This window comes from Panthera onca, chromosome D1 (assembly GCF_046562875.1).
Source record: "Panthera onca isolate mPanOnc1 chromosome D1, mPanOnc1 haplotype 2, whole genome shotgun sequence".
In the NCBI taxonomy this organism is placed as follows: domain Eukaryota; kingdom Metazoa; phylum Chordata; class Mammalia; order Carnivora; family Felidae; genus Panthera; species Panthera onca.
Window position 1 is genome coordinate 59,539,644 of NC_138348.1, and position 144,179 is coordinate 59,683,822.

The following is a 144,179-nucleotide window of genomic DNA, read 5'->3' on the forward strand; positions in this document are numbered from 1 at the left end:
TCAGCTGGTACGCTTGGCTTTTGGGATCGACTGGTTGGTGACTCCATTGAATGTCCTCCCTTTTCAGAGCTGCACTGCTCCAATCCCTCCCACGATTGTATAAATTCTAATTTCTATAATAAATCTATCCCACAACCCCTAGCACCTCTGCTTCTTTAGTTGAATGCTGACTGATAGAGCGCGCTTTTCCCAAAGGTGAAAATAATTGAGTGGAGCGAAGAGACTGAGTTTAGAAATCTAGCTTCACTAGTATCTCCGTAACTCCGGTGCCCCCTTGCACTTAGTAGTTCAGTAAATATTCACTGAATTGAATTTTTAGGTTGCTTCAAGTTCTTCATTAGTACGTATATCACTGCAAAGATCAGTTTCTGGGGAAGAAGATTTTTTTTTAATTTTGTTTTTTTCTTCTTTTTAACTCTTTCCCTAAGATCGGTGTAAGATATGGAGTCATTTATGGCTCAGGTTCTTAAGTTCCTTCCCAGGACAATATCTGTTGTGTTGGCTACATGTGTTCTTCATCTCCTGGGGTACAATAGATTTTCCTCTGGCTTCGATTTCCCTCTCTCTCCTTCACCTTCTGTCCCTTGCAAAAACAGAGAAAAACCTCACTCTTGTGCATTTTCTCCAAAGAAAGTATTTCACACCCTAATCAAATCAGTGAAAAAAGATATATTGGGTTACCCTTATGGGAATACTCTTCTGGCTTGGCTGCGTTGGAAGTGGGGGAAACAAAGACATCTGGAAATGGAGGCTCTGCTCACTTGGGCTGGACAGACAGCAATCAACTTTGAACCACTTAATTGCAGGGGAATTTCCTCCTTGCTACTTAGACCATTCAGCACTTGTTGGGAGAAGACATGTTACATGCTCACTTTGCCTCCTGGAAAGCTGGGTTAAATGTTGTTTCAATTAGACAACCACGTATGGAATGTCCGTCCTAAACTAGTCCCTATGCTAGTTTCTGGAGATACTGCTCTTGAGGTGTTTTCAGCCAGAGTGGGAAAGAAACACAATGAGTTATAGCACAAGTCAGCCCATAGTAAGTGCTAGAAAAGAGGCATTAAGCAAAGCACTATGGGACAGAGGAGGTAGCAATTATATCTGAGGATAGAATTGGTGGTGGGGCGAGAGGAAGAAGTGTAAAAGAATGTATAGGCAGAGGGAGGCAACGTCTTTTAAGCACAGAGCTGGGTTTCACAGAGGAAGGTGGATGAATGGAAAGAGCTAACACTCAGTCACCGTCTATCCAGTGCTGGTCACTGAGCTAGGCCCTGTACTTATGTTATCACATTAACCTTTCCCCAAACCCATCTAGAGGAAACAGGTAACTTGCTCAAGAACTTGAAAGAGGTAGACTTGGGATTCAAACCCAGATCTTTTTAACATCCAGGAACATTCCCTGCTTCCATCTGTGTGTGGAAAATTATTTTTAAAAGACATTTAAGATGGACTATAACGAATGACAGTTTTAATAAGCTTCAAAAAGCTGGGGCGTGGAAGAAGAGATGGCATAAAAGCATTCCAGACAGAGGAAGAATGGGAGGAGAACAGCCCCAGGGCAGGACATGAAGGTGCAAGGTTTGTCTGGGGAAGCTTAGGCAATCTGGAGTGACTGTGGGAAGACACTGCCACATGGCCACACCAGTGTCTTCTCAGGTTCAACATGTCATTCAGTAATTTAGTCAACAGTGCTGGGAATTCAGAAATCAACCTCTGTCCTTGCTCTCAAGAAGTCTCCAATCAGTCTGGTGAGATTAAGTGCTTTCACCACAGACTGCCTTCTACACTTGAGTTCAGGGGTGGGTGTGTGTGTGTGTGTGTGTGTGTGTGTGTGTGTGTGTGTGTGTACGGATACATACTCACACAAGCATCATTTGGACCATTTCCTTCCCACAATCGTTTCTCAACAAATACATTGCCCAGGCTCTCAGTAAGCATGCGTTCGTTTATTACCTCTGCCCTTAGCAAGGCTTGGATTTGAACCGCTGGCCTTGGCGTGATAAATTTAAAGCTCATAGCATCGCAGCAAGTACCCTTTCAACCCAAGAGAGACCTGGTCTTCTCTAGTTCTCTTAGAAAATAATGATCAATCCTAGGGTTACAAGGAAAAAATCTTCATTGGAACTGACAAGAAAGCATACACCTTCTACCATTTCTCTGCAGACTTCACAAGTGCTCAACACTTCTTGGAAGAGAATGTGGCTCCCAAGCCTTTCGTTCAGCTGGCTGGAGCAGAGTTTTAAAAAATGCATCTCATCTCTGGCGAATCACAGCAAAACGCCATAAACAGCTGGAAACTCTCTGAGGTGAAGACAAGTTGAATATTATGTTTGGATTTATAGCCCCCTCCCCCATGATAGTTGATTTCCATTTCCGACAGGGTTATTATTTCCATCTTTATGAAATATCTTGGATCTCACCTTGGATAATTACTGATTATCATCAGCTCCTCACCTGAGGTGCCTTAGCATTTGGGTGAACCTGAAAAGACTTTTTTTCCCCAAAAATGAACTAGGGAAAACTCAGTGTGTGAGATTGTGTCTTTATTTCTATTTTCACTTGCAATTCCCTTTGGTTTTCTAATGATCAAGTCATCAATCAGTGTCAAATCATACAGAGCACAGACAGTATTTTTGCCACTTGGGTTCCAACGTGGATTAAATGGCAACAACTTGTGTCATTAGGTCTGGTGTTCTCTCATGAGGTACTGTGGCAACCACAGACCCCAAAACTTTGAGGGTATATGTAAGATCTCAGCAGACATCTAAGGTTTTTAGCCAAAGGTATACATTATAATCTGAAATTTGATAGAGCTCACTAAGTTAGTCCAACAAGCACTTCTAGTTGAGCACCACTAAGAGTCTAACATCCCTCATTTCACTCCTTGAGGCCATTCTATGTGCCCCTTTATACTTCCAAGCTTTGCTTATTGCCTCTGCTGTGATACCCTTGATACTCCTGCCCCACTTCTCTGCCTGGTAATGCCTGTTCACTCAAGAGGCCAGCCCAAATGCTACCTCTGCTATGAACCCTTCTGTGATGACAACATTTTTTCTCCTTGATCCATAGCATCTTCTTAAACACCTTTATGAATATCGTGTGTTATCATGTTCCCCTATGGTATATAGAGCTATCTGCATGTGTCTAACCTCCCCACTCAACTGTGAGCTCCAGGAGGATAATGGTGGAACCTTATGCATCTTCTTATCCCAAAGCCCGGCATGGGGCCCAACACTCATTCAAAGAATAAATGAGGAGGCTGACACCCAAAAGAAGTAGACCATACACTGGTCCATTTAATTTAGCCAGATCTGGGCATCCTCGGTATTTACTGACTAAGTTGCTTACAAAAAAAAGATACACAAGCATGTGCAAGGCAAGGAACTAAAGGGCCATAATATTAGTTTTTAATATCCTTTTAAAAATATCACTTTCCCAGCAAGTGACAATAGCTGCTTTAATTTGAATTAGTAATGAAAGGCTGCATATCAACTTGAACTTGAGGATGTGTTTTCAGGAAAGCAGGCAAAAATCCAAATCTTTTTATTTTTCAATTTTTAGAGAGAGAGAGAGACAGAGGGAGAGAACAGGGGAGAGGGGAGGGGGGAAGGGGGGGAGAGAGAGAGAGAGAGAGAGAGAGAGAGAGAGAATTTTTTTTTATTTTTAATTTTTTTAACGTTTATTTATTTTTGAGACAGAGAGAGACAAAGCATGAACGGGGGGAGGGTCAGAGAGAGGGAGACACAGAATCTGAAACAGGCTCCAGGCTCTGAGCTGTCAGCACAGAGCCCGACACGGGGCTTGAACTCACGGACCGCGAGATCATGACCTGAGCCAAAGTCGGCCGCTTAACCGACTGAGCCACCCAGGCGCCCCGAGAGAGAGAATTTTAAGAATGTTCCATGCTCAGCGCAGAGCCCAATGCGGGGCTTGATCCCACAACCCTGGGATTGTGACCTGAGCCAAACAGTCAGACGCTCAACCAACTGAGCCACCCAGGTACCCCAAAAATCCAAATCTTAATTGATTGGTTCAATCAGTATAGGAAATGTTAGCCTGAAAATCGTGAGACCTGCCCTTGGTTCCTGTGCGACTTTGTGTAAGTTACTTTGACTCTCTGGGTCTCAGATATCTCTGCTGTAAAATGGGAGATTAAACTGAATACCTCTGAGATTTCTTCTAACTCTAATGTTTTATGACCTTTACCAGAATCATTAGTCAACTGATGTAAAAGTTTATTTGGTTTTACTCCATAGTACTTAGGAGAAGGGACTATTCTTAAGATACTAAGTTTTACAAAGTGCATTAATAAATCATAACAATAATATAAATACCAAAAAGGAAACTTGAAAAATAAAGGAAAAAAAATCATCCATAGTTCTACCACTCTAGGGGTAGAACTTACTCTAGTAAGTTACTGTTTTGGCATGTTTTCTTCCAATTTTTTTCATATTTATATATGTCCTTTTACATAAAGGTATGTATATACACATACGTATGTGATTTTTCCACTTATCATAAACATATTCCTTAATGTTAACTACTCGGAATTTTCATTTTTTATTTAAAAAAAAATTTTTTTTTTTTACGTTTATTTATTTTTGAGACAGAGAGAGACAGAGTATGAATGGGGGAGGGGCAGAGACAGAGAGGGAGACACAGAGTCAGAAGCAGGCTCCAGGCTCTGAGCCATCAGCTCAGAGCCCGACGCGGGGCTCAAACTCACAGACCGCGAGATCGTGACCTGAGCCGAAGTCGGATGCCCAACCGACTGAACCACCCAGGCGCCCCGGAATTTTCATTTTTTAAAAAGTTTTATTTATTAAGTGATCTCTACACCCAACATGGGGCTCGAACTCACAACCCTGAGATTTAGAGTCACACGCTTTACCAACTGATCCAGTCAGGTGCCCCTGTAATTTTCATTTTAAATTACATTTAGTCTGTGTAGATATGTGGGGTATGTAAATACTTTTCTATTGTAAGATGATTAGGTTGTCAATTTTTTGATAGCATTGAAATTAAAATTTCTGTAAATATAACTTTTCTCATATTTTAGATTATTCCCACAAATGGGAATCCTGTATCAAAGGGTATGAACATTTTTATGACTCACACAGTGCCCTGGCTTATTTTTATTAAGCATCTGATTTTGCTGTGTAACATTCTTTCACTGACCTCTGACAACAGTACCCTAATTTTCCTAAGGGAAGCCAAGCTCACCCCCACCCCCACTCCATGTACTTTGGAATAATTGACTTTACCACTCAGCTTCCTCCTTTCCGGAGAGTAACATGTGGATAAGGCAAATCAGGGCATTACATTCTCCTGGCCACAGTTTAGGGATGGGCACATGCCCCAGATGGAGACAACAGCAACAGGGTGAGACTTTTAATAAGATCGTCGGAAGAGATAGCATGTGCCTCTTTTCTGCTGGGGCTATAAGCAGGAAGGATGATATAAGCCTGGAACTGCTGGGAGCCAACACACAGAACATGAGAACGAAGCCAACACAGTAGAAAACAGCTGAGGGATGGAGAGATATTCTAGATTCAGTAATGCCTGTAGCCAGAACTACTCTAGGACTTAAAGTGAACCCCAAATTTTCATTATTCCTTAAACCATTTCATTCATCCATCCATCCATCCATGCCCACACACCCACACATTCCTAACTGGTACAAATAGGATTTTTAAAAATCCTTTTTACTGGCATTTTTTAAGTAATAAATTTTATTTTTAGAGCACTTTTAGGTTCAAACTGTATAAAAAGTTCCCACATACCTCCAGTCCTACCCAGCCCCATGCCTCTCATATATGATCTATCAACATCCCACACCAGAGTAGTACATTTGTTACAAGTGATGAACCTACACTGATGTGTCATTATCACCTAATGTCTAAAGGTTATGTAAGTGTTCACCCCTGGTGGTGTACATTCTATGGGTTTTGACAAATGTGTAATGATGTGTATCCACCATTACGGCACCTTTTTACTTTTTATTGAGGTATAAACTACATAAAGGATACAATCTTACACGTATAGCTTGATAAGCTTTTACTTAGGCCTATCTATTCATGTAACCCCTACCCAGATCAAGATCTAGAACATTCATAGTTCCACGGTTCCTACCTGCTCCAAGTAGTTGCTCCTCTAAAGTTATTTACTATCCAGACTTCTAGCACTATAGATTACTTTTGCTGCTTTTGAACTTTCTATAAATGGAATCTCACAGTTTGACTGCAGCCTCTTAGCCTCTTGGCAGACTGATTCTGCTATCACAATGGGAAGAGACTGGGGGTTTGGGGAGGAAGGAATGAATATGTTTTGCCATGTGAGAGAGAGATGAATTGTGACTAGGAGTGACTACGGCAGATGATGTTTTTCAAAAATGACCACAGCAGTATTTCTGGTTCCATGTGTTCTTTCAGAACTCTACCACTCTTCTGTTAGGTTCCCCTTGAACCTGGGTGGGCTTGACTGTTCCAATCAAGAGTACTGCAGAAATAATGGCATGGCTTCCATAGTTTGATGACAAAAACTTCCAGTTTTCTTTTGTCTCTTTTCTCTCTAGTCACTTGCCTTGGAATCTGGCCACATGTTGTAAGGAAGCATAGGCCACATGGAGATGCCACACACTGATGTTTCTGCTGATAATCCCAGCAAAGATTCCAGGCAACATCAATTGCTGGTCATATGAATGAATGAGACCTCAGATGATTCCAGATTTTAGCCATCAAGCTGTCCCAGTGGACTCCAGAGGAGTAGAGATGAACTGTGTTCTTAAGCCCTACCAATTTGAAGATCTGTGAGCAAAAATAAATTGTATAAGCTATAGCAATGCTTTGTTATGCAACCACAAAAAACCAGAACTCTGTAATATCTGTGTGTTCCTGGGAAGAGTCTTGTGATATTTGACATTGCACAAATTATTTTTCTCTCTAGGCCCTGGTTTCCTCAGCTATGAAATGGACAATTACTATACCATGGGAATGTTGTGAAGTTTAAACGAGATAATGCACACAGGTGCTTTTTATAATGAAATTTCAATAAATGCTACCTAATATTATTTCAACTTACTTCCGTCAAGTTGTCCTAGATTTGCTGCTTTGTATAAATTCCTAAAACCTGATTTTGTACACACACACACACACACACACACACACACACACACACGAACAGATAGGCACACTGCAACTTTACAGCTTCCACACTGCTCTCTCCCATCACTTATGTTGTAAGGATGCTCAAGCAGCCTTATAGGGAGGTCCACAGAGTAAGAAACAGACCTCTTCCCTCACTAACTTGCCAACCATGTGAACAAGCTACAGTAAAACCTTGGATTGTAAGTTGTTCTGCAAGTGTTCTGCAAGATGAGCAAACATTTCTAATAAATTTTAAGTTGATAAACAAGTGATGTCTTGCAATACGAGTAGTACATGACACTGAATGTCACATGCATCACATGATCACAACTGAGGCAATGATTCTTCTCTCTCTCTCTCTGCAGGATTGTGGGTTATCGTCTCCCATGCTTGGATGCTCAGTCTCAGGTCATGGTGTTTGGCAGAAATCAGTGATTTTTCAGAACGTTGGAAGGTGCCCACAACTGGTACTGGTGTATTTTTTGTCACTTCAAAGCACCTATGGACAGTCCTTTGCCTTTCTGTACATGAGTAAGCTTAAGAATGCTTCGCTTCATTCTAGGTCAGGCTGCCTGCAGATATAGACCCTTTCCTCTGCTGCCTTATTGCCAATTACATTATATGACAAGAGTTTATTAATATTTTACTGTAATCAACATCCAGGTGAGTGTATACAATGGCCCCCAGGCAGAAAAAGATTCCATTGAGCCAAGACATAGCAGTGATTCTGCCAGTGATACTGAAAGTCGTCCTACACAATAATTCTCCTCTCTCGTCTCCCTGACACCAGCCACAAAGGTTTTCAAAGGTAAGTGCAGGTTTTTATTTTTCTTTATTATTTCGTTTTATATAACAGTATTGTAATCATTTTTATATGGATATTTTTCGGTTATAGAACGAATCATCCGAGTTTCCATTATTTCTTATGGGGGAAATTTGCTTAGATATACAAGTGCTTTGGATTAGAAGCACATTTCTGGAATGAATTATGCTCGCAAACCACGTTTTTACTGTACCTAGGAAGCTGATCCTTTAGCCCCAGTCTTCAGATGATAGCTGTCCTAGCTGACATCATGAATGCAACCTCTTAGAGATTCCAAGCCAGAATCAGCTAACTTGATTCCCACAGAAACTGCAACACCTGTATGAAATTAAAACAACAACAACCACAACCACCAAAACCTTATTTTGTTTTAAAGCCGAGGTTTGGGATAATTTCTTATGTACCAATAGTTAACTAATAGCTACATCAACATGGGGAGGATTATAGGGGAGAAACTGATCCAAGGTAGAGGGCTGTTTTAGGGTCTATGTGGAATGACAGAGACAGCTGAATGAACTTGGAAGTGCCAATGAGACAGAGTTTGAATGATCACAGGGCCCTGCGTAGAAAGAGAAGAAAATAGAGCTAGAGGAGGGAACAAACCTGGAACTGATAGACTGTAAACTGTAGATTTCACTGAAGTTGAAGAACAGGTTTGGTGAGGGTAAAGGAGTAAAAAAAACTCTGGAATAAAAGAAGGTCTTGTTTAGAAGGTGGAATTACCTTAGTTACTGATTTCAGAGGTGGAATAGTTCTGGAGAACAAAGCACAGGATCAAAGAAATGGGTGGTTGAATGGCAGTGCTGGGGGAAGGTTTTTAAAATCTTTCTGGTGAGGACAAGGGCAGAAGGGACAACAGGGCAACACAAGCTGGTGATAGCAGACTTAAAAAGCTTCTCCCTAAAAAAAAATCCCATCATCCCTAGAGAGATGGAATGACAGTTGAATGGAGTTTGCAGGGTTTGAAAGCCTCACTGCAAGGGTAGCCGGTCTGGAAGTTGGTAGTTACGAGGTGAGGAGAATACCATCCTTTCCTTCTGGTTCAAGATATTGAAGATGGGGATAGAAGGAAGAACTCCATTTGCAAGGGCTTCAAGAGAAACAGTTAACTTTAGGACAATATCAGATTTTTGGCAAGATAAACAAGTGATGGCACTGCTCTAGGAAAATATTAGGTATGCAAGGAAATTTCTTTGCATTGGCATGGGTTTGCTTGTAAAAAAGCTGGAACTTTACTACTCTATTGGCAACTCGGAACCACTGCAAAGTCTTATACCGGCGACTGACATGGTGAGCTTTGAATTTTTGTAAGCTCACCCTGACAGCAGTGGCAGTATGATAGACATACTAGGCAAGGAGTGTGGAGAGGTGCTTTTGGAAGAACAGGGCTGGGAAAAAGCCAGTCAGAGGCAGGATAAGCTTCTTGAGGGTGAAGTATGACTCTGACCCTTAAGGAAGAGAATTTAATATTGAGAATATTCGGGAATATGGAGCAATCAGAGACAATACAGGGAAGGCAGATTCTGGAGTGGATGTGGAGCCATCCACTCCACACAGGTGATGAAGCCTCACCATCATCCCACTAAAACAATGGGGCCAGCTATTTAGGAAGTAGAGACTACAGCGTTTAATGGACAATGAGGGACAGGAGTTGTCAGTTGACGAGGCAGTGTCCAGATCTTTCACCTCCTTTCTGAGCTGTTCAAAGCACTTCTGATCTTCTGATAGATTATTTTGATGATAATGGTGAAATCCACCTTCTCCAATATAGCACTACAAAATTTGAATGGTGGATGGATGGTAGGCCCCTTGAAGAAGTTTGTTTCGAGAAACCTGCTTGGTCAATAGTGGAATAAAGTCTGAGACAGATATTGTACTCCAATACATCTCCCCAGACTAGAGGTAGTTATGTCTAGTAGGACAATAAGTCTTGGTTTTTCTTTTGTGGAATTGGAGGATGGCTCTCATTTTATTTATCACACATTTCGTGGACTCAAAGTGCAAAGTGCCTTAACTTGAAATCATGGCTCTGCTACTAACTAGTGTGTTGTCTCGGGGAAACTACTTAATGGTCTCTGTGCCTCAGTTTCTTCATCCGTAAAATGGTAATAGTATTCTCAAAAGGGTTTTGTGGAGACTAAACAAGTTGATGTATAAAACAGTATCTGGAACAGAGAAAGCCCTGGATAAGTATTAGCTATTATTTTTATGTGCTAGGTACTAGAGTGCAAAGATCTCTCCTTGAAGAGCCCATTGTCTAGTCAGAAAGATTTTCAAACAAATGACCATAAATCAAATGTTCTGAATTTTGTAATACAATGTGTAGAAGCAGAGGCAGGAATGCCTGTCTTAGAAGGAAAAGTCAGAGGCAGGATAAGCTTCTTGAGGGTGAAGTATGACTCTGACCCTTAAGGAAGAGAATTTAATATTGAGAATATTCGGGAATATGGAGCAATCAGAGACAATACAGGGAAGGCAGATTCTGGTCACAAAATACAAATATAGTTAGGAAGAAAGGGAGGATGTGGGGGGATTGAGAGTTTGTTAGAAATATAGAATCCTAGGGGCGCCTGGGTGGCTCAGTCGGTTAAGCGTCCAACTTCGGCTCAGGTCATGATCTCACGGTTCGTGGGTTCGAGCCCCGCGTCGGGCTCTGTGCTGACAGCTCAGAGCCTGGAGCCTGTTTCAGATTCTGTGTCTTCTTCTCTCTGTGACCCTCCCCCGTTCATGCTCTGTCTCTCTCTGTCTCAAAAATAAATAAACATTAAAAAAAAATTTTTTTAAGAAATATAGAATCCTAGAACCTATCCAGAAACACTCAAGGAAAATTTGCATTTTAACAAGATCCTCAGGGGTTCCTACTGAACATGAAAGTTTGAGAACCACTAGTCTAGAGCATACACTGGAGCCAAGCTGCTTATGTTTAAGTCCTGGCTTCACCATTTATTTATCATGTGTGACTCCAGGCAAGCTATTTAACCTCCTTTCTCTGCCTCAGTTTTCTCATTTGTAATTAGACATAATAGTTTCTACCTCGTAAAATTTTAAGGCCTAAATGAATTAGTATGTGAGACGCTTACAGCAATACTTAACATTAAGTAAGCATAGGAGTAAGCTAGAATTCTTGACTTATATGCTATTTATTGTGGTCAGTGCCAGTTTTATAAGCAGCTTGGCTTTCCATTTCCACTCCATTACCTGTCACCTTGACATTTATTGTATAGAAGACACTTGGAAGTCAGAGGACCTGGGGTTAAAAAGCCCAGCTCCCTTCAATTCCTAGCTTTGTGAAATTGGGTGAGTTCTCCAATTTCTGTGTTTTCCTCATTCATAGTGTGTGTGTGGGGGGGGGGGCGGTAAGGAAGATCTAAACTATATCTACCTCAGATACTATAAGGCTCAAATCAAAGAAAGTATGTTAAACAACAAAATATTTTAAAGTTTCTTTTACCATCTTTCCAAAAGTTAAGTCATTGACCTGAAAACAGGTGACCTAAATTTACTGGGAAATAGATTGAAGAGAACGCATTACAAGATAAGGGAGGGAGAAGAGGGCCTGGAGGTTATCTGTCCCACTTCATGACTTTCTGGAGGGGCAGGCTTGGGTTTCAACAATAACAATTTTCTGGGACCTTACAGAGTGTTTTTAGCTAATGAGTAAACAGTAGTAAGAAACTTAAATGCTGTTATTTATTTTCTCTTCCTAATCTACTGCTCCATTCAAGGATATGACCAGTCTCACACGTTTGCACAAAGGTTGGCAATCCACAAATAACTCTTCCCCACGTTGTGTATCACAATATCCCCATAGGGTGGTATCAACCCCATTTTACAAGAAAACTTTGTCAATACCAGAAAGCATATTAAAAACCCCCTTTGACTTGGGCATTTTTACCAGCTCCGAGATTTCCAAAAGTACACAATTTAGGAGGAAGGGCAATCACAACACTTGATTGACTCTTCAACAATACCAAGCACTGGTTTCGGTTTTATGGCCGCGAGTAATTACACACTGGGCCCCCTTTCTCATACGTGTAATAGGGGCAACAATACCTTCGTCCCACAGTTGTTCTGTGATTAAATAAGAACAAAGGCTGAAGGATGAACCTACCACGTCGTAGGGCCTCTAACAAATACCTTCTCCTTCTTGCCTTTGACAGCTAAAGCACGAGATATCACTATCATTCCCACTTCACACGTGGAGAGAGACCCGAAGTGAAGAACGCTCGGGTTCCACTCCTCCACTGGCAACTCGGCAACCGCCAGCCTGGGCTCTGGCAATCGCAACGTCCGCTATGTCGGTTCTCGTAGCGTGGATTCTCTGTCCTTGACTCGCGTCTGGTGGGGGCTGTGGAGGCCGCTGACAATTGCTCCCATGACTCTGAGGAATCCGATCCTAATCCTCAACAGCGCTTCAGGGACAAAGCTGCTTTCCTACCGTCCCTAACCTCGCCTAGAGTAAAGGTCGCGGCAAAGCCCCAGCTGCAGCTACCGACGCCATCTTGGCCTCTACGTGTGACGCCACACGTAGCAGAGAGCGCAGCCGATTGGTTGGGAGACGGCAGCTGGAGGAGAGGCGCGCGAAGCCGGAGAAGGAGGGTATGGAGGTGAAGCCAGGGAAACTACAATCCCGGCCTTCCTTGCGCCTGCGACAGCATACCGACAGCGAAAGAGGAGGGAGTTGGGTCGGGACCACAACTCCCAGCACCTCCCGCGATGTCTCTTCTTTCCTTTCAAAACGCGGAGGAAAAGAGGGACTGGGAGAATGGAAGCCTTCTGGAGCCTGTTCTCCGAAAGGCGGGAAAGGCGAACTACACCTCCCGACTGGCAGCGCGCGGCTGCGCCTGCGCCCTGATGCCTGTCGCCATCTTGCCCCTTCTGAGGCACCGCAAACAAACCCAATTCCTGGTGTTCCCTAGTCTTGGCGGAGGAGCCTTTTAGATGAGCCCCGAAAGGCCGGGCAGGTGGGTGACTCTCGGACAGGGTGCCGGGAAGAGCTGGCAGGTTAGCCGGGCTGGAGGAGCGCCGGGCCAAGCATTTGGTCCCCGGCTTGGGGCGCCCAGCCCCATCCTCCGTTGTCTCCTAACGGGATCGTGGGGCTCCCTGAGGTGGGCTGAGGGGGACTTTGGCAGGCCTGGTGCTGGGATCCTGGGGGTCCAGCTCTGGGCGCCTCCCGGTGAGTCTCGGTCGTCTGCCTGGCTGTCCGCGCGCCTAGTTTCTCTCCGTTGTCCTCTCCGCTGAGGAGGGAGCGAGGCGCTGATGCCGACCGTGGCCCCTGACACCGGCTACTGGTCCTGAAGGGCTTGGGTAGTGGGCTTGACATTGGGGTTGGCGCTGAGCGGCACCGGTGAGGAGGGTGGGCGGGCTGCTCTTGTTGTGGTGCTGTGAGAGAGTGCGTGTTTGGGGAGGGGGCGGGGCGGGCTTGCCTCCTTGACACTTGAGTGGGGGAAGGATTACACGAGATCCCGGCTGCCGGAGCGGGCTCCCGCTACTGCTGCTTAGATTTCCAGTGCGCTGCGTCCCCGCGGTGGGGTGCGCTGGCGGGGACGCGTCGGGATGCCGTGACGTGGTGCTTGTTCGGGCGGTCGCCGGCCGCCTCCAAGATCCTGTCGGGAGGCGGGGACTGGCTTGTGGAGGGAGCGGATTCCTTTGGCTCTGCCCCTTCTTCCTCCTCCCCACCCCTTTTCTTTATGTCATCCTGCCGGCTGGGGCGCGCAGTCCAGTTCTCCTAGCTCTGGGTTGGTTCGTAGCTGAGAGGACTATGGGAAGTCGGGGGGGGGGGGGGCGGTCAACTCCGGGCGCAGAGTTGGAGTTAGCAGCCCCAGTGCCTGGAACGGGATATAGCAGTTATTACGGTTCGGTGCCTGACTCAACTGGGGAGTGAGCTCGCTCATTCATTCATTCACTCACTCACTCACTCACTCATTCATTCTGCTCTCCTCTGTCTTCATTCACCTACTTAACCAGTATTTACAGTGGATCTGCTGTGTGCTAAGCAGGTATTGTTCAAGCCCTCAGCGCTAAGTTGTCTTTTTATCCTCTGAACCAGGCAATTCCCAGTACAAAGTAAATTCCTGACATCTGAAATTTTGGTAAATGATTGTCGAAGGACTACTGGGTGTAAATTCATCGTTCATTGTTCAGACTTGAGAAGACCGTTTTTGAAGTTCCATTAGCCCTTGTAACGAGCTGGCAGCTTTATGTATTTTCTCTCTTGTAAGTCTCGAATGAGAAAGCCAGCAGAAATCAAGTGACTTGCCCAAATCAAGTAGTAGCACCTATTTATTAAACAACATGCCAGCCACTGTGGTAAGAACTTCACATACTGTCCTTTAATCCTCATGACGAATTGGATGATAATACCTTTGTTTTCCAGATGGGGAAAACTTTTGCTCAGATAGGCCCCTTCACCCAGGATCGCACAGCCAGCGAGTTGAAGGCTAGAACTAGAACCTAGAGGTGTCTGACCCTAAAGCCTGTGCTCTTTCCACTGTCTTATGCCGGAATAATAAGCTCCGGAATGGCTGTTTAGTTCTTCATTTGTCAAAAGTTGAAAACTGTGGTGGTGAAATAGGATTGTTCTTACTGGTTTTACTTCTTAGGGTGTGGATCTCCAGGCAAGTGGCCTTTTGAATGTACGTTGTTAATTTGATTTTTGTTTTGTTTTGTTTTGTTTTGTTAGGGAAGACAAGCTCTTTGGGGCTACCAAAAAGAAGCAGCAATGCCTGTTGTGTGGCCAACCCTTTTGGATCTCAGCAGGGATGAATGCAAAAGGATTCTTCGAAAATTGGGTACGGTTTTCATTTTTGATGTTTTATGACTTTCTATGATACTTTTCTCTTTCTTTCTTTCTTTTTTTTTTTTTTTTTTTTTTGTCATGGCTGTTTGCCTGGATGTCCTATCTCATGCTGCGTTAGAAATTTTTTGGAGGTGCATTCCCCATCTTACTCGTTATTTCCCCAGTGCCTAGCATAGTGCTCTGTACTTAGTAGGTGCATGAACCATAATAATAAAAATAGTAGCTAAGAGTTCTCGAGGGGTACTGGGCTGTTGTGAGATTTTTACTCTTTCAGCATCTCATTTAATCCTCACTCAAATGGAAAAGGTAGGTTTTTTTTTTTTTTTTTTTTTTTTTTTTGTCTGTTTCCATTTTACAGATGACAGAACTGAAGCTTAGAGCCCAAGGTGATGCTGGAGTCAGGATTGTAACCCAGGGAATATGACTCCAATATCACTTTAGCATACTTTTAACCTTCATGAATATATGTGTGAATTACATACTGTTTCTAAATTCTAAGTAAATGTTAGCTATGCTGACTTCTCTAAATTATATTTTACTGTCAGTAATAAGACATTCTTTGTATTTATAATTAATTATTTTGAGCTTTTTTTCCTTTAGAGCAGCCTTTCTCAACTAGCATTTTAGGGAGAGAATTAAATACTAATGCTGAACCTAATCCATTGTATGTAATGAACTAACTTACGCATTTAGAATTGTAATCGTTATGTACCGTTCTTGGGAAAATTGAGAAAAAGAGTTACTCGAATTATTTTCTGTATTCTGTGGTTCAGATGTGGATCCTTGGCTGAGAACTGCCGCCTTAGCCTGTAAGGTCCAAGAAGGACCTTGTCGTCTTCTTTACCACTATCGTTGCAGGCTAGCACATAGTAGACGTTCATCAAATGAAAAAATTATTTGAAAAAAGAACATTAAATATTTGGAAGTGGATATGAGTTATTTGGATATCTGTAATTTTGAAGGGTAAAGTGTGGGCTTTGATTTCAGAGAGACCTGGGGTCTTTGTCTTGTCACTGATGACCCGCAAGATCAATTTATTTAATCTCCATCAATCTGTCGACATTTTTGTAAAAGAAGCATAATAATATCTGCCTCATAGATTTGTTATGTGGATTAGTTGTATATAAAAGGGGCCTATCACAGTGCTTGACATCTGAGGGTATAGTGTTTTAGAGCAGTTGCTTTCAGACGTTAATGTAGTTGCAGGTGAATCTTCAAAGGAAATTTTTGTTGGGAATTCCTATATGTAAATCTGAATCATAGCTGCCCTGGCGCTGCCTCCTAGTAACATTTACCGTTTTTATTTTTCCTCAGAGCACTACGAGGATTTCTCTTATTTTAAACTACCTTTTTGCATTGTATTTTAGCATGTTTAGAGAGTTTTTTGAGGCAATCATTTTTTTATCACATTTTTCCTTTAACCTTACATCCAACTTTTAGTACTAATTTGAGGATGATTTTCTACACACTTACATGCAATTGCTATAATTTGCTAGCTACCATTTATAAAGTTGGACTTGTATTAATTTCATAGCTAAAATAATTGCGGAGGAACAGATCCCAAGTATAGTAGACTGCTTTAGAGTTTTTGGGCTTTTGGGGCCTTGAGTCAAGAGATTATGTTTAAATATAAAAATGGTAACCTTTAAGTCTAAATTTATCTTTAACTTTAGCCGAGGCTGTGTGGGTACTGTTGCTAGAGAGCTGTTTCTGTACAAAAGAAAACAGCCTTCCTGCAGAGTAATGTCGTCTTCAATGACCCTTCACTTTGGGAGGTGAGCCTTGGTAGTGATTTGCAGAAAGACTTCCTCCCCACCCGTTGGCCTATTATCATAACAATGAAACCTTTGAATTGCCTTCAAATAGTAGCTCTAGGTCCAAAGTTTAGAGAAAGTACTGTATTTAGGAATTAACTTAAAATATTTTAAGAATTAGGTTTGTCCTTCCAAAAACAGTTATAAATCATATAACATAAAATGTTAAACATTGAGATTTTACTTAAATAAAAAGAAACTGGGATAGAGAATTTTTTTATGATACGTTGAACAGACCAGTAATAGATAAATGCTTCCTTCCCTCCTTCTAGCCTGCTTTTCCTCTGCCTTATTTTTTTGAAAACCATTCCTGAGCTACAACTCCAACTTGGGGCTTTATGGACTATGTTGTTTATGACTGATTTGTTTAAATGGAATGGGTTGAGGACTTTATAAAAGTGGTTTGGCGAATCTTTTTGTTTTCTGTGGTGTTTGCATATATTTATGTATCATTAGAGTTAGCACTACAGTAGAATGGCACCAAAAATAATGCCAGAAATTCAACTAAGTTTGATATTTGTCAGGATCTGAGGATACCCATCAAAGTGGAAATCAAATGTGAAGGAGGTTGGGAAGCCAGTGAAGGTTCTTTACAATGAGTGAATTTCTGGAGGAGGGAGGAAGTGCCTCGAATCGTGTACCTATGATAACTGTTGTCTGAGTCCCAGTTTTGTGTGAGGTTGCCACCTCATACTTTTGTCTATGATTTTTTAGTTAGACTTGGAATGACACTTGAAATGTCAAAAATCTTTGCCACATTTCTTTAGTTAATTTCACTCTTTTTGAAGTAGTATCTTGATCACCATAAACTGCATAGGCCAAAAGTGAACTTTTTCTTTGTCCTCATGCCACCTCCTCTCTCTGACCTCTCCATTTCTTTGTATGGTATTGCCCTTCTAAATATCTTGCAGACTGTAAAACTTGGTTCCTTTCCTTCTGCTGTTATTTCCACATTCAGTCAATTACAGAGTCCTATCAAATAAAAGCATTTTAGCCTGGAATTAGAGGCTTAGTCTGGCCCCAGACTACTTTTCCATTTTTATCTTTCTTTATTCCTGTATCTGTATCTCTTGTTGGATTTTAATTGCCTTGAAGATAGGCACTTTGTTTTATTTATATAATCATTCTCATGGTACCTTGTAATAGTAGTCATGTGCAATTAATAGTTTGGTTTGAATTAATGACTGTCCGAGTACAGACATGTTTTTACTTTCCCTAGAGTAAAACTCTGAAAATGGTCACTGACTGTTATTGGAAGTTTGATGTCTATATGAGATATTATTGGCTTTTACTCTTCCTATTCCTTTTGCACATTTGCATTTTTTCTCCTCTGCTTGCTTAGAGCACACTTCTGATTAAAGCTTATGCTTCTAGATCAGATGATGTGTTTCCCCTCTGTGCTTTTACCACTGTATTATAAACTGTATCATAATTGTCTGATGACTTGTTTCACTGTAGCTTTATTCTAAGGTTAACTCCTTGAAGGTAGAATTTAGCATACTATCTGATATCTATAATAGGACTCAGTACTGATTTGTTGAATAAAATATTCCATAAATGAGGCATAAGCTTTTAGTATAGTGATTTCTTAGTTGGTTATCCCCAGTGCCTTTCTGAACTCGACTTTGGGTCATGATAAAAGCTGAAATACACGTTTCCTGTGACTAAGTATTTTCTTCACTTCTCCAGAATGGGAAAGCTTTTTCCTTCCAGAGAGACCCCATGAAACATCTACATAGTATTCAGCATAGATTGAATATACAGGGTGTTTACACATGGGATAATTCAGTTGGACCAGACATTTCTGTTTAATATAGTCAACTCACTTACTCTACTATATAAAGGTCTTTTTTTGATTGTCAGAACTATGAATAACATGAACTGAATGAGGCTATTAGTTTATTATTGGTGTAGTACTTAGGATGCAGATACGCATGCCTTTATTATTTGGGTGTCCGGCATTAGGAAGTAGCAAATACTAACTAGTAGCAACTTGAATTGAGTAAGAAGATAAATGTAGTTTGGACACTTATTTCCCATCATTCAGTTTTGCTCAGGTATACTCGTCTCATAGTTTAAGACAACTATTTTATTATTATTTTTGATGCTATGGATGCTGGGGGTTTTTCTTTTATTTTGTGTGTGTGTGTTTATTTATTTTTGAGAGACAGAGAACAAGCGTGAGCAGGGGAGGGGTGAAGGTGGGGGACAAAGGATCTGAAGCAGGCTGTGCACTGACAGTAGAGAGAGCTCAATACAGGGCTTGAACTCACAAACTGCAAGATCATGACCTGAGCCAAAGTCGACACTTAACACACTTAACCGATTGAGTGAATTCTGAATTCTGTCATGTGGTTGTATTCAGCTGGTAGCTTAGATAGTTGACTGGGCTCAGCTGAGATGGCTGGGCCTGTCTCTCCATGTGGCTTTTCATCCTGGGCTTCTTTGCATCTTGGTTATCTCAAGGTAGCAAGGCCCTGTGGGCAAATGCGTATTGAGCTTCTGTTTGCATCAGGTATGCTGATGTTCCACTGGCCAAGGCAAGGCACATGCCAAGCCCAGAGTCAGTGTGGGAGGGGACTACACAAAGTAGTACAACTTCCATGGAGTGTGCTGGGAGGCAGGCATGGCTTATTGGGAGCCAATGAGGAGTTTTTGGTTGTATATCTTATTTTGTCTTTTTTAAAAAATTTTTTTTAACATTCAGTTTTTGAGAGAGTTAGAGAGACAGAGCATGAGCAGGGAAGGGACAGAGAGAGAGGGAGACAGAATCTGAAGCAGGCTCCAGGCTCTGAGCTGTCAGTACAGAGCCCTATGTGGGGCTCGAACTCACAAACCGTGAGATCATGACCCAAGCCGAAGTCGGATGCTCAACCAACTGAGCCACCCAGGTGCCCCATATTTTTTTTTTTTTTTTTCATGTTTGTTTATTTTTGAGAGAGGGAGAGAGAGATAGAGCAGGGGAGGGGCAGAGAGAGAAGGGAGACATAGAATCTGAAGCAGGCTCCAGGCTCTGAGCTGTCAGCACAGAGCCTGATGCGGGGCTTGAACCCACGAATTGTGAGATCATGACTTGAGCTGAAGTCAGATGCTTAACTGATTGAGCCACCCAGGCGCCCTTGTCTTTTTTTTTTTTTTTAAATTTGTATATTTTGAGACAGAGACAGAGGAAGAGTAGGGGAAGGGGCAGAGAGAGAAAATCCCAAGCAGGCACCATTCCCAGTTTAAGGCTTGATCTCACAACCTTGAGATCACAGCTTGAGGACCAGGAGATCATGACCTGAGATGATATCAAGAGTCTAACCAGTGTCAGAGATTGACAGTTTCATTTCATAATGGTTGTTGTTGTGGAAAAATAGTGAAACGAAACTGTCTGGCATTAGGGTTCAGTGTATTATATCCTTGTTGCTATAAGAGCAACTCATGTTTCCTAACTTGCCTTAGTCATTTTGATGGTAGGTGCAGAGGATCTTAGATCTGGAAGATAACTTCAGAGTCTCTTCTAGATAAAGAAATTGAGGTTCAGAGATGAGAAGAGACTTGTCCAAGGTCACAAAACTAGTGAGTGAGTGGTAGTGCTGGAGCCAGAATCTGGTCATTTGACTCTTGTTCTAGGAGTTTTTCTACTGGACAGTGCTCATGGTATTCTCAACCCCAGGAGGGAGGTAGAATGTAGTTTGAATTTCAGGCAGGCCTAAGGAATTGTTTTAAGGATTGGTCAGTGTAGGTACCTGTCGGTAAAGCTAAAAATTTATCTTATCAGCCTTACATCACTTGGAGCCTATTCCTAATTGTTGGTAGCATCTGAGTTAAGTGTTCTTCAGTGATAATGTGCAAGATAGTATTTACCATTGGATTTTTCTACCTAAGCATTTTATATATGTGACTTCTGTGAGATAATAACAACAGCAAAAAAATATACAAACATTATAAAAGCCACATTTTAATCTACCTTCTTAGATAGGATTTTTGAGAGGAATTTTTAAAATTTTGCATATTGATTTTTTTTTATTGATTTCTAGGTTTTTTGCCCTGAAGTTTCACTATATGTAGCCATAGTTTTAAAATATTGAAGGCCTATCTTGTTAAAATAATTTTCTTCTTCTAGAATTGGAGGCATATGCTGGAGTTATCAGTGCACTTCGGGCACAGGGGGATCTCACCAAGGAAAAGAAAGATCTTCTTGGAGAACTCTCAAAAGTTCTTAGGTAAATTATCATAAAAATTTGTGAGACATGACTCTAGAAATTTCATTTTGAGGGGTTTTAGTACTTTTTACTCTCAAGTTGAAGACAGAGGTGTTCAAGTTTTTGGTGCTTAGGTATCCCATCCCAGTTGTGGAGGCTTTGTTACAGAGAGTTATATAATTTATCATTTATTCTATAATCAGAAAGGGTTTAAGGCAGACAGTTTTAGGTTTGGGTCACCTGGGAAGGGGAGGTAGTTTTGACCTGGGTGAAGGAAAGAAGGGTTGGTAGCAACAAGATCTGAAGACCTAGAGTGGCCCAGTGACATTTGTTGGGAGGGAAGAAGGAGACTTCTTAGTTGTTGTCTTAATTTAGAGAAATGGGTGGTTTTATATAGTCATAGCCCTAAGGATAGTTTACCCCCTAGCTTCCTGCTAGAATGGCACTTTAAATTTGTTAAAAAGTTCTAGTGAATGGAATTCTTAGATACCTTGTCTTGATCCATTCTGACATCTTGAGCTTTTTCAGAAAGTACTCTGTTTTAATGGAAGTTACCTTTCTACATATAAAACCATTTTGTTCTATTCTTTTTTTAAATGAAAATAGGGAAGAGGCTTTTCCTATATTTAGTTGCCATTAATTTAGGGATTTAAATTTAATTTAAGTGAAATCCTTAATCTTACTGTCTTCATGTTTAACAATTTATATATTTTCTGTTTGTTGTTTATATTTCCTCGTAAATCTGCTTTCTAGCCCTTTAAATATTTTAACCCATGTTATGGATTTAGTTTAAGCAGCAAAGATTACAATTGAAGAGTAATACTCATTTTATTGAGTATTTATGAATGGAATGGGGATAACCTTTTTTTCACTTGTTTAGTGTTAACCTTACATGTATTTAATCAGGGTCAATATAAGCGCATTTTTACCGTAATGGTAATGTGAGGTAGAAGACATACAGGTGAAGTGTTGAGTAATAAGGGAGTAATGTCCTGGTGTCAAATTTCATAGCATATAGCCACCAGAAAAAGATAGCTTATCCTGCCACTTTTGTTTCTTTATTATATTCACTGAACATAAAATTCACTGAATATATTCACTGAACATAGCATATAGCCACTGGAAAAAGATAGCTTATCCTGCCACTTTTGTTTCTTTATTATATTTACTAAACATAAAATTATAGACTCTTAAGCTTTAGAAAAGACTTCAGAAGACTTTCTTCCAAGTGCCAGAATCCTCTTAGTAACCACGATTAGGGGTCATTCAATGGCTGTTTGCGTATTTAGGTAACAGGAACCTCTGCTAATCTTGAACATGGTCTGACATTTCTGAGTTTTGGAAGTAATGACTTGATATCAAGCTGATTTGTCTTCCTATGATTCCTAATTTGCAACTAATCCTGCAGTTACACCGAATCATTATGAACCCTTCTTTGTGATTTTAATTAAAGCATCTGAAGGTGTATATTAGGCCCCTGTCTATATCTTTTCACAAATCAATCTTGTCCCCCCTCTTCCCCAAGCAGAATGTTGACTTAGAACATTAATAAAAGTATAGAAAAGAGCTGCCTGCTTGGCAGAGTTCTATAATGGCTATTTTTTTTCATAGCATCTCAACAGAGCGCCACCGTGCTGAAGTTCGGAGAGCAGTAAACGATGAACGGTTAACAACAATTGCACATAAGTAAGCCATTAGTCATACAACCCCTGATTTTTTATTACGTAGTATAACATAGTTTTGAAACAGTCTTCCGATTGTATAGCAGATTCCTGAGTCTTTTATCTTAATAGTAATTATTTCTGTACTCAGGGATCCTGACCATAGAGGTGTTACCTGTTTATTCACTTGGTTATGTTTTTGCATTTGGTCAGGCAAGCTTTAAGTACTGAGGTCAAATCCCACTACAGTGTAATCTCTGCATAACTAAAGGCCACCACAGTTCAGCAGATGATTCACTTAACTTGAAGCAAAGTTCAATAATAAAGTAGTATGCTCCCCTAATTCAGCAGCCCCTTAGAGGTTCTTTGTAATGGTATTTGGTATGTATATTGCTTTGTAAATAGGCATTATAAATTTTTTTATAACTGACTAATATTTCATGTATTTTGAGATTCAGAAAAAAGATTGTAAAAATTTATGTTCTGCATTTTTTAAGAATTATGAATGTATCTTACTTAGTTTACGTTAAAAAGCCAACAAAATAAAGTTATAAACAATTCTTATCAAAATTGTTTTCAGATCATTATAACGATTTGATAGATGGGGTGGAGGGTGGTAGAGGACGAAGGGCAGGGATCAAACATTAGGAGAGTGCCTATGGAGACAGTGCCTCCTACAGAATAGAGAGGAGCAGAAATTATCCTTTAAATGTTTATGCAGGATGACAGGAACATTTCAAAAAATAAGATACATTAGAGTATAACTCATTTGTTTTTTATTTTTATGTCTTAATGTGAAATAAAACTAAAGGAAAAAATTCAGTGCATTTCCATAATGTGATAAATGGTATGTTTAAACCAATTGGCAGTATTTGAATTGGCCCTATAGATCCATTAGCTTCATGTTGTGCTTTACCGTTCCTCATTTTATTTAACTTATAAAATGGGGTGCTACCTTTTTAACTGTGTAGTTTGAAGGATTAGGTATTTGAATTTAGAGATTTTTCAGTGGTAGGTATGTATGCACTGTAGAAGTTTGGAATTTTTCCACTATAGACGTTAAGTATTTAGTTGTCAGGCCAACATGGTTGAAACATTCAAATATTAATGTGTTCCTTCTTTAATTTGCTCTAAGCTTTTGAATTGGGATGCTCTCAAAATAATAACTGAGCCTAGATTCTAGTTTGAGAAGGTAATAGGATGCTTATGTGCTAGATAATAAAGTAGTAAACAATCGCTTACATTCAGAGGCACTTAGAGGCAAAGCTAGTACTTTAAAAGCATTGGAACAGTATTGTGGGACAATTAGTTGTAAGTTGATGCATCAGTTTCATACTTAAAGGATAACATTTATTTAGTCTCCTTTTCCTTTTTTCCCCTTTAAAGAATGAATTTATCCTTATATTTGGGTGAAAGACCAAGTTACAGGTATGCAAATAGGTTATTATTATTTCAGGCTTTTTCTTGTATTTATTTCAAAATTGAAGCTCTCAATTATTCACGGGCACATGTTCCCATTTACGAATTAACCGTGCCCTCTGCTTTCCCTTCTCTTCCCTTCCTCCCCCTCCTAATACTGCCCACCTTTTAGCCATTTTGCTGCTTGGGAGTACCTCTAGCCAGAGGGTGGGAAGGGAGAGGAGGTGAAAATTGTAATTAGTCATTTTACTACTTGTTAGTTATCCTGAAAATGGTTTGGTGGAGGAATTTACAAATATGCCAAAGTATTTTTGGATAATATGTGGATTTCTTTAATCTGTTTGACCTCTCCCTTTCCCTCCTCTCTCTATTAGCATGGATAATTGAGAGTTGGCTTTTATCTGCCTGTTTCCTTTTTTTCTCTCCTTTCTGATTTCTTTAATACATGAATTTAATTTTCTGAAGAGTTTCCTTCAGCGTATAATTTTAAGCTTCTTAGGTCTTTCCATACTCCTGTTTTAATATTTTATGCCATGGTTTTAGTTTGACTAGGTGTCGTATTTTACTTGTTGAGCCCAAGGGTCGGGGAGTGTGGATTGGTGAGGAAGGCATAGATTCCTTATTCTCGACATCTCCTCTGCCCTCTTTCCCTCAGAAGTAGCACCAGAACCTAGATCCAAAGATTATTTATAGGAAGTCTTCATACCCTGAGCCTGAAAAAAGCAACTGGAGCCCAAGAGGGATGCATCTGAACTGACTGCATTCCCTTTCTCCTCTCCCGTCCCTCCCCCACTCCAAACAGCAGCTTAGGCCAGAAGGAATGTGGTTGAAAGGTGAAGAGAAAGCCGAGAAGACTGAGCACAAAGGAAGTGGAAACAAAAGGAGCAGGGTGTCTGGGATCAAAGAAAAGCCTTGCTTATGGCTCCAAGTATAACACGCGTTTATTATTTGGCACCATATCATTTATTAAGTTTGGTACTCTAATCCAGTTTTGAAACATGTCAGAATGTTATAATAGCAAAGCCTGGAGTGTCAAGGGGCTCCAAAATTTTTAATTGCGCCATTCTTGCCAGCATTGTCTCTAGTGTTGGAAAAAAGTGGCTGTCTGGAATTACTGTTCTCTTAAACTCCTTCCCCATAAGCCAAAAACATTCATAGGATACTTTGTGAATTTCTGTATGAGAGTAAGGAGTTTTTGTTGGTGCCCTACACACCACAGGATGTGAGGGCCAAGGTAGTTTCATTAGTATCATGTTAGATTTCTCAGGAAAGGAGCTAGAGCAAGGTTTCTACCCTCCCTTGCCATACTTAATATAGAGAAGTGATCCTTACGTTGAAACTTAGGAATTCCAGGGAAATCCTGGAGTGAGAGTTTTACAAAAATCTGTAAAATTCAGTTTAAATGATTTGTGCAACTAATGCATATTCACACCCTCATTACTAAGCAAATAGGAATTTTTAATCTAATTCTAACATAATTTTCCACTCAAAAAAAAGTTTGAGCATGTTGGCATGAGTAGAAATTTGGAAGATTTCTAGATTTTTAAAAAAATTGCAGTTGTATCTTTTGCACTGCAAATTCTGTCTTTTCAATAGCAAATATTCATGTGTTTCAAATTACTAATCTTCCAAATTTCTGCCACCATTTAAACAATGCACCAGGTAAGTGTAGACATTATTTGTGTGTAAACTCACCAAGCAAATTTACTGGTGATATTCTAATAAAATGATACCAAAAGAGGAGTAAGCCAAGAAAATGCTAAATAGTTCTTAGAATTTTTCCTTTGACAGTCAGTGTCGCCCATTTCGGTTTCTCTTGTTTATACCATTCTCTGTTTCAGAACTACTGTCAAATTGGAGATTATGCAAACAATAAGTTGCATTATATAACAAATTTGTGGAGTTAATTGGGATCTTAGGAATTCCTCTTTCCCTTGTTTTATTAGGTAGGATTATGTTAAACAACTTGCAGATTTCTTGTAGTAGTAACCCAACTAGATTCATCAACTACTAGAGATTCCTTTCTGAACTGAATGTAAATCTTTCTCAAGTTGTAATTTATTTGTTCCATTTGGTGAAGGTTGGTAGTAATTAGACAACAGTGCTCAATTAGTATAAGTCAAAGCAAATGTTAGGCATAAAACCCTTTTGAAAAATTGTGTACCTTCTACTTGTTGTATGGCAAGTAATGTCAGTAGTGTGATGTATGCTTGTTGAAGGAAACGTTTAGTGGCTCTGTGACCTTAGGGAAGTTATTTAACCTCTCAGTGACTCAATTTCCCCATCCACAAAATGGAGATAATAATTGCCAATTTATTGAGAGAATTATATGAGTTAATGCATAGAAAATGTTTAAAACAATGCCTGACATAGAGTAAGTGCTTAGTTGATGTTAACTACCACCACTACCACCACCACCATCATCATCATCATCATCATCATCATCATCATCATCATCCCATTATGGGCTTTTGTGTATGCTGTCTAAACATGAAGAATCAGTGGACATTCAGACTCTTTTTTTTTTTTATTTTTTTTATTTTTAAAAAAATTTTTTTTTTTAACGTTTATTTATTTTTGAGACAGAGAGAGACAGAGCATGAACGGGGGAGGGTCAGAGAGAGGGAGACACAGAATCTGAAACAGGCTCCAGGCTCTGAGCTGTCAGCACAGAGCCCGATGCGGGGCTCGAACTCACAGACCGCGAGATCATGACCTGAGCCGAAGTCGGCCGCTTAACCGACTGAGCCACCCAGGCGCCCCTAGACTCTTAAGCCCTAGATTGGGTTATAGAATCTTTGGTTTGGAAAAGGTGCAGAAATATTTCTGACTTAGTAAAGAGATTGATTAATTGATTCTGGGTGAATTTTAAACCTTGACACTAATCACTAGGAGAAGTGACACGACTACTTTTTGTGGAGTCAAATCAAGAGAAGTGACACAACTGTCCTTTCGTATTTCAACCATATTTAAATTGGATTCCTGGGATAAAATTTGCTCAAGAAGTTTAGAGTGGAGAAACAGAATAGTGTCTGCTTAGGGGTATAGTTCAATGGCCTCAAATACTTCTTAGAGTGAAGAGTTGTATAAGTAAAATTAAAATAGTGACAGGTTTCTTCCAGTAACCTCAGATCTAGTCTGTTTTTTAACAGGAAGCATACTAATATAACACATTGTCAGTGATACATGCAGTGATATATATATAGATATATAGATATATATCTATATATCTATATATCTATATATCTATATATATATGTATATATGCACATAGTCCTTTTCTATCCCTCCATACTTGGTCTCCCTCGTTTACTGCCTCAGTTTCCCTTGTTTGAAAGCCTTAGAACCTCTGGCCATGCAGGCAGTTAGATAATGTTGCAAAGGTTCAGTGAATTCTATCCTTAATTGTTAAGGAAAATCTGATTTTAAAAATAAATTAGTACGTTTTACCTTTTTAGTTGAATTACAAAATTAAGTTCTAAAAGTTAGATACACTAGTTTTCGTTAGCAATACCAGATTTAAACTAATGAAAATGATGTCAGTATTTAGAAGGCATAGGAAAATTTTTCATAGTTTCATTTGTGTTCATTCTAAGATTCAGATAATAGAATAAAATGTGTAAAAACTTAAATGTATGTGAAATCCCTTGAATTCTGATAATTATCCATAATTTTGATTTTGCTTGCTTAAAGTTAAGCCTCTCCTATTCACTCAGGATACTTTTGATAATTTCAAAACTTATATTTGCTTGAGAAAATAGTTGATTCATTTTTAGTGATTGAGAACCCTTGTAGCAGCGTTTTCTTTTTTGTTTAGTATGTCTGGACCTAATAGCTCTTCAGAATGGTCCATTGAAGGTCGTCGATTGGTCCCACTGATGCCCCGGTTGGTTCCCCAAACCGCCTTCACTGTAACAGCTAATGCTGTTGCCAATGCAGCTATCCAGCACAATGCATCTCTTCCAGTGCCTGCAGAAACAGGAAGCAAGGAAGGTGAGTAGAAAACTATTTCTGTGTGTAGAGAAGACTTTTCTCAGATTCTTCAAGAACAATTGTCTTGATTTTCATCTGTTTTTAATCCCACTGTGTGAAGCTTGAAAAACATAGCGAGCAACTCTTATTCTGAAACTAGAAACTGCCAAGTTTTTAGTCTCAGCCAAAAAAAAATCTCTTGTTTGTTCAAAATGTGAATTATATTAATAACAAAATTGCAAAAAGCCTTCTTGGAATGAATTCTTGATATCCGTGTGTCTTGTTAGAAGTGGATAAAAGAGCTTGATGGGTGACATGGAAAATAAATGATAGAAGTCGTTTACCTGCTGGAGAAAGATGCCTAACTGATTACTTCGAAAATAAAACGCTGTTTTTTATCTTCGGGAATCAATGCTGTATGGTGCTTCTCAGTTCTAGTCAAGGGTTCTAAATCCTTTAGGGATTGCCTGGCAGATGGAGAAGAATTTCTCATTGTTACTTAATCTAGTAATTGGCACATGCTGTAAAAATTCTTGAATTCTCTTGAAGTCACCAAGAGTAATATTAAATTCAAGAGTGCATATTGATTCTAGTAGCTTAGTTGTGTGTTGCTTGAAAATAACCCTGAATATGCAGTTGTCAGATTACTTTGGGGAATTGTCTTTTCTTGACTGGCAGTGGGTTTTGGAGTGGATAAGACACTCTTCATGCATGCCAGGCTCTGTTTTAGGCTGAAGGAAGCTATATTTAGAGAGAGACAGGTATTAATATGCAACCTGGGTCTGTGTTGAGTTTGTTTCCTTTGTTGTAGGAGGGGTATCTTTCTTTTCTTCCCACTTTTACTTTTTCTATCCACCTACTTTGTGGTAGAGTGAAAAGAATATAGGATTTCCAGTAGTCAAATCTGTGTTGGAGTCCTAGTTAGCCATTTCCTAGTTGTGTGATGTCCAGCAACTCTGTGAACCTTAAGGTCGCTCCTCTTTAAAATGAGCATGTGTTGTGAGAATTAGTGATAATATATGGAAAGGATTTAGCATAGTGCATGGAACTCAGTAAATGGTGCCTATGAACTATTCTTGCTTGTTGTTGTTATTCAAGAAATTGGCATATGATGTCATTATTGAGTTAGTGTTGCACTGCTTCAATGGCAAGGGTCTAGTAAGTTGTTTTACAATAAAGTAATCTTGCCGTGGTTCCCCCCAGTAGCCAAGTTGGAAATTGCTATGGTTAGGGAAAAATTATCCATCACTCCATCATTGGTGCTGCTATCACTATTAAAAGGGAATACAAGTATTTGCCTTTTGTCTAACTCCTTCCATGAATAAAAAATTATTTTTATTTTTCTCAGTATAGTTTTAAACTTGATTTCTTTGTAACTGTGCTCTTCTCCATTGGCAATGTCACCTGTAGACAGCTATTAAATACTTGAGGAAAACCCAGTGAAATGATGATTTTCAGGAAAGGTTATTATACCTTTTAATTTAATGGACCTAATGGCCTCTAACTTCTGATCACATGAAAATGTTAAAATTGGCCTGCAGTAAAAAAATAATTTTTCTGTATATGCGTGGACAGTTTTGGTGAAAGTTAACAGCAAACTTTTTTATCGTTCTTCAGTAGTGGTTTGCTATTCCTACACAAGTACCACGTCAACCCCAACCTCTACCCCTGTTCCAAGTGGCAGCATAGCAACGGTTAAGTCTCCAAGACCTGCCAGTCCTGCCTCCAATGTAGTTGTCTTGCCAAGTGGAAGTACTGTTTATGTCAAAAGTAAGTGATATTCTCAGTGTTATCAGGGCCATCTTGGCTAAATGCTGCAACATAGGCTCTGATTAGATCTTCCTTCCTGGATTAAATCATCGGTCCACTGGCTATTAGCAGTGGTTAGTTTTTGAAGGTTCTAAAGAATTCCTTTCTTTACACGTGACTAGTATTTATTGCTTTTTAATCAGTTCTGGGGGTTGAGAAATTACTTCTTTTTTGTTCTCTGTGGGAAATCTGCCTTGAACTGTCTTTCAAGAATTCACTTGTTTTTGATTGTCATGGAATAGAAATGGGAATGGAAACTGACAAAATGTACTTAGGTGATTTATTCAGTGTTTACTCCTATAATTGTAATCTTTGTAATGTTGTTTTAAAAATTGTTTATATAACATATCATCCAACTGTTAGATTCAGTGATACATTCTAGAGAGCCCATCTTTTATATTTCTAGTTAACTATAAGTTTTTGAAGTTTATTTGCAGTTTTTAACCTTGCGGTTCTATTCTGTGGAGCAGTTTAATGACCAGGTCATTTTTTGGTTTTAATGCCTGTTATTCCAATATTATTTTTGTTTTTGTTTTATCAACTGGAGATTAATATTTGATTTTCATTTTTCTCAATATAGTTATAAACTTGATTTCTTTGTAACTTTTAGATGTAGAGTTTGCTGTTTTAGGAATGGTTTTAGGTCATTGTCAACCTTGTTTAAATTAAAGTCTAAAAATTGAAGGTGTGAGTTCTATTTTATTACCAATTCCATGAGTCATGCTGTACACTTTTTTTTTTTTATGTCTGCTCTCTAGAGATTTCCTATGTATGTTGCAAGGTTTTACATTTCTCACTTAATTTTTTTTTAAAAGTCTACAAAAACAGTTGAGGCTTTAGTTCATTAAAGAAAAAGCCAAAATCTGAAACTATTAAGGTTATCTCACTTAATTTTTTTAAAAAGTCTACAAAAACAGTTGAGACTTTAGTTCATAAAGAAAAAGCTAAAAATCTGAAGCTATTAAGGTTATATCTGATTTCTGCAGATTTAGCCAAGGTGACTGTAAGAGATCTATTTTTTTTAATTATTCTTTTTTTTAAGTTTATTTATTTATTTTTGATAATCTCTACACCCAATGTGGGGCTCGAACTCATGACCCTGAGATCAAGAGTCACATGCTCTTCTGACTGAGCCAGCCAGGTGACCCAAGAGCTGTTTTTTGATCATTTTTTAAAACATGGAAAGTGGGGGCTCCTGGCTGGCTCAGTTGGGTAAGCCTCCGACTTCAGCTCAGGTCATGATCTTATAGATCTCTGCCCCTCTGCCCGTCCACCACTCATGTGTTCACGTGCTCTCTCTCTCTCTTAAAAATAAATAATTAAACATTGAAAAAAAAAAAAAGTGAATCTCAAACACGAAGAAACCTTTTCACATAATATACAGTTTCAAATAATAGGAAGTTTATTGCTTTATTTTGAGAAGTCACACAAACAACATTAGTTTGAGATAGAATTATTCATTAATCTATTTTCATATGTGCAAGGCAGTGTACTAGGGAAACAAACCAATAAGTCTTAGTCATTGCCCTCTGGAAGCACCTTAATTAAGGGGAGATGTGCAGGCTGATTGGCCACATTGCCATGGGGTAAGTGAAACAGAAGGATGTGGATTAGCTTTACTTAGAGGAGTAAGGGAAAGAAAGCTTCACTGAGGAGATGGTTTGCAGGATGATAATTGTAGGATGATGAAGAGGTCATTGATGGTAGGTGGTATAATAGTAGACCAATAATGTATAGAGACTCTAAATGGATAGAACGTGGTAAGGTGGCTTTGGGGAATGATGAGCAGTTTGGTGTATGAGGATTATAGGAGGGCACAGGGTTGGGTGGAACAGGGTGTAGTTGACCCTTAGACAGTGTGGGGCTTAGGGGCACTGACTCCCTATGCAGTTGAAAGTCTGCATGTAACTTGACTTCCCAAAAACTTAACTACTAATAGTTTATTGTGGGCCAGAAGTCTTACTGACAACATAAACAGTCAACTAACATGTATTTTTTATATGTATTATAGTTTTCTTACAATATAGTAAGTTGGACAAAGAAAATGTTACTGAGAAAATGTTATGGAGGAAAAGAGAAAAATTTACACTACTGTTATTGTATTTATTGAAAAAAATTCCACATATTAGTGGACCTGCACAGTTCAAACCTGTGTTTGAAGGTCAACTGTATTGTGTTCTTAGAAAGATACAGAACCTTGAATGATGTAGTGATGATTTAAGTGCCTCATCTTGTAGGGAGATAAAAACTACTTAAGGAGTTAAGGTAAGGCATTGGCACAATTAGATGTGAGATTCTATAACTGGCAGTAGGATGGAGGGTAGAAGTGGAGTGATTGGAAGCAAGGACACTATTTAGGAGCTTGCTAAAATATAGGCAGGAGATAAGAAGGCCTGATAGAGCCACAGGGTTAAAGAAAGGAGGAAAGGCATTCAGAGAAAACTTCTGAGGGAAGATTGATAGGACTTAATGTTTGGGCATGAGACAGAGGGAGAAGTCAAGGATGACTGATGACACAGATTTAAAATGAAGTATAAAATGCGAGGTTAGACTGTGATCTAAAAATAAAAATTTTCATTGCCTTTCAGGTGTTAGCTGTTCAGATGAAGATGAAAAACCCAGAAAACGAAGGCGAACAAATTCTTCTAGCTCGTCCCCCGTTGTCCTAAAGGAAGTTCCAAAGGCTGTTGTTCCTGTCTCAAAGACGATCACTGTGCCTGTGAGTGGCAGTCCCAAGATGAGCAACATCATGCAGAGCATTGCCAACTCCTTACCGCCCCACATGTCTCCTGTGAAAATAACCTTCACCAAACCATCAACACAGACGACAAACACAACAACACAGAAGGTATGTGGGGAAGGGAGTGTCTGTCTGCCAATTGCTGTTTCCATCTCTTTCAGGCAGTATGATTCAGATTTAACAAACATGTTCTGAGTGCTTACTATGTGCTTGGCATTATGCTGGGAATGTTCAGGTCTCTTACTTTAATTCTGCACAGAAAACTTTGGGATAGGCATTATTATTTCACTTTTTGTAGATGAGGCTCAGCGATGTCAAATGACTTGTCTAATATGACACAGCAGCTCTCATACTTCTAAGTCTTTTGTTTTATTTTATTATTATAATGCCATATGGAGAAAATTAAAATATAAGATTTTTTAACCTGTGTTTGGATAATTTTACCGTTAGGAACTCAGTTTTTTCTTTGCCAGAGTAACAAAGTTGTCAGAATTGGGCGTTTCATAGAAGAAGGGAAGGATATGATTACGTGATTATTGTTGCTTTCTTTTTTTATTCTTTGTATGCTAAGATTAGTTCTTTCCTAAACTCTTCTCAGTATGTTCAGATCATCAGAATTCTCAGTTTTATGTTACTAGAACCCTCTCACTTTCCACACTGACCTGGATGCTGACGGCACTTTAGGCTTGTTGCACACCTGGGATTCCCCTTCACCATCATTCTGATCTTCCTCCTTCGTTTATTTATGCATTTGCTGGAACATCCTCTGGTAGCTTCTTGGTATATGGGTGGATGGAAGGTAAATTTTTTGAGACCTTGCATTGGTGGACTGAAAAGTTCTTTATTTTACTCTCCCACTTTCTTGATCACTTAAAGCATTTTTTAGGCTGGAGGTAATTTTTCCTGAGAATTTTGAAGATACTGCTCCATTGGCTGTTGGCTTCAGTACTGTTTTTGAGAAGCCCCAATGCCATTCTAATATCCTCTTTTTTCTCTTTGAAAACTCTTGGTAACTTTCAGGGTTCTGAAATTTCAAGGTAATTTTCCTCAGTGTGAGTCTTTATTTTATCCATTGGGTTGCACATTCAGTGGTCGCTTTCACTCTAGATACTCATGTCCTTCAGTTCTGGGAAATTTCTTGAATTATTTCCTAGGTTTTTCTATGTTCTCTCTTTGTGGATCAACTATTCAGGATGTTGAAACTGCCTGGATTGATCCTTTAGCTTTCCTATCTTTTCTCATTCCCATTTTTCATTTTTTTTTTCCTGCTGTAATATACTATTTAAAAAGTCCTGGATTTGGGGGCACTTGGGTGGTTCAGTTGGTTGAGCGTCCAACTTCAGCTTAGGTCATGATCTCACAGTTCATGAGTTCAAGCCCTGTGTTGGGCTCACTGCTGTCAATGCAGAGCCTGCTTCGGATCCTCTGTCCCCCTCTGTCTCTGCCCCTTCCCCACTTGTGCTCTCTCTCAAAAATGAATAAACATTTTTAAAAAAATAAATAAAAGCCTGGATTTTGGAACTAGACTTTCTGAGTTTGAATCCCAGTTTTTGCCACTTACTAGTTTTGTGACTGTGGAAAACTAAATTCTGGAATTAAGTTTTCTCATTTGAAAAATAGGGAAAACAATATAGGGTTTTGGGGTGTAAATAAGATAATAAATGTAAAACTGTTAGAATAGAGCCTAGCACATAGTAAATGCTCTGTAAGTATTATTTTCTTTATCCTTAATGTTATCCTTCACTACTTCTCTGGATTTGTCAATTTTGTGGTCATACTTTAAATTTCTAGTAGCTCTTATTCTCTGGAAGTTCCTTTTTTTTTTTTTTTTTTTTTTTTTTTTTTTTTTAAATAGCATCCTATTCTTTCATAAAATCACTATATTCTGATGATATTCATGACTTTTTTCTTGATGTTTTATTCTTTCATGTTTTCTCTCTTACCTGTAAGTTTATTTATTTGTTTTGATCTCTGTTTCATTTCAGAAATAAATGCTGGCTGTCTTCTTGTATATGATCGTGGGCGCTAAAAATTGACAGAAAGCTGTATGTGTAGGGTGGGGCATGTTGGCTGGTGATTTTCATTGTAGGTTGAGCTAGCTCGGCTGTTGTGTTGAGAAAAACCCACTACCCTTTTACTTCTATCAGTTATCACTCTCAGTAGGGCATTTTCATGGACTAGTCAGATTTCCTCAGAGAAGAATTTTCCAGTCTCCTTTCTGGAGTAGTAGTAAGCCAGTCTGCCAGGATTTGGGGAGTAAATGGAGGGACTGGGCTGGATAGTCTCACCATTCAGTATATAGACTTTACGAACCCCTCTGTTTGTAGCACAGCACTCACCCCCCACCCTCTACCCCCCAGCCCAGTATTCTAAGATCCCCTTGGATTGAATCTCTCCCTCAAGAGAGTAAATTCCTAGTCTTCCTTTAGGATGGGGGAGGATAGCTGTGGATCTAAATGCTGCCTAAATAGATTTTCAACTAATTTTCCTCTCTCTAGTGCCACTTTTATTCCCACGTAAAACGTATCTTGTGCTCTGGGGCGCTTGGGTGGCTCAATCAGTTAAGTCTCCAACTCTTGATCTCAGCTAGGGCATTGATCATCTCAGGGTCATGAGTTCAAGCCCCGCGTTGGGTTGGGCTCCACAGTGGGCGTGAAGTCTACTTTAAAAAAAAAAAAAAAGACTTACCTGCTCTCTATTCCTTAATCTTTCTGGGATTCTCTAGTTTCCACCTTTGAGAGTTTATTTGATTGATTACTCCTTGTCTGTTTTCTAGTTTACAAAACTTCACAGCTGTTATTTTCTTTCTATTTTGACCTTATAGGTTTATGTGCCTCTTCCCCTTTTAAAAAATCTCTCCATAATGCCTTAGAGGCATTTTGGGGAAGGAATGGAAGTACATTCTTGTCTTCAGCAGGTGATCTTTACCACTTTTGAATCTTTAGATTCATGGTAACTTCCATTTAAAGAACCTCCTTGAATTTTCCTGGAAAGATATCATTACATAATATATGAAAAATTATTTTTTTAGTGAACTAGAAGTGATAGTGAGCTGATCTGTGGAATATAATTCTATTTTCAGTTTTAGGATGAAGCATTATGGTATAGTGTTAAAATCAAGCAAGGATTTTTGTAGTCAAAGAGGCCTGGATTGGAACCCCGGCTCTTCCAGTATGACCTGAGATAAATTAGTCTTTCTAAATCTGTTTTCCCATCTGTAAGATGAGAATAATGCCAATCTTAAAAAGTTATTGTAAGGATTAAATGAGACTGGGTATTTTATTTTATTTTATTTTTTAAAGTTTATTTATTTATTTCGAGAGAGCATGAGTCAGGGAGGGCGGAGAGAGAGAGGAAAAGAGAGAAAATCCCAAGCAGGCTCTGTACTGCCAGTGCAGAACCTGATGCAGAGCTTGAATCTACAAACCGTGAAATCATAACCTGAGTTGAAACCAAGAATCGGATGCTTAACTGACTGAGCCACCCAGGTGCCCTGAGACTGTATACTTTAAAGTGCAGTAATAGGTATATACTCAAAAAAATTAGGTTCCTTCCCTTGCCAGTATTTTATGTAAAGCAGTGTTTTATTTATTTGCACTGTTGAGAATGAGCTCTTCCAAAAAGTGAATTCATCAGTTAACTGAAGCTTATTCCTTAATATATAGAAATTGACTATTTTTGATAACTTTGTGAATGTTAACACTGAACATACTTTTTGCATTTGTATATGAGGACTCCAAGGTAATCCTTCTGAGTATCACTTTTCATACAATATTATAATATAGTTATTGCTTTCTGGGTTAGCCCTGTATTAAGTGTTACCAGCCTGCTATACTCTATGAGATTATAAGTCTACTTATTATAATTTTTTACTGCCTTTTTTTTCTGGGACTTATTTTATCAGTAATTCTTCTTTTTTTTTTTTTTTTTTTTTTATATTTTTTTTTCAACGTTTTTTATTTATTTTTGGGACAGAGAGAGACATAGCATGAACGGGGAAGGGGCAGAGAGAGAGGGAGACACAGAATCGGAAACAGGCTCCAGGCTCTGAGCCATCAGCCCAGAGCCTGACGCGGGGCTCGAACTCACGGACCGCGAGATCGTGACCTGGCTGAAGTCGGACGCTTAACCGACTGCGCCACCCAGGCGCCCCTATCAGTAATTCTTCTATCTTCTCCCTTCTTATCTATTCTTTTGATTTGGTATTTGGGAAATAGTGTAGCAGAGTTATAGCTAAAATGGCACCCATTTCCCATCCATGTCTTTCTGTTCCCTTACTCTATTTTATTTTTGTTATACTTATAACTAGTTAATATCATATTACATATTTGTTCATTTTCTGTTTCTTCCATAGAGTAGATGTTGTTGAGGGTAGGGACTTTATCTTGTTCATCACTGTATTCCCTAGTATTTAGAATAGTTTATGAAATATAGAAGGTCTTAATTTATGTTTGTTGAATGAATGAATGAAAAAATGAATAAATAGATCTGGCTCTGCTACCTTTCTTGAGCCTCAGTTTCTTAAAAAACAAAGAATAGAACTTACTTCCTAGAGTTATCAGGATAATTACATGAGATGATTCATGGAAAGTACTTAACATAGTGTATATGATGAATGCTTAGTAAATGTCACCTAACATTACTAACTTTCCAATCTTCTTTGGTAGACATATATAAAAATACTTGTAAAAGATGGAAGGCTCACCAGTAAGTAAAGTTGGCAATTTTTTTTTTGTTTAATGACTTTCTCATTATTTTTGTTTTTGCTTCTGAATTGCCAAGTGAGAATGGATAGTTGAGGTCATCAGACATATGATGCTTGTTAGAGGGCATATTTATCTCCAAAGTCCTGTATAAACCATACCATGAGATTCCAAGCTCAGAACCTTAGATTTGTTCTACTGTACCTAAAAAATAAGCATTTAAAACAAATTAAATTAAAAATAAGACTCATTCATTCCACAAATGTTTACTGAGTATCTACTATGTTCTGGAGGCAAAACTCTACTCTTTTACTTCATGTATACTCAATGCTGTTTAGTTTTGTTGCTTTTTGGACAAGCTGCGTGTGGTAGCACTAAGAGATATTCTTTGTGATTTTGGGTTTTTTTTTTCCTTTTCCTTCTGCTGGGTAATTGGATTTCTTTGAAATCTCTGTAAGGCTGTTTTCATTATTGCATTCACCTTGGATTTCTCATAAATCCTGTGTAAGTCAACTTAGGAATTATTTTAGGTAAAGTGACTTTTATATTAAATATAATTACTTATGAATTTGTGGACTTGATTCAAATTCAAATAGGTCATATATTTTCAGGATAGACAAATTTCCACCTATGTTAATGTGGTGCCTTCATTTTAAGTATAACATTGGTACAGCACTTATATAAACAAAGCAACAGAATATAGCTTTATGCTTTCACGTGCTTGATTGATATTTTTCATTTTATCCTTAGGGTGCAAGTCCCAGCACTCTTAAGGAGTTTTTGTGAGTGCTAGAAGGTCAGTAATTTGAATTATGGCCTGAATAAACACTGTTTGGTTCACTTGGTTTCAAAATCCCTTTATTTCCCCTGTTGTAATAAGTAACTTTAAAAGTACAAGTAAATTTTCATTAAGGTGGATCTTTAATTTTGGATAACCCCTTTTCAGATCAGAAATTAACATTCAGACTGAAATCTCAAAATATGTTTTATCATTTGTATCTATAACCTAAAACATGCTCTTAAAGACTTCTAGATTTATTTTGCTGAAATTTTGTCTTAATGTTGGAAGCCTACATGCATACTCTAATTTTAAAATGGGAAATACTTGACACAAGGGTGAATACTTCCCCTTCCCTTATCCATGACAGACATTGCTAATTGACTGTGGCATACTTTCCTGCCAAGCCTTGGTGAATCCTTATCTGTGACACAGAGTCCTTATAAACGCTGTTCCAGAAAGCTACTACTATTAGTTCAGAACTGGCAAATGTGAATCCTGATTGCCATTACCACTACAATTGGTTTGACTGTGGTAGTAGCTGTGAGTTCTTTGGATTCTTCGGGGTATCAGAATTTGAGGAAAAGCTATGTAACATTTTTTTCATGAAACAAAAATAGAGTACATTACAATATACTTCCAGATTGAATTGATCTATAATACCTTTACTAATATCTTTTTAACATTTATTAAGTAGTAATAGTAAGCTAATAACTACTGCTTGCTGACCGCCAAATATTGACCACCTGCTATGTGCCTAGCACTATGTTAGATGCTTCACATCATTATCTCGTTCAATCCTTGTAATGATTTGCAAGGTAGGTATTATTATCCCTATTTTATAGATGAAAATTGGAGCCTAGAGATGTTAACATGTCCAGGGGCCTGCCATTTGTCAGTGGCCGCAGCAGGATTAAGCTCAGGCTCATCTGATTCTTAAACTTCTGGACTTTTTACCATATTGGTCTACTTCTTCTCAGTGTATGTGGTGGTTTATGATTGTTTTCATAATAATGCTATATAGGTATTTGCTGATCAAGTCTATGGAGAAGTATCCTAGTCAACTGTGTATAGGTGTTTGCTTGTCAAGACTTAGATATATCTCTCTTGACTTGTCAAATAATTAACAAACTGCTAATGTAGTTACATCTTATAATTCTCTGTGATACTACAAATACATAATGATGATATAGTCAAAGCTTCTTTGATATGTAGGTACTGAGTACGGACATACTCAGTAAATTTTGACTGATTTAACATTGGGCCTTCTTTAGGATTAATAGGAAAATAAAAGAGAATTTCTCCCTTAATTTCTTTAGATTTTTTAAAACAATTTTCTGCCCCAGGTAGGTAGAGGTAATTTTGGTGAAAGAAGAAAAAGACACTCTGCTCTGTTTTGGGTATCACCATACCACCATTATAGTCCCCCAGAATAAAACTGTGATACTATAGATTTGTAAATGATTTTTGTGTCCTCAACTGTAAAATGGGGATAATAATAGCATCCGTGTCATAGGATTTGGGGGAGATTTAAATTAGCTAGTGCACATTAGCTCTAGGAGTTCATCTTGATTTCGTTAGTTTCCTTAGGCCTACCATTTCCCTACGTCAACAAGTCCTGTTGACTACCTCTGAAAATAATCTGAATGCGATCACTTCTCTTTATTTTTGCTACTAACACCCCAGTCCAAGCAGCCTCTATTATTCCTAGTCTACCGCAGTAGTTTCTTTACTAGTCTCACTGCTTCCATTCTTGCTGGAATAGCATAGCAGCTAGAATGATCTTTTAAAATATAAATCAAATTTTGTTGTTTCCCCACTTAAAATTCTCCTATGGCTTCCTATTGTACTTAATATAATATTTAAATCCTTTACTATGGCTTATAAATTTGATCTGGCCCCTACTTCCTTTGCCAGCCCCTCCTTGCTCTATATGCTTTTTGTTACATTGGCTTTCTTTCTGTTTTTGAATACATCAAGCTGATTCTCCTTTGCTCCATCCTGTTCTTTCTCATCTGAAGTGCTTTGCCTCCCTATGTCTTAAACTTTTCCAGGCATACAGGCTAACCTTGAAGTCTCTTTCCTGCCTCTTTTTTCCCCTCCATTTCCTGTATCAAGCTATATGAGCAAATCCTGTTGGTTTTACCTTTAAATATATTTAGAATCTGTTTCCTTTTCACCACCTCTGCAGCCAGTGATCCTCTCTTCTTGGTTTAAACCAGGAATGTCCTTATTTGTCTTCCTGTTTCTACTCCCTCTTCCCTACTGTACTTTTCATCTAGCAGATAGAGTAATAATTCTTTTTGAAAAATATTTTTGAGAACTGTTTTAGATTTACAGAAAAATTGAGAGGATAGTACAGAGAGTTCTCATATACACTGCACTCAGTTTCTACTACTCTTAACATTTTATATTAGCATGGTACATTAGTTATCATTAATGAACTAGTATCGATGCATTAAGATTAAGTAAAGTCCATGGTTCACTCAGATTTCTTTACCTATTGTCTTTTTTTTCTTCCAGGATACCACGGTACATTTACTTGTCATGTCTTCTTAGGTTCCTCTTGGCTGTGAAAGTTTCTCAGACTTCTCTTGTTTGGCAGTCTTGAAGAATATTGGTCAAATATTTTGTAGGATGCCCCACGACTGGAATTTGTCTGATGTTTTTCTCATGATTAGACTAGGGTTTTGGGTTTTCGGAAGGGAGACTATAGAGATAAAGTGCCATTTTCATCATAATCTACCAAGGGTATATAGTATCAACAGGAGCTTACATCCTCTAGTCCCCCATGACTTCCTTGATTCTATCTCCTGCTACTTTCTCTGTCATAAATTCTAATCCTGTTCATGAGGTCCTTGGAGTTTATTGACTATACCAAGCTGGCTTATGCCTCAGGGCCATTTTATTTGCTGCTTTCTGTGCCATTGGATGCACTTCCTCAAGGGGGCAACATTGTTCACGCTCCTTCTAGTTTCTGCTCAAATATTACCTTATCAGAGAGATTTTATTGAACACTTTATAAAAAGTAACACAGTGCTCCCAATATTCTTTCTTTCCCACCCTGCTTTATTGTCTCTTCCATTTTCTACGTGACATATATTTACTTTTCTAATTTGTTTATTGTTTCCCTCCCTACTTGTTAGAATTTAGCTTCATGAAAGTATGAGCTTTGTCTGTTTTGTTCATTCCACTATCCCCAGCATCTAGAACCATGCCTGGCACATAGTAGATGCTCAACAAATATTTATAAAGGAATGATTATCCAAATTACTTTCTAGAAAGATTGTGCCCATTATACTCCCTAAGTAGTATATTGAAATGCTTATTTCACCATATCTTTACAGCATTGAACGTTGTTTTTAAAAATATTTCGTTGGTAAAATTGTTTTTTCTTTTAAATACATTTTGATGATTACTAGTAAAGAAAAGCTTTCATGTATTTTTAGTTGTAGATTTCTCTGTGATGAATTGTTTCTTCGTATTTCATAAGCTATTTTTGAATTATGTGTAACTATGGGCCTAGATACATTAGCAGTATAGTAGGTTCATGAAAATAACTTATTTTTCCTTCCTTAGGTTATCATAGTGACCACATCACCAAGTTCAACCTTCGTGCCCAACATTCTCTCCAAATCCCATAACTATGCAGCAGTCACTAAGCTTGTACCGACATCAGTCATTGCTTCCACAACCCAGAAGCCACCAGTGGTTATAACTGCTTCACAGTCCTCCCTGGTCAGTAGTAGCAGCAGTGGCAGCAGCAGTTCTACACCATCACCTATTCCTAGTACAGTTGCAGTAACAGCTGTGGTTTCTTCCACGCCATCAGTGGTCATGTCAACAGTAGCACAAGGTGAGTGGTGATCCACCATGTAATTCTGTCCCTGTGGTATATGGAATTTTGAAGAAAACCGTGTGAGTGTATTTTTCTGCTTTGGGTATGAAGGTCCCTGCTTTTATATCAGAAATTTACCACTCCTCTTCCCTTAGTTTGAGAATGTCAAGATAGTTGCTTACTATTTTCTTTTAGTAACATGCTTACTCCAAGATATTTTTATTCACATGCATAGTACCTAGTCACCTAGGCAATTAACATTCACAAAATGTAGGTTAACTCTGTCACAACAGATTTCAAAGGCATAATAAGCAAATATCTTGAATAGAATGAAGGTTTTATTTGTTATTTATTTTAAAAGAGTTTTGTTATTTTTTGAGTAAAGTCTACAACCAACGTGGGGCTTAGACTTAGAACCCTGAGATCAAGAGTCACATGCTGTACTGACTGAGACAGCCAGGTGCCTCTAATGAAATTTTTAAAAGAAGAACTTGAAATTGCAATATTGACCTTTGAGTACTGTAGGGGTTAGAGGCACAGTTATGTACTGTATTACAGCGGAGTAAGCTAGAGAACAGAAAATGTTACTCAGGAAATCATAAGGAAAAGAAAATACATTTATCATATTATATTGTATTTATCGAAAAAAATCTATGCGTATATGGACCCAATGCGGTTCAAACCTCTGTTGTTTAAGTCAACCATATTTTACTCAAGGTTTTTCAGAGGAACATTACGAGTAAGTTACCCAGTGATGATAAGCAGGAGGAAGAGGATGATTTCAGGGACATGGCATTCACCTTTTCTCCAGTCTCCTAAATTTTTCTCTATTGGTGGATGCTGGGAGATATTAAGGGGAACTAAGACTGAACTGAAGGACCATTGCTGCTTAATAATAGCAGAGGAAAGGAAATGTAGAAATCTCAATTCCATGTTAGCCTAAATAAGTTTGGCTCTCTTTCATATCCTTGTATTTCTCCCTATGAAAGGCAAATAGCACACTGTCAGAAATTTTCTTCTTAGTGTTAATGAATCTTAAAGTGGGGATGGGAGAGAAGCATGTACTGTACAGAATTCATACCCATCATCGTAATCTCTCAAAGGCAGCACAGAAGCAATACAGAATGGGACTTAGTATTCGTTTTCATTAAGTTTTACTTGAACATTACGTACCTAAGATAGAGTGGGACTTGGAAATATCCTAGTTTATGAACTAGTAGTGAATATAAGCACTAGAATAGGAAAAACACAAGTATTTTTCCTAATTGTTTTAGTAATGTTTAGTGTGTTCTGTATAACTGTGTAGGCAAGGAAGAGGCTATACTGTAGATGCGATGCAGTCAGTATTCTTTACAGCCCTAATGCTAGGATATGAAATTAACTGTCATTGTTTCCTGGCTCTAACACCTATTTAATGTCTCCATCAACAATAGGAAAATAGCAGGCTTGAAGTTTTCTTTTGTTACTTTACGTAATTAAAAAAATTCCAACCTCTCTATTTGCACAGCAGTAAACTATAATATAGCATTATTAAAAATAGAAAGAATTTTTACACAGAAAATTTATTGAAAATGTTGGTTGAACACATGATCCAAATTCATTATTTTAAAATTTGAAGATGAGAGAAGGAAAGGCCACCTGTCTCTGCACCTGGGTGACACCTGTGTCAAAACTGTCATCCAATGATAAACATTTTTCTCTTCCAGTACTCATCACACAGTTTGCTGAAGTTTTATTGTACTGTTAGAAATATTACTGTTCTTCAAAGGAGCATGTTATTTTTTTAAATAAAAGGGGTATTTCTCTTGGCTACTAATAAAATGTCTTTAGGCAAAATGAATATTCCATGCTTCTGTTTTTCACTCTGTTTTTTTCAGGTATCCTCTGAAATTGTTGGGAATTTTGGACTTCCCTGTTTTCTCTTTTGCTTCTTAGCATCCTATATCTTTTTGAGCTTCAAGTAGTCATAGGGGAGCTGGGCAAGGCTTCTCAGAGATTTCTTGGAAATTCACTGAAATTCAATAGATGATGAGAGCTATAAAAATAAACTATGTGAATGTAGATACTCAAGGATGTAGATAATCATATAGTTACATGATTCTTTTGAGCCTTTGAGATATTTAACTTACTTATTAGTGCTAAAAAGTTGTCGTTTTCTTTTAAAAAAGATAAATGTTAGTGGAAGTGGTAATATACAGACTGGAGTTGTCATTCAAACTATAGGGCTTCTGTAGGGCTTCTGTAGCAGCTTCTCTGTGTGTACCTGGGAAACAAGGGCATTCAGTGTCTGCTTCTGTTGGAGACTGGAGACAGGAGACAGGCTGTTTTAGAGTTGATGTATCTGTCTCTGGTTATTCTTGTAGAGGCAGCTGGTGGTGGAGTGGGTAAGAGTTTTAGTAGCAGTAACTTGGCGGGTGATTCCATGTTTATAAGTATAGAGGTGGTTCCAAAGGTAGGGAGTAGGGGGGTTGTGTATGATTGGCTTATGTTCTGGGAAGGAAAAGGAACTCCTTAATATTTATAATATGGGAATTCTGAAAATTCTTCTGATTAGAATGGTTATTTTGAGTTTGCTATCTGGAAGAAAGGAACATTTAAAACATTTTTTATTATGGAAAATTCCAATCACATTGAAGTAGAGAGACTAGTAAAATGAACCTGCATGTGCCCATTGCCCAGCTTCAGAGATGGGCAGAATATGGTCAGTCTTGTTTCACCTGAATCCACTGTTTTTCTTCATATACCCTTGACCTGGAATGTTTGGAAGCAGATCCCAGATATTACATAAATTCAGCTATAAATTCTACTGATGTATCCCTAAAAAAAGATCACAACTCACAGTGCTACTGTCACCTAGAATTTTTAACAGTTATTTCTTGATATAATAAAATATTCAATTCCTCTCCTAATTTCCTTATGTCATAAAAATTTTTTTTAAGTTCATTTATTCATTTTAAGAGAGACAGAGAAAGAAAGACAGAAGACAGACAGCATGAGCAGGGGAGGGGCAGAGAGAAAGGGAGACAGAGAATCCCAAGCAGGCTCTGTACTGTCAGTACAGAGCCCGATACAGGACTCGAACTCATGAACTGTGAGATCATGACCTCAGCTGAAATCAAGAGTTGGATGCTTAACCAACTGAGCCACCCAAGCGCTCCCCCCCCCCCCAAATTTTAATTGGGATCCAAACAGGGTCCACATATTGACTGATATGGTTATGTCTTCTTTAACTTAATAAGTCTCTCTTTTTTTTTTTTTCCTTTGCAATTCATTTGTTGAAGAAATCGGTCATTTTTCCTGAGAGTTTCCCATAGTCTGGATTTTGCTGATGTTTATTCCCATGATATGGTTCAAAAAGTTTTCCTGTTCCATGTATTTCTATAAAACTAGTAGTTAATCCAGAAGCTTGATCAGATTTGTCTGATTGTTTTGGGAGATGGGGGATTAAACATTTTATAAGTGGTATTGTGTACTTCCTGTTGTATCCCTTTAGGAGGCACGTAATGTCTGATTTCTTTCTATAACGATATTAACATTGATCAGTAGGTATAAGTATTACCAACTGTTTATTAAAACAGCTATTGATAGTCTTTGCCTCAGTCATTATTTTATTGGTATTTGCAAAATGTATTTTATCTTTATTTTCTTCATTTATTAGGTGGAATTCTTAAAGAAGAACTTTGCCTTATTATCATTGGTTACTCTGAGTATAGTTCACATAGGAAAAGCAGGATAAATGCCTGAGTATTTCCTTCTGTTTTTTGTTTTCAGATGAGTAGGTTCGGTGATCAGTGAAATTTTTTTTCTCCATGTTAAGATTTTTCATGTCTATTAATCTATTACAGATATTCTTTTTTTTAAGACTTATTTATTTTTGAGAGAGAGTGAGCATGAGCAAGTGAGGGGAAGAGAGAGGGGGAGACAGAGAATCCAAAGCAAGCTTCTTACTGTCAGCACAAAGCCCAACATGGGGCTCAAACCCACGAACCACAAGATCATGACCTTACCGAAGTCAGATGCTCCACCGACTGAGCCACTCAGGCACCTCAGTTGCAGATATTAAATTTTGGTGCTCAAATTTTCCCATCATTACAGTGGGAATTTCTTCAAGTTGGTTCCTAAATTCTTTTGACACAACCACAGTAGTCCTTAATAGCCCTTATTTTGTGATATGACAAGATGTTCTGGGTTCATCTTCTACATTTTCTGCCCCAGATTTGGAATTACACATTTTTTAAGGAGCCCTCGTTTCTTAGTGAGAAATGGTGTTTAGATACCATAGTCTGGGCACCATGGGGATGATCATTGCTACTGGATTGGTCATTATTTCTAAATCTTTTCTGTGGACAGAACTAGAGTCCTTTTTTTAAGGAGGAAATACATCATCAGTTTATACTGATATTATCAATTCCAATTTAGAATTAAGGATTTTTAACTTCTTTGTTTTTGTTTGTATAATTGTATCTTTTTTCTCCTTTTACTGAAAATCCTGGTTTCTGACAGTAAAGTAATATATTTGATTTATCCTGTAATATATAATAGTTTCAGAATAACAAAATCAATATGACTAACAATACAATCATTGAACAGAATTTAAGATTATTATGGTTCTTTTGGTTCTTAGGATATCCTCACTAAGGATATATAGTCAAATTAGTGTATTTTAAAGTCACTTGAAATGACTTTTTTCCTTATACTTAACCTCTAATTTAATATACGGTTAGGTTAATTTGTTTCATTTTGTTTTGTTTTTACTGATTGCAATTTAAAATATTTTTCCGTAATTTATAATTGCATAGAAGTTTATGTTCCAGAGTCAAATCCACAAAAGAAGGTGTGTTTTTAGAAATCTGTCTGTTATTTATGGTTCTTACACCCTGTTTTGTCCTTCCCTGATTGGTAACCTTTTTTTCCTTTGGTTAGTTTTTTATATATTCTTCCATTTTTTAAATATGTAAGCAAATTTGTATATATCATATTCCCTCTTTGTTTGATAAAAGGTAACATATATATATAGACACCTGGACACTTTAGTGTTGGGAGAGAGAATTTTTATTTGGTAGTTATAAGTCTGGTGCTGGTAATACCAAAAAAGGTGGTAGTTAAAATATGCTTTATGTGTATAGAATGAAGTAGTTTATTTTAGATGACTGTTTCATATTTGATTCCTCCCCTTTTTTCTCCTGTAGATTGCATAGCTTTTTTTTTTTGTTATCTCTTAAATCTATATGATTTATGTCTCTTAAATCTTGTTCCTCTTAAGGCAAAGTAGGCTATTGTTTATTACACAGGTTGATTACTGTGACCTTTCTACCTTTTATTCTACCTATTTTTCAGTTAAATCCTATTGCCATTGTCTTCTCTCATATTTTGGTGAGAGAAATTTTCTTTTGTCTCATTCTTCTCCTCATATTCTTTTGTGGACTTCATGAATTATTTACCCAATACTGTGTCTGTCTTCCACTGACCTTTTATTTTCTGTCTTTGACCCCACTTTAACCTAAATAACATATTGTTTTCAATTGTATCCACTAAATACTGCTCTTCTCTTCACTGTATTTATTTGCTTTAGACTCATCCTGAATGCAGATCCTGTTTTCCATTTCTGTTTCATGAAACCCTTTCCTTAGGAAATCCCTCAACCCCGTCAATTCAAATGTGGTCCTCGTTTATCATTTAAATTTTTTAAAACCTAAAAGTATTAATGGATTAAATGATTTTAGTGAACAAAGGTCCATCAGTAATCCTACCACTCTATCACAATAGCACTTTCCATTTTATGTATTTATTAATGCCTTTTTACCTATTTGAATAATATTTTTCATTTATTTGGAATAAAAAACCTGTATTCCATTTGGAATCATACATTTTTCCATATAACATTCTTCTATTTTTCTAAACTATCCTAATTTTTTTCAATACTATTTAATATTTCTATTACTATTACAGTTTATTAAATTATTCTCTTAATGTTGGATATTTAGAGTATTTCCAGATTTTGATGTTAGAGATCTACCTGTAGCCTTTTTACCTATACACCTTTGTGAATTTAATTGAACCCTCTCTTTTATTAGAACCAGCTTTCAGGAGCAGGATTACCAAATCAGAAGGTTGCAGTTTGTTGTTTTTTTTTTTATAGAGGTTGCTAAGTGTTATATTTTAGCTCCCTGAACTATATCTTCTTGGAATAGTTCACTAGTATGTGTCCACTATTAAGTTTTTGTTCCTCCTGTTTATAAAAAATGGGGGCGAGGGAGTATAACTTCTAAGATTAAACAAATTTTTGAATGGCATACTATTTAACTAGCCAGTTGTTTAATACCTTTTTTTCCCCTTTAATCTCTATAAGACAAAACACAGGTAATATTCCTACAGTTATGTATCTTCTTTCCCCTTCACTTATATGATTTTGGTATTTTGATGTGTTTTGGGCTTCACTTTCTTTGGGTCTCATGTTAAGACTCTTAAGAATTTCATGTTTATTCAGAATTACCAGTGTGGCCTGAACTATATTTAATTCCTCCAAATGTGGACTGTTATGTCAGTGGTATTCACAGCAGTCTATATTCTTTCGCATTCAGATGTTTAATAAATTTTACAGAGCCCTGGATTATTAATATATAAATTGAATTACAAAATTTGATAAGTAATTAAATTACTTTACATAAATCTGACTGAGTGGTTTTTAAAAGAAGAAAATTTATTATCTCATAAAAGTAAAAGTCCAGAAGCAGAGAAATTCCAGTTAGGTTATATCAAGAAATTTCTTTTCACCTTTCTTCTCTTCTTTCCTTGGTGTATCAACTTTTTTCTCAGGTAGCTCATATCGTGGTTGCAGCATGAGTGCAGCAATTCCATGTACCACATGCATATACAAAAACCAGCAAAGGAATAAGAGACAGTCCCCTTTTGTGAGTCTCTCTTAGGAAAGAGAAAACCTTTCCCAGAAGATTCCCTTCATGTCTTTTTGGCCACAACTGTCATACACCTAGCCTAAAGTAATCCCTGGTGAGAGGAATGGGGCCATCATGACTGACTTATTAGATCAATTAGAAATTGCCCTTTAGAGCTGGCGTGGGGCCAGCCTTCCATAAAAATACATTCCAGTGCCCAGGAAGGTAGATCCTTTTGAGAGGAGAAATAGGTTTTTGTTAGAAAAGAGGAAGGAGGAGGAAAAAAAATTAATCAGACAACCAAGCATGTATATTGCATTAGATTATTTAATAAATGATTTTAGAACAATTAGTTTTTCACTTGGTCTTATGTTGCACACATCAATAAGATTAAATTGGTTCATAGAAGTGTTCAAATAATCTTTTATCTGTTTTTTTTTTTTTTTTTTTTTTTTGGTCTGCTTATAATATCACTTACTGAGAGAGGAGTGTAAATATCTCCAGCTATAATTGTGGCCTTGTGCATTTCTCTTTTTAACACTGTCATTTTTTATTTTTTGTATTTTGAGCTGCTATTAGGTAGATGCATGCACATTTAGGATTGTTGTTCTTTTTTTTTTTTTTAATGTTTATATAAAGAAACATTTGAGAGAGAGTGAGCAGGGTAGGGGCAGAGAGAGAAGGGGACAGAGGATCTGAAGCAGGCTCTGCACTGACAGCAGCGAGCCCAAAGTGGAGCCTGAACTCACAAACTGTGAGATCATGACCTGAGCCAAAGCCAGCTGCTCAACTGACAGAGCCACCCAGGCGCCCCAGGATTGTTGTCTTTCTTAAAAAAAATTTTTATTATTCAAGTGTAGTTGACTTTGGTATCTTGATGAAATGACCTCCTTTTTATTATAAAGCATTGCTCTTTTTCTCTGGTAATACCTCTTGTTTTGATGTCTACCTTTTCTGTAGCCACTCCAGGTTTCTTATAATTAGTGTTTGCACAATATATCTTTTCTCATCCATTTACTTTTAACCCGTCTGCCCTTTGCATTTAAAATGCATCTCTTGGAGTGCCTGGGTTGGCTCAGCTGGTTAAGTGTCCTACTCTTGATTTCAGTTCAGGTTGTGATCTCACACTTGGTGGGATCCAGCCATGCATCGGGCTCTGCTGACAGTGTGGAGCTTGCTTGGAATTCTCTCCCTCTCTCTCTCTCTGCTCCTGTCCTGCTCACACACACTCTCTTGCGCTCTCTCTCTCTCTCTCTCTCTCTCTCTCAAAATTAAACATATAAAAAATAAAATGCATCTCATGAACATTGTATAGTTGTCTTTTTTTAAATCCAATTTGGCCATCTCTGCCTTTTAATTGAATTATTTAGTCCATTTACATTTAATGTAATTATCAATATGATTGAGTTCAAGTCTACTATCTTGGTAATTGTTTTTTATTCATCCTCTGTTCTTTGTTTCCTTTTCCCTTTTTTCTCATCTTTTAGATTTGTTGATTTTTTTTTAAAAAAGGATTTCATTTTATGTCTTCTGTTGGCTTCTTAAATAAACGTGTGTATATTTACTTTTTTTTTTTTAATTTTTTTTTTTTCAACGTTTTTTATTTTATTTTTGGGACAGAGAGAGACAGAGCATGAACGGGGGAGGGTCAGAGAGAGAGGGAGACACAGAATCGGAAACAGGCTCCAGGCTCCGAGCCATCAGCCCAGAGCCTGACGCGGGGCTCGAACTCACGGACCGCGAGATCGTGACCTGGCTGAAGTCGGACGCTTAACCGACTGCGCCACCCAGGCGCCCCATACTTTTTTTAATATATAATTTTTAAATAGTTTCTCTAGAGTTGGGTCTCAACCTCCACATAAGGACATTTTGGACCAGATAATTCTTTGCTATGAAAGGCTGACCTGTACATTAGAGGATGTTTAACAGCATTTCTGACCTCTGCTTACTAGATACTAAGCACACCCCCTGTCATGACAGTGAAAAGTGTCTTTAGTAATTGCCAGCTTTGGGGGGAGGAGGGGGCAGGCTGCCTTTAGTTGAGAACTGAGCTCTAGAGCTTATAATATGGATTTTTAATTTATAACAGCCTGTCTTCAGGTAATATACCACTTCCCATATTGTATTAGAATCTTAGAATAGTATACTTTTTTTTCTCTCTCAGACTGTGCTATGGTTGTCCTACATTTAAATTCTATATGTTATAAGCCCCAGATTGCATTGTTGACTATTTTTGCTTTAAACAATTTTCTTTTAAAGAAATTACATACAAGGAGTAAAAAGTCTTTTATATTTAGCAAGCTCGTCTTGTACTTTTCCTACTCTAGCCCTGGCTGAGCCATTTTTCCAAGGAACCGTGATTCCTCTTCATGGAGAGTGATAATTAGAAGCTAAAATCTCGGTGCTAGATATGCTACTACTATGTTGTGTGTGTGTGCAAGTATGGGCATGCGTGTATGTGTACACGTGCAAAAGCACCTGTGTGTACATTTATATTCACACTCACATGTTTACATCTATATTTATTTCTATATATGGAAAACTGTGGGCTCATATTGCTATGTCTAATTTTAATTAAACAACTGTAGTTTTCTCCATTCCCTTCTTTGATAGTGAAAAACCTAATTTCCATTATCTTTCATATATGTACTTATTTTGTCACTTCCCCAGTATGCAACCAGTCTGTCATTGCTGTTACTGCCCCCACCTCTATGCTTTTGCATATGCCTTCCTATCTTCACTCAGGCTCTGACATTCTGCAAAGTCCTGCATCACCACACCTGTTCTGACACCCTGCCCATGTCACCCTTTTGCATGGATGCCACTCTCACCCTACTCAACTGACACCTAAGGCAGGCTGACACCTATGGCAGGCTGCCTTCCCATCCAGAAGACCTTTTCACTTAGTTTGGGTTCTGACCTTACCTTAGCCACCCCTTCCTGTGGACATTCTGCTCAAGCTTTGAGACAGACTATTAGGTGGCTCACACTCATGGAACCCCTCTGTATCTTACTTGGGCTCTAAAGCTATATGCATGGTATCCCCTGAGTTTCCCCAGCATTGACACCCTCCTCATCTTATTGACTTCCATGCTAGTCCAGTTTCTGCAATGGGCTCTGACATTTCATGCTAAGCCACTCTTCTGCTTAGCTGCGTTGTACCAGCTGATGGCTTTAGCACTGAATTGTTTGGGAAGCAATGACAAAATGAAGAGAATTTTCTACTTGTTAAAACAAAAATAGCATTTATTACAGTTTGTAATGATAAATCTGTATAATCATTTGATTATCTTCTCTTGTAACCTTTCTGAAGGTAGGGACTGTTTCATGGATACAATTTAGTTTCCCGAAGATCTACCATAAGGTATATGCTCAGTAAGTTTTTACTGAATGAACACATACTCAGAGAGTTTAAGTACTTTAATCAGATCATATAGCTGTTAATGTGTTTGTGAGTTGAAGGTACAATGTGAACATAATTCTCTGATTCTAAAGTTATCCTGACTACTTTTATACCAGATACTTTTACCATAAAAAACTATATGGAGAACATAGGGAGTTTCTCATGTGCACAATTTACCACAGTTAATACAAGAGTTCATTATAAATTCAATATAAAGGTTAGAGCTTTTAAAAATAGTATCTATCACTCGTATAAAACATTATGCTCCTTGAATCATAAAATGTTGGTGCTGAATGGGGCTCCAGAGATAATCTAGTTCAGCACAACTAAGCAGTATAACACACATAGTCACCAAAATGTTAGTATTTGGGGATGGATAGGGTTGAGTGAGGTGGGAGAATGTGTAAGTAATGTGGTTAAGCCCTCCAGGGGATTCTAATTACACCTTTTGCCTGTCAGTCCTCAATCTGTGATTTTACCTGATATGCACAGCAACAGTCTCCTGCTTGGAGACTTGTAGGGCAATTCAACAAATGGGGGAAGCTGAGGTCCTAGGAGTCAGAATCACTTTTCAAAGTATCTTTTCTGTCTTTATCATTCTCCACAAGCATTTTACATAAGAATGTGGTATTTAAAATTTTTTCTGTAATACAAAGTAATTGTCATGTTGGGGGTGTGAAAGAAGAAGGTGTGAAATAGCCTAAGAATTTGATAATTCGGCTATTTATGAGTTTCATTTCATTCCAGCAGTGCTCAAAAAGTTGATATGATGAGTTATATTCCAAGTCATTAGGAAAATTAATTCATTTACAGATAAAAGTCCTGTTGAGTTGTTGAAGAATTATAAGAAAATTACTGATTACTGGTACTCCTTACCTATGCATACTGCTAATATTAGCATTACACTAAGAAGCAATGTCTTACTACCTTATATCAATCAGAATTTTGTTGCTGTGTTAAGAAATCTACCCCTGAAATCATTGTTGTGCTATACGCTAACTTGGATGTAAATTAAAAAAAAAAAAAAAAAAAAAATTAAATAATAAATAAATAAATGTGGAAAAAAAAGAATTTTTTTTCTGTGGATGTATTGAGTATGCCCACTTGTAATTTTCACAGATTATTTAATGACAGATCTCAAGAAATGACTTTAATTTATAGATTATCAGAAATGAGACCTAGAAAAACTACTTTGTCATGCTGAAAAGTTCAAAAGATGAATGTTTCAGTGTGAGAGATTTTCTCATGTCTTGTTTAAATCGACTTACCAGAACTTGAAAAGTAATATTTAAAAAGAATGTATTACAAATAAAATTCAAAACTTAGTTTGATTTATTCTTTTATTATTCACATTAAGAACCTGTATTTTCTAACAGAAAATTTCCTGAGAGACATGTGTGAATATCCTTCCTGATACTGTGTTTCTTTCATTCTAACTGTCCACCAAGGGAAATCAGTTTTTTTGAGTGTGAGAGCAATCATGCCTCCCTTGCAAGGTTTGAGGACTGTACAGCGAATATATAAAATACCATATATTATATATGACATTTAATAGGTGCTTAATAAGTCATTGTTTTTATCGATTTACCTAATATAAGAAGTATCTTAGTGGCGCCTGGGTGGCTCGGTCGGTTGAGGGTCCGACTTCAGCTCAGGTCATGATCTCACAGTTCGTGAGTTCGAGCCCCGCGTCGGACTCTGTGCTGACAGCTCAGAGCCTGGAGCCTGCTTCAGATTCTGTGTCTCCTCTTCTCTGTCCCTCCCCCTTGCTCATGCTCTGTCTCTCTCTCAAAAATAAATAAACATTAAAAAAAATTTTTTTTAAATGTATTAAAAAAATTTAAAAAAAGAAGTATCTTTAAGTATGTTTTACTGTTAAATAAGTTCTTTTCCCCTTACTCTTCTACAGGCGTATCTACATCAGCGATCAAAATGGCATCGACCAGACTTCCTTCCCCCAAAAGTTTAGTGGGTGCCCCAACTCAGATTCTTGCACAGTTTCCTAAACAGCATCAACAGTCTCCTAAGCAGCAGTTACATCAAGTGCAGCAACAGACCCAGCAGCAGGTGGCCCAGCCTGCTCCAGTATCTCATCAGCAACAGCCTCAGCAGTCTCCTTTGCCACCTGGTATCAAGCCTACCATTCAAATCAAACAGGAGTCAGGTAACTGGAAAATGTTTACAATATGTAATTCTTCCCCAATCGCTACTTCTCTGAAGACTGCTCGTTTACATGGATATAGTTTCCTCAAGCCCCAGAATTTTAATTCTAAAATATATTTTGAGAGCCTCCTGTTGGAAATACATATGTAGAAAGAACTGGAGCTTGGGAATAGAAATGAGAAAAAAAGCAGTTTGCTCAGCCGTAGCAGTTATTTCCCCTGGACTCTCCAGGGAGATAAAGAAGCTGAGGAAACAACCCAGTTTTTAGAATTATACTCTGGATGCATTGGGATTATAGAAAGTAGGCAGTTGAAAAATTAGTCTGGAGAGTTCTGTGTTAGAATGCCATTTTATGAATTTGGCATAAAATTGTACAAGCAGAGGTGCTGAGATTGTAGGACATTGTGTACAGAGAAGTTTGTGGTTTGTGGAATAACAGTTTAGCAGTTTACTGAAAGCATCTCCAGGGCAGTGGGAACTCAGAAGTAAGAATCAATTATTTGAAGTTATTGAATCATAAAAGTATTGAATAAAAAGGCAGGTAGGGTGGAGGCTCAAACACAGGTAAATTAAAAAGACTGTTAATAGGTACATCTTTAAGAAATGAAAGTGGATGTTTTTTTTTCCTCCAATGAATCTGGACTTTATTTGGTGGTAGAAGAAGCATTTGGAAGATGCCAACATTTTCAGCTTTGTTTTGGTTTTTGATGGGAATATTTTATTACTAGTTTTTGAGATATAATTGACATACAACATTGTATTACTTATAGATATACAACATAATGATTTTTTTTTTTTTTAATTTTTTTTTAACGTTTATTTATTTTTGAGACAGAGAGAGACAGAGCATGAACGGGGGAGGGTCAGAGAGAGAGGGAGACACAGAATCTGAAACAGGCTCCAGGCTCTGAGATGTCAGCACAGAGCCCGACGCGGGGCTCGAACTCATAGACCACGAGATCATGACCTGAGCCGAAGTCGGACGCTCAACCGACTGAGCCACCCAGGCACCCCCATAATGATTTATTTATATATTTCAAAGTGTTTACAATGAATTTAGTTAACATCCATTATCAAACATAGTTACGTATTTTTTTCTTGTGATGAGAACTTTTAAGATTTATTCTCTAAGCATCTTTCAAATACAGTACAGTTACTATGGTATAGTTACTGCAGTAACTATAGTATTGTTAACTGCAGTCACCATACAGTATGTTACATCCTCAGGATTTATTTGCCTTATAACTGGAAACTTAGACCTTTTGACTACATTTTGGCCAACTTTCCACCCCCTGCCTCTGGCAATCACCAATATTCTTTATATGTATGAATCCATTTTTTAAAAAAAAAAAAGATTCTACATATAAGTAAGATCATGCAGTGTGTGTCTTTCTGTGTCTTATTTCACTTAGCATAATGCCCTCAAAGTCCATCCATGTTGTTGCAAGTGGCGGGATTTTCTTTTTTTTTAAGTTTTTAAAGAGGTTTTATTTTATTTTTTTTTATTTTAAAGTGTATTTATTTATTCTGAGAGAGAGAGAAAAAGAGAGATAGCAGGGAGAGGCACAGAGAGAGGGAGAGAGAATCCCAAGCAGGTTCCTCACTGTCAGCATAGAGCCCGACAAGGGGCTCAATCTCATGAACAACGATGTCATGACCTGAGCTGAAATCAAGAGTCAGACGCTTAACTGAGCCACCCAGGTGCCCTTTTTAAGTTTTTATTTTAACTCCAGTTAGTTAGCATACAGTGTGATATTAGTTTCAGGTCTACAATATGGTGATTCTGCAGTTCCATACATCACCCAGTGCTTACCACAGCAAGTGTGCTCTTTAATCTCCAACATCTATTTAACCCATCCACCTACCCTCCCTCTGCTGTGGTAACCATCAGTTTTGTTCTCTATAATGAACAGTCTGTTTCTTAGTTTATCTTTTTCCCTTTATTGATTTGTTTCTTAAATTCCACATTTCAGTGAAATCATACAGCATTTATCTTTCTCCGACTAACTTATTTTGTTTAGCATTATATTTCCTACCTCCATCCATGTTGTAAATGCAAGAGTTCATTCTTCTTTATGGCTGGATAATATTCCTGTGTGTGTGTTTGTGGGTGGGTGTGTGGGTGTGTGTGTGTGTGTTTGTACACTTCCTTCATCCATTCATGTATCAGTGGACACTTGGGCTGCTTCCACAGTTATGGAAAATAATACTGCAGGAAACATGGGAGGGAGTGCATGTATCCTTTTACCGTTAGGATTTTGTATTCTTTGGTTAAAAACCCCCAATAGTGTGATTACTAGACCCTAGGGTTCTTTTTTTTATTTTCTTCTTTTAATTTTTTAGTTCTTTTTTTAATTTTTTGAGGAACTCGCATACTGTTTTCCACAGTGGCTGCACCAGTTTGCATTCCTACCAGTAGTGCACAAAAGTTCTTTTTTCCACATCCTCACCAACAGTTGGTGTTTCTTGCGTTTTTAGTTTAGCCATTCTGACAGGCATGAGGTGATACCTCATTGTAGTGAGGAGATATTTCATTTCCCTGATGATAAGTGACGATGAGCATCTTTTCATGTGTCTGTTGGCTGTCTGGATATCTTTGGAGAAGTGTTCATGTCTTCTGCCCATTTTTTAATTGGATTATTTGATTTTTGGGTACTGAGTTTTAGAACTTCTTTATATATTTTGGATATTAACCCTTTATCAGATATGTCATTTGCAGATATCTTCTCTCATTCTGTAGGCTGCCTTTTAGTTTGGTTGTTTCCTTCACTGTGCAGAAGCTTTTTAATTTGATGTAGTCCCCAAGTTTATTTTTGCTTTTGTTTCCGTTGCCTCAGGAGACCTATCTAGAAAAAAGTTGCTACAGCTGATGTCAAAGAAGTTGCTGCCTATGTTCCCTTCTAGGGTTTTTATGGTTTCAGTTGTCACATTTAGGTCCTCAATTTGTTTCAATTTATTTTTGTGTATGATTTAAGAATGTGGTCCAGTTTTATTCTTTTGCATGTTCCTGTCCAGTTTTCCCAATACCATTTGAGGAAGAGACTTTTTTCTCATTGGATATTCTTTCCTTCTTTGCCAAAGATTGATTGGCCATATAATTGTGGGTTTATTTTGGAGTTTTCTATTCTGTTCCATTGATCTATGTGTCTCTATTGTGCCAGTACTATACTGTTTTCATAACTACAGTTTTGTAATATAACTTGAGTTATGAATTCATTGTGAAGCCTCTGGCTTTGCTTTTTTCCTTTTCAAGACTACTTTGGCTATTAGGAACCTTTTGTGGTTCTATACAAATTTTAGGATTGTTCTAGTTCTGTGAAAAATGCTGTTGGTATTTTGATAGGGATTGCATTAAATGTGCAGATTGCTATGAGTAGTAAAGACATTTTAGCAGTATTTGTTCTTTCAATCCATGAGCATGGAATGTCTTTCCATTTCTTTGTGTCTTCAGTTTCTTTCATCAGTGTTTTATGTTTGCAGAGTATAGGTCTTTCACCTCTTTGGGTAGGTTTGTTGCTGGTTATCTTACTGTTTTTGGTGAAATTATAAATGAGATTGTTCTGTTAATTTCTTTTTCTGCAGCTTCATTATTGGTATTTAGAAATGCAACAGATTTTTATAAACTGATTTTGTATCCTGTGACTGTACTGAATTTGTTTATCAGTTCTAGCTGTTGTTTTGGTGCAGTTTTTCAGAGGGTCATGTCATCTGCACATAATGAAAGTTTGACTTCTTTCTTACCGATTTAGATACCTTTTATTTCTTTTTGTTGTCTAATTGCTGTGGCTACGACTTCCAGTATTATGTTGAATAAAAGTGGGGAGAGTGGACATCCTTGTCTTGTTCCTGACCTTACAGGGAAAGCTTTCAGTTTTTCCCCACTGAGGATGATGTTCGCTGTGGGTTTTTCACATAATGGCCTTTATTATGCTGAGGGCTTTTATCATGAATGGATGGTGTGCTTTTTCTGCGTCTTTGAGATGATTATATGGTTCTTATCCTTTCTCTTATTGATGTGATGCATCACATTGATTTGCGAATGTTGAATTACTCTGGCATCCCAGGGAATAAATCCCACTTGATGGTGGTGAATGACTTTTTTAATGTATTGTTGGATTCAGTTTGCTAGTATTTTGTTGAGGATTTTTGCATCCATGTTCATCAGAATTTTTTTTCTGGTGTCTTTGCCTGGTTTTGGTATCAGGGTAATGCTTATCTTATTCCAAAAGTGAATTTGTAATCATCTCTTTGAATAGGAGTGGTGGGAGATACTAAAAAATTTCTGGGGAGCAAGGTATGGTTAATTATACAAAATCTAGTATGGCTAATAAAAGCTGTAAGATATTATATATTACATTGTTTGGATTCTCTTACTTCACGTAAAAATGCTTTTAATATAAAAGCTTTTCTAGAGTGACTCAAACCTTAGTCTTTTAACCCTATTTTCCCCGTGAGTCTTCAGTTCCTCAGTTGTGGAGTCTTATGCCATGACTGCTTTAAGAAATCTAACCAACATAGTTATAGGAGGAATGTGTTATTAACAAAATCCCAATAATAGCTCTGGGTTGTTCACTCATAATAGATTTTGATTCAGTCCAGTTTGTTAATTTTTCCTTTTATGGATTATGTTTTTGGTATCAACTCAAAGAACTTTGCCTAGTTCTAGGTTTTAACATTTATCTATTTTTTTCTCTAAGAGTTACATAGTTTTATTTTTTATATTTAAATCATGATCTATTTTAAGTTAATTTTTGTATAAAGTGTGGGGTTTAGATAAGGTTATTTTTTTGCCTGTGGGTATAATTGCTTTAGCACCCTTTGTTGAAAAGGCTATCAAAACTCTTGTTTTGCAAAGCGTCTTTGTTAGAAATCAGTTTGGCATGTGTGTAGGTTTATTTCTAGGTACTCCATTTGTTCCATTGATCTTTGTGTTTATCTGTCTGTTAGTACCATACTGTCTTGATTACTATAGCTATATAGTAAGCTGTAACGTATATAGAGTGATTTCTTCCACTTTATCTTTCTATTTCAAAATTATTCTAGCTATGCTAGTTTTATTGCCTTTCTATATAAATTTAAGATTAAATGTTCCTGTGTGTACTAAAACCTTACTGGGATTTTCCTAGAAATTCCATTAAACCTGTAGATCAGTTTGGGAAGAATTGAAATCGTGTTGAGTTGTCCAGTTCATGAACAGTGTGTCTCTCCATTTCTTTAGGTGTTCTTTCACTTCTTTCATCAGTGTTTTACAGTACAGTACAAATTTTGTACGTGTTTTGTTTTATACTTAAGTATTTCATCTTCTCAGTGTTGTTTTATTTTCATTTCTCATATCGAGCATGAATTTGAACAACTGTATGTTTCAACTATTTATATGTTTTTGTGTACAGTCTGTATTCATTCATTCATACCACTACTGTGGTATTTTTCTTATCAATTTCTGGGAATTTTATTAGGGTAATTAGCAAGACTTTTGTGTGTTTCATGACTTGCAGAGATTCTCTTCCAAGTTTGTCTGTCTGTTGACTTTATTTGTGGGGACTTCTGCTGTGTAGATCTTTTTTGTTTCTATATAGTTGAATTTATCTGTGTAATCTTTACCGCTTCTAGATTTTTAGTCACAGGTCACATTTTTCATATTTAAATATTTTGGAATTTATCCTAGTATGAGGTATTAATAATACAATGTATTGGTAGTCTTGGGAAGTTGGTCTGTAGTTTTATTTTTGCGTTCAGTCTTTATTAGGCTTTAGTTTAATGTTATGTGTGCTTTCAAGAAAGAATGATAATGTTTTCCTTTTTAAAAATACTCTAGAATTTTTAAAAGCAGCTTTATTGAGATATAATTCACATACCATTGAAATAACCCATTCAGAGTAAGGTATTTTAGTATAGTCAAAGATATGTGTGACCATCACTACAGTTGATTTTAGAACAGTTTCATCACTTCGAAAAGAAACTCTGTAACCTTTAGCTATCATTCATTACTCCTAAGGCAACCTCTCCAGCTCTAAACAACCACTAATCTACTATCTCTAGATTTCTGTATTCTAGATTTTCATATAAATGGTCTCCTATAATGTGTGGCCTCTTGTGATTGGTTTCTTTCACTTAACAATGTTTTCAAGATTCACACATGTATTAGTACTTTATTCCTTTTTATGGCCAAATAATATTTCCCGTTTTGTTTATCCATTTGTCCATTGATGTACATTTGGATTTTTTCCGCCTGTTGGCTGTTAAGAATAATTCTGTGGAAAACATTCGTGTATAAGTTTTTAGGTATTCAATTCTCTTGTGTATATACCTTGGAGAGGGATTGCCCGGTTGTATGGTAACTCTATGTATAATTGTTTGAGAAGCTACAGACTGTTTCCCAAAATGACTACACCATTTTACATTTCCACCATTAGTGTATGAGGGTTTCAATTTCTCTGCATCCTTTCCAATACTTGTTATTCTCTGACTTTAAGATTCTAGCCCTCTTAGTTTGTGTGAAGTGGTATTTCATTGTGGCTTTGATTCGCATTTCTTTGATGACTAATAATGTCAAGCATCTTTTCCTGTGCATATTGACCCTTTATCCTCCTTGAAGGAAGGAAGGAAGGAAAGAAAGAAAGAAAAAAGAAAGAAAATGGAAGGGAGGGAGGAAAGAAAGAAAGAAAGATTTACATCCTTTGCCCACTTTTTTTTTTTAATGTTTATGTATTTTGAGAGAGAGAGAAAACACGTGTGTGCGCATGTCAGGGAGGGGTAAGAGAGAGCGAGAGAGAAAATCCCAACCAGGCTCCACATTGTCAGCACAGAGCCTGACAGAGGGCTTCATCCCACAAACCTTGAGATCATGACCCGAGCTGAAATCAAGAGTCAGACACTCAACCAGCAGAGCCATCCAGGCTCCCCTCTTTGCCCACTTTTAAATTGAGTTATTTGTCTTTTTATCATTGAGTTGTAAAGAGTTTTTTTTCAGTTTATATATATTAGATATTAAATCCTTGTTATATATATGATTTGCAAATATTTCCTGCCATTGTTTTTTGTTGTCTTTTCACTTTCTTGATGATTGCCCTGTGAAGTACAACTTCTTTAAGTATTTAAAATTTTTCTTTTTATGTTTTTATTTTTGAGAGAGAGACACACGGTGAGAGCGGGAGAGGGGCAGAGAGAGACGGACACAGAATCTGAAGCAGGCTCCAGGCTCTAAGCTGTCAGCTGGTCAGCACAGAGCCCGACGCGGGGCTCAAACTCACAGACTGCGAGATCATAACCTGAGCCGAAGTCGGACGCCCAACCCGACTGAGCCACCCAGGCACCCCTTTTTTTTAAGTATTTACAAAAATTTTTTTTAAATGTTTATTTATTTTTGAGAGAGACAGAGCATGAGCGGGAGAGGGTCACAGAGAGAGGGAGACACAGAATCTGAAGCAGACTCCAGGCTCTGAGCTGTCAGCACAGAGCGCGACACACGGTTCCAACTCAGGAGCTGTGAGATCATGACCTGAGCTGAAGTTGGACGCTTAACCAACTGAGCCACTCAGGGGTCCCTGAAGCACGAGTTTTTAATTTTGGTGAGGTCCACTTTATTTTTAATGTTGTTTGTGCTTTTGGTGTCGTATTTAAGAATCTTTTACCAAACTTTGATCATAAAGATTTATCTCTATATCTTTTTCTAAGTGTTTGATAGTTTAACCTCTTAACTTTAGGTCTTTGATCCATTTTGAGTCAATTTTGTTATGATGTAAGGTAAGCCTCCCATTTTCATTCTTTAGCATATGGCTATCCATTTGTTTCAGTACCATTTGTTGAAAAGACCATCCCCCATTGAATGGTTCTGGCACCCATTTGAAAATCAGTTGACCGCTGTGTAGGTTTTTTCTGTACTTTCAATTCTGTTCCATTAATTTGTATGTCTTTGCATATGCCAATCACACTGTTTTGGTTACTATTGATTTGTAATAAGTTTTGAAACCAGGAAGTGTCATTACTATTATTTTGTTCTATTTTTTAAAGATTGTTTTGACTATTTGGGTCCCTTATAATTCCACATGAATTTTGGAATTCAGCTTATCAGTTTCTATAAAGAAGTCCAATGAGATTCTGATAGGGATTGCATTGAATGTATAGGTCAGTTTAGGAGTATTACCATCTTAATGATGTGTTAAATCTTTTGATCCATGGACACGAGATGTTTTCCCATTTATTTAGACCTTCTCTATTTCAACAATGTTATGTGCTTTCTAGAGTATAAACTTGGCACTTCTTTTGTTAAAATTATTCCTAAGCATTTTTTTTAAGCTATTGTAAATGGAATTGTTAATTTCATTTTTTGGATTGTTCATTGGTAATTTATATAAATGCAACTGACTTTTCTGTTGATTTGATATCCTGCACCTTTGCTGAACTCATTATTTAGTTCTAATAGTTGTAGGTAAATTTCTTAGGATTTGCTATATAAACGATCATGCCATCTACATAGAGATGATTGCTGCTGTTATAGTCTGGATGCCTTGTATTTCTTTTTCTTCTTAATTTCTCTCATTAGAGCCTCTAGTAAAATAGCTTTCAAGAGTGGACATCATTGTTTTGTTTCTTTTTCTTCCTTTTTATAAGGAACTTTGGCAACAAATTCTCTCCATTTTTGTTTATCTGGTAAAGACTTTATTTTGACTGCATTTCTGAAAGATAGCTTTGCTGATTATTGGATTCTTGTTTGTTTTTTTGTTGTTGTTTAATGTTTATTTTGAGGGAGAGAGAGAAAGTGCACAAGGCAGGGTGGGGGGGGGTGGGCATTGAGAGAGAGAGAGAGAGAGAGAGAGGGACAGAGGGACAGAGGGACAGAGGGAGAGAGGGAGAGGATCCCAAACAGAATCCATGCTTAGCACAGAGACCAGTGAGGGGCTTGATCTCATGAATCGTGAGATCATGACCTGAGCTGAAATCAAGAGTTAGCCACTCAACGAACTGAGCCACCCAGGCACTCCTGATTGTGGCTTCTTTGAAGGAATAGTTTCGCAGGTCTACTTTTAGTATTTGTTCTGACCATAGGAGGGTTCCTCTCAGCTTATTTATGTCTCAGTTCTCTCCTGTAAGCTGTCTGGCCTATTATCTAGGTTGTATTTTTATTAAATCCAGAAATCTTCTTCCAGTTGCCTTTCATCACATCCTCTACAGTTCTCGAGAGCTTGAACTTCTCCATGCTCTATTGCAAGTGAAATCAGTTCCTTTGGGAAGAGATTACAAACTGTTAATTACCTGTTTCTACCCTCAGGTAGCTCTGGAGCTCTGGGGGTAATAAGGTCAATGGCAAGCCTCTCTGAATGACACCCCTGCTCTAGAAGCTGAGCACTCAATGAAGGCAAGAGTGGGAGGCTGGGCAGGAGCCTGTTATCCTCTTGGCTTGCTTCTCCTGCTGGTGGAACCACCACCTCACAAGGCAGGGCAATTGTGATCAGGACTCCAGTTTTCTCAGTGGCATTGTGTCCAAGGTATAGCCTTTGTTCCACAAATTGGGGGATTGTCAGAAGAAGGGAACACCCATCTCTTGACATCACTTGCCTGGGACTTAGCAATATGTACCTGGGGCCAGGATGAGGTAAGCTGGAGTCCTGCTGCTCCTCAGAAGAAAGCCCTCCAACAGGGAGCTTCAGTGAAAGGAAACTGTGTTCTGCAGCCAAGGCAAGTCAAGTTCTCTCCTCTGGAGAGGAGTCTTTGCCTCACTCGTAGTGGGTAACAAGGAACGGATCTGGTTTAAAAACCACAGATCTCTCCTTTCTTACTGAATTTTTCTACATGTTGAATAGATGTTTCTTCTTTTGTCCTTGAGACTGTTTCCAGAGCTTTTCATTGGTTATCATTTTACTGGTTCCATTAGGTGAGCAGATTAGCAGAGCTAATCTAGTTTTAGGTGTACAATGTAATGATTTGATATATGTATATATTATAAAATATTATCCCAACAAATTGAGTTAACATGTAATTTTTTTTTTTTTTTTTTTTTTTTTTTCCTGAGGATGAGAACTTTGAAGAGGAATGGTTTTAAATACATTGTAATTACCTTCTTTTTACAGGACTGTAGAATTGTCTTGTGAAATTGTCTGGGCCTCCTGCTACTTATTGGTGAAGGGGAAGGAGTTCCTAAAAATTTATTTTAAGGAAATTTGTCTGTTTAGATACTTGTCTTTTCTGAGGTCCATTTTGATAAACAGTATTTTTCTAGAAAATTATCTGTTTGATCTAAATTTTCAACTTATTTACATAGGACTAAGCCATGTAATCTCTAATGATTCCATTGTGTTTTTTCTGTTATTTTGGGGGGCTTCTTTTTATGTGTCTTAAGCATTATTGTAATTCACTTATAGGGTAATACTATAAAAAATTTTTTCCATGCAGCTTCACTGGTTATGATTTATTATAATAAATAATAGTTTCTTTATCTCTACAATAATACTAGTTTATTGAATTCTTGCTATATATTAGGCACTTTATAATTTTGATTTATTTACTGATATTGTCTTTATAGATGAAAATATTGAGTTATAGAGACTAAATAATTTGCCCCCAGTTATTCCTAGGTGTCATAATTTTAGCTTCTTAATTGACTACAAGAAATTTAAAATTATTTAAGGTTGTTAAATGAACAGATTTGTTTGCTTTCTAATGTCTCAATCACCATCCATAAAGTAATATAATTTTTATTTGCCAGTGCAATACACTGTTATGTAGATTATTTCAGTGAAGTTTAGCAGGGCAAAAGTGTTACCAGAATTTCCTCAAACAGTTATTTGTACTTAAATTTGTAGTTTGCATGAGAGATTCATTTTATTTTTTATTTTATTGTTTTTGAAAGATTTCTTGTCAATGGGTATTTTACATTTGGAAAGTGAATGTAACAATTATAACATTTAAATAAAAATTTTGAAAAATGTAAAAAAATCCACATCACTACACTAATTGGGTTTGAAAACTCTTTATATGACATAATCATAGACAAAAGAAAAAACCTTTTTTTTTTAAAGAAGTTGTTAATAGCTTCTGTAATACCTTAATTATATTCTTGAATGAGAAATTAGGAAAGATGGGAATTTGAGGACTACAAATTGAGAGTTTCATCGTTATGGAAAAAGCTTCTCTTTTGGCAAGACTGAGTGACTGTGTGTAACTGCTGCCCTCTTGGGTTGGTATAAGGAATATGTTTTCGAAAATAATTGTACTGAGATTTCCCTTTCTTCTTTCAAAGGTGTTAAAATCATCACACAACAAGTTCAGCCAAGTAAAATCTTACCTAAGCCAGTGACAGCAACTCTGCCCACCAGTAGCAATTCCCCTATTATGGTGGTTAGCAGTAATGGTGCAATTATGACAACTAAACTGGTAACCACTCCTACTGGTAAGTTTGCTTGAGCATTAGTCCATTCATTCATCATACGTTCATTGAGTAATTTCTTTGTAGCAACAACGTGCTACACTGGGGATATAGAGATAATGAGACCATTCTTTAAGAGCTTTTCTTGACTCCCCTTTTTCCCCCAATGAAAATTAGCTCTCTCTTATTATTGTCATGGTCCTCTGTTCTTTTCCTTTATAGCACATACTACAGTTTCTAAGTACTTCACTACTTGTTTGTTGATTTGTTTACTTAATTAGACCATGAGATCCATGATAAGGGGCCATCTCTGTTTTATTCACCGTATATAGAGAGAGCTGGTCTTGGAGTATGTGTTTAGTCAGGATTTGTTGAGGGAATGGAAACACGGTCTCCTAGCCCACAAGGATCTCACTTACTCTTAAGAAGTTGAGAGTCTATTACATTGCCATGTAGTAAACATTGCTCAGACTGAGAGAAGCACAAGATGCCGTGTTGCTCAGATATGGGAGCAACCAGGCTATGCCCAAGGAAGTGACAGTGTAGGACATTTTAGATAGTACCATCCTTTGTGTTCTTGAGCAGGTTACTAATCCCTGTAATCTTTTCCATGGTCTATTTAAATGGGACAACAATACCTGTACCATAGGTTATTATAAGAATGAGAGGAAATCAGGTATGTAAAGTCCCCAGCAGAGTGCTCAATAGTAATTACTATTAATTTACATTAGAATTGGTCATTACTGTTATTTTAAATTTGTGTAACTCTTACCAGATTTTTTTGAGAGGAGCCAATATTTAGATGATAGAATCTAAAGAGTGTAAAATGGTATCTGTCTCAAGTTTATAAAGATACCATTTATGGGCCAGGATGTAAAGGTTTGTATAGACATTACCCTTCATTTCCCTTAGACTTTAATATCTCCACTTTTAGCAGCAAAACAGACTTATGTTAAGAAACTTGCCCAAAGTCACACAGCCAATAAAAGGCAGATCTGGGGTTTGAACTCAGTCAGATCTGTTTGACTCTCAGATGTGCTTTTTTTTTTTTTTTTTTTTTTAATTGTGGTATATAGAGAACATGCATGAGATTTACCATTTTAAATGAATGGTTCATGGCATTCATTGCATTCACATTATTTTGTAACCATCCTCACCATCTGGCTCCAGAACCTTTTCATCTTCCCAAACTGAAACTACCCATTAAACAGTAACTCTCCATCTCCCCTCCACCCACTCCCCCCTCATCCCAACAACGATTCTACTTGCTGTCTCTACAAAGCCTTGGCTTAAAAAACACTATTCTTGCATTACATTTATCATACTTCCCCCAAAACTTTTTCCCATTTGGTATAAAGATAGTAGTGTTATATATGTATGATTCTTTCCATTAGCGAAAGGTAGTGAAAAATAATAATGTGTCTGTCTGTGCCTTTGTATCTACGTTAGAAAAAGTATTCCTATTTTTAGAGCAAAAGCTTAAATGGAAAATTTTTTGTTATTATAATTCAACTGATTCACCTTACATTTGTAGCATGTTTACTTTGCACTAGATTTTTTTTTGGATGCAGATGTATGTTTATAAGGAATTTAAAGTAATTCTACCTAACATTCTTCCCCTCTGCCTTTTTTGGGTAGTGATTGTATTTAAAATTTTTTAAATGTCTTGCTAAAAAGCATTTTTGTGGGGTGGGGTTTGTTGAGAATGGTTATCACAATGACCATTATTATGAAACTTTTTTTTCTGTTGAAGATGTTAGTCTCAGTCATCTTCATTCTCCCCCAGACTAGTAGTTCTTTGCTTAGGAATAGTAGTTCTGAGTTACTGTATTTGTAGGAAACTACAATGGGCTCATCTGGTTAGTTTTTAATTCCTGTTTGGGAAAAGAAAAAAGTCCTTGGAATAGTGGGAAAGAGTGTAAAATCCTTTGAGAGACATGAAGAAAAATACTCTAATGGGTCAGTTAGAGTTGAAGAAATATGTAAATAGTGAACTTTTTAGACTAAAAGAAATATTCCTGGCAACTCTTGGCAGCTTGAACTTTAATCTCTAGTAAAATGATGGAATAACTCTTTAAAAGATGGAAATATATTTAGAGAGTAGCAGAGTACAAAATAGTAAAAGTTTATAAAATTTTAAGCAAACAATACTGCCTTATTTGCTGAGTGCTGACATTGGGTTTGGCACTGAGACAGTATGAAACAGATGCAGAGACCTTAAAATCTATAACAGAAATATCTAAAACGCTCTGGCAGGAAAGATGATTAAATTTAAATTTCTTTTGGCATAAAACTAGTGGAAGAAGGGTAGCGGAAGAAAGGAATAGAGTTAGTTATATTTTTTCTTGGGGTTAGTAATTTGATGCGACACATCACAAAATTTTATGTGTAAAGTTAATTCAAATTGACTTGGCTGTAGTTCCTGCTATGTGCATTGAAAATTGGCTATAAATTGTTACTTAATGTCTTGACACCTTGAAATTCCATTTTCAAGTTAAAGCAATATAGATTACATTGAATTATAGTTAAACTGTGTAAATTGTCATTCTTCTATAAGTAATGACAAGTTTTTCTTTTGACTTTTCCCTTTTTATAGGCACACAGGCAACCTATACCCGGCCAACAGTGAGCCCATCCATAGGTCGGATGGCTGCAACCCCAGGAGCTGCAACCTATGTGAAAACTACCAGTGGTAGCATCATTACAGTAGTACCCAAATCATTAGCTACCTTGGGGGGCAAGATAATTAGCAGTAATATAGTTTCTGGTAGGTATATCTGAAATATGTTGAAGGTATAGGTAACAGTAAGAGGAAAAACCATATTTCACTGTTCAAGGATTCTGTCTGATCTCAGTTTTCTGCTTAGAAATCTGGAGCTGTGTTTTTAGTCGTGATGTTTAGTGTTTAAGTATAGTTTTTATTTCTAATATTAAATCTTCACACATTAAGCTTTTGATAGTTTTAAAACAGAAAGAACATTTAATTGTTTTCAATCAGAATAGAAATACTATGATTTGCATTTGCATAGGGATTTTTCATTTACAAAGTGTTCTCCCATTTGTCACTCCTTTCCAAACTGATAAATCCGAAAAGTTGGTTTCACCTGCACTTTACAGATACAGACAGATTTTAAGTTTAGAGAGATGAAATTGACCTCTTCAAGACCACACAAGCTACATAGTGGACGAAAGAACTAGGGTTTATTCATCTAAATATGTTTGAGGGAACCATATCTCATCATTTGAATTACTAATGTCACTTTAGCTTATTAAAAATAAAAATATTTCAATGCTTTTCTTTTCACCATTATATTGATAGTTTACTTTTAAAAAACAATTTACCCAGATAGTGAAAGCTAATATTTATTAGTATTCAGAAACCTTACCTGGTTTTTATCAGCTCATTAATTCCTGGAGTATTTGGGTTGTAGACTCTGAAGTAGAATGTTAACATAGCATCTGTTTTCATTATTATTTTTTAATTAAAATGATGTAAATAATCTCTCATCAAGTAAGCCCTTGTGGACTTTGTCTGCCATTTTTGTAGACTAGCCATATTTTGTATGCCCCAGGTGAGTTGTTCTAACAGTTTAAAGTGAAGGGATTGACGTTCCTGGCAGTATACGATATTGCTGATAATTGAGGGAGTGAAAAAAAGAAAAAAAAAGCCACAAAAACAAAGCAGGGCATGGTATTGGCATAACGCACTATATTTAAAGCTGCTAATTTTGGCTCTATTTTTTAGTGTAAGTGAGAAAATCCAACGTTTGCCAAACTGAGGAGGGTGAAACCAGTAGGGAAAGAATCATATTCTAGCTTTAAGAGGATTTTTTTAAATAATACAGTGAAAATTCAAATTATGATTTATTATGACAGTATCTTAAATGGTATAGAGCACATTCTCTAAAACATTTTTCAAAAAGTGATCATTTTTCATTGGTGTGTAACTTTTTATGACCGTAATGGTTTTTCTTTACTCATATATGAATTCATAATAACCTTACAGCTTGAAGGAATGTCTAGATATCATGAGGCTGCTGTTTTCAGACCTTCTTTAGGATTTAGCGGCTTTTGTACCAGGTTAGAGCAGCACAAGAAAGCACATTTTCCTAGAGAGGTGGTGAGATGTATACCCTGTACATGTATACATTTTATCCACATTTGCATGTAAATATTAAGCAACTCCTGGTTAGTTGGTATTTCAAGTACATTGGGTATACATGAGAAGAGTTCTTAAACTTTTCTGCACCATAGGATATACTTGGCACACAGTTCAAACAGTGTTGTTCATTGCATCGAGCTTGTTTTGTGTCTATCTCTGCTTCACTGTTTGACCCTTTTATTTTAAGGAATTTCTCATTTCTGACTGCTCTAAACTGATCCTTATGTTACATAGTAATATTCTTTATAAAGATAGTTCTCTTATTTTATAATATTTTGTTATTCCATGATTGTGGGATTACAGGTTAGTTCATAGTAGTTTTCAGTCCCTGCTTGTCTATTCTTAGTAAGCTGGTAAACCTAGTTGGATGAGTTTAGATAATTCATAATTAAAGGCTGGATTCTAGAATCTATGCCTACCCCACTCCCCTACCCCCTGAACAAAAATGAAATGGTTTTCTTAAAATATACCCAGACATCTACCTGTAAGAATAGAAGGCTTTAAAAAGAAAAAAATGATACTTTCCTCTCATTGTGGGTAATTGGAAAATAAAGATACAAAGAAAATTAAAAACCCACAATTTTTACCATCCAGAGAAATATGTTAAAATATGTGTATATATTTCTGTTCATTCCTTTTTCTATTCATTTATTTTGGTTATAAATGTGTGTATATATGTCATATATATGTTTTTAAAATTATATTGAGATCTAATATAATCAGCTTTTGCCTTTTTTTCATGGGATAGGATTATTTTCCTATTCTTTTAAATGGATCTTGACACCTCCTCTGCCCCCACTTAATGGCTGCACAGGGTTTCCTTATCTGATGCACCATATTTAGCCATTTTCTCATTGTTGAATGTTTTAGATTGCTTCTAATTTTTTTGTCATTATAAATAATCCTGCGATGAGCATCATTATACATAAATTATTATGTGAAGTCCTTACTTCCTTTCCTCTGGAAAGCAAGGTCATGCTTCCAGAGTGCTTTCTAGAAAGGTCAAGTTTTTCTTTTCATCAGAATAAGCAATTAAATGGAAGATATGAACTATTTTTTCAGTTATTTAACTCCTTCATGTCAGATACTTATGTGTAAATATAGATAGGCTTTTCAGATATGTAAGTTTTTTTGTGAGTTTTGTTGAGGGTTGGTTGGTAAAGGAACCATGCCTATGTTATGTAGAAGATTGGATCCTTTGGAGATGAACTCATTAGGACATTGAGTCCTTGACTCTAAGGACATTATGAGAACCTTTGGCAATGGCAAGACTTGATTTTTATTCTTCTTTTGATCTTTAGTACAATGTTCAGGCAAGGAGCTAGTGTTTATATATCTTTTGCATTCGTTCGTTCGTTTGCTCATTCTTTGAGCAAAGCAACATAAACCATTACCCAGGAGACCAAATTGTCAGGGTGATGTAAAAAAAATCTCTGAATAGTAAAATCTGGGCCATTAAATTAGTTTCTTTAAGCGATCCTACCATACTGCTCACATTTTTACAGGAATTGTATTTTTAAATAGAAATCCCTGGAACACATCCAGTATCATAGTCCATGATCCAAATGTGACTTAAGAGTAATTTGCACCCATTGTATCTTAAGTCTTTATAAGTGGAGACTGTATAGACAGTGGGTTCTCTGATAGTCTATGAGCCAAATTCTGGGCCGGGTGCTGTGATACATGGGGGATGCACATGAGATGCATTCTCTGCCCTATGGAATGCTAAACAAATGAATTTTTATACATTCTGTTGTGATGTGAGAACTGTAGTTGGACTACTGTGAAAGTGTAGAGGAAGACCTTTTTAAAAAAATGAATAACTATAACATAGTTATCAATTGAAATATAGAAATATGCGCACTGGAACTTTAGATTTTTATAACTTGATAATTCTAGTTATAAACTTTTCCATTTTAAAATGACACTGTATTTGCTTTTCCTTATGTTATGCCTTTTTCTTCTGTTTTCTAACATCCTCCCCCCTCATTTTGTTAAAGCTGGTAAACTTGGTTTGCAACTGTCTCATAAATTGATAGATCCCTGCAATGGAAAGGATTAGATGGTGACTTAGATACAAATGTAATTCACTTGTTAAGCAAGTTTTGCCAAAAAAAGTGGTCCTTGTACTTTGGTTAAAGCTTGGCTAACATTTCCTTGAGATAGCTTTTTTTTTTTTTCCAAGTTTATTTATTTTTGAGAGAGACAGAGACAGAGCATGAGTGGAGGCGGGGTGGAGAGAGAGAGGGAGACATAGAATCTGAAGCAGGCTCCAGGCTCTGAGCTGTCAGCACAGATCTTGATGTGAGGCTCAAACCTGGGAACTGAGAGATCTTGACCTAGGCTGAAGTTGGATGCTTAACCAACTGAGCCACCCAGGGTCACTTCTTGAGATAGTTTTTAATGCTTACTTTCTAAAAACCCTTTCTTTTATTAACCAAATATATATATGTATATACATATGTATACATGTATATATATATATATACATATGTATACACGTATATATGTATATACATATATATATGTATATATATGTATATATATACATATATATATATATATATTTTTTAATCTTTATTTAGTTTTGAGAGAGAAAGAGAGACAGAGTGCAAGCAGGGGAGGGACAGAGAGAGAGGGAGACATGGAATCCGAAGCATGCTCCAGGCTCTGAGCTGTCAGCACAGAGGGGCTCGAAACCACAAAATGTGAAATCATGGCCCGAGCCGAAGTCAGATGCTTAACTGAGTGAGCCACCCAGGCACCCCTTATTAACCAAGTATTTAATGAGGCTGTATTATTGAAGGAGTCATCACAATCAATCATGTATGAGGGATTGGAGTTAATTAAGAGTTGAAGTTGATGTGAATAATGGGCAGTGTGGTTTTTGTGGCTCTTAACAGCTTACTGTTCAGAAACTACAGATATAGGGAAAAACATTCGTGAAGCTAGTGTGTGGATAAAAGTGCGTTTTTATGTAACCTGACTGTGTTGCCTTGGACTGACAAGACATCAGATGATGGCAAATATATTAAAATGATATATGAAGTAATAAAATTGCCAAAAATTGACTAGAATATTCTTATTCTTGGTGCAGTCTCATTACTAAAACTCTAGTAAGGAATGGTAAATTTTTCCAGTAGAAAAGAATAAAATTTTGTTTAACTTTTCTTCTTGGGAACGTATTAATCAGTCATGTTTTTAATGAGTACCTGTTATGTGCTTAGTCATTTGATAAATGATGTGCAAGCCTATAGAAGAACAATGTGACTTGACTGTTTTCATGGGCAGAGGAAATCACAGGCACAGAGGTAGCATTGCAACTCATACGCTCAAGTACCAATGTGGAAACCAACATACTGAAGGAGAGGTATATATTGGATAATCCTGCAAATTAAAGTCTGACAGAACCTGGAAACCTAAGAGGAATTTGGGCTCTGTGTGACAGATAATAGGAAGCCATAGTGAAGAAGTTACTTGTTAGACTAGTGTGTGGCATGTATTGTAGGGTAAGAGTTGGAACAAATAAGATCAAATTTTTATTTATTTATTTATTTATTTATTTATTTATTTATTTTCAATATATGAAATTTATTGTCAAATTGGTTTCCATACAACACCCAGTGCTCATCCCAAAAGGTGCCCTCCTCAATACCCATCACCCACCCTCTCCTCCCTCCCACCCCCCCATCAACCCTGAGTTTGTTCTCAGTTTTTAAGAGTCTCTTATGCTTTGGCTCTCTCCCACTCTAACCTCTTTTTTTTTTTTTTTTTCTTCCTTCCCCTCCTCCATGAGTTAAGATCAAATTTTTAGATTAAGGGTCAGTTCATACAGGATTTTGAAACCTAAGAGGGAAAGTTAGAACTAGATAAAATAGGGATTAGGAAGGCTTTTTGCTTTTCACTTTTTTGAGTAATCTCTATACCCAGCGTGGAGCTTGAATTTACACCCCCTGAGATCAAGAGTCACCTGCTCTGCCAGCTGAGCCAGCCAGTGGCCCTAGGAAGGTTTTTGACCAATTTGACCAATGTTCTGGGTTCTTGACATGACAAAAAAATTTTTTCAGGATGTTTGATATAACAGGAGCTTCAGATCTATTTGTATGAAACTTGCAATAGGGAGAAAATACGGGAAACTAAAAGAGATGAGGGTCTATTGAGTCAACATCAATAACATTTTGAAAGAAGACATGTGTTGGTGACAGATTGAGTTCATTCACATACTCGACTGAACAACTATTACTGAATAATTGCCATACAGTATGTGCTAAGCACTGAGGAATTAGTGATACAAAAAGATAGAGTGTAGAGCGCAAGGGGCTTTTGTTTTCTTGGGTGATACAGGGAAGACAAGGCAAGATTTGTACCAGGATTTCCAGCCATGCTAGTCAGAAGAATATAGGGTACAAATTTGATAGGTATAAAAGAAGCAGATTGTGGAAGGATGTGGGGAAGAGGGCATGATAATATGTTTGGCTCAGTAGATACAGGTCTATGAAATAGATCTTAATTGTTGAAAATATAAATTTTTTTGTATAAATATACACATTGGGATATCATCCTCAGACTCTTCAGAGTGCTGCAGATAACAAGAGCACATGTTTAATCTGTGACTTGGTCTTTGAGTGTTTATTTTTTTTTGATCACACAAATATAAATGGCTTATTCTCATAAATTTTCTCAAGAGTCTAATGTTATGTGAATTTTGATAAGTATTTACCTCTCTCTTTATATTCTTTTAGAAGAGTTTTCCCATCACACCAGTCAAAAATAGATATAATACTGGGTTTGGGGAAGTATTTGTCAAAGAATACAGATTTAGATTTCAGTTAACTAGTTAGGGGAGGAATATTGATGGGGAAAATGATAGTGATATTTTTAGATTCTGATTTTGGTGTGTAGGTTTTCAAATTCCAAAAAGATGACCGCTGTAAAAGTCAATTCTTAACACTCTCTCATTCTAGGACAACTTGTGCTTATTGTTCTGAGCCTTCATTTTCATCCTCATGACAGCCTTCATGTCATCTCGGGATGACACGGACTACGTGTGTTAATTGTGTACAACATAAACAGAAATAACCAAATATCACTAGTCCTTAACTCAGGCCTCCTTTTCTCCCCCCTTCTCTAAGGAACGACTACCAAAATCACTACAATCCCAATGACTTCCAAGCCCAATGTGATTGTTGTGCAAAAGACTACAGGAAAAGGAACGACCATTCAAGGCCTCCCGGGCAAAAACGTTGTCACAACATTGCTAAATGCTGGAGTAAGTAAGAGCTTGTACTGCAGACTCAGCAGTCCACTGAGGATTTTAAAAACCAGCTATACAAATATTTGCCTAAGGACTTCAGAACCCCACAATAGCCTGTATGCTTGATTTACCACTACTGTGATGTAATAACTGTTAAAGCACCACTAACTGATGCCATTTTTCACAGTAATTCCTAAAACACGTTGCTCATAACTGGGTTGCTTATGACCATGATTTAGATGCTTAGCTTGGTCCAAATGGAAGATTCCACTGCCTTAACTACAGGGAGACCTCTGTTAGAGGACAATTTTACTCCTGCCTCTGGCCAGTAGACATAAGCCTAGTATGGGCCTCGGCTGGGCTAAGTGAGATATTTAGGATTAAGAAAATTAATTGAGAGGGTTTTACTTTCATTTTACCTCTTTGAGCTAGTTAAAAAAAATAGCACATAACAGATTAATTTATAGTTCTGAAGGCAATTGTGCAGAGGTTTGGAGTTAGACAAACCTGGGCTTTGTCTCTTATATTGTAGTTTGACTTTTGGCAAATTTATTCAACCTCTCTCATCCTTAATTTCCTCATTGGTAAATTGGTGATTATGATCTTTACCAGTGAGTTTGTTCAGTAACTGGGAGCTGTTTTGAAAGTGCTTAGGACAGTGCCTGGCACATAGGATGTCACCAATAAATAGTAATTGTTATTACTTGTGGTGCTTAACTATTTAGGCTTGGTAATGTCCCCACTTTGCTAGAAAAAAGAATGTTGTACTTCATTGCAGATCTCTGGTAGTTTCCTAGGCATCACAGTCTTTAAAATGTTGGCATTAGATAGTTCCATCATGTTGGAAAACATAGATTGTTCCTAGTGTGAGTTCACATGGTAAGCCAGTAGTAAAGCCTGGATTAGAATTCAGATTTTCAGAACCCTTTTATAGTTTGTTTGGCAACTTCCTAGAATTTGATATATAAGATGGGATGCCATGTACTCTTAAGTCCTGTGGTCACAAACATTGAAGAGTTGTGTATGAATCCTAGCTGCCACATAATATCTAAGAGCAACATTTGACACAGGAAATGATAGTAAAACAAGCAGATCAGAGCATAAGACTACACATATGTATATGCTCCTCTACTCAACAGCTTGCTCACCTGGGCATGTCCACACACATACATCAGAAGAGATTTTTTTAAAAACAGCCTGCTAGTTGGTTTTGATAGGCTTTGAATGGGTCATTATAGTTGGACCAAGCCCATCAAGCTGTTTAATATATAGGCACAGCCACTTGAAAACTAGTGGCTGTTGGCAAATGAATTAGAGCTCCTCCCAAAGAAGCTGCTGTGAAGGGTGTGTGCGTATTAAAATAAGTAATAATATGATTGACAGGCACTTTATATTTTCCTTAGATTTTTATAGCAGATAGTTAAACTTGTGATTTTTATAATCATATTTAGTTCTAAATTGAGTGATTACCTTTGGCCAGCTCACCTGGGTGCTTTGTTTTTATGGCTACTAAGTTGGATGGCCACACATTTAGATGATGATGACTGAAAGTTACAAACTAAAAAGGTGAACCTTTTTCCTTTCAGTTTTATGGATTTTAACTTGTAAAATTTTAATAATTTAGTAAAATCACTGTCTTTGAATTTAATTTAAGAAAGCTCAAGTATTGATTCTATAAATGACCAGAAGATGGTACTTAAGAATAAAGCAGACAAAAGTACAAAAAATGGTGAAAAGTTAATGGGCTTAAACTACCTAGTTAATAGACTAAAGTGATATTAGTAATATGCTAATAGTAAAATGTGGGAAATGCACTGTTGCTGTTTTTTTTAATTTTCCCATATAACCTCAGAAAGATTGTTAATATGTGCTAATTCCCTCTCTTGCCCATGCTTTTACACATGGACATTCTGCTATTTAGCCTTATGATTTTGTATTTGGGGAGCTTAGTTTATTTATATGTGTACGTTTAGCTACTGGTATAATGCACAGTAATTTTTTGTTACATGAGTGTTTATTTCGGGTAAATTAGAAAATGAAGATAATGTTGGGGTGAGGGAGACCTATAATCTCTATAATTATTCTTTTATAATTTCCTGACTACTCTAATGTATGTATTCTATGAATGGAATGGTGTAGTAAGTATTCCCGTGTGAGATAATTTTTAAAATTCACTCATCAGGAAATGATTAATGCCTTCTTTGGACAGAAAATTGGGCAGAGGACTTCTAGGACCATCTCAACTAAGTCTAGGATTTGTGATCACCTGGAAACATTGTACTTTGCTGTTTAATTTACATTCCTGTTCCTATCATCCTGGTAAAACCTCTCTGCGATTTTTCAGTAAAAGGACAGTTTTTATCATTGAAATACATAGAAATCTCATATATTCACTGACTTTAATTTAGGGAGAAAAGACTATTCAGACGGTACCAACAGGAGCAAAGCCAGCTATTATCACTGCTACGAGACCCATCACCAAAATGATTGTAACTCAGCCAAAAGGAATAGGTTCCACAGTTCAACCAGCAGCTAAAATCATCCCGACAAAAATTGTTTATGGGCAGCAAGGGAAAACACAGGTATGCTGTAAGATATGATGAATTTTCTTGGCTCTGGTATATTTCAAACTTCTAAAATTCCGTGTTAGAAATTTGAATGAAAAGATCAGTAATCTTTAAAAAAATAAGATTGTTAAAAGTTATGACCAAATGTGTGTAATTGTCTGTTTTCAAAATGTGTGTTTTTCTCTTCAGTATTTTTTGGGGGGTGGTGGGTATCTAAATATTTGTGCCATGTCATAAGCAAAGATTGGAGAAAAAAACTCCCTTAGAATAAAATTTGCTGAAGGTATTGTTATTTGAGAAGTAGGTGTTTGAGAGAGAGTGGTAAAGTATTTTTTATAAGTTAATATGGCCTTTGAAAGCGCTTTATTTACTTATAAAATTTATTTTACTTGAAACCTAAATAATGAAGAAGCTAGAGAACTGCTCAATTGTCAAGCAATAGAAGATAAGGGAATTTTTCTGGAAATTTGCCTAGAAAATTGAGGCTCAGGATTTAATCTTACATTGCCAGGGTACTATTTATTTTGTGAGAATATCAAAGGAAGTAATGTCAGCTTTGGTTGAGAAATGGTATCCTAGAATTTTTGTAAAAGGTATTAATTTGCTTTTAGAATGCATTCCCTCAGAATCATAGTCAAATAGTTTGCATATCTAAACAAATAAGTTTTGTGATTAGAAATAAGTCCAAATTGCCTTTAAGTTTCAACTGTAACAATTTTCATTTGCTCCATCATCTAAGTCATAGTATAATCCATGTTTTCATTCTTGAATTCTTGAATGAGTGACTTAATAAGAGTCTGGAAAGGTTTAGAATCTTACATATGGAGAATAAAAATAATTGTGGTGAGTTAACGTTTTCATTCCAGGCACCCAATTGAAGTCAACTCCTAGAGTTCAAATTTTGAAGTAGAATAGTTCAGTTTGAAATTTTTCTCCCATTTTATTTGTTTTAGTGTCTGTGGTTTTGACCTTTGCCAGGAGTTGATCTGTTGTACCGTATTGCTTCTAATGATAGTTGTGTAAGTCAGTGTTTCTCCTGAGATTTCTTCAAAGATGACTTATGTCCCAACCATATTTACTTTGCACAGGTGTCTCAATTAGGAATTTCATTTGGTTGCTAATGAAAAGAAACCTGAAGAATGGTGGTTTAAACAAACTAGGGTTTTGTTTTTATTATGTTAATAAATATTCAGGGGGTGCCTGGGTGGCTCACTTGGTTAAGTTCCCGACTTCTGCTCAGGTCACGATTTTATGGTTCATGGGTTCGAGCCCCACATCGGGCTGTCTGCTGTCAGTACAGAGCCCAAATGATTGGGCTTCGGATCCTCTGTCCCCCTCTCTCTCTGCCCCTGCCCTGCTCGTGCGCTGTCTGTCTGTCTGCCTCTCACTCTTTCTCTCAAAAAAATAAAATAAATGTTCAGAAGGAAGAAATTCTGGACTGTTATTGTGCCATTGGGAATCTAGGCATCTGAAATCCATGGTGGGTGGCTGGCTGTCATTCTAGTGTATAGCCAACAGACTGTAAATGACTTCTGAAGTCATTATAGACAAGAAAAAACAGGGACAGAGCCTCTTGTCAGAATTATGGCTGTTGCATTCTGGCATGTACCATTTAAAATGTTGTATGTGGCTTGACTGTAATTTGTTCATAGATGGAATTAGTCTTTGATAAACAATGCTGTGCCCAAAGCATAATTAATGTACAGAATGCTGTTTCCCATGTCGGGAAAATATTAGTTCATGACTAGAAGTTTTAAATAGTGCTCTAAAATTTAAACTGGGTATATTTCTGCTTTTCTTCTAGGTTCTTATTAAACCCAAACCAGTGACATTTCAAGCCACAGTTGTTAGTGAACAAACAAGGCAGCTGGTCACAGAAACATTACAGCAAGCATCTAGGGTAGCAGAAGCTGGTAATTCATCTATTCAAGAGGGAAAGGAAGACCCACAAAGTTATACAGATAGTAGTTCCTCTTCTACAGAGTCCTCCCAAAGTTCCCAAGGTAAGATCCATTTTACTCCTGACTTATCGTAATTATTACCGACATAGTACCCTAGTTCCGAAATAGTTGCATATAGGGATTTCAAACAAACGTGTGCTTTGACTTGTGGAGTCTTTTGATTTACTTTCTTTTGTTTGATACGTAATCAGTGAGCTGAAGTTTTGTTTTTGGTAAGGCTTACTGTTATGTTCATGATGGCATGGCATGATGTTCATCCAAAGTTACCAAATAATTGGTAAACTTTAGATGATGATTTTGACAGGTAGGTATTATCAAACTGGCTAGTGCTGTGATTCTTTTTGTTTCCTTCTGGGTAAGAAGAAGTATGCAGGAAAGTAAATGTATCTTTTGAATGGTTATTGTTGAACCTTGAGAAAGAATCAGAGTGGCCAGAGGTGGGCCATGAGTGGGCTATAAATAGAGTGACCATACATTGCCGTTTGCATAGCACAAGTCCTCGTTTATATCTGTTCTAGCCTAATTATTAATAGCATGCCTTTCCACTCTCACAGGTTTCCTAATTTAGATGATACTGTATGGTTGTCCTAATTATAAGAAAGGAGCTATGAAGCCAGACTCCAGAGTAGGGAAGCTCTTTATCCTCAGTGCTATCTTAGTTATGTTGTTCATCTAGGAAGTCTCTTGAAATAAATTTTTAATCATAAGCTTTGAGACCTGCAAATCTCATACTCATGTCTATCAGTTACCTTAACTGCCCTTATTGTCAGGTGGTGGGTGTATTTATGCCTATGCTTGCTTGTATGCTCGGATGCATCTAATAAGCAAAGCTGTTTATCTTCCCCTGGTCATCGCTCTCTCACTCCATTCCCTCTCCTCACTTCCCCATTATTCTCTCAGGAGTGCTTTCTAGGTATCTTCATTTTTCTACTGCAGATTCTTCATATTATACACTTTTATTATTTTAATTCTTTAAAGGAGTCTTCCCAGATTAGTGGGAAATTCAGATTGCTTACATGGTTCATATTGCTGATTATTCCCTTAATCCATTACTTCAATTATTTGACAGTTACTTATTAGTCTATACTACATACTAAGCATTGTGCTAGGCCCTGTAAACATTGAGTAAAATATAGTTCTTGTTAAAATCTAGAGTAGGGGATTAAAAAATACACGTGCATAACTTCAGTAGTAGTTTAATAAGTTTATTAGTAACAAACAAAAAAGCCGAAGGCTAAAAATTCACATTCCAGTGAGAAAAGGATAAGAAAGCTTCACAAAAGAGATAGCATTTGAAATGGTCTTTGAAAACTCATCAATTAAAAATAAATAAAAACGTTGATTTTAACAAACTATATGGCACTCATTTTACAAAGTAGATAGTTTTCTTCAGCATGTTATCAATGATAGTAATATTTTCTGAATCAATTTACTGAGATTTAGTTTATCATTCTATACTGATTATAAATTAGTCTCTGTACTAGTCACCATGGAGTGATGCTTATTATCTATTTCATTCTATCTTTATTTCTTAATGATTTGATATTTACAGATTCCATTCTTACTTCAACACATCAGCTGCATTTCCCTCTTTTATTTTTAAGCCTCTGGTTCCTTGAATAATACTAGCCATTTTTTCCCTTGAGAAATATTTTTATAGAGAGCAGGTAAAATATTTAGCTCATGAGTTGGTGCTAAGAGGGGAACATGAACAGTAGATGTTTTTATATCCATAATCTAGGGTTCTCCTTTGAATTTGCTAGTCTTTATCTGAGGGAGCTATGAGCCAATCATTACTTCCCAAACATGCCATTTCATTAGGCAGTCTTCAGTTTTCATTCTAAGAATGGGACAAAAGTTTGGCTATTTTTGGAAGTAATTCCATCTAAGGTTTTCTGCTGTTCAGTCTGTTATTATACATGGTTTCATGTATTTTTATGTGTTCTGTATCATCACATATTTTTTCTTTTAAAAATATTCTGTAATATGGAAAAATTTCAGTTCAGAATAGGTATATCTAATATAGTTGACTATAAAGCCAGTTATTATAATCTACATTCCTCCCCCCCTCCCCACCCCCCTGCTACTGTCTTTAGTGCATTCTCACAAAGACCAGGAGCTGGGAATATATATGCTATGATTTAAAGTGAAAGAAAGGGATAAAGATTTTGGTCAGTCTAAGATCATGCTGGTTTTCAAACTATACGAGGATCAAACCTAATGGAAATGTAAGCACTACATAGCAGTTCATTTTTCCTTTATATTGCTTTTGTGGTTTTTGCCCCTCCCCTGCTTTGGTAACTTTTTCTTTTAATGTAATATCAGACTTACAAAAATGTTGTAAGAAGAGTTAAAAAGAACTGTGATTTTTTTTTTTTTTTTAAGATTTTTTTTTTAATGTTTATTTTTGAGAGAGAGAGCACGCAAGCAGGGGAGGGTCAGAAAGAGGACAGAGGATGCAAAATGGGCTCTGCACTGACACTAGGGAGCCTCATGTGGGGCTTGAACTCACGAACTGTGAGATCATGACCTGAGCCGAAGTCGGAGGCTCAACCGACTGAGCCACCCAGGCGCCCCAAGGTGCCCCAAGATTTTGTTTTAAAGTAATCTCTACACCTGACGTGGGGCTTGAACTCATGACCCCAAGATTGTGCCCCCCAGATTTTAAAAAAAGAAAGAAAAATTTAAAGATTATTTATATTTTGTTTATTTCCAGAAGGTTTTAAGGTGGATTGGGTAGAATACAAGATTATATGAAGTAAAATGAAAGAGAACAAGGAGAGAAAACCAAGAGTAGGGATTTAAGATGGATTTAAGGTATGAGGTAAATACGGAAATGCATCCTGTATACTATATAAAAGACATCACTTTAAAAAATGCATAAGACATCACTTTAAGGAGGTCACAAATTTGTTTCTAGGGTGATTTTTCCAGAAGCTTTATGATCTCAGTAGATTACGGTGAGGGTGGGGAATAAATCCAGGTTAGGCAAAATATACTTACTACAGAACTTTTCAGAGCCGTTATGTGCTAATATATATTGTGAAAAATGAAGAGTGGTGTATATAATGTAAAACACTCCCCAACTTTTTTGACCATAGAACCTTTTGCAGAACATCTTGAGGAACTAATGTTCTCTGAAACATTTTGAGTGATGCTGTCTAGGCAGTTACGTACTGTGAAGGCCTTGGGTTTTAGGACAGTACTTCAGAGGGAAGGTATATATTATATCATAGAAGGGACATAGACATCTTAGGTTTAGTTTAGAAGGGATGATTTAGATGCGTAAGGCATCTGGGAATCATTTTATATGAGGAATGGTCAGTGGAAACAGGACATTTCTCATGGAGAAGAGAAGATGAGGATTGGGTTGGGGACATGGGGGTTGTCAGTTTTCCTGAGAACTGTGACGTGGAAGAGGGAAAAGAATTGATCTTTGTGGATACGTGGACAGAAACTAGAACCACTGGGTAGACAGGAAGACCTGTTTTCCATTTCATATAAGAAAATTTTCTCATTGTCATAACTGCAGAAATGGAAGGAAACTATATTAGAAAGTAGTGAGTTCTCTGGTGTGGCAGTTTCTTTTTTTTAATGTTTTTATTTATTTTTGAGACAGAGAGAGACAGAGCATGAGCAGGGAAGGGGCAGAAAGAGAGGGAGACACAGAATCCGAAGCAGGCTCCAGGCTCTGAGCTGTCAGCACAGAGCCCAATGCGGGGCTCGAACTCACAGAGTGTGAGATCATGACCTGAGCTGAAGTCGGACGCTCAACAGACTGAGCCACCCAGGTGCCCCTGGTGTGGCAATTTCTTGATTGGTGGGGGATATGTGAAGATTTTAGTATAGGATTGGTGATAGCATTAAGTGAACTGTTAGATCCCTGCTAGCTGAGAGGTCTTACTATTCTATGAAAGTGTGTTATAGGCCTTTTATGGTAAAGTCACAGGAGGCATTCTTCCACAGAGATGCCTGATCTGCCTCTGCATATAACAGTACAGTGTGTATTTCTGGTACCTAACAGGCAGTAGATGTCCAGGAAATATTTGTTAAATGACCCATGGGGAAAGACATGTGAGGGTTAGCGGGCCACCATCCTCATAATCGAATGGTACTGTGAGATCAGGCTCTTGGTGTCTCGGTTATTGCACCCTGACCTCAGCATCAGACTCAATAGGCAGTAGATTTATCTAGTCTAAGAAGAAGCCAAGAGTAGAGAGGAAAATCACTCAAGGAATGGTTTTCACATCTAGGTTCACACACTCATTCTTTGTCTCAGCTGTTGAAGTTGCCGCAGTGATACTGTGTGATGATTGGCTCTTCTCTGGGTGTGGGCAGAAAGAGTGAACCATCTCCCCAGTCCCTCCCCACAGGATAATGTTATGTGCGTTGATGTCTCTGACAGGTGCTCCCATGTGGAAATTTGTTTTCCTTTCTCAGTCTATTTCTACCTTATCTCTCTACAGATGCAATCCTTGCTTTCTCTTGGATTTTCAGTGAATGTTACAGTATTGGGTTGCAGTCATTCCGTGCCTGTAGGTTCTCTCACCTAGCCAAGGAATACTTACATTGCCATGAGAATTTCTTAAATTTGAGAACGTAGGTTTTATAAAAAGAATGATTCCCTAATAAAATTAGTTCTTTTAGGTGTAAGTTCTATTGTCTACTTAGAATGAGTAAAGAAAAATTGTTATGTGCATCACATGACATTTGGCATTATAGGATAGTGTCCTTCAGTCTTCTAGAATTTGGGGGGAGGGTATACCTCCCTGGTGTGGCATATATTCTACTCAGTGTTTGAGGGGCAGAGAATACAGTTTGTTAATGGTAATTAAAAATTCCAGTGCTATTGTATATTGATTTGTTTTCTTTGGGAAGGCTTTTTTCTTTTTAAGAGTCATTTTGCCTTCCCCAATCTGTTTGGACAACTTTGTGGTTTTCAAAAATATAAGGTTCAAAGAAGGTTGAACTTCTGTTGAATTTATTCTCGTTTATATGAATTTTTTTCATTCTTCTATGATGCTTTCACTGACTAATCCAATTCAAAGCAGTCTTTTTCTTTCTATATATTTGTCTTGTTTGCCCTAGTCATTTGATTTTTCCCAAGAATACAAAGCTATATGTATGTTTGTTTTAGGTCTCCTCCATTGTAATCTAAACTTGGCGGTGGGGATTGTGCCTCTATATCCTCCATAATTTTTGTCCTGTATGGTGTCCTGGACAAAGGAGTTTAGGAGCTTAATAATAGTCTAGTCCAACCTGATTATTCTGCAGATGGAAAACTCAATAATTTGTTGCTTCGTTTGATGCACATTTAGTATTTACTTGCCTACCTTTAGCATAAATATAATAAGCCTTGAATTAGGGCCTTAATTTATTTTCAAACTAACACAACATCTCAGAATCGAGAACTTTTAGGACACAGCAACAATAACATTTCTGTTGTCCTTCATAGTTTATGAAGCTCTTTTACATATATTATTTCATTATATCCTCAGAAGTCCTGTGAGGTAGATAGGTAATTTTATCATTGCCAACTTAGAAATAATGACACTAAAACCCAAGGACTCAACTTGCGAATAATAGATAGAGCTGGGGCTGTAACCTAAGACTTTGAACTCTGATGTTATACGTGTGCTATTATATCATCCTGATTCTAGATCATCTATCCATTCTTGTTATTGGCGGACAGGATTTCTTTTCTGTAGTTCAGCCATCCAAAAATAAGTAATGTTGACTGGATGCTCAGGTTGTAATACAAAACACATTTTCAGATGCATTGGGGAAAATAAAGACTCCTACAGCATTTTGTTCTTACTATACACAAACATACATCTACTTAGACAAATGCACACCTATTTATTATAGCAGTTATCACAATGAATTGTAATTTGTCTTTTTACATGTCTGTCTCCCCAACCAGATTGTGTGCTTCTTGAGCATCCTCTGAGTACTCTGTAAGCTCCTTTATATCCTCAATGCCAAATATAGACTCCTGCATATAGGTGCCCAGTTTGTTGAATCAGTGAATGAATGGATGAGTAAGTGAATACAGACATGAAAGATATGCCCTGTGGGGGCTTACAGTCTTCTTGGGGAGATAAAGCATGAAGTTTACAATAAATACAAAGATTTAAAAAAAAAAAAAAAAACAAATTGTTTTTTTTAAGAGAAACTTTGTTTATAGGGTTTTTTTTTTTTAACTAATATAAAACAGATTCCCAGCCTGTAGTTCATGTAATTGCTTCCCGGCGTCAGGATTGGTCAGAACATGAGATTGCAATGGAGACTAGCCCCACCATAATTTATCAGGATGTATCCAGTGAATCACAATCAGCTACTTCAACAATCAAAGCTCTATTAGAACTCCAACAGACAACAGGTATGAATTCACATGCTCAATTGAATGAAGCATGTTTTCTCTAGAGATGGGTTGTGCTAAAATACTACCACTGTTATATTTTCTTTGTTATTATTTGAGCACATTTCCCCCCTCTGGACTGGTCTATAATCATTGCTGCAGTCTGTTTACTTGTCAGTTCAATAAGATGTGCACAGGAGTACTAAAGGATAGACTAGTTAGGGAGGAAAAAAAATGGCAGAGCCCTTTCTTTTCTGTCTCCTGCTTGAAATGGGCAATCCTGTTGCCTCTTTCACCAGAAGGGAGTAGTTTCTATCATTTCTAAGCACAAGGATAGATGTGGCATAGATGTCAGTTCCATTTGAGAAGAGTAGGAGGCAGATTGAAGGGCCCCTGCCATCCTCCTTGATATTGGTGGGGCAATTTTGTGGTCATAAAACACCATTGATGGCCCTTGCTAGCATTCTAATTGGTTTTATCTTTATATTTTCATTGTATCATTTAACCACTTGAGCTTCCATGCAAAGCTGCCCTCATTTAACAAGATCCCACTAGTATTTCTAGTTACTAAATATCTTCAATAAACTAGGCAAAACCCATGTTAGTTATTACTGACTTTTCTATTACAATCAGTCAAAGATTGTTAGAGTATTTAAGGGACCTTAGCAATGATCTCATCCAAGCCTTTCATTTTATGCATAAGTAAACTGAGATCCAGAGAAGTTACCCAATTGGTTAGTGGCAGAGTTAGACTCCATGTCTTTTGATTCCTAATTCATTGTCCTCTCTACTTGTGGGGTGACTGTGGTATTATTTTGGTTTGGTTTTGCTTTCTTTGTTTAAATGATTATCTTGATTTTGTCACTTTATATGCTTCGTGGGAATAATCTGAATGATCACTCAGTGGACTTAATTACTGGTAACTAACTATTTGTTGTAACATCCACCTTACACTAGCCAAAGAATATGAGCACTTAGTATCTTTGGTTAATCTTTCTATTGGTGTTACTTTTGGCCTTAGGCCTTTCCTTAGTTTCTTGTTTTTGACATACTCAGCCATTTCCATTAATGTCTCACAGAGGGTGAAAACCGAGTAAGTAGATTTTATAGAAAAAATGACAAGATAGAAAGTAAATTTATCCATGGAACCCATTCTTGATCCCAGACCACTCCATAAAACATTTTTGTAGGAACAGAGAGGTCATTTTTTCCTAACACTGAAGATTTTTGTTCTTTAACAGTCATTGAATACTTGGTAACATTTCTTTGGGGATTATCTTAAATTTTTAATAGATCAAATTAAACTAGTCATTGTATTGTCTGTTCTGGGTAGGTATGATCTAGAGCAAATCATGCTGTATACTGCCTATTCACCCTTTGTTTTCAGGTTGGTAAACTCCAGAATACCAGGAACTACCTTGAAGAAGGGTAAAGGAAATGTTCTAAAAGGAGTGTGTACAAGGGAAACCGATTTTTTAGCCTAGTCATAATGGGGGATTTTAGTCTGATTGCATATGTCCTTCTTGCTAGGCTGCTGGTAATGGTTGCATAAGTTGTGCCCATACAACCATATAGAGCAGTCTGCTTTTTTCATTTCAGTTCACTGTCTCCTTAGTCACCGCCAGTCGTGGCACCCCAGAGGTCTGGCTCGTTATTCCCATGGACAACTCTGGTTTTGATACTTGTTTGTAACAAAAGTTAACTTTTCCCCTGCCTTTTCTATGCAGTAAAGGAAAAATTGGAATCGAAACCAAGACAACCCACTATTGACTTGAGTCAGATGGCAGTGCCTATTCAGATGACCCAGGAAAAGAGACATTCTCCTGAGAGTCCATCCATTGCTGTGGTAGAGTCAGAACTAGTTGCTGAATACATCACTACTGGTAGGTGTCCTCTTAAAAAGTAGTATTAAGGTAGGAGAGCTACCTTTCTGGATTTGATGGGATGGTTGTTTGGGGGAGAATATAGTTTTTATATTTCTAGATCTTTTTCCAGTTTGCTCTGAAAGCAAATTTTCATTGTCCTTGGGACTTAACCCTGTCTTTAATGACTAGGGAAGAAAACCAATCAGTTGTTACAAACTGGCAGCTAATAAAAAATTGCAAGTTGGCCATAAATAACGTCTGTGAATACAGGGTGACAGTTGTAGAGAGAGGATAAAATCCCTTTTACAGAAGAATAAATATTTTGATGCATCTAAATTTTTTAGTTTTGGTGGAGGGGAGAGGGGAGGGGAGATGGGTCAAGGGAGAAAGGAGGTATAAAATCCAATACCTTTTTTGATGTAAAGAAAAAAAATGTGGGAAACTTTAAGTCCCTGTAAATACTTAGGAGTTCTGGTGGAAGGCAAATTAGGCATTTGTTTCAAATGTGGTCTGGCAGCAAAACACTAATGAGAGTTTTGGATGGCATAGATAGAAAAGTGGAACAGGAAGGATAATAGATTCTTTCTCTCGTGTTCTGGCGAGACCACACCTGGAATACTGCCTTCTGTTTTGGACACTTCGTTACCTTGAGATTTGAAATAGTTCAGAGAATAGTAATGCGAATAATTAGGGGTTAGGAGAAATGACTTACAAGGCAATATATAAAGAATGCCTGTCTTGAGTTTTCTTAAGCAGTAATTAAAAGAGAACATAAAGTTACAGATACTTAAAGGATGTAAATACCAAAGCAGAAGAGGGACTGTATGGTATCATTTTTGGAGATATTTTTAAGACTAACGGGTTAAAATTGCCAAAAGGGAAAATCCAGTTAAAGACTGTGGAAAGCCATCTAGCATCTTTCTTCAGAGATATTTAGCAAAAAGCTAAATAAAGCAGAGGGCAGTATGTTGGGGAAATCAGTATTAACTTCTGGGGATAGACTAGATTATCAGTTGGTAAATAGAAGAAAAGACCCATGATTTCTTCCCTTACTTATCCTTTTCAGAACGCACTGATGAGGGGACAGAGGTTGCTTTTCCCCTTCTAGGTAAGTGGTGTGCATCCATTTGTAGCATAACTGAAGGTAAAATATTGTTGTTTTGGGGGGAACCAGTTAAATGGATGCGCTCTACTCTGATCTGGTAGAGGAAAGGTAAGCTCCGCTCAGTGAAAAGGAGACTTTCCTTTTGCAGGAGAGTGGGATCCTTTCTCAGAAGTGAGCAGTTTGACATTGGAAAAAATAAAAGTTGTTTACAGAAATAAATGACTGTTTTATCCTGTTCTTATGGCCCAGTTAAGGTCAATTCAGCTGTTTTCTGAATGTTCACTCTGTGACCTCCTTCCATGATCTTCTCCCCATCATATCCTCAGCCACATTAAGCATTTTCTTTGACTTCGAACCCAGCTCCCTAGCCCTGACCTCTTGTATTATCCGGGAGTGGGTATTAGTCTTCTCTGACGTTTCTGCATGCTGGGGAATTACTGTGAAGAGATTTGTAGTATCTTGAGTGAGGATTATTTTTAAATGATTTTAGTTGATCGTCTGTTAAATCCATTTCATTTCTTAATAAGATTCTAATGTCATAATTATGAAGATGGGTATGGACAGCAGAAATGTTCCATATAATCTGATAATTTCATGAGAAATTATCTTTATTTATTATTCTTTCAAGTGTCATTCATTTCTGATGATGCTTCCATCAGTAAAAAACTTTATGAATTTGCTTGTTCAATTTTAATATTATGTGATTTGTTTTTCTCCTACTCAGTCACATGATAAATGATTTCAGCAGTAGTTGTTTTAATGTCAACACTGACACCCTTTTTTTCCGTTTGGTTGAGCACATACGGAAGATTTGGTTAACTCATATAATTTAAAATGTACATATAAAGCATACTGTGAAACGCAGTAAGATACTGCATTACATTTTTACCGGTGATGCTGCCTGGAATCTCTTATATCACATGTAGGCGTGTGTATAAGCAACAGTAGAAAAACTGTGTTTGAGAATATAGATAGAATGAGTTAAAAAATAAATAAAGCTTATTTATATTTCACTGGGTAGTTTTAGTTCTGTACTCATAAGACCTAAGTAGCACTTTGACATTGATTTCTGTAGTGATCATCTTACCCTTGGACATTCCACTATGATTTTTCTTTTTTTTTTTTTTTTTAAATTTTTTTTTTAATGTTTATTTATTTTTGAGACAGAGAGAGACAGAGCATGAATGGGGGAGGGTCAGAGAGAGAGGGAGACACAGAATCTGAAACAGGCTCCAGGCTCTGAGCTGTCAGCACAGAGCCCGACGCGGGGCTCGAACTCACGGACCGCGAGATCATGACCTGAGCCGAAGTCGGCCGCTTAACCGACTGAGCCACCCAGGCGCCCCCCCACTATGATTTTTCTAAACCTGGAACCACTTGAATATGGAGCTACTTGAAATTGCAGATCAAGATATATGAGCACTGGAATCATGGGTTATTGAGAAGATTTTTATATTCTCAAAAACCTTAGCTAATTTTACAGATTTATTGTACTCTGTTCTTGTTTCAGAAAGTTTGTTTCCCAGTAACCATAAGCATTTCTAAAGCTCTGTAGACTAAGAGGTGGTGAATGTTTTACTGTTTAAAAAGTTGAAGTTGAGGCTGGTAAAAGATGATGGATTGGCACCAATGTCGATGTATCATTTTACATCTATCATATCAATATAAACATAAGTATATAGTTTACCCCACTTGCCCTATGTACCAGAGAAGGACCTTTGTACCTTTGTAAGAGAATAAGAAATGGGGTTGTTTTCCTTACTGAATTCTCACCCGTTTATGTCACATGAGCTAAATTGCAGAAGATGAAAGAAGAGCGATTTTTCTGTTCTTTTGTTAACTTTATATTGTGATAGTTAACATTTAATACTTAATAATTTAATTAAATTTATATTTTAATACTTAACATTTTCAGCTTGTTACTTCATTTGATCCTCTTCTAGGTAGAAAAAATTTATTATCCCATTAAACAAACAAAAGCAAAACCTCTGAGTTTTAGAGGTTAATGGAATTTTGTTTTGTTTTTTTAGAGGTTCATAGAATTTGAGTGACCTCTTCAAGTTCGCATAGCTGTTTGGTGGCAGAGTGGGACAGAATCCAGGTGTGACTCTTGGTCCGGTTCTTTCTGCAGTATCATTTTGACCTCTCATATCTTTAGGAACTGTAAGGCTGCAAGACAGTGTCTACTTCATGTAAAAGAACGAATGTTTCTGGGTTTTGTATTGCATTTGGAACTGGGACCAAGAAATTAAAATACCATCTTAGTAACTTAAGTATTATCTTAGTATCCTTAAAGATACTAGTCTGGGATTTGATTCCAGAAATTCATCATTGTTTTTGTTACCTTAATGGGGTGAAGGTTCTTGGAGAAAGTAAGTGCGGTTCACAGGAGGATGTAACTTTAAGGGGTTTGTTCCTCCTTTGTGATGACAGTTTTCAAAGTGCTTCCACATTTCTCATCTCATCCTTATAATAGCTCTGTTATTCCCATTTTACAGATGAGAACACAGAGTCTCAGAGAAGATAAGTGACTTTCTCAGAGTCACACAGCTCATAGATGGGCAGACTCTGGTCTTCTGCCTCCTAGTTCACAGTACCACACTTTCTCTCTGTGACGCAATCTCACAGACATTTGTTTAAAATGACTACTGGTTACAGATGCTGTGGTGATTTCTGGAGAAATATCATCACCTCCTCTATTTTCAGTCAGCCATCGCTCCCAGCCCCAACAGCCCTCCCAGCCCCAGCGGACCCTGCTCCAGCATGTGGCTCAGTCACAGACCGCAACACAGACTTCGGTGGTGGTGAAGTCCATCCCGGCATCTTCCCCTGGAGCGATCACCCACATTATGCAGCAGGTTGTATCTCTTCTTTCTCTCCCTACCTTCTATAACTGCTCCTTTTTGAAATAAGGTTTAGTTTCATCTATTGTAAGAAAGGAAATAACTGAATTGAAGAAGAGTATTTGTGTCGTTCTTTCATCTGTGAGGACTGAGGAGAGGGAATGAATTGAGAGTCTCAACACTGGAAAGTAATTAAGAAACAATATTCTTGGATCTTCTGCAAACTTGGAACATTTCAAAAGGGTGGCACTTTCTAGATGAATCTGTGACTTCAAAAGTGGCCACTGTTTCTATATATTTATTGTTACAGAAGAATTTATCATGTAGGTGAGATTTTTGTAAATGAAATAGAAGTTGGCTTCTTTAGCTGTTTGTTGCTTGGGTTTTTGCTTTTATGATGAATTCTCATGGGGAAACATTACAAATAAGTAGGTATAAATATCTGACTTTTATTATATGTGACCAATTAAATAGGAGGAAGAGACCCAATGGGAAGGGGAAAGAGTTAATATAAAACAGAAAGTCTGGTACCAAGGGTAATGGGGATAAGCTAATTTTATGTCAGCTACTGTGCTTTGAGCTTTAAATACATTCATTTGTTTAAATCTCACTGTGATCCAGTAAGGTGGGTATATTATCCCTCTTACAAATGAGGAAACTCTGTTCACAGAAGTTAAGTAAAAATAAGTAACTTACTCTGGGTGGCAGAGCTAGGATTTAAACCCAAAGCATCCTGCCTCTATACAAAGTGATTATCATAGATACCAGATTTAAGCGTGACGTATCATTAGTTGTCACATAAATCACCATCAGTTTGACTGGTAGCAGTTGATCCTAATTGTAAGCACATTAACCTGAAAGGCAATAAAGAAATTGTTGAATTAAAAACCTGTATGTGCAAGGTCGTTCTGAGATAAGGGAGGGTTTCAGTGGAACCTCAAAAAGTTTTAAAGTTTAGAATGAAGGAATAACGTGACGAGGAAGTGGGAAGGATGAGGTTGGGGTGGATTTTGTGTCATTGAGGGAAGCCAGGTGGCCAGAGGTTTAAGTGGGTACCAGATCTCAGCCTGGAGTCTAGCCCTCACCTGGCCAGTCCTGACATTGACCTTTTTCAAGGCACCCAGAGAGGTCAAACAGACTGGCCCTCACCATGTCGCTCAAGATCAATACCTCCTCCCCTCGCTGTTAAAACTGACACGGGAGAGTCTCCTTTTCCGCTGACAGGAGTGCTCTTGTTCCTCCCTGGTCTCCTTCCCTCCTGGCAGCCGAGCCTCTGGGAAACTGTTGCCTGCTGGGCCCGGAATATGACCAAAGGGGCGAGGAGGACTAGTACAGAGGGTGGTTCACACGGGTTTGGTGAAGCCCGATGAACCGTTTTCACTCTGACCGGAGAGGCCCTCTGTGGGGACCCGGACGGGCATGTCCCTCAGACAGCGACTCTGACTTACTGGACAGCATGGCCAAAGTGGGCTTCTCTGAACTTTGACTTTTCTCTGGACACCTCATACCTGGGTGGCTGTGTTCTTTCTTTGGGTGGCTCAGTATCGCTGATGACCAGGCTAGACAGCTGTGTCCTGAGTGAGGGAGCCTGTTCTTTTTCTGTGTTGGGCTGTGCTTGCAGGGTAACCTTATTCCTCTTACCTATAAATTCTGGGTCCACTTTTCTTATAGAAAAGAGTAGACCAGTTGTTGCAGTACTTAATTTCTAAGAGTTGAAATTACAAGATTCTCAATTTAAAGCCCCCTTTAGATTTAGAAAACTTGAGGTCTCATGGTCTTTTTAAGCTCTTTCTTCTGAAAATTTTTGAATGAATCTCATAACCAAGTCTTTTCCAGTTTGAGGAAAATGTAGCAATGTAGGTGCCTTTACTTTATTCTTACTTTGTGCCTTTTTTACTCAGGCATTAAGCAGTCACACTGCTTTTACCAAACACAGCGAGGAACTTGGAACTGAGGAGGGCGAGGTTGAAGAGATGGACACTTTAGACCCTCAGACAGGTCTGTTTTACCGATCTGCCCTGACTCAGTCACAGTCAGCTAAGCAGCAGAAACTTAGCCAGCCCCAGCTGGAACAGACTCAGCTGCAAGTGAAAACTCTGCAGTGCTTCCAGACTAAACAGAAGCAGACCATCCACCTGCAGGCAGACCAGCTCCAGCACAAACTCCCGCAAATGCCCCAGCTTTCCATCAGGCATCAGAAACTCACCCCTCTCCAGCAAGAACAAGCACAGCCCAAGCCAGATGTACAGCACACACAGCATCCCATGGTGGCCAAAGACAGGCAGCTTCCTACCTTAATGGCACAGCCCCCGCAAACTGTAGTACAGGTGCTTGCAGTGAAAACCACGCAGCAGCTCCCTAAACTGCAGCAGGCTCCGAACCAACCAAAAATCTACGTGCAACCCCAAACCCCCCAGAGCCAAATGCCGCTCCCAGCCTCATCAGAGAAACAGCCGGCAAGCCAGGTAACGGAATATTGGTAGCATGCAAAGTTAAGCTTCTCTGTTGATGGAAAAAATGAGAACATTACGATCCTATCGTGATTAGCAGTGCTTTCTCCTGGCAAGAGGAAACTCAAAAGCCTCATTTATGCTGGTATTACTTTACCCCATCAGAAGGTTGACATTAGGGAAGAAATGCACGCATTAATATAGGAAGGACAAATAAAGCGTAGCACTCAGAACTTGATTTTCTAGGCAGTTTTTAAATGAAATCACTTCAGCATTGATCAGCAGCACGTAGAAGCGAGATCCCTAAATTATTTGTATTTTTTAGGTACAAAATTTTTTTTCCTATGCTCGTAAACTCTTTTATCTGTGGTAGTAATGCTAAGTAAACTACACAGTCTTTCAAGGAGCTTCATTGAACATCTTCCTTTGCAGTTTACATCATCACTCTCTAGTTAATAAATTTATCTTCTAGATTTATCTTCTAGATTGCAGAGGAATTATCTGTATATTCGAAAGAAAAATTATATTAGGGAAAACCAGTGGCTTTAGAGTAATGTATATATGTGTGTATATATTATAAATACATGTATAGAGAATATATTTGTAAGATGTCTTTGAAGCAAAAAAAGTCGAAAAACCCTGCTTTTTATTTTTAAAAGCTGAAGATGATACAAATAATTTGAGAATGGGTTGAAGGTATACTGTATGGGGATATAAATCCCAAAGGGAAGCAAGGCTGCTGCGACTTTTTTTTCCTTTATGTTATGAACCTTGGCTGGCTTGACAGAGGTTCTTTCAACCCCTTCTCTTTCCCTAGGTTTCTTAAAAATAACCAGATACTTTCCCATCCAGCCCTTGTATTAAAACACCAAGCTTCAAAACGTCCTCCTAGTATACCGCACAAATGTTTCTTTTGCCATATTATCTGGGGTGTTTGATAGGTTTTCTCAAAGAGATGTAGCTGTAACACACACAACCCCAATTTGTTTTCAGGTGGAGCAGCCAATTATAACCCAAGGATCCTCTGTTACAAAGATAACTTTTGAGGGGCGCCAGCCTCCCACAGTTACAAAGATAACTGGTGGCAGTTCTGTGCCTAAGCTGACATCACCAGTTACAAGCATATCTCCCATTCAGGCTTCTGAGAAGACAGCTGTGTCAGACATTTTGAAAATGTCTTTGATGGAAGCTCAGATTGATACAAATGTAGAGCATATGGTAGTGGATCCCCCAAAGAAGGCTCTTGCCACTAGTATGCTCACTGGTGAAGCAGGATCATTACCCTCCACCCACGTGGTGGTGGCAGGGATGGCGAATTCCACTCCCCAGCAACAGAAATGTAGAGAGTCCTGTTCAAGTCCATCTGCTGTTGGCCCTCCCTTAACGACAAGGAAAATCGATGCACCAGGAGTGCCTACAACAGGCCAGTTCATGCGTATTCAGAATGTAGGCCAAAAGAAAGCTGAAGAGAGCCCAGCAGAAATTATCATCCAGGTAAGAATTGGAAGGAACATGAGAAACATTGGGCATCTTGGGGGTTGTGGGTTTGGCATGTTTGGGAATGTCACAGGAAGAGTTAAGCCAAGGTGGCAAAAAACAAAGTGATTATTTTTGAGATGGCATTTGACAAATTTGGTTTAATACCTATTACAAATATAAAAATTTATATTTTCTGGTAGAGAATCCTAGAAAATCGGTGGATGTTATCACGGCACACCTTAGAGACAATCAAGAGCCCTAAGCCCATATGTCAGCTTGGTTATTATAGATTCAAAACATACTTGCCAGTGTTAACTCAGTAAAGTCAGCCCAGAAAATCAGCAACTTGATGGGGTCAAACTTTGGGCTCCCCGGTCTTTGCTCAAAAACTCCTGAGATATAACTGGATTGTATTTTATCTCAAGTTAATTTTAGGGATCCTTTTCTTTGAAAAACACACTTCTTTATCTTGATACAGATTTATGGTTTTCAGGACAATAAAACTTTAATTAACTGCAGTATCTGGAGAAACATGTTGTAAGAAAATGTTTCTGTATGATTTAATTTTATATTTAAGTTGGGATTAGCCATAAAGTTTTGCTTTTTTATTTCAATCATTGTTACTGAGAAATCTTGTTATGGTTACTGTCCTGCCTTGGTAAGTGAATGTAATGAATTATGCATTGGCAATAGGTCTTCCTATGCCTCACATTCCCTTCATTCTAAAACTCATCTGTCATCATGCATAATAGATCAAGACTGAAGAATTATTGAGTCCAGACTAGCCCTTAGAAGTTGTGTTTTACTTCCTTTTCTCTTTGTTAGGGTATCGGGTTGTTTTCTTGCCATAAATTCACTGTTGTGTGACTTGGAAGTTTCTGTGGCAAACTTTCCCTTTGCCGTGATGCCAGGCTATGAGAGAATGCAAACCGACCAATATTCATCCAAATATGATATAAATATAGGGGGGAAATGCTTAAAGGCAAAAAGAACTGGCCGTTGAATTATTAAATGATTTGTTCCTCCTGTAAAAACCGTTGTTAGTGAATTAAGTAATTCTTTTTTTTTTCTTTTAAGTTTATTTATTTATTTTGAGGGGGTGGGGAGGGGCAGAAAGAAAGGGAGAGACAGAATCCCAAGCAGGCTCTATGCTGTCAGCGTGGAGCCTGACTCGGGGCTGCATCTCAAGAACCATGAGATCATGACCTGGGCTGAAATCAAGAGTCAGACACTTCGCTCGCTGAGCCACCCAGGCACACCTTAAGGAATTCTTGACAAAGGATTTGTTGGGTTTTTTTCCCCTGAAGAAGTTAGAGTGTGGTGGAAAAGGAAGGAGTTCCTAGCTTCCCCACTCACTGTTTAACTTTGGGCAGGGCTGCTTAACCCTGCTGTGCCTCAGTTTCCTCATCAGTAAAACGGAAATAAGGAATGCCTATTCTACATCACTGATGGAAGGATTACACCAAAGTGAGATGAAGCGCCTAGCACAGTACCTGGCTCTTAGTGATTGCCCCATACATGGTAGTTATTTATTACTATTTCTGCTAAAATTTTCTGTGGCTCCTGAGGGTTTAAATTAGAATACTCACTAAGTCGGAAATTATTTGGGATTGCTTATTTGGAAATGATTTTCTGCACTTTATGAACACGGCTAAAAATATACTTCATGTATCAAGGATGGTACCTAATGAGTAGGCTCTCTGCAGAATATGCCAACTAACTTTTAGCATATACCATGTGCTAGGTAGCTATGTCAGAGAGAAGGGGACAGTGGTATAGTGGTTAAGAATCAAGCTTTTGGAGTCAAAAATACCTGGATTTGAATCTCACATTTGCTCCCCCTTACCAGCATTGTGGTTTGGAGTCAACCTCTGTATTTCACTTTCATTGCCTATGAAATGGAAACAATATCAATTACCTCACAAGGTTGTTTTGAGGATCAAGTGGGAAAATGTATATAATGCAGCTTGTTAAGTGTCTGCTATAGAGGAATACTCCGTAAAGATAGCTCCTGTTACTATAATCATCATTAATATATTGTTAGACTATTTTCAGATCTTACTAATTATACTTAGCTTTGACCTGAAGTATTGATTTTACTGTTTCGGTAAAATAGTACGGGGATGAATGAAAAGTCTGCAGAAGTGCTTTGATCCCTTGAAAAATGTTTTATAAAAATTCAACATGTTTAATAATAAGTGCTTTGAGTGAAAAGCAATGTTCTTTGTAGACATGTAATCTGTATTTCATTCATTTGTTCATTCATTCATTCATTCATGCCACATGTATTATTTAACCTCTGTGTTCTAGGCACTGTGCTAGGTGCAGAGACTAGAGGAATAAATAAGATGAATCTATCTTCTGTTCTGAAGGAGTCTGAATGTGTGGAATTAATAGAATTTTAGAATCTTGAGGATCTTTAGAGTGTATCTTCTCTATCTCCTTTTACACGAGGTTAAACTAAAACTCAGTGAGGTGAAGTGATTTATTCAGAGGTCCACAGCAAGTCTGAACCAAAGCTGAACTAAAATCCAGGTTTCCTGACCCCCCTGGGACTTGAACACAAGGGTCAGTTTTATGGGACAGAGTGAGGAAAAACAAATAACACAAAACTCCACTATCCTAGATTCAGTGCCTTGACATCTTGCAATATTTTCTTGACAATGTTAAAATTAAATTTACATCCCCCCTCAAAAGAAGATTGTTTTGGTCAGGTATATTTTTCAAATGATGATATTCAATTTTGCTCTGGGACTTTTAATGTTAAAGATAGGTTATTCATTTGGCAAATGTTTATTGAGCATCTAATGCATGACAGCCCTGTTCAGAGCTCTGGGCATCTAACAATGTAAAAAGATAATCAAGATATGTGCTCTGATACATATTCTCATGGAGTTTACGTTCTAAAAGCGAGAAGAAAGATTAACAAACACAGTAAATGCAATGAAGAAAAATTAACAATGTAATAGAGGGGGGGTGGGACCTACCCAGTGATCTGGTTGCATGGTCATAGAAGGAAGGCTTCTCAAAGCCTTTTACCCTAAGCATTGGAGCTAAGATGCAGATGAGAAGATGGAACCAGCCATGGAGAGACTTGGAAGAAAAGTACTCCAGGAAGAGGGGAAGAGCTAGTGGGAAGGCCCAGGGTACAAGTGAGTTTGGCATATGCCTGGAGCCACGATCAGAAGTTTGATATTATATAGCAAGTACGACAGGAAACGATTGTAGAACTTTAAGCAGGGGTATGATATAAACAGGTAGACCTTTTAAAAAGGTAATAAAGTTGAGAAAGAAGAACCTAACAAGGCAATATGGCCATAATATGTGTTTGTCTACTGGTGCTTTTATTGTTTAAAAGACAGTATTGTCCTCTCTCATTTTCAAGAAAGTATTACTATGTGACCCAGATAAATAACTTCCTTTTGAACTAGTAGAGGGTTACCGAAGGTTTTAAAATTTTTTGTGGTGTCAGCAAATTAATTCTTAATCTTGCAGATAATAATGAGTGAAATCTGACTACATTTACATTTAAAATTTGCTTAATGGTCGAGTGAAAATGTCCTTTAATGTCTGTCTCTTGAATTAGGCACAGACTTCAGCCTCCTTTACTAGAAGTGGTGCCATCAAGAAGTGGAAAGATCACTTTAAATTGTACAAAACTTGGATTTGAATCCTGGCACTTTAACCTTGACCAACTGTGTGACCTCAATTAAGTCACTTACCCTCTTAGTTTCCTCATTTGTAAATGGGAATACTATTTTCCTTATAGTGTTCTTGAAGGAATTTAGTAGAATATTGTATGTGAGAGCACCCAGCACAGTGCCTGATGTGAAGTAGTTGTCCACTAAATGTCAGTTTCCTCTTATCCTTCCTTAGTGATGTTGGGGACATCCTTCTGGTTCTTTTTCTTACTGTAAAGCCTCTCTCCTGTCTTCTCTTCCAGGCCATTCCCCAGTATGCTATTCCTTGTCACTCTAGTTCCAACGTGGTTGTAGAGCCCAGTGGGCTTCTTGAGCTCAACAACTTCACTAGCCAGCAGTTGGATGACGATGAGACGGCAATGGAGCAAGACATAGACAGTAGCACAGAAGATGGAACCGAGCCCAGCCCCTCTCAGAGTTCTGCTGAACGGTCCTAAGTGTTTTGGACACAGGAGTGCACTTTAAAACCTACTTGGTTACCAAGTGTCCAGGGAAGCCCTTGATTTTTGATGTCTAAAGAGAGCACTTTGCCCATGCTTAGGCTGTGGACCCCAAAATAGCAGTGTTTCAACGAAACTCCTGCAGGAGCAGCGTTTTAAAACAAGATAAAACTCACAGGGGAATGTACTTTTTAAAAAAAAAAAGGAAAGCAAAAAAAAAAAAAAAAGGAAAGATGCACATCTACAGTGACGTGTAAGACCTGATATTTCTCTGTTGGACCACGGCTGATGGAAAAGTTTGTCGTGCAGTGGAAAGAGACTTTTCCTGTGAATGTTCCTCAACTGGTTTCTACTGAGCAAAACACCATCAGAAAAGGAGAATGTGAATAGTTCATATTTTGAAACGGTGTGTCAGGAACAGGTTTTTTAAAAAATCTTGTATGTTTTTGCAAATCCCTGGAAGTGTTGAATTGATTAACATTTTACATTTGCTCAGTTTATAGTTTATAAAATAACTAGAAAAATACTGGCATTAAAGAATCCTTGTTTAGATGGTGGAAATCAGATCCCTAACCAGTGGGAAAGTGCTTTTTGGATGGCTTGTACATTCTCACCAATTGTATGCTAATTTATTGTGTCATTGTTCCTTTGTGCTCAAGGCAGCACACTTGCCTTCTATTTATTTAAATGTAAACATTTCAAAGCAGGCCGTATTCTTTCTGACAGATTTCCTGTAAACCAGGATTGCCTGCCCTTTCCACCTCCCACTCTGCCCAGCACCTTTAAGAAAACTTAAAGAGAAATTAAGAGAAAATGTTTAATTGTGAAGGAGAGGAAAAGAAACATTTTCTGGCCCAAAGGAAGCTTTTGTTCAGTTATGTTCAGGAGAAATTATTCATACGATGCTATCTTAACATTGAAATTGCACATCCATGTTGGACTGAGACTTTGAAAATAACTTTTACATAGTTTCGTTTAACCCCCCCTTGAAATGTATAAAAATTCATTTACAGTTTTAAATGTAATGTTTTTAAGCATTCTGCCTTTTAGGACACAGTTTGTTTAAGCAATATGTTTGGGTCTTGTGATCACTGTCTGTCACAAGTAGAGCAAGGGGTAAGAGGGTGGGGAGGGTAACAGTTTTGACAAGTTGTGGCAAAGGAAGCAATTCTTTTTGTTTTTAAAAAAATGTAAATAGAGAAGTTTTTAACGGTTTTATATAGATTTCACTATAAATAAGCATTTTAAGACTGACAAATGTTGAACTGTACATACATATATCAGCATAACTGCCCAATTTTTTGGTGCTGAAGTACTGTAAGTAGAATTCATCAACAGACTCCTAATTTTTGCATCTATATCTAGGAAAAAAAACTGTGATACTGTAGTTAATAAATTCCCACTAGAGTGACACTGAAGATTTAAACACAAGCATTCATAAGATGCACTGATCTCTGGTAGTTGTCATTATTTCTCCTAAGCGGTAACGACTTACCCATAGATGGAGCTGTTGGATTTTATTTTCTTGTACAAATTCATGTTTAAAAGACTTGTGATTGTTTCTAGTTAAGTAATTTTTTTAACCTCTCCAGTCATAGGCTTCTTTGAAAATATGATTACACTATGAACTCTCACCAAAAAGATACACATGCCAACATACCTGTTAGATTTTGCATACAATTTTAGGGGTTCATGGGCCCCTAAGCCTATCCATGTATTCAAGGTTAAGCCCTCTGTTATGGTCAGTCCATTACTTACAGATGTAAGTTTTTATAAAATAAAATATCTTTTAAATATTCATGGATCAGGTAACAGGAGCAAACTTGAATAAAGTTATTATGTTCTACTTCTACATATTCTGGCAGCATAGCATACCTGTGTCCCTTTGAGAATTTAGCCTTAATATGTTTCAGCAACTGGCATAGCAGATAAAACGTCCACAGTCTATACTTAAAAAAAAACAAACAAACAAAAAAAACAAAACCCACAAATTATCAAGTGAGGGATTTAACTTTTTTTTCTTTAAAAGGGATTAGTTTAAAGGAGAGCATGAATTCTTCTGTTTATTCAGCAAATATTAATTAAGCATCTACTGTGTGTCAGGTGCTGTTCTAAGCACCAGGGATCCCATAGTAAATAAACAGAAAATCCTACCCTTACGGAGTTTACAAACAGAGCTTCTTGCTGATGGAATGGGTGCAAGGGCCAAAGGCAGGAGGAAACACAAGCCACTCTTGGGTTTCTTGATTAAGTGGATGCGTGGTGATGCCATATTTGGATCTCCAGGTATCCTTTTCCTGAAAGTCTCAGCATTCTATCTATTGGTATTACCTGTGTTTAAGCCCACAAATTAAATGTAATTTTAAGTCAATCCTTGTGAAGGATATCAGAGATTATGCTGCAAATGCTACAAAATTATTAGGATCCTAACAACTATTACAGGCAGTGATAAGAAAAATCCATTTGGTTTAAAGCAAACTTTGATAGATGCTTTGTATTGCAGATGCAGTTTGTGGTGAACTTAGAGAACTTAAAAACCCACTTTACTGAAGTCAATTCACACGCCATACAATTCACCCATTTAAAGTGTACAGTTCGGTGGTTTTCACTGTAGTTGGGCAGCCATCACTACAGCCAAGTTTAGAACATTTGCATAACCCTGAAGAACCCTGTACTCTTAGCTATTACCCCGGAAATCCGCCCCACCGCCTTAGCCCTAGGCAACCACTAAACTCCATTCTTTATGGATTCATTCTGTCTTTATGGATTCATTCGCCTCTTCTGGACATTTCATATAAATAGAATCCTATAATATGTGGTCTTCTGTTACTGGCTTCTTTCACTTAGCATAGTATTTTCAAGGTTGTAACATGTTTCAGTCCTTCATTCCTTTTTATGGCTCAGTAATATTTCATTGCATGGAGAGGCTACATTTTATTTATCCATTCATTAGTTGATAGACGTTTGGGTTGTTCCTACTTTTTGACTATTATGAATAGTACCCCTGTGAGCGTTTGTGTATGGTTTTTACATCTGTTTTCAGTTCTCTTTGATATGTATCTAGGAGTGTAATTGCTGGGGCATACAGTCACTATGTTTAATGATTTGAGAAACTACCAAACTCTTTTCTACAGGGATTGCAATTTTACAGCAATATAGGAGAGTCCCAATTTCTCTACATCCTCCTCAATGCTTGCTATTATTTGTTTTTTGTTTTTTTTAATTATAAACTACCTAGTGGTACCTCCTTGTGGTTCTGATTTACATTTCACTGATGGCTGATGGCAATCTTTTCATGTGCTCATTGGCCACTCATAGATCTTTGGAGAAATGTCCTTTGCCCATTTTTAAATGGAATTCTTTTCTATTTTATTATTTAAATTGAAAACTTTTCAAATATAGGAAAGAATATCACTCTTGAGAGAAAAGTAACCTGTTCTCTGGTAATTAATTCACCACCCTTAAAATCTTAATCAGGTTTTACTTCTTCATCTCTAATGTAACGAAGTGCTTAACTCTTAAAACTGCATAGAATTTTATCATGTTCTTTTAAATACATTTCTTTCTGAGGCTCTCTCAATGGCCTGCTAGAATAGGAGACATAGTACAAAGAAGTAGTGGCTAAGTGGTCTGGATTTGGGACCCAGGCTCCTCTGTTAATGGATCGTATGAACTTTACCATTCCCCATGATACAAAGTGAGTGTTTCTGACCCCCATGGGATCATTGTGAAGACTGGGTGAAATAGTGCCTGTAAAAATGCCAGGCACAGAGTTAGGGGCTCTATTTTTTTAAGTCTAGTATTTATATCATTCCCTCTACATACATAGGCAACTGAGGGCTCAGAGACAAATGAAGCATCCAAACTCACAGATTAACTGCTAATGGGTATCATGCTCATCCGCAAGTTGCTATTTTCCATACAGGAGTATGTTTTTGCCACCAAACACAGGATTGGCCTTTGGAAAGATGGGGGAGCTTGGCATTGGCCTATAACCTGATCTCTTTGCCAATCTTAGGTGCCTTCACACAGGTGCTCACACACAGGATTATTTTTTGAGTTCAATTATGTGTCACAAATCCCAGATAACAGGAAGTAGAGTGACAAAGCACCATATAAGCAAGGCCTTTCCAAGAAAAGAGTGCGAAAACAGTCTGCTGACTCTGCTTACAGGTTTATAAGCCTTTAAGTGAGGCTTGATGACCTACCTATATATTGAAAAAAGGATTGAAATGCCATAGGATCAGATTTGTGCTTGTGTGAAGTCTTGCTCTGCTTTCTTCCCTCCTCTTTGCTCACATGTACACACTGTAATGGAACATGGTGCTTACTTTTAAAAAACAAGAAAAATAAGCCTAGGTTTGAATCCTGACAAGCCATGTGAATTGGGCAAGCTCTAAGAGGCTTTGGATAGCACAAGACAGATGATTTATAATGCTATGTTATCTAATTCCTACCTTTTTAAAAAGAGTTTTTTTAAGGTTATTTATTTTGAGAGGTAGAGAGCGAGTGCCAGCAGGAGAGGGTCAGAGAGAGAGAATCCCAAGCAGGCTCCACATTGTCAGCACAGAGCCCAGTGTGGGGCTCAAACTCATGAACCAAGAGATCATGCCCTGAGTTGAAACCGAGACTCCAATGCTTAACCAACTGAACCACCCAGGTGCCCCTATCTAATTCCCACTTTTTTTTTTTTTTATTTTTTTTTTAACGTTTATTTATTTTTGAGACAGAGAGAGACAGAACATGAATGGGGGAGGGGCAGAGAGAGAGGGAGACACAGAATCCGAAGCAGGCTCCAGGCTCTGAGCTGTCAGCACAGAGCCCGACGCGGGGCTCGAACTCATGGACCGTGAGATCATGACCTGAGCCGAAGTCAGACGCTTAACCGACCAAGCCACCCAGGCGCCCCTCTAATTCCCACTTTTAAAAAAACTAATAGATAAGCAAATTCCTCCCCCCCACCCCTCCCCACCTCCCCCAGCCCCGCCATGGGTTTTTCTGGTGTCCTTTTTCTTTTCCTTCCAACAAATAGTTACTGGGTACTTTCTACGTGCAGACACTGGGGATATAACTGTCAGCCAGGGAAAGAAGCCCCTATGCTCATGGAGCTTCAGCCTAGTAAGAGATATATTAATCAAAGATTACAACTAAATGTATTCATTGCTAAGTGCTATGATGGAGAAATAAGTAGTGCCATGATCGTACATACATAGGGAGGTTTTGCTCAGGAATTTTTTGCTCGGATAGGAAGAGAATGTAACTAGGCAAAAAGGACGGGGGACAGCTGTCCAGGCAGAAGGGCAGCAGGTATGAAAGCCCTGTGATAGGGAGGGACTTGGTAAGAGGGATTTGAGTAGGCCAGTGTGGCAGCAACACAGCCAGAGGAGGCAGCAAGCACGGTGGGAGCAGAAAGTAGAGACTGAACTAGATGTGGATCTTCCACCTTGTGATCAATGTTTGAGGTTTTATTCTTAAATATATATTTTTTCGGTTTTTTTTCAAACGTTTTAATTCATTTTTGAGAGACAGAGCATGAGCAGGGGAGGGGCAGAGAGAGAGGGAGACAGAATCCGAAGCAGGCTCCAGGCTCTGAGCTGTCAGCACAGAGCCCGACATGGGGCTCCAACTCCGAACTGTGAGATCATGACCTGGGCCGAAGTCGGATGCTTAACCTACTGACCACCCAGACGCGCCTGAGGTTTTATTCTTAGAACAATGAGAAGTCATTGAAAAGTTTTAAGCCACTGGACCTGAATGTACATGAATTAATACATTTCCAAAATATTGGAGGTATGTTGGCCTATTAGAACAGAAAAATGTGTTTAACATTTCCTTTTTTGATGCCAATCTCCTCTCCTTATGTCCTTTTCCCAAACATCTTCACTGGTTCCCTAATACTGCGGTATGAATCGCATTCAAGGGTCTTAGCCAAAGCTTCAACCTACATTTCTAGATTTATAACCCATTTCACTGCCCTGACCTACTGCATGTCTCCCCCACCACGCACACAGTTTATGCTCTGCATTTAGAAAGCTCATTCATTCCTCAAAGCCCAGTTTGAAAACCACCTCCTTCATCAGGACTGCTCAGATCTGTTCAAGAGAAACTCATCCCACCTCACTGCTGCATTCCTCTAGCATTTGGGTACAAACACATGTTTACTTAACATTAATTATCTACTGTGAATTCTTTGTAGTTTCTCACAATGCGCCTCTCAAGAGAGAGTATCCTTGAAATGCAGTATTCTGAGGAGTCCTAAATTCTTTCAGCCTAAAGTAAGAGGTGCTGAGATTTCTATTTTTTCTCTTATGCCCTTGAACATCAAGGCTTAGTATTCAAATTTGCCAGAGTTTAGTGAGGTTGTCGATAATCTTGGTAAGATTCACTCTCATAGTCAAGACATTAGCATCCTATTTGGTTCTCCACAGAATCAACTGCTATCTCCTTGCATGGTAGAGTTCACCAGGGTCTATAATTTATGCTCTTGCTTTGACCTCCACTATATGTGGATTAATTAATTAAGTCATTGGATAAATATTAAGCAGCTATTTTGACCCAGGCACTGTTCTAGCTACGAGGGATATAGCAGTGAACAAAATAATGGAAAAATAAAACAACCTGTGATATGAACCATACGTTCTAAGTGGACAATAACTACAAATTAAAAATAAATGGTATCTTAGTGATAATTAAGACTAAAAAACAGTGGGGAAGGAGAATATGAAGTTCTAGTTCTCACTGAGAAGGTGAATTGGAAAAAAAAAACTGCAGGAAGTGAGGGGGTCAGCCAGACTGATGTCTACAGAAAGTGTTCAAAGTGGAAGGGACAGCAAGTACAAAGGCCCAGAGATCTGTGCCTGGCATATTCAAAGAACAGTGAAGAGAATAGTGAGATAGGGTCAGAGTGAAGGGGGAGGCAGGTAGGGAGTAGTAGTAGGATATAAGGTCAGATAAGAGAACTGGAAGCTATTCCTACTTTTCTGAATGTTTTTATTATGAAAGTGTTGGATTTTGTGAAATGCTTTTTATGCACCAATTGAGATGATTATGTAGGTTTTCCCCCTTTGTTCTATAAATGTGTAAATTGATTGACTTGCTTATGTTGAACCACTCTTACATTCCTGTTATAATTCCCACTTGGTTATGGTATATAATCCTTTTAATGTGCTATTGGATTCAATTTGCTAGTATTTTGTTAAGGATTCTTGTGTCTATATTCATGAAGGATATTGGTCTGTAATTTTCTTAGGATGTCTTTAGCTGGCTTTGGCATTAGGGTAATGCATTACAGAATGAGTTAAAAAGTGTTCCCTCTTATTTTTTGGAAGAGTTTGAGAAGGATTGCTCTTCATTCTTTAAATGTTGTAGAATTCACCAGTGAAGCCATTTAGTCCTTGACTTTTCTTTGTTGAGAAGTTTTTGATTATTGATTCAGTCTCTTTTCTTTTTACAGATCTGTTGAGATTTTCTATTTCTTCTTAAGTCAGTTTAGGTAATTTGTATGTTTCTAGGAATTTGTCCATTTCATTTAGGTAATCTTATTTGTTGGTCTACAGTTGTTCATAATATTCTTATAATCCTCTTATTTCTGCAAGGACAGCAGTAATGTCCCCCATTTTCATTTCTAATTTTAGTTATTTGTGTCTTTCTCTTTTCTTTGTTGGTACCTAAAGGGTTATCAGTTTGATGATCTTTTCCAAGAACTGACTTTTGGTTTCATTGATTCTCTCTGTTGTTTTTCTATTCTCTATTTCATTTATCTCCATTCTATTCTTTTTCTTTTTTAATGTTTTTATTTATTTTTGAGACAGAGAGAGACAGAGCATGAGCAGGGGAGGGGCAGAGAGAGAGGGAGACACAGAATCCAAAGCAGGATCCAGGCTCTGAGCTGTCAGCACAGAGCCTGACGTGGGGCTGGAACTCATGGACTGTGAGATCGTGACCTGAGCTGAAGTCGGGTGCTGAACTAACTGAGCTACCCAGGCGCCCCTCCATTCTATTCTTTATTATTTTCTTCCTTTTGCTAGCTCTGGGGTTCGGGTTTTTGTTTTTTGTGGTTTTCCTTTTTTTAGTTCCTCAAGGTGTAAAGTTAGGTTACTGATCTGAGATCTTTCTCCTTTTTTAAAAATGTAGGCATTTACATCTATAAATTTCCCTCTGAGCACTGCTTTTGCTGCATCCCGTAAATTTTGGTATCTTGTGTTATTTTTGACTCATCTCACAGTATTTTCTAGTTTTTCTTATGATTGATTCTTCAATCACTGGTTGTTTAAGAGTTTGTTGTTTAATTTCCACACATTTGTGAGATGTCCAGTTTTCCTTCTGTTACAGATTTCCATTTTCATTCCACTGTGGATGTTCTATCTATGATTGCAAGTGGCATACTCAAGTCTCCAAAAGTCCCTATTATTGTGAGCCATTTCTCCCTTCAATCCTATTAATATCTGGCTCATATATTTTGGAGCTTTGTTTGGTACATGCATGTTTATAATTGTTATTATTTGATGAATCAACCCCTTTATCAGTATATAGTCCCTTGTGTCTTGTAACAGTTTTTGACTGAAACTATTTTGTCTGATATTAGTACAGTCACCCTAGCTCTCTTTTGGTTACCATTTGCATGGAATATATTTTCCCATCCTCTAACCTACAACCTATGTCTTTGGATCTAAAATGAACTCTTATGGAGAACATACTGGATTTTTTTTAATCCAATCTGGCAGTTTCTGCTTTTTTTTAGATTTTTTTTTAATGTTTATTATTTTTTAGAGAGAGAGCACAAGCAGGGGAGGGGCAGAGAGAGGGAGATACAGAATCAGAAGCAGGCTTCAGGCTCCGAGCTGTCAGCACAGAGCCCAACATGGGGCTCAAACTCACAAATCATGAGATTATGACCTGAGACAAAATTGGATGCTTAATCAACTGAGCCACCCAGGTGCCCTGACAGTCTCTGCTTTTTGATTGGAGAGTTTCATTCTTGTAACTAGTAATAAGGAAGATTTACTTATGTCATTTGGTATTTGTTTTACATGTCTAATACTTTTTAATCCTCATTTCCCCTATTACAGCCTTCTTTTGTGTTTAATTGATTTTTTTTTATTTAAATATTTGATTTTCTTCTCATTTCCTTTGTGCACATTTTTTAGGTACAGTAAAACTTTGGATTGCGAGTAACTTGGTCTGTGAGTGTTCCGCAAGACAAACAAACATTTCTAATAAATTTTAATTTGATAAACAAGTGGTGTCTTGCCATATGAGTAGTACATGATCACAACTGAGCCAATGATTCTTGAAATATGCTTTGATATTACAAGTGCAGTGCTTTGGGTTACAAGCAAATTATGCTCCCAAACCAATGTTTTTCTGTATTTAGATATTTGTGGTACCATGGAGATTACATTTATCATCCTAAATTTATAGCAGTCTAGTTTGAATTGATACCAATCAACTTCAGTAGCATACAAAACTTTGCCCCAGTGTAGCTTTATCCCTCTTTATGTTGTTGTCATCACAAATTGCATCTTTAGACATTGTGTGTCCAATAATAGATTTTTTTTTTCCAATAATAGATTTATAGTTATTTTTATGCATTTGTCTTTTCAGTTATGTAGGAAATAAAAAAAATGGAATTACAAATAATATTGGCTCTTATATTTTCCCATGTAGGTAACTTTACTGGAGATCTTTATTTCTTCATATGGCTTCAACTTACTGTTGAGTGGCCTTTTGTTTCAATCTGAAGGACTCCTTTTAGTATTTCTTTATGGGAAGATCTAGTAGTAATGAACTCCCTGAGCTTTTGTTTATCTGAGAATGTCTTAATTTTTCCCTCAGTTTTGAAGGACAGTTTTGCTGGATATTGAATTCTTGATTGGCAGGGTTTTTTTTTCCCTTTCAACACTTTAAATATGTCATCTCACTGCCTTCTAAGTTTCATGGTTTCTGATGAGAAAATATCTGTTTACCTTATTGAGGAGCACTGGTACCTGGCAGCTTACTTCCCTATTCTGTCAAGATTCTCTTTTTATCTTTTGACAGTTTGACTATAATGTGTCTCAGTGTATAAGTTTATTCTACCTGGAGTTCATTGAATGTGTAGATTTATGTCTTTCATCAAACTTGGAAAGTTTTCAGTTATTGTTTCTTCAAGTATTCTTTCTGCCCCTTTCTCTCTTTTCCTTCTGGTATTCTCATAATGCATATATTGATCTTTTTATAGTATCTGACAGGTTTCGTAGGTTCTGTTAATTTTTCTTCCTTTATTTTTTCCTATTTCTTCGACTGCATAATTTCAGTTGTCTTATCTTTAGGTTCATGAATTCTGTCTTCTGCGTGCTCAAGTTTTTTGTTGAACCCCTTTAGTAGTAGCAAAGTTTTTTTCTTAATTTATTTACCAACATCTCCTCATTTCTCCAGCCCTTGGCAACCACCATTCTACTCTCTTCTGTGAGTTTCACTTTTTAAGATTTCACATACAAGTGAGACAATGCATTATTTGTCTTCTGTGTCTAGCTTATTTCATTTAGCATGGTGTCCTCCACGTTCATCTATGTTTTTGGAAATGACACGATTTTCTTGTTTTTTAAGGCTGAGTAATATTGCATTTTATATATACATACCATATTTTCTTTATCCATTAATCCATTGACAGACAGGTTGCTTCTGTATTTTGGCTATTATGAATAATGCTGCAGTGAGCATGGGAGTGCAGAAGTTCTTTGAGATGCTGATTTAATTTCCTATAAATATATACCCAGAAGTGGGATTGCTGGATGATATGCTAGTTCTTTTCTTCATTTACCTGAGGAGGTTCTATACTCTTTTCTGTGAAGTTTTCATTTCAATAATTATACATTTCATGTCCAGATTTTTCATTTGGTTCCTTTTTATATAATTTTAATTTTTTTTAATGTTTATTTTTGAGAGAAAGAGAGCGTGAGTGGGGGAGGGGCAGAAAGAGAGAGGCGGAGACAGAATCCGAAGCAGGCTCCAGGCTCTGAGCTGTCAGCACAGAGCCCGAAGCAGGGCTCAAACTCAGAAACCATGAGATCATGACCTGAGCCGAAGTTGGACACTTAACTGACTGAGCCACCCAGGCGCCCCTTTTTGGTTCCTTTTTATAATTTATCTTTATTGATATCCTCATTTTGTTCATATATCACTTTCCGTATTTCCTTTATTCTTTTTTCCATATTTCCATGTTATCCTTTGGCTCATTGAGTGCATATAAAGCAGTTATTTTAAAGTCATTGTGTAGTAAGTCCAATGTCTGGCTTTTCTTGGGGACTGTGTGAGTCAATTGATTTAGTTCCTTTTAATGACTCATATTTTTCTCATGTGTATACTTTGTGATTTGTTGAAAAGTGAACCTTTGAATATTATGGTATGGTAACTGGAAATCCGATTTTCCCTTTCCTGCAGGGTTTGCTGCAGTTTTTTTCTTTTTTCTTTTCTTCTTTTCTGACCGTTAAAGGCTGTTGTGGTTCATTTGTCTACTGATGCCTCCTCACTGTTCCCTGCCCCCTGCCCAAGACTGTATTCCTTTTCGTATGTGGTCACTGAAGTCTCTATTCCTCAGCATGTGTTCAACTTGTGTTTTGACAGAGATCTCCTTGAACCCCAGAAGCTAAGCAAACACACATACATACACTCACACCTCTTGGTCTTGTTCTGTGGTCCTTCAGCATTACCCAGACTTCCACTGAGCCTAGGGACTGACCTGAGGTGAAAGCTGGAAGTCCTCTCAGTTCTTTTCTAAGCATGTATACGGCTTTCCAAATTCCTTTTTCATATACAAGTGCTTTTGAATGCCCTAATTTCCCAAAGAAACTCCTCAGCTTTTTCTCCCAGGCCTTAAGTGGTCTATTTTGTCCCAACCGTAATCTTTTGCCTTAGCTGTCTGCAGGTTGTTTGTCAGCCTTACCATGTTTTCAAGCAATGTATTCTGGCATTTCCAGCCTGACTGAGTTCTGAGTTAGGTGAAACAGAGATGACTGCCTTGCTTCAGTCCTTCAAATAGCCCTGAGGTAAGTTAGAATAAATGTACACAATGATTTGCAAATAACTGCCGTGTTCCTTTCAAAGGCAGGAACCAGGGCCCTACCCTGGCAACACAGGCATCTTTAAGATCATTGCTTAGCCGGGGAGAGGGTAGGGTGAAGGCTAGTAGAAATGCCACAAAGCTTTTCTATAGTTTTTTTTCTGTCTCATTTTTTTAATGTGGTAAAATATACGTAAGATAAAACCTACCATTTTAACTATTTTTAAGCACACACTTCAGTGGCGTTATGTGCATTCATCTTGTTGTGCAAACATCACCACTGTCCATTTCCAGAACCTTTTCATCATCCCAAACTGAGACTGTGTAGCCATAATACAATAATTCTCCCTTCCCACCTTCCCCCAGTCCCTACTAACCACCCTACACTTTCGAAGTTGTCTTTTTCTTGATTCAGCATTTGGTTGTTGCTATAAATCTTTGTTTTCCAGAGTTCTGACAAAGTTGGTTCTGACAGTTTCTGCTTGTATTTCAGTTTCTGTGGGTAGGGTAGGAGCTTGGAGCTCTCTACTCTGCCATTTTGCTGACATGATTCTCAACACTAAGGTTTTGTCCTGAGAAATTTGGAAGAGTACACTAGCCATTAACTGACATAGGAAAGACTGTGGGAGGATCTAATTTTGAAGGAGAATATCAAGGGCTCAGTTTGGGATAAATTAAATTTAAGACTCCTATTAGACATCAAGTGGAGAAGTCAAGTTAGGTAGGTAGAAGAGGGGTTCAAGATTCTAATCCCTGTGCAGTCAAGCACATAAGGGTCAGGAGGACTTTACTCATGTAAAGTCACTGGTGACGTTGGAAAGAGCAATTTTGATGGAGCTGGGGACAAAAGCTAGAGGAGGATGTGAGGAGAGAATTAGAGCTGAAAACACAGATAATTCAATAGATTGCTGTAAAGAGCAGCTGATATGATGCAGTTGCTGGAAAGGCAAATGGGGTCAAGAGTCTAGTTGTTTTCTAATTGAAGGAAATGAGATTCCTGATGTGATTGATCCAATGCAGAGGAGAAAGTTTATAGTGCAGAACAGAGGGGAATTGCTGGTGCACTGCTCTTGAATAGTGAGAGGAGATGGGGTTTGTGGAGGTGCTGGCTTCATCTGTTATAACAGAAGAGAAAAGATATGCAGGGACCGAAGTGGGCAGGTGGTAGATACATCTGCCTCAATTTTCTATCTACAGTTGACATCTCTTCCCTGAGCCAAGGTCCACTGCCTTGAGACATCCCTGATGGAATTTCCTAGAAGTCCCTTAGCTTCAGGTTGCCGCAAACAAAGATCAGCTCCCTTCTGATTCATACTTCCTGCTGTGTTACTACCTGTCTGTGGCATCCCGATCCATGTTGAGAAGAGGAAAGGTCAGGTTTTGGGGTGGGGTGGAGACCTCAACAAAAAGGCAACCTCAGAGCTGAGGCTGGAATAAGGGAGTAGAATGAACTAGGCAGAACACCCTAAGATGGGGTGTGGGGTGACTAGATGGCAGGAAACTCAGAGCAGTCACCTGGAGGCTGTTACACACCCGAGTTACCCACAGTTTGTTACATCATTTAAAGGCTATTTTGAGTTTTTCTACGTTAGCGTTAGATTGTTGTCCCGCTGGAATAAGAACCCTGACAAGTCCTTTCACTGTGCCTTGCACAGGCTATTTGCTCCCTCCTCACGCAATGCACTCACCTCTGATGATTGACGAGACCCCTTCTCACTCCATCTCCAAGGTCACCTGGGATGCTTCCCTGACTTTCTTCCCCTTCACCCCCTCATCTGTATCTCCTTTATGGCTCCTAATTTTTGCTCCTCAAAAGTTTTGCTCTGAGAGTTGGATTCATCTTCATGGCCTTAGAAAAATACTTGGTGTGGAAGAGGCACCAACACGTTTGTTCATCAGCCGTATAGAAAACTCCCAGGCTGGCCCTAGGGCTCTGCCCACAGGTGCACAAGTGCTCATTAACTAAAATGCACGAGCAAATCCAGAAATAACATCCCTATTGCAGGTTGTTTTTGGATGAGGATGTTATTGTTGTGAAATGTTTGTATATCGGCCACTCTGGACCCAGAGGACAGTGCCCATCTCTGTTGTCATTTGTTCTGTCACTTCAAAGCGCAGGAAAACCATGGGTGGTGATTTTAGAATCTTATTCAGAACCCTCAGGGAATGAGTCATTTTGTACTGACGACTTTTCCGGATTGCCACAGTTCAAATAAATCAAGCAACAGGACATTGTTGTTGTTGTTGTTGTTGTTAATTTTAACCATTTTAGATGGTAAACTTCAGAAATGCATTATTGTACTTTTGTGAACGTGATCCTACCCACTCTTATTTCTTCAGAATCATTATCGTGAGCATAGTTATAATTTTCTGTCTCAGCTACGAGAATAGAGATCTTTGCTAAAGGAGTAAGAGGAGGGGTAGTTTGGGCTCAGTCTCTCCCTGCAGCAAACCTAGACTGGAGTCCAGAATCTAAGGTGGAGGCAGCTGACTGAGCTGCCCCAGAAATCAGAGGGCTAAGTGAGGGGAAAGAAGCAGGGCTTGACCCCAATGATAAGATCTGAGAATCTCCTTCTTTAGTTTGCGTTTGAACTACCTGAGGATCTTGTTAAAATGCAGATTCTGGTTCAGTAGATTGGGATTCAGTTGTAGCCTGGAATCTTAATTCTGCATTTTAAAAATGATTTCAGGTAATGCCAGTGCTGTTGGACCACAGACCACACTTTCCATATCAAGTCTTTATTTGACCTTCCAGAGATTTTCTTGTGACCTTCAGTTTTATTAGGTTTTGTTAGGAAGCTTATCTTTAGTGACTCCTGGCCTGGGGCATCATACAAGTAGCAGGTGGCCTCTGGTAGTAATAATACCTCTGTGTGCACAGTGCTTTAAGGTTTATAGGCTGGTCTCACGTTCCCTGTTCCTCTTCACATTATTACAGTAGTCCTGAGAGGTAAGTTAGCACCATTTTACCAATCAGGGGAACAATTTCTGACATCACACTGCTCAGTAATGGCCGAACCAGGCTCACGGTTTAGTGCTGTGTTCACTACTTGCTGCCTCCACCACATCTATGGTGCATGCCGTACATGGCCTTGTGGACTCCATACTGTGGGAACGTGATGGGGAAAACGTGCACACAAGACTGATCAACAGCTGTAGAACATGGGACTCATGCAGTCTCGGTTGGGACGCCCTGCCTGAGAATGACATTTCCTCTGCCCTCGAATCTCCACCTCCAGACGATGACCTTGCCTCATATTGTGTGGGCTAAATACTGGAACCACTGTGACGATCGTTAGCATGTGCTGAGATGCTTGCTGTCAGTGCTCCACTCACTGCCCCTCTAGGCCTTTCCATCTCAGGACAGGCTGGCCAACTCCATCTGCCAGCATTGTACCTCTCTGCCCAAGGGCTTTCTCTGCCTACAGGGGCCTGCTCTGCCCCATGTAGGCACTGAGGTGCTGGGAAATTTATGCCCCTCGGTCAACCAAGGATTGATAGGAACAGATGTAAAAATAAGCCAGTTCTCTCCTCTCTTAATTTGGGATAAGTCTGAGGCATTTTCCCCACATCAAGCCCCCATTACCTATAGTGGTAACTTGCTTGATAATGTTGCCTTTAGTTGCTGTCTTCTGCTCCCTGCCTCACTTCTCCACTCCTGTAAAATGTTTCCTGGGATTCCCCTCCTAAATGAATGATTGATACTTTTGTCTCAGGGCTCTGCTAGGGAGACCCCAGTGAAGACACTTCTCAGTTTCTCTCTCCTAGATCATTCCAACCGGCAAACATGCCTCAATATGACCCCTGAGGCCATGTTCTTCTGATTTCTGGCCAGTATGGAGTAACAGACTAGATTTTCTCTTCTGCCTGCAACAACAACAATCAAACAAAATATATGAAACAATGGTTTTCAAGACATTGGACATCAAGTATCAAAGCACAGTGATTCTTGAGAGATGGGAAACACAGGAGAGAATTTCCAAGCCCCAGCGCAAGGAGGGGAACCCAGGCAGAGCCTGATGGACTCCCTGAGTCGAGAAGACCAAACCAAGAGCCCAGAGAGATTGAGGTGGATCGAATGTGCAGGACAAAGTACTGGAAAGGGGAGAGCTTCACAGAGAGAGCACTCCTGAGATCTGCACAGGGACTCCGCAAGTATTCACTGGGGTACTGACAAGTAGGTGTGTATGAAGAAATAATCCAAGAGTAGGGAAAGAACCACCTGGAAGGATTAGAGGAAAACAGTAGCTGGCACTCACACAGAGCCAGGAATTATGTTGGTACCCCCCAGGCAACTGGAACACTTTGTATTTCACGGCGTTTTAGGTAGAGCACTCGGAAAAGCCTGGTGAGAAACAGCAAACCCTGCACTAAACGCTGCTCTCATCCTGCCCCACACATTTTAAAAGAAATACCCCAAAGGATGAAACTGTTTCCAACTAATATAACTACATCCCAGAACAAAGTTCAAGGAATAGAACTGCAAATGAAGGAATAGAAATGCAAAAATATCCAGCACTCTACAAGGTAACACTTGTTACTACCAGCATCAAGTAAAAATGATCAAAAATTCAAAGAAGCAGAAAAATACAACCTACAATGAGAAAAATCAAGCGATCAAAACAGACCAGGATCAGCACAGATATAAAAATTAGCAGGCAAGGACATTAAGAAAGTTATTGTAACTGCATATATGTGTTCAGATGTTAAATGGAGACATAGAAGATACAAAGAAATCCAAATCAAACTTCTAGAGATGAATATTACAATATCTGATCTATATCATCATATATATCACTATTTATATAGTGAATGGGATTAACAGCAGACTAGGCATTTCAGAAGAAATACAGTGTACTTAATGACAATAAGAGAAATAATCTAAAATAAAACAGAGTAAGAAGAAACACTTTAAAAATGAACAGAGCATCAGTTAACCATGAGGCAACTTCAAATGGTCTAACATGAATAATTTGGTATCCTGGGGAAATAAAAGGGAGGAAAAGAAAAAAAAAATACCTGAAAATAACAGGCAGCATTTTCCCGAATTTGGTAAAAACTATGAACCCACATATGCAAGAAGTTCGAGGAATTCCAAGTACAAGAACCATGAAAGAGTATACCAAGACACCTCAATCATTTACTCAAAATCAGTGATAAAAAGAAAAACCTTATAAAAGCACCAGAGGGGAAAAGACGCATTACAATACAAAGGGAAAAAAAACTATTCCCCCCCCCCCCCCCCCCCCCGCCCCAGGAAACAACTCAAGCAAGTAGAGAGAGGAACTTTAAAGTGCTGAAAATAACTATCAACCTACAATTCTGTACCCACTGAAAATAAGTTTTATTATTTAAAAAAAAAAATTTTTTTTTTAACATTTATTTATTTTTGAGACAGAGAGAGACAGAGCATGAAAAGGGGAGGGGCAGAGAGAGAGGGAGACACAGAATCTGAAACAGGCTCCAGGCTCTGAGCTGTCAGCACAAAGCCCGACGCGGGGCTCAAACTCACGGACCATGAGATCATGACCTGAGCCGAAGTCGGACGCTTAACCAACCAAGCCACCCAGGCGCCCCGAAAATAAGTTTTAAAAATGAAGGTGATGGTTTTGACAATACACTGTGTTTATGTAGGATGTTGTCATTAAGGGAAACTGGGTGAGTGTACATGGGAACAAAGAAGAGAGAGATCAAATAGTAAGATGATAGATTTAAACCTAACCACATTAAGTGTAAATGATATACCCCCAATTAAAAGGCATAGATCACTAGATTAAATATAAAACCAAGACCCAGCTATATGTTGTCACCAAGAAACACACTTTAAAAGTAAAGTCTAAGATAGGTTAAAAGCAAACAGATTGAAAAATAGATCCCGAGAGACAGAATGCAAAAAAGTTGGATTGACTCTCTTAATATCAGATAAAGTAGATCTCAAAGCAAAGAATCTTATCAGAGATAAAGAACATTGGTTCCTAATGAGAAAGGGGTCGATTCATCAAAAGGACATAATTATAAAAAACATATGCATGTAATAACAGAATTCCCAACTATATTAGAGAAAACTGGTAGAACTGCAAGGAGAAATAGAAACATTTACAATAATGCCTAGAAGCTTCAACATCCCTTTCTTATTAATAGAACAAACAGAAAAATGCGTGAAGGGGAAACAAAACAAAACAAAACCTTTCACACTAAGAAAGCCAAAAAAAACCCAACCCCAAACGAAAAGAAAATATTATGCTAAATGAAGGAAGCAGTCACAAAAGATGTATAATTTCACTGATATAAAATGTCCAGAATACACAAATTCATACAGAAAGTAGATCAGTGGTTGCCTGGGTCTTGGGGGTAGAGGTGGGAAGGAGTGACCACTAACGGGTATAGGGGTATTTCTCTCCCTTTCCCTCCTCCTTTCTCCCTCCTTTCTCTCTCTCTCTCTCTCTCTCTCTCTCTCTCTCTCTCTCTGGTGTGATATAATAAAATTGATTGTGGAGGTGATTGCCTAACTGTGACTATATATTAAATTGTGAAAATAATTTAATTTTATACTTTAAACAGGTGAATTTTGTGGTTTTGAATTATACCTCAATTCAGCTGCCACTAAAAAGTAGTTCTAAATTTTGTAAATACCTCTTGGGTTAAGTATCGCATGAACACCTGCTGGCTTTTCATTGCACTTGGTATAACACCCCAACCCCATCCCTGGTGTGATTGACCTCTGAACACCTCTCCAACCTCATCTTCCTCCCTTCTCCTCATTCACCATGTTCCAGCCACAGTGGCTTTCTCTCTGTTCCTGGACGTGGCAAGCGGATTCCCATCTCAGGACCTTTGTACTTGCTGTTACTTTTACCTAGAAGGCTGTTCTACCAACTTGTGAAACGAAACTGCTTCCTTTTCATCAGTTTTGTTTCATCCCAAGTATCATCTTCTCAGAGAGGTCTTCCCAGACTATCCTGGCAAAAGCCTACTTCCTATTCCACATTACCCTATTTTACCTATGTCATTGAATTTAGTGCCTGAAACCACCTTTTATCTATTGACACGTGCTTCCTGTACTAGAATGTAATGTAACTCACTGAGGAAAAACTTCCTTGTCTTCCTCCCTGCTGTATCCACTGATCACAGAACAATGCCTGGCACAGAGTTGTTGACTGAATAAGTGCTATCCAGACCAGAAAGAATTGCCAGGAGTATGCATTGATGGTAGAAATAGTGGCACTAGAGAGCAAGGCGTGAAGGGTTGCAAGAGTGGGTGAAGGTTATGCCTCAGTGACACCAACATTGCCTCTAGCAGTGGTGTGGCTGCAGGGGGATGGGGTTGACTGCTTTCCGGAGGTTAGCAGGCTAAAGAGCCTGGAAAGAGAGAGGCTAGTGCTGTAGGAATAGATGTTTCTATACTCTTCTTTAATAATTTTTAAATTTAGAAACACATATGCAGAAGAGTATATAAAACATATATGTACAGTTTAAAGAATAACTGTAAATAAATAAATATATATATATATATATATATATATATATATATGGAAATTATGGATAAAGTTGCTATAAACATTCATGTATAGGATTTTGTGTTCAGTTTTCAATTGACTTGAGTAAATACCCAGGAGTGCGATTGCTGAGTTGTGTGGTAAGTCTATGTTTAAGAAACTATCATGGGGCACCTGGGTGGCTCAGCCGGTTAAGTGTCAGGTCATGATCTCACAGTTGGTGAGTTCGAGCCCCACGTCGGGCTCTGTGCTGACAGCTCAGAGCCTGGAACCTGCTTCGGATTCTGTGTCTCCCTCTCTCTCTGCCCCTCCCCCACTTGTGCTCTGTCTCACTCTCTCTCAAAATAAATAAACTTTTAAAAAATTTAAAAAAAAAATCAGATTGTCTTCCAAAGTAGCTATACCATTTTGTATTCCCACCAGCAATGAATGAGAGTTCATGTTGTTTCACATCCCCATCAGCATTTGGTATTGTCAGGTTTTTGGACTTCAGCCATTCCAATGAGTGTGTAATAGAATCTCACTGCCATTTTAATTTGTATTTCCCTAATGACAAATGACTTTGAGTATAATCACATTTTTGATTTTTATTTTTCTGATTATTAAGGTTGAATTTATTCTCACGTACTTATTGGCTATTTGATTTTTCTCTTTATGAAGTGCCTATTCAAGTTTTTCACCCATTTTTCTATTTGATTCTTGTCTCTTTCTTAATATATCTTTGAACTTTATATATTCCGGGCATTTGTTCTTTTCTGGTGGAGTGTAATGCACATGTTTTCCTTACTTTATGGCTTGCTTTTCACTCTTTATAATCCCTTTTGATAAATAGAAAACCTCTGTAATTGAGCTACAGTATTTGCTCTATTTATATTTAAAGCAGATATGGTAGATTTATATCTATCATTTATTTGTGCTATTTATTCCCTTCATTCTATTTCCTTTTCTCCCCTTTCTCCCCTTCATTTGGATTATTTAGTGCAATTCCATTTTTCCCTCTACAAGTCTGAAAGATATACATTCTGTTTTTATCTTCCTAGTGGTTTCTTAAAAGTTAAAAGATCATCATGAATTTACCGAAATCCAAGGTAGTTCATGTCTTTATCCTCCTCTTGAACAAGGACATCTCATTTTCACTCTACTTTCTGGAGTTCAGTTACACTTACTTTAGACTGTTTGATATGGTCTCAGAGCTCTTGATTTTCTGTTTTTGTTTGCTCCTTGTCATTCTTCTTTCCTCTGTGTTTTAGTCTGGGTAATTTCTATTGGCCTATCTTCGCTGATCCATTCCTCGGTCACTTTTAGCCGACTGATGAGCCATTGAAGGAATTCTTCATCTCAAGTACTGTGATTTTTATTTCTAGAATTTTCTTTAGATTCAATTGTATAGTTTCCATCTCTTTGCTGAAACTTCTCCATCTGTTCTTGTGTAGTGTCCACTTTTCCCACTAGATTCTATAACATATTATTTCTATTTATTTTACAGTCCTCCTCAGATAGTTCCACCATCTGGATTATCTCTGAATCTGGTTTTATTGATTGCTTTGTCTCTGGACAATGGGTCGTTTGTTTCTTGCTCTTTTGATGTATCTGGTATTTTTTATCAAAATGCCAGACATTGTAGACTAGATAAGATAAAGTAGAGACTAAGATAAAAGTCTTTACACCTGGGAATAGGCATGCCTCCTGTTCTGTCAGACCATTAGTGAGTGGGATTGAGTCGATCCGGTAGGGAGTTGAGCAGAGTTTGTGTTTGTTGCTGTTGTTGTTGTTACCTTATATCTTCAGTGCATCGCAGATTTCAAATTCCCCTAGAACTGCCTCATGTTTAGGATTAGAGGATTTTTCTTAGTGACGCCCTCCTCAGACTTCAACCATCCCTGCACTTCTTCACCACAGAAGGACTCACTCTCCACATTTTTCTCCTTCCCCAGTAGTAAACTGATTTGCTTGTTACTCACTCTTACAAGAGACTTGTTTTGGGCCCCGGGAGGTGTTTTCCTTGCTGTGCTCCTGCCTCAGTCTTAGGCTGGCTCTGTGTGCATGGGTCTCAGGGGTGGGGCTTTCTTGGCATCTGTGTCCCTCCTCCCCATGGAAGCCTTGTCCCTCTGCCTTGAATCTCTGGTGAGTCTTGCCCTGGATAGGATTTCCTGCCTTCTTCCAGCAGCAATAGACTCGTGATATCAGTTCAAGATTCTGGATATGGGACAGTTTTCTGCATTCTACTAGTGCAGGGTATTTTTCTTGTATTCTTCTCTCATTAGCAATGGGATTTTGCTCATGCCCTTTGGAGCAAGACTTGCTGCCCCTGCCCAAGTAGCTTAAGGGCTCTGTTCCATATGAGAGAGGGGTCTTGGCAGGGGGACAGTACTTTCCTCTAGTACTCCTCCTGCACATCTGCACCCCCAGAGGTGACTCTCTACAACATTTCTTATAAGTACCTGGTAGAGGTCCATGGGAAAGAGCCTCGAAATATGTCAAAACCCTCCTTGAGTCTGGGGCTGTATACTGTCATGCTAGCTAACACTCAGCAATTAGCGGTTATGAAACTTGTAGCTGTTTTCTGCTTCTCTGCCTGTATGGTGGCCATACAACGTCTAGCTCTGTCACAGGTGAGCCAGTCTCCGGTTTCATCTTTCCTTGGAAAGCCTGTCCCTCCAAGGGAGTCAGAGTACTGGTTGTCCTCTGACCTCAGATCTCTGATGGATTCACGAAGAGTTGTGCTTTGTGGTTTATCTGGTGTGTGTGTGTGAGTGTGTGTGTGTGTGTGTGTGTGTGTGAGAGAGAGAGAGAGAGAGAGAGAGAGAGAGAGAGATTGAGACTGAGAGAGAGAGAGAGAGAAAAGGCAGGAGCAACACTATTTCTAGTTTTCTACATCTTGGACAGTAGTGAAACCTCCCTCTGTATTTATTCTTAGGAAAGTAAACAGGTTTCATTTCTTTTGCCGAGTCTTTCCCCCTCCCTGTTGCCCTCTGACCTGGCCCTCCAAAGGCTACCCTCCAGCTCCGTTTCCATTCCCAAAGTAAGAGACTCTACTGGCTTTGGGAGACCCTGCTTAGAGGGGAAGGATGGGAAGGAACTGGAGGGGAAAAGGGAGGGGCTTGTCAGTGGGCAGGGCTTAGGAGCATCCCTGAATATTCATGTGTTGTTCATGTTTGTCTTGCCACAGCTTTAAATAATAGCAGGAATTGGGCTGGGTCTCAGGCCCCCTGCAGGACCCTCACCCCCATCCTGCCAAAGGGAACCCTGCAGAGGGGTCCTGCAGTTCTCCCGCTTATTTTGTCCTATTGCTGGGTAAGAGGCCAAGCTGATCTACATAATAAAGTACTGGGGGCAAAGGGAGGGAGGAGGAAAGGTGGGGAGAGCTGGATAGTTTGGAGGTGAAGTTTTCAGAGCATTTGGGGGGAGAGGAGACAAACCAGGCAGAGGATGGAAGCAAAGAGGAGAGGGGTGCCTGGGTGGCTCAGTCAGTTAAGCAGCTGTCTGTCCAACTTCAGCTCAGGTCATGACCTCATGGATTTTGAGTTTGAGCACCCCCACCCCCCGCCCCGCATGAGTTTGAGCCCCCTCCCCCTGTATGAGTTTGTGAGTTCAAGCTCCCCCCACATGAGTTCGGGCCCCCGCATGAGTTTGAGCACCTCATTGGGCTGTCTGCTGTCAGCACAGAGCCCGCTGCAGATCAGATCCTCTCTCCTACCCCGCTGCCCCTGCCCCGCTGGTGCTGGCTCTCAAAATAAACAAACATTTTTTTTTTAAAGCAAAAAAACAAGCAGGAGAAGAGTGGATTGTGAGAGCATTTCATGAACTGTACGTAGAGTCATTTTCTCTTTAAGAGAATCAAGAAAAAATGAATTATTTTAGATTCTTTATTATTACTTAATAATATAGTTATTAAGATTTCTAACGGCTTTATCTGTTTACGAGTGCTTTTTAAATGCAATGCCATGGGTGTCTCTGGCCTCGTAAGGGTTACACTGCAGGCTTAGCATGTAGGTACCAGGCTGTGTAGAGACTTCACAGGGTCAGAGATGGTGGGTGCCTCGCTGCCAGTCACACAGCGAAAAGATGTCAAAGCTTGGGCAAAAGTCCAGCCGGGTCTGGCCCTTTCTAGCCTGAGGTCTTTCAGTCTTGCTGCTCAGACAGGGCTCCCTGATCAGCCACGGACCCCAGCTCGTAGCTGCCCTGCTCCGACTCACTGCTCTGCAGTTGGCAGTGCTGGGCCGGGCCCAGCCTGCACCCTATCCAGCTCCTAGAGAAGGAGAGAACGTTCTTTCCTTCCTGACACTCCCCAGACAGCCAGGCCCCAGGGCTTGCAGCCAAGTGGAACCCCTCCGGGTGCCCCTCGCCTGGGCTCTGGGTGTGCTCCCCGTCACAGCCCAGGAATGCGGGCATCCGAGCAGCAGCAACAGACACGCTGGCTGTCAGCCGAGCCAGGGCCCCTGGTAACTGACAGGAGCTGAAAGAACCATTACAGGGGAAGGCAGGGTCGCAGGGGCACATTTCGGAGTCGCCTGGGTTGTGTAGAACAGTAGAAGGCAGCCAGGGCTGGCAGCCTCAGGTTAGCCACTGCCTAGTAAGCCTCAGTTTCCCCAAGTGTAGAACAGGGATGAAACTTCTTGGCCTGCTGTGAGACAACAAATGCACTACCTGACTGTATTGCCTACTGCGGCCCATCTCAGAGAACCACAGAGAGACTGAGGCCCCAAGAGCACAGATCATACTTTGAGTTGGTAACAAAGCCAGAACCGGACTTCAGGCACCACCACCCCCCTTCCTTAACCAGGACTCTTCTTTTTTTTTTAATTTTTTTTTTTCAACGTTTTTTATTTATTTTTGGGACAGAGAGAGACAGAGCATGAACAGGGGAGGGGCAGAGAGAGAGGGAGACAAAGAATCGGAAACAGGCTCCAGGCTCCGAGCCATCAGCCCAGAGCCTGATGCAGGGCTCGAACTCACGGACCGCGAGATTGTGACCTGGCTGAAGTCGGACGCTTAACCGACTGCGCCACCCAGGCGCCCCTAACCAGGACTCTTCTGTTCCAGTGTCAGTCTTTTCTCTTTCGCACGTGCCCGGGGAGGTAAGTCGGCTTCCTGCATGGGGGACCGGGATGAGGTGGAATTAGTCCTAGGACGCCAGATAGGCTCCAGGCTTAGCGTTGTCACCTACTTGCTCTGGGAAACTGAGCAGAGGGTTCCTCCTGTCAGGGCCTCGTCTTTATTGTGAAAGAAGAACACCATGAACAATGCTCCTCAGACTTGCACGTGCTTGTGAATCACTGGGACCTTGTTAATAGATTCCAATTCAGCAGTTCCGGGGCAGGCCCCGAGAGTCTGCATTTCTAACAAGCTTCCATAAGCTGCTGCTGGCGCCTGACCACATTTTAAGAGCAAGAGGGTGGAGGAGCCCTAACAGCTTCCAGGTCTGGCCTTCTGTAAGCTTCTGGGGCTCCAAAATGCGCCTTACCCTCATCCCAGCACCCCCAAGTCCCGGGCTGTTCGGGGGTTCCCAAAACTTCTCCTTGGGAGTGCTTCCTCCCTTTCCTGGGACCCTCCCCTCCACCTGCTCCTGCTTCACCTTCAGGATCAAGAAGTCTCAATGGGGCGCCTGGGTGGCTCAGTCGGTTGAGCGTCCTACTTCGGCTCAGGTCATGATCTTGCGGGTCTGTGAGTTCGAGCCCCACATCGGGCTCTGTGCTGACAGCTCAGAGCCTGGAGCCTGCTTCGTATTCTGTCTCTCTCTCTCTCTCTGACCCTCCCCTGTTCATGCTCTGTCTCTCTCTGTCTCAAGAATAAATAAACATTTTTTAAAAATTGAAAAAAAAAAAAAGAAGTCTCAAGTTCCTTCTTCCTCCTGCTGGGATTGCCTCAGGAAGACCCTCCTCCAGCCTTTTGAGGAAACAGAGCCCCATCTGCACTGGGGACGTGAGGAGCTCATTCTGTAGCTCCTGAAGGCTGGGCAGCATCAGAGAGCAGGGTTTCTAGGAGCTTCCCATCCCAGAGGCCTGGCTCCTGCCACTGGACTTTCCTGCCCCCATCCCATACCCACCCGCCCGCCAGCAGCAGCTGCTGGGGTGAGATTTATGTGGATGCCGTGGGGGGTTTTGTAAAGAAAAGAGGGTGTGTGTCCATAAGGAAGGAAGAAAACCAACATTTATTAAGGTCCTATTGTGTGGCAGGCACATTCACAAACACCACTTCCGCCCACCCCTTGGCCCTGGAAGGTACGTTTGCCTTGAAGGTCATTGTGAGGATGAAATAAGACGAAGCCTGTGAAACCCCTGGGTGACTTGTCAGCAGTTTGAAGAGCGGACAGAGGCCAGTCTGGCTTCAGAGCACGAAGGAGGAGGAGATGGAGCGGGCGGAGGAGGGCGTCTGGCTCAGAGGGGGCGGCAACCCTCAGATGGAGTTGGACTCCCGTCCAGGAGCAGTGGGAGGCTGGTAGAGGATCAGGCAAGTTTGGGGCCAAATCACATTGGCTCTCCAGACGTTCAGTGTGGCCACCGAGTGGAGATGGACAGGAGGGGACACGGCCTGATGTGTGGAGGCTGGTGGGGTTCCGAAGAGCCCCCCGGTGAGATCCCTTCCTTTCCTGGGATCTTGAATGGGACCGGCTGTGTGGCGGCAATCCTGTGGTTCGCTTCCACATCTCAACAGCACATTCACAGACATGATCTGAGTTTCCCTGTCAAGCCCCCCAGGAGGGGGCAGCACCGGCCTCCGTCTCCCCTTTCGGGGACCAGGTCCCGGAGCACCAAAGGTTTCCCCGGGACCACCGAGGGATGAGTCACTAGGCTGAGGTTGGAATCCAGGCTCCCATAGGCTGTGTGGCTGCCAGGACTCTGGCGGGCCTGGGAGGGAGAGAGGCCGGAAGCCTGGGGCCCAGCCCGGGTCAGCCGGCGTCCATCACCAGGAGCATCACCCGGCTGGCCAGGCTCAAAATAGCTCTCCAGACGCAAGGAAATATTTTACCCTACTCTGTTTTCCCACCAAAAAATAAATAAATTAATTAATTAAATAAACATTCCCAAATCTCAATGGGGCCAGGCTCCAAAGAGGGGGAAAGGGAACAAGAACGTGCCCGGCCGCCTACTGAGAAGTCCAGTGTGTGTCTGTCCTTTTAGTTCCTTGCTTGAGGGTCAAGGCTTTGCTTCATGGCATGAGTGCGGAGACTCCCACGGCTTTCCCAGTGGTGACTGGCTTTCTCCTGATGTCAGGCTGCCCTTTCCCAGGGGTCACTCATCTCAGACTTGGTGACGCACAAGGGATCTAAGAAATATATGACACAACTCTGTCCTCGAAGGTCTTACAAGTGCAGGGTGGCGGGGCAGGGCTTCCTCTCTCCCTGAGGTGCAACTGGAAAGTGGGGGAGAGGCCACCAACATTTAGGGACAGCCAATCCTGTGGTATAACCAGGCACTTCCACCAAATAGCATCCCTTTTGACCCTCACGCTAAGCCTTTGAGGTTTGTATTATCACTTCCCATTTTAGGAATGAAGAAACTGAGGCCAGAACGGGCATGACCTGTTAAGGTTTCGCAGCCAGTGAATGGTAGACCTAGGACTGGATTTTCCATTACCTGGGCTAGGGGCGCCTGGGTGGCTCAGTTGGTTGAGCGTCCGACTTCGGCTCAGGTCATGATCTTGCGGTCTGTGAGTTCAAGCCCCGCGTCGGGCTCTGTGCTGACAGCTCAGAGCCTGGAGCCTGTTTCAGATTCTGTGCCTCCCTCTCTCTCTGACCCTCCCCTGTTCATGCTCTGTCTCTCTCTGTCTCAAAAATAAATAAACATTACATTACCTGGGCTTGAACGCTGTGTGGTGCATCACGTTGACTGTCGTAGGGCCCTCATGAAGGCTGGTGGGTGGACTGAATGAGCTCCGGACTCACTTGTGCGCAGAGTTCTCCTTTCCTTTGCACTGTGGTCGCCCTGGGCTCAGGGACACCAAGACCCGATCAAGGGGGCAGCAGTGAGGCTGGTGTTGTGGGTTGAGTTGTGTCCCCTCCCAAAAGACATGTTGAAGTCCTTACCCCCTACCTGTGAATGTGACCTTATTTGGAAATAAGGTCTTGGGCAGGTGTAATCAAGTTAAGATGAAGCCATTAGGGTGGGCCCTAATCCAACATGACTGATGTCCTCATGAGATGAGGGAAGACAGCCGAGTGAAGACAAAGGCAGACACTAGGGCCATGCTGCCATTAACCAAGGAACGGCTGGGGCACCAGAGGCTGGAAGAGGCAAGGAAGGATCCTCCCCTGGAGGCTTCAGAGAGAACATGACTGCCAACACCTAGATTTTGTACTTCTAGCCCCCAGAACTGGGAGAGAAAACGTCTCTGTGGTTTCAAGCCATTCAGGGATGTAGTCCTCTGTTATGGCAGCCAGGGAAACTTCTACAGCTGGGGTTGCCTCCCCTCCCCACCCCGGGTCTCCTCAGGAAGCAGGCAGATTGGGACCGGGGACAGAGCAGAATTTGACTCTCCGCTTCATGAGGGGAAGAGCTTTCTCCCAGTCAGAGTGAGTCCTCGGAAGAGATGTCTGCTTCTGGGGAGTGAGAGCTGCATCAGGGGGCACAGAGATGAGGGAGCCAGTTGCCATACGGTGGAGACATAGGTGCGTGTTTCTTCTTGAGTTTTGGGAATTCATAAATTCCCGAAAAATAGATAGATTGGCCGACCGGGTAATAAAGTCGTTACGTATTTTGGGACTATGTTCCCTAGTTTGGGACTTGTATTTTCATATTCTTTGTGATGTAACAAGGTCTTCATTTTCATGTGGCCAGAGTTACTCATCTTTACTCGGTTGGTGCGTTCGAACCCCGCATCGGGCTGCGGGCTGGCAGCATGGGATTCTGTCTCTCTCTGTCTCTCACCCTCCCCCACTCATTCTCTTCCTCCCTCTCTCTCAAAATAAACAAACTTAAAAGAAATTTGTAGGACAGAGGAAGAGTTTGATAGGTTAGTATATATTTTTATAAAATGTTTTCAGTATAGATACCAATATACAAACACAATGTATTATGAATACATCATGATAAAATTATTCTTCACATGCTGTTCTGCCATTTGGCTTTTTCACTAAGAAATATGTCAAATATATTTTCACGTCAGAAAAATAGAACCGACCACGTAAAAAAAATACCGACAGAGTCTCCAATTTTAGAGAACAGAGGGACTCTGATATCGTCAACCAGCTCCTTACTGAAGAATGTTGGTATTTCCAACAGGTCGTTTTTCAAAATCATTCCTCTTCAATAAACACATTGCTCTCCGAGAAGATGCTAGTCATCTATACTCCCACCAACCCTGCATCACACTGCCTGCGGGTCGCACAGTCACCAACACTGGTTTTAAGGAAATAGTGGAACAGATACAGTAAAAGTAGAGCAAAGACCATGATAGGCACTGTGTACCCACCGCTCACATTAGCCACGTGGTTATTACTTTAGCTTTTTATTGCATTTTCTTTGGAAATGAAAAAGAATTTAAGGAAATTCCACACACACACAAAAGTAGAGTGAGTGGTAGGATGAACCTCCTCAGCCAGCTTCCACAATGATCAATTCGTTGCTAACCTTGCTCCATCTAGACTCGCACCCCCAAATGATTTCGAAGCGGATACCAGATATCATAGAGTTTCACCTGTTAACACTTCAGCAAGTCTGTCCAAGAGATAAAGACTTTCACACCGTAGAAGTCAATGATTTTCGAATGTAATCAAACATTCGATGTATCAACATTTCCTGGTTGTCTTTTTACATATGTGCCTCTGTGTGTATATATATATTATAATATATATATTATAATATATTAAATATATTATAATATATATAACATATAAAATATATATATTAATATATATAATATATATAATATATATTAATATATAATATATAATATATATAAATATATATAATATATAAATATATATAATATATAAATATATAATATATAATATATATAAATATATATAATATATAATATATAATATATATAAATATATATAATATATAAATATATAATATATATAAATATATATAATATATATAAATATATATAATATATATAAATATATATAATATATATAAATATATATAATATATATAAATATATATAATATATATAATATAATATATAATATATATGTGTATATGTGTTGGCTTCAATGAGGGTCTAAATTAAGATCTAGACATTGCGCATTGCTTCTGATTGTCTCAAAAAAAAATTTTTTTTAATTTGAGTCAATCACAAGCAGAAAAGTTGCAAGTATGTTACAAAGAACTTTCCTTCCTCCCCGGCTTTTGAGAGGGAGTTGTGGACCTGGTTTCCCATCCCCCAACCCCAATCTGTATGCAAGGTTTTCTATAATTAAGGATTTTCTTCTCTCTATAATTACAGTATTATCCTCAAAGCCAGGGGGTTACCATGGAATCACTGCTCTGATTTATTCCTCAGACCCCATGCAAGTGGCTAGTTGTCCCCGTAATGTCTTTTGTAGCCAAAGCATCCAGTTCAGACACATGTCATGTCTCTTTAGTCTCCTTTGGTCTGGAGAAGTTCTTCAATTTTTACTTGACTGTTAAGACCTTGACGTTTTGGAAGTTATTTTGCAGATCTCCCTCAGTGTGAGCTTGTCTGACGTTTTCGCACGATTACGCGTCTTTAACGTGAACATTCCGGAAGTGACCCTGTGTTTTCCTCATTGCATCTTCAGGTGGCGTGTGATTTTGATCAGTCCCATCACTGACGGTGACTAAGGTGATGTCTGCCAGTCTTGTCCACAGTGAAGTTACTCTTTTCTCCTTTGTGATTTTGTAGAGAGATACTGTGAAACTGTGCAAATATCTCATTCCTCATCAAGCTTTTATTTTATTTATTTGTTTTAAAGTTTGTTTATTCATTTGTTAATACAGTCAGCTGGCTATAAAGCAAGCATCAACAAATTCCAAAGAATCAGTTTCTTTGGAGGGACAGCATGGGAGGGACAGAGAGAGAGAGGAAGAGAGAGAATCCCAAGCAGGATCAGAGCTGTCAGCACAGAGTCCGACGCAGGGCTTGAACTCACGAACCGAGAGATCACTACCCGAGCTGAAATCAAGAGTCCGATGCTTAACCGTCGAGCCACCCAGGCACCCCCATCAAACTTTTAATTTATTCCTTTGTTTATATCAGGGAGGACTTATGGTTTTCCATTTTATTCGATAGGTTACAATCTGTTACTATCATTATTTATTTTGATACTCATGTTGTCCCCAGTTTGGCCAGTGGGAGTCCCTTCAAGCTGGCTTCTGTATCCTTTTGAAAAATCCCCATCATTCTTTGAACACTTCCTTACTTTCTGCCATAAAAGATGTTCCAGGTGTATCTTGTTCTTTCCTGTCCTTATCCTGTAATCAGGAGTTCTCTAAGGAAATGTAAAATGGTGATATTCTACTTCTAATGTTTATTAGCTAGATTCTTTTAAATTACAAAATCAATAACTTCCTTTTCATCAATTACGCTGGGCCATTTCCTTGAGATACAGTTTAAATAGCAAGTCAGGATAAATGTTTGAATCTTTCCCTTTACACTCCAGTGTTCATAACTGTGAATTAGTTTTCTAGAGTCTTCCAAAGGTGGTCAATAAGGGTTGGTTTTTTTTTTTTAAGTATTATGATGAACTTACTAATTTTTATGAATTTCAATCTATTTGTCATTCTTGGTGTTGATTCCATCTTTGCTCAGTGGTAGCCTGTCTTGGGCTTTAACTCTTCCAGATGATCCTAATCATGAGGAAATAGGAGACAAACCCAAACCAAATTTCCTTCCATTGGAATTCTGGGAATTTTGTTTGGGATTGCATTGCCTCTATAGGTCAGTATGGGGAGAATTGACAGCTTCAGGATAGTGAGCCTTCCTGTTCATGAGTGTGGGGTACATCTCGGGTTAGGCTCCCTCTAATGTCTTTCAATAAAGTTTTATTAACAATCTTGCACATCTTTTGTTAGATTTATTCCAAGATATTGTATATTTTTATTGCTAGTACAAATTGCATTTTTTGAAGTGCGTTGCTAACTGAAAAAAATGGAAAAAATGGTAACTGACTTTTGTATATTGATTTTACTTATTAAGTCTTAACAATTTGATTATAGATTATTTTGCTTTCCTGTGTAGAAACTGCTACCAATTCATAACACAAATCACAGCCTAGTTCTGTTTCTTCCTTTTCGGTCCTCGTGATTTTATTTCTTTTTTATCTTATTGTGTTTTCTGAAGCTTCTAGTTCAGCATAGAATAGAAACAATAGCAGGCATCCTATTTTTAAAGGGAATGCTTTTAAGTTTCAGGATTTAGTAAGATGTTTTCTGTGGGCTCTTTGATTTTGGTAGATATCAGGTTTAGAAAGTTTATATTACTGATTTGCCAAGAGGTTTATTATTATTTTTTACCTTGAATGGATATTGAATGGATGATCTATATAATTATTGAAAGAATTCTAATTCTTGTCCTTTAATCTGTTAAGAAAAAGCAATTTAGAGATTTTTCTACTGTTGAACCCTGTGGTCAGAGAACACGGATTGTATGAAACTGATTCTTTGGAATTTGCTGATGCTTGCTTTATAGCCAGCTGACTGTATTATCAGGATGCACAGGTGGTCTGTCTTTGCCTTAAACTCAGATTCATTCTCCAGGGGCATCTGGGTGGTTCAGTCGGTTAAGCCTCCAACTCTTGATTTTGGCTCAGGTCGTGATCTCACAGTTTGTGACATTGAGCCCCAAGTAGGGCTGACAGCACAGAGGCTGCTTGAGATAGTCTCTCTCTCTCCTTCTTTCTCTGCCCCTCCCCCTTTGAGACTCTCTCTCTCTCTCTCTCTCTTTCTCTCTCTCTCTCTCTCAAAATAAGTAAACTTTTAAAAATAATTAATTAAATCAGATTTATTCTTTAGTCACTGGATGCAGGGTACTGTATGCATGTATTAAGTTGCTTAGTCTTAATAGTAATTTCTTTTTTTTTAATGTCTACTTATTTATTTTGAGAGAGACAGAGTACACAAGCACAAGCTCAAGCAGGGGAGGGGCAGAGAGTAGAGGGAGAGAATCCCAAGCAGGCTCCGCAGTGTCAGCACAGAGCCCAACTCGGGATTCGAACCTATGAACTGTGAGATCATGACCTGAGCTGAAATCAAGAGTTGGACGATCAACCGACTGAGCCACCCAGTTGCCCCTGATTTCTTTTTAAAAATGATCTATCAAATCCTGATCTCCCCTTATTTGTCATACACACACACACACACACACACACATATATACACACACATATATATACACACACATATATATACACACACACATATACATTACTTGAAAGTGATATATATATATGTATATATATATATATATTTTGAAGCTACATTATTATGTGTATGTAGATTCAACAGTTTTATGTCTTCCTGGATAGTTGAATCTTTAATCATTTTGAATGACCCACTCTATCACAAGTAATGTTTCTGTCAAGTCTGTTTTATCTGATATTAATATGGCTACATCAGATTTCTTTCGGTAATATTTGTTCAACATCCTTTGACTTTCAACTTTTCTGCGTTCTTAGAGCTAATTTTTTTTTAAACTTATTTTGACAATCTTCATCTTGTTGTTGTGATTACTGATGTATTCAATTTGTTTTGACCATGTAGCACATAGTAGGTGCTCAAGAAAGCAGTCATCGTCAACCCAGGGTCTCTGGGGGTAGGGGGCTGGGAAGGGAAGTGGGGCCTTTTCTCTCTTTACCCCTTAGTCTGGGGAGCCTACAGGACATGGTTTTCCTGAGAAAAGCATGGCGTTTCCAGAAAGACTTGGCTGAGAAAACCCCAACCCAGTCTGAGGCCACATGACTGTTTCCTAGAAACAAGATGTGAGTGAAACTCGGCCGGTGCCCGAGTTACAGCATACATTTCCTGTTTTTCATCCACGAGCTAATAAAGTTATTTCCTTCACAGGCTGCTCTGTTGAGCAGGAAGGCCCCACTGCCTCAAGGCCTGAGGCCTGCCCTTATCCACCACCCGGCTCCAAGCTGAGGGAGGAAGTGGCCTGGGCTCCCTTGGGGGAGGGGCTTCCTCAAGTCTTCTCCCCACACGTGCTCCATCCGCTCAGCTCCTCGGGTGGCATCAAAGCCATCTCTACCCTAGCGGTCCCCAAGGCTCTGTCTCCGGCCTGGAGTCCTCTGTGGATCATCTGACTCATCTCTCTGCTTCTTTGAGAAGTCTCCCTGGGTGTCTGACCAGCACCTCAGACCCTACCTGTCCCACGCAAGTCTCTTGCATCACCTGTGTTCCTCCGGGTGTTCCTCATGTTCCCCATCTCCAGGGCTACCCCCATCCACTCACCTGCTGATCAGAATTAAGGGCATCACTGTGCCCCCTGCCCAAGCCCTGTAGCCCGTCACCAGACATCTCGGTCTGGGATTTCCGGCGCTGGTCCAGAATCTGTTCACAGCAGTGTGGGAAGGGCTCTTGTCTGGCCCAGCTGCCCCCACTCGCTGTGAGTCCTCCAGGGACAGGTTGGATTCATCTCTGCGCCCCCGTGTCCAGCAGAGTGGGACATGGGAAGACTGCTCAGGAAAGTGTGTTGAACAAACAAATGAACGTATGCATGAATGAGCAGGCCCTTCTGGAACTTCTCCAGGATAACACCCTGCCGCCCCTTCCCCAATCATCTTTCCTGGTTATGGTTTCCAGAACCCTCTGCCTCCTGCCACTTTCTAAACCTCCTCCAAGCCTCTACTTTCTTCCCCACGTGTGGAGTGCAGGTGCAAACATTGTCCTGGGCACTCCTTTGGAACAGGGACTACTGTTCCAGAGCCAGAGCCCTGCTGGCTTATTCTTTATTTACTCAAGCCTTTACATGTGCCATACCTGGGGGATATAGTATGGCAAAGACTGTTAAAGTGCCTCCCCTCCTGAGGCTTACTCACCAGAGCAGGGAGCAGAGGACCCAGAAGCACCCAGTCGCCAATGGTGTCCCGCTGAGCTGGGGCATCTGGAGACGTGTGTGGGTACAGGCCCGCCATGATGGGACAGGAGGGCCATGGGAAGCCTGTGCAGACAACAGCCCAGACAGCAGGCTGAGCTGCAGGCCTGAGTCCGGCTCCCAGAATGAAGTGTGCGTGGAAGGAGGGAGGGCGGGCCTCAGGGGCCAGGATCTACCACAGATGACCCAGACAGACGGTCAAGTGGGAAGGTCCCTATTTGGAAGTCAACCAGCCCTGGCACACGGAGGAGGTAGCTCTCTGAGTCCAGTTTCCTTTTCTGTAGAATGGATATTAGTAATCCCTACCTCACTAGAGGGTGACATAAATGCGTACCAGGGAAGGCCCCCTGGCCCATATGAGGGGCTCAAGGTGGGGACTGGGGGAGGCAGGGAGCCCCGAGGCATGGGTCCAGGGCCAGAGCTGCTCAGAGCCCCCCCCCCCCCCCCCCCCCGTCCTCTTCTTCTCAGGGAGGTCTCGAAGCTAAGACAGGACCGGGGTGGAAGGGTGGGAGTCCAAGAGAATTAGGGGCAGAGGCGGGGGCGGGGGGATAAGGGGAGATTCAGTTTTGACTTGGGCAATTCATGTGCTTGAAGAGAAGCCTCACAAGCCTACGGTGAAGCATGTCTCACCCCGAGGAAACTGGAGCTCGGAGAGGAAGGGACCTCCTGTCCCAGGTGAATGCAAAACTGGGCTCAAATTCAGATTCACAGGAGCCCCGCGCTCATGCTCACGCCCCTTATCTTGCACTGATGGGGGCCCCCCCCCACCGTCCTTTCTCACAGCATGCCTTGGGGTCTTGAGCTCGTCCCTGCCGTGGTTGTGTGCTGCCGTGTTGGACTTCTTCATCCAACAGCGCATGGACTGTTTTCAGGCCAGCCTGGAGGCCTGCAGGTGCGTGCCGGCCCCCATCCTGGCCGTGGCTGGGCCGCTCCGTGTCCTGCAGTGGCCTCTGTGCTGAGCTCCCGGAGGGCCAGGCCTACTCTGCCTCGTCCTCACGTTCCAGCACCCAGCCAGGGGCCAGCAGGGAGCAGGAGCCAGGAATATGTTCGCTCTTTATAAAGAAGGAGGGTGGCCCTGAGTGGGTGAAACCTCCCCACGGTGCAGAAGGAGGGACAGACTATCAAGTGTGGTGACTCACGGTCCCAGGTGCGAAGGCCACCCTTGGCCATCTTTTTTTCAAACTGTGGTCAAAGACCTAATACAAAATTTACCGTTTTAATCCTTTTCGAGTGTACAGTTCAGTGTTATGCAACTATCACCACCATCCAGCTCCAGAACTTTCCCGTCTCCCAAACTCTTGGCCATTTTTCTGGCCCGTGTACCCTCAGGCGAGGAAGCGCGGGCCCCCGAGCCTCAGTGTGCTCGTCCACGCCCGGGAGCGCGCGGCGGCTTGTCGTGGGGCTTGTGGTGGGGCTAAAGGAGATGGATGAGGGCCCTGTTTCCAGGGCCAACTGGGGTGGACCCACGAGCGGCTGGTATTTTCCTGTGTTGGCACAAGTCAGCCCCTCAAGGACACTCCCTAAAGGGCAAGGCTGCATGTAATAATAATGGTAATTATGGCACAACCGTGACAAATGAGGCCCTGAGGAGAAGACTCCAGTTGGTGGGGAGCTGGGAGACCTGCTCTAACTGTGTGGCTTTGGTCAAGGCCAAGGCTGCCTTCCCTGGGCCTCCAGCTTCCTCCTTGTACAGAGAGTGCATAAGGGGACACTCTCTCGTGGTGCAGAACCTTCTTCAGGCTTGCCCAGCAGGACACAAGACCCTCAAGGACAGGAGTCCTGGCTTTCTCTCATTCATTCACTCATTCGTTCACTCATTCGTTCACTCACATACATACTCGATGAACCCTTGTCTGCTCGGGGCCCTGTGCCGGATTGGCTGGAAGGGCCCCGGTGCCTGCCCTCCGGGGGGGCTCTCGGTCTGGCGGGAGGTCAGAGCCAGGCACAGACAGCTCCCGGCCTGCAGGGAGGAGGTGCTATTCCCGGTGCCCTCTGCCCTGAGCAGGGGTGAGGCGAGGCGGGGCTCGTGGCGCCGACGTGCCTCCGCAAGCGCTCCTTCCAGCTCTGCCTCCTCGTCTGCAAAGCAGGCGTGCAGAACGCAGCCACGCATCGGGCCTGTGTGAAGAGCAGCCGAGGGGGTGCTCGTAAAGAAAGGCGCGCAGAAAACATTCGTGCTCGTGCGAACTCCCCACGGCTGGGGTAGACCCTGCAGGAAAATGCTGCACGTGTGCGCGTCCATCCGTCGGCCAAAGCCTTCCCCGGCACCTGTCGGAACAAAGCGTTTTTCAGGGGCCACACTGCGTACGTACATCGCGTAAACGTGCTGCTCAGTTCCGTGTGGTACTTCTTGAGAACCCGTAGAGATGCTTATCTGCACCAAGCTGCGGTTCTTAGAAGGGATCTACTGTTGGTTGAGCACAAACCTTGGGTCTAGGTACACAGAAGAGCAAGACCCAGTCCCCTCCCTCCAGATCCTTGGTCTTGTCGGGGAGAAGACAGATGGGAAACTTCAAGTGGCCTGCCCTCTGAGGGCTGGAAGTGTGACCCCGGCCCCGTGACCCCGGTGGGGGTGGGGGTGGGGGTGGGAAGCTGGGCGGAGGGACTGACTCAACTCATGGACGGAAGACAGGATCAAAACTGAGGTGAAGGACTGTTTTGGCCAGTTCTGACGTTTCTTCTCATAATATCACCACAGCCACCCCACGCAGGCATATAATGTGGGTACTATTTCTAGGGTTCCCATTTGACAGATGTGGACGCTGAGGCCTAGAAAACTCGTCCACTTGCTGAAGATCACACCACTGGCAGGTGCTAGGCTCGGGATTTGAATGCTCATACGTGTGACATCAGAGGCCACTACACCTCACTCTGCTGCCTCGCAGAACCTTTCCCTCTCCCTTTGTGGGTACTTGTCCTCCCGTCGTTCCTTTGCCACCATCCTCTTCCCTGCCGCCCTCCAGGTCTCACCTTAAAACTGGGGCTGGAAGGGGGCACTTGGCTGGCTCAGTTGGTTGGGCGTCCAACTTCAGCCCAGGTCATGATCTCGAGGTCAGCGGGTTCGAGCCCCGCATGGGGCTCTGGGCTGACAGCTCACGGCCTGGAGCTTGCTTCGGATTCTGTGTCTCCCTCTCTCTGCACTGCCCCCCACCCCCACCCCCAACTCCTGCTCTGTCTCTCTCTGTCTCTCAAAAATGAATAAACGTTAAAAAAAAAAATTAAAAACCAAACAAAACTGGGGCTGGAAGGCTCCACCCCTTCCCTGTCACAGGCCATCAGGCAGGAACTTCCTGGCTGTGTTCCTCAGGAAAGCAGTAGCTTCCCATCCCCACTTGCTCCAGAGGGGTGGATGGCAACATCCTCCTGCTCAGGTACAGCCCAGGGACACAGGCTCCACCCTGGGGCGTGGGGCTGAGCACAAAGCCTCTTTGTGCTCTCATCTGCCCCCACCCGGCCCTGCCCTGAGCCTCTCGGACTCGGGGAGGGCTCCGGGCAGCTGTGCCAACCAAGCATGGGTTTGCCGATGAGGCAGCTGAGTCCACGCATCCACAGACTTAGTACGTGGGCTCTCATCCCTGCCTGCACGGCAGAATCACCTGGGAGCTTACAACAAGCGCCCAGGCCGGGGCTCCTCGACAGACCAACGAAACCAGAATCTCTGGGGTCGTTGGGGGGGGTGGGGAGGGGGGGCGGAGCTGGGCAATGGCACTTTATGAGATTCCACGTGCAGCCAGGCCCCTCTTGGTTGGTCCTAATGGTCATGGCAGGGGGCCCAGCTTAGACAGGAATCTGCACTGATCCTCAAGCCTCCCCTGCAACAGGTTTTCTATGATCTCCTCTTACGGGTTGAGTTTTGTCCCCCCAGATTCATGTGAAGTCCCAACTCCCAGCCTGCCACAGAATGCAACCTTATTTGGAGATAGGGTCTTTGCAGAGGTAAGTCAAGGTAAAACGGGTCATTGGGGTGGGCCTGACCCCAGCACGACTGGCATCTCTATATAAAGGGGAACTTTGGAAATGGATCTGTACAGGGCAATGCATCTACGGGCCAGGGAACATCGAAGATGCCAGACAACCACCATAAGCCGGGGGGAGAAGCCGGGCCCTCATTCTCCCCCACAGCCCTCAGGAGGAAGTAACCTTGCTGACTGACGCCCTGATCTTGGACTTCCAGACCTCACAGCTGGGAGACAATACATTTCTTCTTTGTGCTACTTTGTTACGGCAACCCTAGCAAGCGAATGATAGTTTTACAAATGAGCGAAACCAAGATTATGAAGTGACTTTCCCAAGGTTACCTGGCCACAGTGGACCTCTTGGGTGCTTATTTTCTCTGCCGTTTTTAAATGCGGATATCCGCCCCTGTCCCCCACCCCCCCACCCCCAATCCCGTGCCCTCGGCTCTCCGGGTGTTCATCCATCCATATGTCTTTGAGGCAGACAATGTTGTGAGCACAGGGGCCCGACAGGAGAACAAACAATAGACACAGTCCCCGCCTCCCCCCCCACAATGGGGAACAGACAAAAATGCAAGGTAAGTGAACTACGGGTCAATAGTATGTTAGGTGGTCTAAGCGCCGTGGGGAGACCTGGGGCAGGGAAGGGGCACAGGAGGTATGGAGGGGAGGGGGTTTGGAACAGGATGGTTGGGAAGGCTAACCCAGAGGTGACACTCCGGGCTGCATCCCCTCCGGACACACACCTCCCAGATCCTCCTCCGTTCATGGTCCCCTGGGGCGTCCCCCCTGGGGCTCACCCTGTGCAAGCTGAACTCAGCCCTCCCCTCCACATGCCTCACCGCAAGGTGCACATCCCAGCAAGTGGCGTCACCACCCACATTCAGCTGCTCAAACCAGAAACCTGAAAGCCAACTAGACCTGCTCCCACTCTTGCCCTTCACCCCATCTGACTCGGGAACTGGAGGTGTTCCCTTTACAGGTGCTGAGGTTGCTGGCCCAGCCCCCTCTCAGCTTGGACAGAGGAGTCCAACTTAGGAGGGAGGGCTGTTTCTTGTAATGGTGGACCCAGCACATTCTAATCACCCTTGCAGATCCTGTCCGCCACCATGGGTGGCTCCAACTTCAGAGGCCATAGTTGGGCCCTGAGATCCGTAAATCTGCCTCTTCTTCTATGCCCACCACATGCTGCTTCCAGGGGCTTCTAGGGGGCTTTCCATGACCTGTCTAATGACAGCAACCAGGTTCCTACCTTTTCTGGGCCTCAGTCTTCCCATCTGTATAATGGGCACACATCCCCGCAGGGCTAGACTCTCAGGTTATCCTGGCTGAGCCAATGGATGTGAATGGCATAGCTCTAAAAGGCGGGTATGTTGTTGGGTATGCTGATGGGCTGGGGTGGGGGAGGATGGGGTGGGATGCTTTGTGTGTCGATGTGCACAAGCCAGAAGGGCCAGAGTGATCCGGGCTTACCAGTCCTCACAACGTGCTCCCCCCAACCTTGGTTTCTCTACTGGCCTCTTTCCTTCTGCTGTCTTCTGCCGAAAGGCTCTGGCCCAGACGCCTCCTGCCTCGGGGGCCCACACTGCGCACGGCACCCCATCTGAACAGTAAGATGGGATGGGAGAGACTGACCTCTGGGATCTTAGTTTTCATGAAGTTTCCAGGGGTGCTGGAGGCTTGATGGGGAAAGAAAGGGAGACCCAGACATGTTCCTCAAACTGTGACATTGGACCAAGCCTTCCTATTCTCTTGCCTCTGAGAAGCCCCCGGCCAGAGCAGCACAGGTCCTGGGGGTGGTGGGAGTGAAAGAGCAGTCTGGCTCATGATGAAATGATTAATATTTTTGACATATTAGGGAAGAGAGAATATATTGTTAAAATTAAGCTCACCTGTTTCTTTTTACTTTCATAATGTGGCTACTAGAGAAATTTAATTAAATATATGGCTTGCATTACATTTTATTGGGTAATGCTGTTCTAGAGCTTGAAAGGCCATTTGCAGGGCATCTTCCTAGTGGCTCCCAGGAGAAGCAGCCTTTGGAATTCCCACCGAATTCCACTCAACCTCAGCCCCAGAAGAATGTCTGCTTCCCAGACGGCCCGTGGGTTCTGGAGCCCACTCTGGGTGGCCTCACTCGCTTCTCCCTGATTCCCCGTGTGTCACATGGCCTCCCAGGAGGCTTAGACCCAAGCGAGAAAACTGTGTCCCCAGGATAAGTGTGGCCAACAGAGCCCACAGCCCCCTGTTTCAAACCCCAGCTGTCCTGCTGGTCGAACCTCAGAGCTGTGTGGGAATTTCCTGGTGTCACTTTCTCCCCCCAACAGACCCCAAGGATGTGGCTTTCTTGTTCCAGGCCCTGAGTCGGCTCCAAGGAATCCCTCTCCTCTCAAGAGGGCTGTGAGTGGGCGCCTGGGTGGCTCAGTCAGTTAAGCGTCTGACTTGGGCTCAGGTCATGATCTCACTGTTCGTGAGTTCGAGCCCCACCTGGGGCTCTCTGCTGTCAGCACAGGGCCTGCTTCAGATGCTATGTCCCCTCTTGCTCTGCCCCTCTCCCAATCAGCACATGCTCTCTTTCTCTCTCTCTGTCAAAAATAAATAAAAATTTAAAAAAAATCAAAATTAAAAAAAAAAAGAGGGTAACGAGGGTGAGATGTGTGATGCTGGAGGCCATGGCTCCAGAAGCCAGAGAGGGCCAGGCACCAGCCACGTGGCTCAGGCCAAGGCCCCTCTTCTCCATACCTCAGCTCTCTTCTTTTTGATATGGGCACAGTCATTGCACCGGCCTTGTGGTGTTGTTGGGGGACTCAATGACCCCACTGATGCATGGCCTCCAGCACAGAGCCTGATTCACAGTAAGCTGTAATTGTGAGAGTGACAGGAAAGAGTTAGGGATGTGGCTTTTGGCCACAGCCTCCCCCGTCCAGCCACGGGCGGAAGGTTCCAAGGGGGCGGGGCCAGGGGTGGGAAGGCGGGGGTGGGACTATATAGTTCCCTTTAGACTTTGGGCTATACGCGGCCTGACGCATAACCCAGCTGGCTCATTTTCAGATCAGGAAATCGAGGCTCCTTGAGGCGAAGCGATATGCCCGAGGGTGGCGCCAGTGCTGGTGGTGGGGGCTGCCTGTCTCTGAAGCCTGTGCCCTCTCCGCTCCACTGCCCTGCGAAGTCTGAGCTTGGTCTGTGCAGGGAGGGGTTGGGGTACCGGGGAGTGAACTCAAGATAGAATGAGAAGAAACTTGAGCTGATATGGCCCCTTTCCCACGGGTGACGTTGAGCCTTTGAAAGAAAGCGTCCCCACTCTTTTTTTTTTTTTTTTTTTTTTTTGAATGTTCATTTATTTTGAGGGAGAGAGAGAGCCAGGGAAAGGCAGAGAGAGGGAAAGAGAGAATCCCAAACAGGCTCCACGCTGTCAGTGCAGAGCCTAATAGGGGGCTCAACCTTACGATCGCCGTGAGATCACAACCCAGACAGAAATCAAGAGCCGGATGCTTAACCCACTGAGCCACCCAAGAGCCTCAAGCATTCCCGCTCATAAACTGGGCTCCTCAAAGCAGGCCCTGAGGCCAAGAACTGGGACGCAGGCCGTGCATTCAGGAGGTGACCCCAGGAAAACACAGTAAGGAAAGGAGAAGCAAGATGGGGACAGAGAGAGCCCCAAAAAGTGTGTTTGATCACCAGGTCGCCACTGAGGGCACGTGAGCATCCCGCGTGAGCTGGGGTACAGAATACACATGAGGATTTTCAGACTAGGGAGCTGAAGGCTGGGTTGTTTGTCCTGTTTCCACTTTCATGATTGAGGATTGCCCCTGGGGGTGTGGAATTTCTGGCACTTCCCTGCACAGGCTGAACAAGAAGACCCTTTGGTGCTGGAGGAAGCCCTTGGGAGTAGAGCGAGAATCATGAAACAGGCCAAGTTAGACTCGAACAGGCGTGGTGTCCACGGGGTTGGCAGGAGCCCCACACCTGCACATTCCTCTTGAGAAAAACTTTCAAACTATACAATGAGATATTTGTGACAGTTAAAATATAATGGTAGGTATTTAAAAATAACCTAGGGACACTTTAGTGGCTCAGTTGGTTAAGTCTCCGACGTCGGCTCAGGCCATGATCTTCTGGTTCGTGAGTTCAAGCCCCGCATCGGGCTCTGTGCTGACAGCTCAGAGCCTGGAGCCTACTTTGGATTCGGTGTCTCCCTGCATCTCTGCCCCTACCCTGCTCATGCTCTGCCTCTCTGTCTCTCTCTCTCAAAATTGAATAAACATTAAAATGAATAAATAAATGAAAATAACCTAAATATTCGGCAAGAGGGGATTGGCCCAGTAAATTACGGCGCATGGGTAAGACAGAGTATCCTGTAGCCCAAAATGAAGACTCTGTTGCAACATGATGAAATATTTGGGGAGGGATGTTTAGTAAAAAATGGCACAGGCACACAATGGCCCCCACGGCTGGTGCGTCCTCAGGGCCCCATCAAGGATGCGGTACCAGTAGGAGGGCGTTGAGGGTTGGCTAGGCAAGTCCGAAGGACTCACTTTGTAACCACAGCCTGGGCTCTCCTGAGGCCGTGGAGACTGCAGATAGATACCCAGCTTCATCAAGCTGACACCACTCTAGTCTGAAGCTTGATCTTTGCAGGACTCCTCCCTTTCTGTGCCCGCCCCCCCACCCCCCAAATAGATGTAAGGTGGCAGCGTGGGGCCACTTTCTCTCCTTTTTCTCAGCGTTGGCCTCAGAGTACATCATCTCTGGGCATGGTGCCTGGACTGACACAGCACATACCCTTCCCCCACCCCGTTATCTCCTGGGCCTCCTGGGGCAGGGCCTGGAGGTCTGTGGAGGGGGACAGGACCTAACACATGGATCCCATCAGTGACCTCATTCTGAGTGGCCATCAGTAGACTTTCCCTGGCCTAGGAAAGGTCCAGCTTGAGGCTGCCCTCACCCCGCATGTGGGATTTGTACATTCCAGCCCCCCCCCCCCCCCCACCCCGGGATGGACCAAGGTGAAGTAGAAAATGAGTCAGGCTATGACTGGCCGTGTTACCTTGGGCAAGCTCCCCTCTGGTCACTCTTCACTCTAACATGGAAAGTGTTTGATTACACCAGGGTTAGCTTCTGTGCATCTGGGGTTGGTGTCCTGAACCGAACTGCCCAAAGCAGGGCTGTGTAGGCATGGGGGTTGGGCTGAGTGGCATAAGCTGGGGCCAGCTGGCCTGAGGGTGGGGACATTTATGCCTGGAGTTTGATCTGCTTTACTAGTCCCAGGCCTTGTGCCTCAGTCCTCAGCTGAGGTCACCAGACCCAGGGACCCTGTAGGATCCTCTGAGGCATCAGTGCCCAGCCTAGGGCTGGCATAGAAGGGCACTCAGTGAGTAGGGAAGAGAGAGAGAAAGGAAGGGAGGGAGGCAGAGAGGAAGGCAAAAAAAGATGGGGAAAGGGAGAGAGAAAAAGGAGGGAGGGGAAGAAAGGAGGAAGAGAGAAAAGGGAGAAGGAAGGAAAAGATGGAGGGAGGGGGGAGGGAGACCAGAGGACCAGTGACCGAGTGCGTGACGGAGGCCTGCCCCGAGCAGTCCACTGTCCGTGCAGTCCATTTGTGCTGCTGGCCCAACAGCTAGAGCCAGAGGCCAAGGCCAGCCCCTTCTGCAGATGAAGAAACTGAGGCACAGGGAAGAGAGGGGGGCGATGAGTGAGGTTGTAGAGAACGGAGGCAGGGACAGGACCAAGGTGCATCATCCAGTGTTCTTCCCACCTCTAAACATTGCCCTTGCCCTTGGTGAAATGGTTTCTAGAGCCAAATGGGAAAGCAACTGGGAGCCGGGTCCCGGGGGGTGAGGAGGAGACGCAGGGGTTCCCAGGCCCCCGGCCCAGGAAGGAGGCTGAAGGTAAAGCATCGTTAGGTGGGGAGCGCAGGGCGGGCAGGGCTCTGGGAGGCCAGCGGGCAGGACCGCGGCTGCCAGGGGACCGAGGCTGCGATGACAGCACCTCTGGGC

At 39.9% G+C, this 144,179-nt stretch overlaps 1 protein-coding gene and 1 long non-coding RNA gene across 14 annotated transcripts; one reads left to right on the forward strand and one right to left on the reverse strand.

Annotated features, from left to right (window-relative positions):
* Window positions 1–5,979: 5,979 nt before the first annotated feature.
* On the reverse strand, window positions 5,980–12,524 carry LOC132661251 (uncharacterized). The gene is made up of 2 exons (XR_009602145.3): window positions 12,080–12,524; window positions 5,980–6,806 (listed from the first exon to the last, which is right to left on the reverse strand). It is a non-coding gene; the product is annotated as an uncharacterized LOC132661251 (long non-coding RNA).
* Window positions 12,525–12,810: 286 nt separating this feature from the next.
* EMSY (EMSY transcriptional repressor, BRCA2 interacting) lies at window positions 12,811–104,382 on the forward strand. 13 transcript variants are annotated; one of them, XM_060605565.3, is made up of 22 exons: window positions 12,811–12,932; window positions 14,651–14,759; window positions 20,690–20,789; window positions 22,380–22,454; window positions 23,816–23,857; window positions 27,666–27,841; window positions 29,438–29,590; window positions 32,218–32,477; window positions 41,430–41,706; window positions 53,894–54,148; window positions 65,384–65,533; window positions 68,106–68,276; window positions 74,804–74,940; window positions 77,334–77,507; window positions 79,297–79,495; window positions 85,671–85,835; window positions 87,542–87,697; window positions 88,746–88,787; window positions 91,443–91,642; window positions 93,529–94,092; window positions 95,071–95,571; window positions 99,500–104,382. In XM_060605565.3, the coding sequence occupies exons 2-22, from the start codon at window positions 14,690–14,692 to the stop codon at window positions 99,692–99,694; spliced, it is 4,062 nt and encodes a 1,353-aa protein (XP_060461548.1). In that variant the 5' UTR covers window positions 12,811–12,932; window positions 14,651–14,689; the 3' UTR covers window positions 99,695–104,382. The 13 variants fall into 13 exon arrangements, with proteins under 13 accessions (XP_060461548.1, XP_060461552.1, XP_060461549.1 ...); XM_060605569.3 differs by having other exon boundaries at window positions 91,491–91,642; XM_060605566.3 differs by having other exon boundaries at window positions 29,441–29,590.
* Window positions 104,383–144,179: the final 39,797 nt, after the last annotated feature.

What these genes read in the sequence shown, in the direction of transcription:
- EMSY (XM_060605565.3), top strand. Translation starts at nt 14,690, where the DNA reads ATGCCTGTTGTGTGGCCAACCCTTTTGGATCTCAGCAGGGATGAATGC. An exon ending in GGTGAAAGACCAAGTTACAG is followed by an intron (nt 23,858 to 27,665) that starts GTATGCAAATAG and finishes TTTTTTGTTTAG; the next exon opens with TATGTCTGGACCTAATAGCT. An exon ending in TAGCAGTAATATAGTTTCTG is followed by an intron (nt 68,277 to 74,803) that starts GTAGGTATATCT and finishes CCCTTCTCTAAG; the next exon opens with GAACGACTACCAAAATCACT.